The sequence below is a fragment of the Eschscholzia californica genome, unplaced genomic scaffold (genome assembly GCF_041429995.1).
Source record: "Eschscholzia californica isolate CP2 unplaced genomic scaffold, dmEscCali1.0.p SCAF_4, whole genome shotgun sequence".
Lineage (NCBI taxonomy): Eukaryota > Viridiplantae > Streptophyta > Magnoliopsida > Ranunculales > Papaveraceae > Eschscholzia > Eschscholzia californica.
This window is the reverse complement of record NW_028238461.1, coordinates 21,803,386-21,947,564: the sequence shown is the minus strand read 5'-3', so window position 1 is coordinate 21,947,564 and position 144,179 is coordinate 21,803,386. Positions and strand designations below refer to the sequence as shown.

The 144,179-nt window shown below is 35.9% G+C and overlaps 3 protein-coding genes and 10 long non-coding RNA genes across 26 annotated transcripts; 3 read left to right on the top strand and 10 right to left on the bottom strand.

Moving 5' to 3' along the window:
- Positions 1-15,969: 15,969 nt before the first annotated feature.
- On the top strand, positions 15,970-18,599 carry LOG8 (Putative lysine decarboxylase family protein). The gene is made up of 7 exons (XM_086634371.1): positions 15,970-16,264; positions 16,812-16,909; positions 17,263-17,293; positions 17,413-17,512; positions 17,633-17,703; positions 17,790-17,933; positions 18,328-18,599. Exons 1-7 carry the CDS (start codon positions 16,151-16,153, stop codon positions 18,391-18,393), a joined length of 624 nt encoding a protein of 207 aa, XP_086490497.1. The 5' UTR covers positions 15,970-16,150; the 3' UTR covers positions 18,394-18,599.
- A 2,937-nt stretch (positions 18,600-21,536) lies between these two features.
- LOC147543650 (magnesium transporter, putative (DUF803)) lies at positions 21,537-26,535 on the bottom strand. Its single transcript, XM_086634370.1, has 9 exons — positions 26,294-26,535; positions 25,072-25,170; positions 24,819-24,948; positions 24,065-24,153; positions 23,476-23,532; positions 23,271-23,329; positions 22,858-22,978; positions 22,382-22,530; positions 21,537-21,999 (listed from the first exon to the last, which is right to left on the bottom strand). Exons 1-9 carry the CDS (start codon positions 26,402-26,404, stop codon positions 21,780-21,782), a joined length of 1,035 nt encoding a protein of 344 aa, XP_086490496.1. The 5' UTR covers positions 26,405-26,535; the 3' UTR covers positions 21,537-21,779.
- A 20,286-nt stretch (positions 26,536-46,821) lies between these two features.
- LOC147543649 (uncharacterized) lies at positions 46,822-49,852 on the bottom strand. Its single transcript, XR_015239697.1, has 5 exons — positions 48,654-49,852; positions 48,503-48,562; positions 48,214-48,362; positions 47,288-47,880; positions 46,822-47,139 (listed from the first exon to the last, which is right to left on the bottom strand). It is a non-coding gene; the product is annotated as an uncharacterized LOC147543649 (long non-coding RNA).
- A 1,011-nt stretch (positions 49,853-50,863) lies between these two features.
- Positions 50,864-51,225, bottom strand: LOC147543648 (uncharacterized). The gene is made up of 2 exons (XR_015239696.1): positions 51,091-51,225; positions 50,864-50,965 (listed from the first exon to the last, which is right to left on the bottom strand). It is a non-coding gene; the product is annotated as an uncharacterized LOC147543648 (long non-coding RNA).
- Positions 51,226-53,064: 1,839 nt separating this feature from the next.
- LOC147543647 (uncharacterized) lies at positions 53,065-53,375 on the bottom strand. Its single transcript, XR_015239699.1, has 2 exons — positions 53,282-53,375; positions 53,065-53,195 (listed from the first exon to the last, which is right to left on the bottom strand). It is a non-coding gene; the product is annotated as an uncharacterized LOC147543647 (long non-coding RNA).
- A 493-nt stretch (positions 53,376-53,868) lies between these two features.
- Positions 53,869-54,760, bottom strand: LOC147543646 (uncharacterized). The gene is made up of 3 exons (XR_015239698.1): positions 54,588-54,760; positions 54,388-54,475; positions 53,869-54,224 (listed from the first exon to the last, which is right to left on the bottom strand). It is a non-coding gene; the product is annotated as an uncharacterized LOC147543646 (long non-coding RNA).
- A 12,229-nt stretch (positions 54,761-66,989) lies between these two features.
- LOC147543645 (uncharacterized) lies at positions 66,990-73,342 on the bottom strand. Of its 12 annotated transcripts, none has more exons than XR_015239686.1 (4): positions 72,320-73,342; positions 69,342-72,148; positions 68,240-69,209; positions 66,990-68,127 (listed from the first exon to the last, which is right to left on the bottom strand). It is a non-coding gene; the product is annotated as an uncharacterized LOC147543645 (long non-coding RNA). The 12 variants fall into 12 exon arrangements; XR_015239687.1 differs by having other exon boundaries at positions 66,990-69,209; positions 69,342-69,421; positions 69,521-72,148; XR_015239688.1 differs by having other exon boundaries at positions 66,990-69,209; positions 72,320-72,422; positions 72,749-73,342.
- LOC147543643 (uncharacterized) lies at positions 70,007-105,061 on the top strand. The gene is made up of 2 exons (XR_015239694.1): positions 70,007-70,249; positions 104,816-105,061. It is a non-coding gene; the product is annotated as an uncharacterized LOC147543643 (long non-coding RNA).
- Positions 100,950-103,828, top strand: LOC147543644 (uncharacterized). The gene is made up of 2 exons (XR_015239695.1): positions 100,950-100,989; positions 101,096-103,828. It is a non-coding gene; the product is annotated as an uncharacterized LOC147543644 (long non-coding RNA).
- On the bottom strand, positions 102,125-109,790 carry LOC147543642 (uncharacterized). Its single transcript, XR_015239689.1, has 7 exons — positions 106,995-109,790; positions 106,841-106,910; positions 106,082-106,796; positions 103,280-105,715; positions 102,801-102,966; positions 102,567-102,706; positions 102,125-102,468 (listed from the first exon to the last, which is right to left on the bottom strand). It is a non-coding gene; the product is annotated as an uncharacterized LOC147543642 (long non-coding RNA).
- A 3,086-nt stretch (positions 109,791-112,876) lies between these two features.
- Positions 112,877-113,389, bottom strand: LOC147543641 (uncharacterized). Its single transcript, XM_086635486.1, has one exon. It carries the CDS (start codon positions 113,387-113,389, stop codon positions 112,877-112,879), a length of 513 nt encoding a protein of 170 aa, XP_086491612.1.
- Positions 113,390-128,263: 14,874 nt separating this feature from the next.
- On the bottom strand, positions 128,264-133,251 carry LOC147543640 (uncharacterized). Of its 3 annotated transcripts, none has more exons than XR_015239692.1 (3): positions 131,218-133,251; positions 129,216-130,776; positions 128,264-129,034 (listed from the first exon to the last, which is right to left on the bottom strand). It is a non-coding gene; the product is annotated as an uncharacterized LOC147543640 (long non-coding RNA). The 3 variants fall into 3 exon arrangements; XR_015239691.1 differs by lacking the exon at positions 128,264-129,034 and having other exon boundaries at positions 130,371-130,776; positions 131,218-132,051; positions 132,365-133,251; XR_015239690.1 differs by lacking the exon at positions 128,264-129,034 and having other exon boundaries at positions 130,371-130,731.
- Positions 133,252-135,441: 2,190 nt separating this feature from the next.
- LOC147543639 (uncharacterized) lies at positions 135,442-137,561 on the bottom strand. The gene is made up of 2 exons (XR_015239693.1): positions 135,933-137,561; positions 135,442-135,852 (listed from the first exon to the last, which is right to left on the bottom strand). It is a non-coding gene; the product is annotated as an uncharacterized LOC147543639 (long non-coding RNA).
- Between the last annotated feature and the right edge of the window lie 6,618 nt (positions 137,562-144,179).

Sequence of the window (144,179 nt, the reverse complement as noted above, 5' to 3'; positions counted from 1 at the left end):
TGAGCTCACCCTTACTTGCTTGGGAGAGAAGATTACTTTTCCATTTACTAAGTTTCTGCTTCAACTTGTCAATAATAGGGAGGAAGGAAGCAGTTTTACCTCTACCTATAAAGATATTGATCCCTAAGTATGGGTCCTTTTTGTTAATTTATTTGACCTTAAGGACCTTTGAGACCAATTTACAGTGCTTGTGGTGTGCATTAGAGCTGAAAAATATCCCACTTTTTTGGAAATTTATCATCTGACCAGAAGCTAACCCAAACTTATTAAGAAGATTTAGAAGGTTATTGACAGATGGTATATCCATTTTGAGGAATAAGAGACAGTCATCTGCAAATAACAGGTGGGTGATGATGGGTGAAGTAGTGGAGGCTTTAAAACCTTGTATATCTCCTTTCGATTGGGCTAGGTGTAGCATTCTACTTGAAGGTTTGGACTCTTTCTGGAAAAAGTTTAGGCAAGATAAAAACTTAGATGTCATCAATCATGTTCGTGTTAATGATTATGGTCTCCATCCTCTCGTATCAGAAGGAAATTTTGGTATAGGATCTTCTCAATCTGATCAAGACCCGTTACCAGACATCTCCTGTAAATTTCCTGATGATATCAACTTTGATCATATTTTTGGCACCTCCAACAGAACCTCAGATAAAAACAAGGATCAAAGGAAAACTAAGAAATATAGATCCAATCAGGCAAAGCTTTCAAACCAGAACACAAATGCAAGGATACAACTTACAGCTTCTGATAATGCCACTGCAACTTTTCAAGGTAACCAGATAAATCAGAACCAGGAACATATTTTGAAACCACTGGCTTCTACTTCCTCGCCTCCTATAACCAAAGGACAAAATAGCAATCCGCCTGCCTCTAATATCCAGGTAACTTCTTCTCTATACCTCATTCACATCTTCTCTTTAGTTATTCCTATTTCTATACATACTACTATTTTTTCTTTCACTTTCTTTTCCCTTATGATGGGTTCCTGTCCGATTTCAATCCTTAGCTGGAACTGTCAAGGCTTAGGATCAAAAGTAACAACACATCACCTTAGGCAATTAGTTTATAAACACAGTCCGGATTTTCTCTCTGTCACCAAAACCCTTCATCACAATGGTTATGGCAATCTTATTCTAGAACCCCTGTAGGTCTTAGTGGTGGCCTTGCCTTAGCTTACAAAGATTCCTTCCAACCTACTATTGTTTACCAGTCCCAGACATGGATCCACATTACAGTTACTCCATCTCATTCAACTGTCAATTTGTCCATGATCTTTGTTTATGGGGAGCCAAATAGGAATAATAAGCAAACTTTTTGGCAACACTTCAAAACAATTTGTGAAACTAAGTTAGATACTGACTCTCCATGCTTAGTCATTGGTGATTTAAACCTCATATTTCATCTTCATGAAAAATTAGGAGGTAATATTCCTACTTTATCTCAAATTCACCATCTGACTTCAAACCTCTTAGATTTGAATTTAATGGAAGTTCCATATCAGGGATCTTCTTTGACCTGGTCTGACAACAAAAGTCCTACTAGACTTGTTCAGCAGTTACTAGATCGTGCGTTGGCTTCTTCCACTTGGTTTGATCTCTTCCCAGAGACCCTGGTTACAAATCTCTCAAGATTAGGATCTGACCACAATCCCATTTTGCTCACAACTTATTCTCATCATGAGAGAAAGAAGAAACTCTTTAAATACAACCCTGACTGGAACAAAGACCCTGAATGCTCCTCCCTAATTAGTGAGTACTGGAGAATACCAGTTGATGACCCTGCTTTTATTTTGGTTCATAATAAACTTATTCATCTGCAATCAATTCTCAGCAAATGGAACACTCATCATTACAATAAATTAGTTCACCATATCAACACAATCACAGACAAGATGGAAAAATGCAAGGACAAAGATCAATATTCTATCTGGCTTAATTCTCTCAATGCCTTACTGGATGAACAGGAATCTCACTGGAAAAGGAAATCCAGAGATAATATCATAACCCTAGGAGACAGAAACACGAGATATTTTCATACTTTAGCCTCCTCTAGAAAGAGAAATAATCACATTAAGGGTCTCAAATCTGAGAATGGAAACTGGATAGTGGATCATTCAGGAATGAATAACCTTCTAAATACACACTTCTCTCACATTCTCACTACCACCTCCCCTACTACTGATAGCTCAATCCAATCCCTGTTCCAACCTATCATCACCTCCCATTTTAATGATCTTTTAGTGGCCATTCCAACTGCAGAAGAAATATCCTTGGTGGTTCAACACCTCAAAAAAGAGAAGGCTCCTGATCCAGATGGTTTTTCACCATCTTTTTTCCATTATAATTGGGAAGTTGTTGAAGAAGATACTATCTCTATGGTACAAGAAATATTCCAAAGCAAAATCATACCTCCAGCAATCAACCACACTCATGTAGCTCTCATTCCTAAAACTAAAACTCCTCAGACACCAAGTGACTTCAGACCTATTAGCCTTTGTAATACTACTTATAAGATTGTATCAAAGATTCTGGCAAATAGGCTCAAGGTTCATCTTGAAAAGGTTATCAGCCCTCATCAAAGTGCTTTTGTCCCTGGTAGGCAAGGCACAGATAACATTATTATAGCCTCTGAGATTGTGCATTCAATGAAAACTATGAAAGGTAATCAGAAGTATATGGGTCTTAAACTTGATATGTCAAAGGCTTTTGACAGAATTGAATGGAACTTTTTATTAAGCATACTATCTGCACTTGGTTTCTCAGAAGAATTTTGTTCCCTGATCCATCAATGTATTTCCACAACTACCTTCTCTGTTTTACTTAATGGTAGCCCAGGAATTTCTTTTCACCCATCAAGAGGATTTCTCATCTGAACTAGTACATTTGTATCCCCTTTTGCACTACAAAAGGGAGGTTTTCTTTACTTTTTTGTACTATTTCACTCAGATGTTCAACTCTGTTGGTTGTCTTGGTATAAATTCATTTTATTCTTTATTTTAAGGAGGTTTGGCTATGGACCACGACTCATAATTGAGGTATTAGTAATCAGTTGTAAAAATTTTTGATTCTTCCCTCATAATTGAGGAGGTATGAGGAGGTCTTGTGTGTAATCTCGGGATCTACAACAATTATGTCGGGGGCCTTTAGCCCTTCCCTCTTCATATATATTTTCTTTTGAATTAACTTATCTTTTTGTAATGGTTTACTAACTCTAGTCGGAAGCATCGATGCAACTCCACTTTTGATGTTCATTTTGCCATTATAGTATGCCTGCAAACTGTAGGTTCAGATTCATTCAAGCGGTTGAGCCTGAGCTTCAACAACTACTAATCATATTAAAGAATTTGTACAATGATTTGTTGGTAGAAAGATGCATGGTTTTCTTCCGGAAATGAATTTTTGTGAGCTCAGGTTATTTGAGCAGTCTGATTAGTCATGACCTACAATATTTGGTGATGGTGCATTTGTCGTGGTCTAATACATATCAATGATATGTGTATGAAGTGATTAAACTTACGCTTGGGTGCGCCTATGGGTAGTGGTCCAGAAAATTTCTTCTGTGGGGGTAATTTTTCATTATAAAAAAAAATTTAATTTCATAAGTAAATAAAATGTTATCAGTTTATTCATTAAGTGTAAGTTATTGTTTGGAATAATAATACCTTCTAGATTTTCTCAATTGGATATTTATTCAAAAACAATAGTTTATCATATTTAGAAAACGACAATTTTGAATTTTTTTTCTTCTTTCGTTTAACATATTGTTGTTTAATCTTAGGGAAGTTTTGGAAGCGGTTTTCCAAACATTTTATTACAAAACATATTTTACTCCGCTAAGAAGAAAGTTTGTTCCAGCAAATGTGATATTAACTCCAAGTAATAGCTACTCCAAGAAATATTAAATTTTCATAAACCTAAGAGCATCTCTAAAGCAACACTTAATCTTAGAAACTCTAAGTGTCACATATGATTTTTAGACTTTTTTCTTAAAAATTCTCTCCAATGCAACACTCTATTTGGATCTCTAAGATGACGTATCGACAGGGCCGACCCTGGCCCAAAGCGAGCAAAGCTTCGTTTTGAGCCACAACTTTTGGGGGCCACCCAGCTCATTTTATGTTTAAGCAGTGTTCTGGAAAAGACCCGTGCTAAATGAGTCACCTGCTCGTTCAGGCGAGCAAATTTTGGCCCATTAAACTTTATCTTGTTTTAAAACGTATTTTATAGGCACTCAATGGGTAAAAACTAATTTGGGGTCACGAAACCAATTTACAAGGAAAGGGTGAACATCTCTATTGACTTTTCTTAATTAATTAAACCTTATATGTTTATTCTTCCCCACCCCACTTTCTAATTTTTGACTTGAACTAATAAATTAAGGAAATTTTTTTTCCCAAATTACTTCGACTTAAAATCCCTAACCTTCTAATCTCTTCATACTCAACTATACCACATATAACAATACCACATAAGTAAATAAGACAAATTTAGAGTTTTGCATTGGAGACAAAAAAAAATTGAGGATCTCTATTTTCGCAACTTAAGAGTGAGAATATCAATTGGAACTTAACACATAGGATAAATAGAGACTTTTCTGAGTTTTCTATTGCAGATGCTCTAAAATGAACAAACCTAGATCTCTATGTTTAGACACCCAACTTCTCTTTTGTTTTAGTTTTAACTTTTTGGTAATTTCTAGCAAGCTCTCATATACTAAATTGGTCTCTTCAGTGATAATCTAGGTTTCACTTATTGAGATTTATTTATTGGCATGTGAGGGGCCGAGGGGGTGTATATCTTTGGTATCCCTCTTAAACTTGACATCGCTCGGCAACCATGCTTCATCAATTTCTCAACAGATTTTTCATTAGAAGTCATCGAATTCGATAGTACTCATTCTGCTGAAAGCGATTCCTACAATTTCTTAATATATTTGGAAGACATCGAAAGCAATAGTCTGTTGGAACGGATTACGACTACAATGTAGTCGATGACTCGATGGTAATGAAATTTTTTATCTATCTCTCTGTCTCAGCGATTTGGGAAGAGAAAAATGCCATCAAACGAAAGTTCTAATGAGACACCCCAATTAATACGTCATTTGCTAAAGGCACTCCTTTTAAATTACATTCCTATTAAACACTTTGAAGCTAATTTTACATGTGAAAATTTGGGTTTCTTCTCATTTTTTTACATCAAATATTTTCTCAATTTATAATGTATCAAAGGATCCTTAGCTTTTTCATCAAAAAAAAAAAAAAGTCCTTAAGTTGTAAAGCAATTCCACAGTGGTGGGAGACAGGAGTGTGGTGCTCCTCTTAAGAGGTTAAGCACCCTTCCCTAGTGAGGCATTTTCAAACCGTGAGGCCCAGGTGTGCCAAAGCGGACAGTATCACTAGCAGCCCGGAAGGCTGGTCCGCACCATCCTATATTACGTTATCAGTACGATTCGCTCTACTATGATGTGGCTTGGGAGTGTGTGTTGTAAAGCAATTCCACATTGGTGGGAGACAGGAGTGTGGTGCTCCTCTTAAGAGGTTAAGCACCCTTCCATAGTGAGGCCTTTTAAAACCGTGAGGCCCAGGTATGCCAAAGCGAACGTATCACTAGCAGTCCGGAAGGCTGGTCCGCACCATCCTATATTACCTTAAGCTATTTTTTTCTTAAAAAGATTTTTAGCAATACTGATGAAGTGACATATGGATTTCCAAAATTAAGTGACACATCATCATCCTTGGTCCATCAATCCATTTTATCTTTTTTGAAAGAATCCATTGCTATGTTAAGAAGCCATAATTTCGTGAAGACCTACCACTACATAAATTTCTGCGTTTAACAGTGGGAGGTCCCTGATTGGATCCCACTTGCCATCATAAAAGAAACTGGCCCCCATATTTTAACCTAAGCAACAAAAGAAATACTACCCCCACCAAGCTGATCATATAAATTTGAAATTTGTTTACTCAATCATGTAGTGATTTGAAAGTTTGGTATTCTGAATACTAACCTAGAACCTACACACATTGTTACACATGTGGGTCTAAGAAGAGTGCCTAACGATAGTCATTACAAATAATGGGTGGATTACCAAGCCACAATAAACACATCCTTAGTCAACCACTAGTAGTCTAGTTGGTCAGTACATATACTCTATAATACAGAAGTGTCAGGTTCGGTCCAATGAAAGTGCAAATCCAAGAATATTGAATTTTGATATAATAAAGTAGTTTATGTAGGCTTTATGCTATTTTAATTCGTCAGGCTATAGGCCATTTAATTTGTCAGGCTTTAGGTACTGTGGTATTTCGGCAGTTATTGTGCTTATGACATCGTCTCGATGTATTAATGTCTTGTAACGACTAATGTAGATCGTAGTCGATTTCTCAAAAAAAATAAAAAAATAAATAAACACATCCTTCCCTTCGGGTGGTTAATATAGAGAAGGTAGTTATTAATAGATGTGGGTAGTTGTTTTATTCCTTCTATTTAAACTGAGGTCCGTGTAATGCAAAACAAGAAAATTTTGAATTCAAGTTGTGATTTATTCTATCTCTAAATAGAATTTCGTTCGCAAACTATTTTCTTTGCTTTGATTGGGACTGCATGGATACATTATAAATAACTATAAACCATATAACTACCATCATCACTGACATCCTGAATCTTAAATATTCTTAGGCCAAGTTGGAATGTGATTCCTGAGAATCACATTTTTATAACGTGATTCTTGAAAATAAAAATATTTTAGTTTGATGTTTGGTTTGATTAGGAATAAGATTTTGATTCCTGACAGATTCCTAACTAGGTGTTTGGTTCGTAGAGGAACAGGAATGTAACTTTTTGTAAAAGTTCTGTCATATCCTTTTTACTTGAACTACATTAATTACACATCAACTTTGTTTTATATCTTAACTAGTTATAACCAGTGCCCCTAGGCACGGACAATTGTGTCTTGCAAATCATACAAAGTCAATGATTTTCGACCTATGAATACGAAGTACATCACATTTATAAACAATAAGACACAAAAGAACATTGGTGAACATAAGATCATAAATTAAAAATAAGTTAATAGTGTTTAATTCAGAAAAGTCCGAAATCGATAATTAGTTTTGGAAGCAGCATAAAAATTCACAGAAGTTTTGAGGTCGTATAAAGAAGGTAAAAATTCATTTGACTTTTATAAGAAGTAATTCGAATTGTTTAAAAGAATTGATAAACAATTCATTTTTATTGAAATCTAAAGAAGAAATCAAGAGAAAAATTATAACAAAGAAAATCATCTTAAAAAGTTACCGGCAAATATATATATATATATATATATATATATATATATATATATATATATATATATATGCGCATCTATCTGTTTACATAATTTGTAAAGTCTTGTTAAAAGATTATAAGACTACCACCTAATTGACTCTTACTCATCTCAACTTTTTTTTTGAAAAGTAAAAAAGATAATAGATTTAAATTGTAAATTCAGAGAAAGAATAACAACTAACTCTTCAAAATAGATGTTTTTCATATCTAGTAGAAACGATACAAAAAGATTGAAAATCAAAACTTCAATAAAAAAAAAATTAATTCTTCACTTTAGAAAGATTAACATAGAAAGCGAAAATAAAGTAGATCGATAGAGAAAGAGATACGTGTAGAGAAAATGAGATTTACCATACAACAATTGTATCTACAATTAAATATCTCGGTAAACTTATGGAGAATACACAATATTAATAAAAGATCTATATAAACTGAATTTTATGTATTAATCATACATTACTAATTACATATTAACAAAATTAAGAAAAGCTAATACTAAATCAACTAAGAAAAACTAATGTTGAACCATCAACGAAAATTTGTTCTACTAACAAATGAGATGGTAAGAAAGAGGGAGATAGAAGTGTAAGAAAGAAAGATTGTAGGAGGTAAGTATATATAGAGAAAGTATTGAGAGATAAAATTCATTAATCTTCTTCTTTTATAACCGAAAGACAATTACTTTTTTGGAAAATTATGGGGATAGAGAGGTTATGAGGGAGATATCAAGGGTTAAGATTTAAGGAGATTTTAAGGATTAAGATCTAAGGGTTATGTTTTCATAACCTAAAACACAATTAATATTGAAAAAGTTATGGAGATAATAAATTGTGAAAATGGTCATTATTATAAAATTAATCTGTCATTAATTTTATGACGGTGGTTACAATTTGAGATAAGAATTAAGGGTTGATATTTAACTATGGGAATTGAACGGTCAAAATTTATCATGGGTTTGTATAATAGATTTAGTGAGTGGGTGAACGAATTGTATTTTTTTTAGGTAGGTAAAAGATCTAATGGCTAATATCTGAGAAAAAACACAACAGACGGTTAGATTTATCTTTTGGTTTGTCACAGTCAGCAAAAAACATTGCGTTTTATATGTTTCACTCCATCAAAATTCCCTTATGTTCAGAGACACAAAAATTTTATATACAGAATTAACTTCATCTGCATATACTAAAGCTCTCGCATAAAAAATATTTCTTTTTAAAACGGTATGAAATCGATTGGAATGAATAAAGAACGAAAGAGAGAAAGAAGGAAAAAAGAAATAGAGGAGAAGGAATACAAAAATAGAGAGTTACTATTAGCTAAAACCCTAGGTTTTAATTCTTTTAGTTGTGATATTATGTTAAGAACAATTTTAATATTAGTCTTTCTAATATTTTATTAAGGATAATTTTGTCCATAACTATTAAAATAAAACATTCCCAAGAATGGAACTCACAAAACCCACCCCCTCCTTGGTTTGTTATTACCCTCTTTAGGAATTCCATTTTTGGGGGGAATACGATTCCCCCATTCATTCCCGCGAGCTAAACAGTAATCTGAATTGTGATTCACAGGAACCACATTCCATTCTCATGCTATATTCCATTCTCATGCTATTCCGCACCAAACATGGTCTTAAAGTCATCCTAGGAGCATGAAAGTTCATTCTTACCTTTATTTATATCTTTTATATTTATAGTCTTTTAGCACAAGTTAATACGTGATGGAGTCCACCAACACCGCAAATCAAACTTTTGACCTTCATATTTTTAGAGTAGATGCATAACTAACTGGCCAAACAATTGTTGGCGTAAGAAAGACAATATTGATATGAACTCTATGCATTTATCGTTTTTTAGTTTAATTTTTATTTTTGCTCCTCGTAATGTAATTGTCTCACAAAAGACTTAGGTAGTAATTTTCTAATCCAATGGACTTAGAAGTTAGTAGTAGATTAAAAAACCTAATTCAAGAAAAGAAAAACTATTATAAAAAAAAATAGAGAGAAACTAGAATCCAGTAATCGGGGGTAAAATACTTTCTTGTGATTTAATCTCAACTGTATAGTTCCAATTAATCAAATCTAAATAAAAATAAACAATTTGAGAGCAAAATAATATTTCACTTTTGAGAATTTTAGTTGGGTTAATTCCGTTTTGGCCCCCGATTTGTGACCAACTCGCCGTTTTGGCCCCAATAATTGTCCGGGAGTTCGTTTTGGCCCCAAAAAATTCCTAAATGGCCCCAATTTTTTTTCAACCTCCCAATTCTACCCCCATGGCAATTCTGTAATTTTTTTTTCTTTGTCCACCTCATCTAACAATTAACACATCATCTCTGTCCACCTCACCTTCTTCTCCGGCGAAAGGTTGCCGGCCGGAATAAAAAATTCCGGCCGGCCACCTTTACCAAAAAAAAAAAAATTCTTCCTTTCTCTCTCCTCTTCTTCCATTCTCTCTCCTCTTCTTCTATTCTCTCTCTTCTTCTCTCCTTCATTTCTCCCCCTTCTTCTTCCTTTCTCTCTCTCCTCCTTCCTTTCTCTCTCTCCTTCTTCCTTTCCTTTCTCTCTCTAACACCTCCGGCGAAGGGGTTCCCTTCGCCGGAGGTCTTCAACAGACCTTCAAGGTCTGTTGAATCGGATCTCAACAGACCTCGAAGGTCTGTTGAGCAGATCTTCAACAGACCTTCGAAGGTCTGTTGAGCAGATCTCCAACAGACCTTCGAAGGTCTGTTGAGCAGATCTCCAACAGACCTTCGAAGGTCTGTTGAGCAGATCTCCAACAGACCTTCGAAGGTCTGTTGGAGTAAACCTCCGGCGACTCCTTCGCCGGAGGTAGAGAGAGAAAGGAGAGAAGAAGAGAGAGAAAGGAAGGAGAGAGAGAAAGGAGAGAAGAAGAGAGAGAAAGGAGAGAAGAAGAGAGAGAAAGGAAGAAGAAGAGAGATAATTTTTTTTTTTTTTTTAAGTTAATGGTGGCCGGCTGGAATTGTTACTCCGGCCGGCAACCATTCGCCGGAGAAGAAGAAGGTGAGGTGGAGAGGAGGTGGTGTGATGGAGGAGAGATAAGGTGAAGTGGAGGAGAAAGAATGAGGTGATGTGGCTTTTATGCCTTTAATCTATTTTTATAGAAATAATTCCTTTTTGGCCCCCGAGGTTAATTTCGTCAAAATTTAACCCTTTGGGGCCAAATCGAACTGCCGGACACTTATTGGGGCCAAAACGGCGAGTTGGTCACAAATCGGGGGCCAAAACGAAATTAACCCATTTTAGTTCTCATATATTACCTAGCTCTTTCACCCACCTTTCCTATTTTCTTTCTGTTTCAATATCAGTTGTACATTTTCTATTAATAGACAAAATCTTATATAAATAGCTCCTTCGAATTTAATTTTTTTGAAGAAGTACAATCTGTGTCTCTAACGCAAAATCTAAGAAGTGGAGGAAACCAATTTAGAAATTGTACAACAAATGATGGTTGACCGGAAAGACTCAGATATTAAAAGAAGCATTCTTGTTTTTCATTCGAGAGATTTTGACTTTGACCCCCACTTTTATATCAATATTAGGAGTACACTCTCGTTTTTCTAAAACTTTTAATTTACACCCCACGTGGACGGAAAACGTTAACTTCTAGTTAAATATCAATTGTGCGAATCACACATGTGAATCTGAACAAAAATGCCCTTATGTATGATTTTGACCTTGACCCTCCATTTTTATATCGATATTTAGGACTATACCCCTGTTTTTACAAACTTTTGGTTTATACCCTATGTAGACGGAAAATGTTAGTTTTCAGATTAATTCAGTTGTGCGAATCACGCATGTGAATCAGGACTAAAATACTCTTATGTACATTTTAATTTTCTTCTCAATATCTTCTTCTTCTCTATTCTATTAATCAACTTCATCACCCACAAACAACTATTCCCTTTCATCGGCTCCCACCACCCATATACAGCCACCAACACAATCTTTATCTTCACAAACCACCATCATCAACCTTAGGAATTTTAGTCAATGACCAAAGTCGTATGCCTTCTTTGGTTGATTAGAGTTAATTGAGTTAGAGGTCAGCTCATAAAAGAAATCAAATTTCAGCGAAGGATAAGGCGGAATGAGAGAAAGATCAAGTAGTCTGTGGCTTAATGAACTGGTACTAAAGGTCAAATCATTGGTCCCGGAGAAAAATTGCTTCTTTTGGGAAGTCTGAAAGTTAATTAAGAAGATGATGAGGATAGTGGTGGTGGTGGCAATAGTCGAAGATCGCCATGATTTCAAGACAAGCTCATTCTGGTCCATGTGTTTTTAAAAGAGGTGACTCCATTTTGGGATGTATAAGTTGTTGATACTTCAGTCCATGTTTTTGAAATGAAATGACTTCATTTTAAGATGTATAAGTTGTTGATACCTCTTTTCACAAAATTTCGTAAAATAGTGTTAATAATGGTGGACTTGGAGATGGTGAAGATTATAAGATTCATTATCAAGAAAATTAGTTCAAGCAGTTTGCGGAGATCAAGATTGTGGCGATGGTTGCGTAGGTCGGAGAAGATGAAGACGGCGATGATGATGATGGCGGTGGGAGTCGATGAAGGAAATAGTTGTATGTGGTTGATGAAGTAGATTTATGGAAGAAAAAATAAGAAGGTATTGAGATGGAAATTAAAATGTAAATAAGGGCATTTTTATCCCGATGTGTGATTCCCACGGCTGATATTTACCTATAAGTTAACATTTTATGTCCACGTGGAGGTATAATCACAAGTTAAAAAAAAAAATGGGGATGTAGTCCTAATATCGAAATAAAAGTGAAGGTCAATGTCAAAATCATACATAAAGGTATTTTTGTCTTGATTTACACGTGTGATTCGCACAACTGACAATTAACTAAAAATTAATGTTTTCCGTTCACGGGTGTAATCCTAATATTAATATAAAAGTGGGGAGCAATGTCAAAATCTCCCCTCTTAACAAAAAAAAAATGTCAAAATCTCCGGTTTTATTCCTATGCTTTATTGTTGGGCAGCTGACTAGTACATCATTTAAGAAGAGTATAAAATAAATAAAGCTGTGTGGGGGCCATGAAAGGAGTGGGAATTTGAAGTACATTTTTCATGCCAAATTAGGGCAAGCCACTTATTGATAATAAAATCTTGTTTTAAGAATAGTTATGCTTTGACTGATGATTACTATCTTTCATTATGAATTTCTTTTCCCACGCTTAAATGATTAATTCCAATCAAGCAATCCTAACCATTATACTTAATTAAGATTGATCCACTAATAGTAGTAATTTATCTCAATTAGCAATGTTCTATTATGATTCAACTATCTTATGACCCTCCACTTGTGCTGAGATAAAATGAACTTCGAAACTATTTGGTGAATTTAAAATGTCAAAAAAATATGTTCAAAGTCAGCAAACTAAATGTGATGGGGTTGAACTCTTCAATAGGAACGTCCAAGACCAGAGTTTTTGGGAGCCCCAGTATCAACATTGGACTTGCTCTAAGAGTATAAAACTCAATGATGATACAACCTTTGAAAAGGTTGGTTTGAGATAAGCTTGAAAACCAGGTGAAAGGCTGGATTTCAAAAGGTTTACCAAGTTTGAAATTTTCTCCTCAAAGTACATGAATATTATGTGAGTACAACACACTATACATCAAAAGGCATCGATATATTTCTTATTTGTATCCTTAGTAACATGAATCAATAAACGGTGATGACGACGGTTTTCCGGCAACAATGGCGGTTTTCCGGCGAAAACGAGGGGGATGTATTTAGTATTTTCTTAATTTGTTTTTTCTGTTATTTTGGTGACCTTTAGGGTATTTTCATCTGTGATCTATAGGATCCTTTCTTTTTCGACCTTTAGGGTCATTTTCTTGAGTCGTGTCTAGTCCAATTTCTTTCTCATCACGAGGCACTTTGCATTTAAAGGTATGCAACTCTCATGATGTCTGAAGAGAGAAATAATTATGATCATCCATGTAACAATTGTGATTCAATCACATATGACTGAATATGGTTCGCTTTGTTTCAAAAAAAGAAAATGGTGGATTTTTCACCTCCGTCAAATATGTATGGATTGTGTGATCTAGTTTAGACAGTTAACATTTGTTTATATTGCATTTCTATTGGTCCAATCTGGTCTCTCCTAATCTATGTTCAGGCACTCGAAAAATAAAATCATACAGAGTTCATTTTAAATTGTCATATCTGTGAGGAAGAATCGGTCAGAATAGAGAGGCAAGTTCCACTCACGCTAACCATTTTTTTTACTTTGAAAATCAAAGGGGACAATGTAACCCCAGAAAAAGAAAACTCTTCTTCATTCATTTGGTAAATTCTTAATTTGTTTTGTGAAGGCCGACAGAAATAAGATGAAAATGACATGATTTGAAACCTAAGAAAGAGAAGGGAAGAAGAATGTGATGGTGGGCTACTTTAATTTTGTTTTGTTTACACAATTTTGGACTCTAAATTCAAGAGAGTAAAAAAATGGGAAGGAAATTTTAGTGATACCCTTCATCACAAATGTCTAATTAAGGATGCACCTTCTTTGATCTGTATTTGGGGTTGCCCCTTTTCTAACGGTTGCAGTCAGATTTTAGTTAGATTTCACCCATGTGGTTTCCGCGTATGAAAAATGATATAATTGTTGTTATTTCTTTTCTTCCCTTCAGGGGGTCCTTTCAATCTCTCTCAAATAGGGGAGAGAATCCCCTCTACAATGACCGCTACTATAGTACTCATTTTTAGTAAAAGAGGCCTAGAGACACTTTTATTTTTCTACTGAGATCATAATTTTAAAACTCCACAAAATTTTAGGTATTACGGTTAAAGATCTACTTTTAAAAGTACTTACATGGGAGACCCTTACAAAACCTTAAATCATTTAGGACCATTTTTCTTTATCTATTTTGTGTTTAGCCTAAAAATCAAAAGATTTTTCTCTCTACATTATTTCCAGTGACATCGAAATTTTATCCAACTCTTGTTGTCGATTCTCTTATTTCTTGCCCAAACAAAACCGTTGATCACTTTATCTCTTTATTTCTCGAGCAAGAAAGTACTAGTTATTTAGTCTTCTTCGAATGATTATTTAGTTCAGGTTCCCATTCAACTTTTCTTTGTTTTGGTCATTTATTTTTAGGTGTCTTTTGATTCTTTATCACTATTACAACTTTAATGATGTAAGAAAAATTCAGGCAAAGGGGGACGAAATTTTTTTTTTTCCAGAAATTCTTCTCCGAAACTGATCTATTACTAATTATTTCACCCAATTTGGGAAAAATCAGGAAAAAATATTAACGCACTATAATGATGTATTTTTGTACTCATATTCTTTTCTATTGCTCTACAATGAAGTTTTGATTAGTTTAAGTGAAACAAAGAGTAATTTACCTCTTCGATTTCTCTCTTATCCCTTTGATTTCTACAACTTCTTCCTCTAATTACTGCTCTCTCGAACCTCTAATTCCTCTTATCTCTACCATTTCTCACTCTAATCACTTTTCTCTCTAATTTGCATAATTTGTCACTCTAACGGAATAGGGGAGATGAGAGAAATGGAATCAAGAAGGAACAAAGGAAGGAAAAAGATGAGAAGGTGTAATTAAGTAATCTTTTACACGTGGGAAACGCGTGCAGGATTTAACCGAAATGTAACTGAATTTGTTAGAAAAGGGCTATTACTAAATGGACACTAGTGGTGGGAGCATCCCTCAAATTCCTCAATTTGAAAGGATGCTACTATATGCAACTTCAGTTTTGCTAAAGACAACTATTAGACAAAAATAACTAAATAAAACTAACAAAAATATTGTCCTAAATTGCTAAACAACACCAACACCAAAAATCAAGTATAACCGAATTTCTCCTCCATTCTATACACAACTCTACAAAAATTATTAAACAAAATAACTAAATAAAATTAATTGAATTTCATCTTAAATTGGTAAACCCAACACTAAAAGAAAAAAAATCTAATATAATCGAATTTTTTCTCAAAATTCAAATTTCTATTACCATAATTAATTATTCATAAATAAAATATGTTCGAACATTAAACTAAGAAGTTAACCAAATATTAACAAAAAACAAAAAAAAACAAATATATATTTTCAAAAAAAAAATCCAACGGATATTGTTCAACAAAAAAAATCCAACGGTTATATTTTCAACAAAAAAAATCATGGGATATTCATAAAATCATACTACATAAAATCACTATGTATATTTTTAAGCTTAGTTTAAACCTTAATAATGTATATTTCATAAAATCATGCTACATAAAAATAATGTATATTTTTCTAAAACCTATAATACTATTTTTTTTAGATAATACAAATACAACCAATTTTATTTTTGTTTAATAATTTAATAAAGGAAAAAATTGTGTCTATTAAATAATTTTGGGAAGTTAACATAGTTGTGTTTAGCAATCTAGGATTCAAAAAATTATTTGCTAGATAAAACCAATAAATCGATCTCTGGTGTTGTTTAGCAATTTAATAAAAAATATATGGTTGTGTCTAGCAAATAGCTTTATGAAGCAATTATGCAGCTTCATTTAGCATTTGTCATTTGAAAACCTTCAAATTTTTTGGACCTATAATGTTTCACCGCTTCAATCTTTTAGAGTTACCCAAGATTGATTTCATTTTCCCTTTTTAGCTGTTTTGTTCCTCTCTCTCTTCTTTTTCTCTCTCTCTCTCTTACTTAATTGCATAAAAGTAAACTTGCAACTGTTATAACTGAAGGGTCTCTCTCTCTCTCTCTCTCTCTCTCTTGTGATTTGAGAGTTCATCAATTTCTAAAAATGGATTCCATTTCTCAGATAAGTAAGTTCAAGAAAGTTTGTGTTTTCTGTGGAAGCAACTCTGGCAATAGAGAAATCTTTAGTGATGCTGCTATTGATTTAGGAGATGAACTGGTTCTCTCTCTCTCTCTTTCTCTCTCTCTCTCTTTCTCTCTCTCTCTCTTTCTCTCTCTCATCCCCTTAAGAGAAATCTTTCTGTTTTTGCCTCTTCTATAAGTTTATGGTTTTTAAGACCCAAAAACAGATATCTATGTAGTTACAGTGAAACCCTTTATCTCTTCTTTTATTTGATTGATTCTTGAAACATGAGTAATAGGATTTCTTGATTAGAATTTTGCATCCTTTGTGTAATGAAATTACTTTTTATGTATATTTGATTGAAGTGATAAACTTGTTCTAAATTAGGTGATTTTCGAAGTACTAAAATTTCTAAATTCAATATTTACTTGATCAAAATTTGTTTGTGTTCTGTTTTGTACTGATTTTGAAGACTTGTATAGTGGGTATTAAGTATTGTTTTTAGGGTTTTTTTATTATTTGAATGAAGGGTATAGTGGGTATTAAGTATTGTTTTTAGGGTTTTTTTATTATTTGAATGAAGGGTATGTAAATTGGTGTTTTAATTTGTTGAGTGGTTGTTTTCAATTGGTTTGACTTACAGGTTGAGAGGAAGATTGATTTGATTTATGGTGGGGGAAGTGTTGGATTGATGGGTTTGATTTCTAAAAGAGTTTTCAATGGAGGTTGCCATGTTCTTGGGTATAAATGAACTTTTCCTCTATAAATTTGTATTCCTTTCATTATATATTCTTTTATTTATTAAATCCTAACTCCAACTAAAAGAGGTCGAAAAAACAAGCTATTATAGTATCGACATAAGAGCAAACAACACACAAACACGATAAAAGAAACATATCTAACACACTAGAAAGGGGAAAAAACAATGTTTGGAACGTAAAACGAGATTGTTATAAGCGATCTAACTCCCCTTTTCGAAAAAAAGAAAGATGTCTTTACGAAAATGAGAAGACCAGACACGATCGGACAGTTTTTCTTTATCTTGTATCATATTTTTCGATGTCTTTGATTTTAGGTTTTTGACATCTTTGTAGGATCATACCGACAGCCCTTCTGCCCATTGAGGTAACTATTGTTTACCTCTGTTTTTCACCCAAGGAAGATGTTAAATTTTGAAGAAATTTGAAATACCTAATCTAATTTGTTGAGTACTAGTAATTCAGAATAATGTCGAAACTTAACAGATATCAGGACCAGCTGTTGGTGAATCAATAACAGTCACCGATATGCATGAACGTAAAGCAGAAATGGCTAGACGCTCTGATGCATTTATCGCTCTTCCTGGTAAGAAGTGTCTAGTTCTTTTTTCCCCTTTAGCCTTTGAAAATCAAAAAACAAAAGTATGACTTCCTTTAAACACATTCTAGCTTGTTTCTTGATTTCACGATAATCGGCTTGTTTTAGGAGGATATGGAACGATGGAAGAAACGTTGGAAATGATAACTTGGACTCAACTAGGAATTCATAACAAACCGGTAAGACAATAACTCATCAATTTTGTACCAAAAACATTTTGAAGATACAATATGATTATTGTTCTAATGTCTGTTCAATTGTATAGATTGGTTTGTTAAATGTTGACGGATATTACGATACGCTGCTTGCATTGTTTGACAATGGCGTAGAAGAAGGTTTCATCAAACCAGCCGCTCGAGATATAGTTGTATCTGCTTCAACTGCTAAAGAACTGTTAATAAAAATGGAGGTACGAACTACTTTATGTTATCGAACTTGGGTTCACTCCAGAGTATTTCCCGAGTATTTGTTAGTTGGCACATGACAAACCTGAATTGGATTTGTTCTCATATTCGTCTAATGACCCGAGTTAGTAGCTAACAAGGCCTCGATATGAAACTCGGTAAACTCTAGTATATTTTTTCGTATTCTTTTCTTATTCTCTTCTCATATTTCATAACACCATGATCCGAGTAATGGGTGTTATGTCTAGACTACTCTGTCCTAGTTGCTACTCCCATGTCAGCCGATTAGTCCTCTAATAGGAGTTTGACTGCTTAGGGACTAAAACACGAATAATCCATTTTCTTACTCTGGCTACTCCTTTTTAGCTTCTAACATAACTATATTTGACAATTTCACAGCGATATACTCCGTTTGTTGAACATATTGCTCCACATCAAAGCTGGCAAAACGAAGCAATCGGGTGATTATTCAAGTTAAGAAAAACTACCATGAAATTCATCTAAGAACTCCATCGTTGTAGTATGAAACTTAATTTGCAACCTCATTTCATTCTTTCAAGTCCACTTTTTGTGCATGACAATCTATGAAAATTGTGGGTTGAAACTGTCCATTATGAATATCTATGTTTGTCATTCTTCATCCAATAGATGATCTCAACCAATATCGTTAATTTTGTTGTTTTAGTTTCACAATAACTTCTGATTTCTCGGTATATGATTTTACTTTCCTGCATGAAAAATGCTTGAAAAACACTACCATCTAATCATACTATTCACTAGGTTAAGCTCATAGATGAAATTGATTACAGAATTTAATTTACTATGATTGTAATTTCTACAATGTTGAAGAAATAATCAAATTTTTTTTCGAAGCAATATGATTACATAAGTACAATAGGCAATCTTACATGATACATCGTTTGGCTTTGATACATCTTAAGCATGGAAGCGCTCCGCTCATAACTGTTATAAACGGTCATAAAAATATTCTTACACCCTAAGACGATAGAAATTACAAGCCATTATTTATACCCTTGTTAATACAAAATCAATAAATAATGGATTTCCACCTCCATTGAATATCGAATTTTTGACTTCGCATTTTCGGAGTAGGTAGATGCATTGCTGTTCGGGCAAGCAAGACCCCAAGTGAAGATTTTGGAATTTATAACAGACTTAAATATTCGAAGGTATTGTCTTTCTTTCTTACTCAAAACATGAATATCGAATGTACTGTATTCCTTTCTTACTCAAAACATGAATAACACAACTCGAGTAATATTCGAATGTACTGTCTTTCTTCCTCACTCAAAACATGAATAACATAACTCCACTACTCCCCTGTTGAAGCATTTTGGTTCGATATATCAACTCAAAACAAGTTCTGTTAAGGCAAGAAGAAAAGCACAAACTTGAATGAGGCAAAGCGAAAACAATTCATAAACCAAGTGCATAAAAGACATAAAATTCAAAAAATTGTTACAATATGACAAATTTGTATTAGCCCCTAAAGAACCATTAGGCTTTGTGACTTCTTGGATTTCTTCTATTTGGTCTTGAAGAATTTCGGAGCGTATAAGTATCTAAATTATTAGAACAACTTTGATTAATCATCATTACCTAAGTTTCTGTATTAACTCTTCCTCTAGTTACTTTCAAGATTTTATTTTAAGATTCTCATGACTGTTAAATTTTTCTAGCATAATGAAGTATTTACCGTTCTTACTACATAATTTAAGTAAGTTATTTACGAGTCTTATAATGCAATTATTTCTTCATAAAAAAAAAACTCGTTCTTATTCTCAACTACCTCAATATCTTTACCAAATTAACATTTGATACTCTTTGCTATCCAGTCGGTGTATAAGTCAGGACAAGATTTAAAGAGAAAAACAATTCTAGTCCCTCTCTAAATTCTACCCAAACATATATGTCAGTCTTATCCGGAATATGTGTCAGGCCACGTAGGAAATTATTTTCCTTTCCAAATCTATTTTTAGGTTGATAAAATTACTCACACTTCAAAGAAAAAGCTATCACTCTCAAAAGATTTAGAAACACCAGAATAGCTCGTGTGGCCATATGATTGCCTCGAGAAGCGTGTTGAATGAGGAGTTTACAGGGTAAAGATATGGGGAGGGGCTAAATGCCCCGGCTAAAATTTTGTAGGCCTCCGTATTACACATTGGACCTCTCGCTATTTGTGCTTAATCTAGGGGCCTATAACAATTTGGCAGGGGGCCTTTAGCCGCACCCAAAGATAAGATGCACTACTAGATTTTTCAGAGAATTTTGTTCTCAAGTTAGTTGTATGGGTAGTGGGGGTGCCAATCAAACAAAGTGGGGGTGCCAATCAAGCAAAGCGGGGGTGCCAACCTGGAATTGTCACAAAAATCAGAGAGGAACAGAGTAGAAAGTGATGTTTCATTCAGTGTTCCTTTGGAATTTACTACCTTATTTTCTTCAGGAGTCTTCTTGGTAAGGTTGGTACAAGGACAATAGGACATTAACAATTTTACTCAGCACCCATTTACCTACTTGCTACCCACATGTGACCCCTTCCTTTTTCAACCCATTTCTCTCACTACAATACACATTTCTTGCTATTATTATCCATAACCCTCTTCCCACTTGTCTCATTTTCTACATCACTACTCTCTCTCTCTCTCTCTCTAGGTTCTTTACGTATGACATTGACATTGATACATGGAAGGTAATCGAATAAACTCATAAACATTACTCGACATTAAGAATTACCTTCGCAATATTTGAACTTATATAAACTATATGAGAAAATTTTGATGCAAATTAACCTCGTCGATCAAGACATGAAACCCATGCATGATATTTCAATGTATTACAGGGATGTTGAGCCTACTGAGTTAGAGGCCCATGTGCACCAGACAAATTAGGCAAAAGGGTGTTCTTAGGAAGAATTTGAGTCACTGTCATTCATATTCATTATTAGAAAGGACGAAATCATTTCAGGGATGTCATCCGTGTTCCTATCCTAGACCCGTATATCATACATTTACCACGGATAATTATTTAAAATAAACAGTTAAAACGAGGAAGATGTTGTTAGTCCAGGTACTTACAGTTATTCTAGTTTTAATCTACTAAAATACCCTTCCTCGTACTACGTTATACTTTGATACAAAATTACAAATTCATTTTAATGTTCATACTAGCACAAAGTCACCCATCTCAAAGCTGTGAAGCCCTTGAGTTCCACACTATAACCAAGTGACCCATCTTAAAGCCTTGAGGCCCATAAGTTCCACACCATCACTAAGTGACCGTCTTAAAGCCGTGAAGCCCTTAAGTTTCACACTACCACTAACAATAGAAGACTAATTCAAACAATCCTATAAACCAATTTGCACAATTGTACAAACAGAGTCATTGTTATAACGTGGTATTGGGTTTACACTTGTAAATCAATCTCCCATCAAGGTGGGAAGGGAAGTATTGTGCCCAGTCCTAGTGACATGCTTTAAAGTTGTGTAACCCCGAAAGACAAGCCTATGTTATTACTAGCAGCCCAGAAGACTGGTCCTCAATCCTCAGCCCTCGAAATCCAAATACAAGGAGGCGGTGGTACAGTATGAAGTGGGTCAAGCATAATTTTTATTCTGTCAAAAAGGAGGAACTGAAGCCAAAGACAAATTCAAATTCAAGAATTTATATGTAACAAACACTTCATTACCCAAAACCTAGAGAAACCAATCAGAGTTAATGCTGTGCACATGCATTACTTGCTCAACAGGACCTGTACTTCTCTGCTTTACTTTACTTTCTGATAGGTACTCAAACTCCAACCCTAGGAAAACTTATATTTCATTTCATTCTCAGGCCTTTTCTTTTGAAGATGTTAATAACTGATGCAATGTAGTTGTCTGGATCACAGCACTCGGGTTTGAATCCTGACGTAGTGACCCAGCTCGCCTCAGACTGCTCATATTCCTTTCTGTAGCACTACCACGTAAAAAACGCCGCACTGGCCGCGGAAGATATTGGACCAACTTTCTTGAACTTACCAAAAGAATCACGCCAACAATAATGAATAGCCTGCAAGTAAGAAAACAACGTCTCCAAATGAACATTTTATGGATTTTTTTTCTTCTTTCTTTCTGATTACCTAGTGTTTTTGTCGTCACTTATCTGGAGCCACTGAAGTTGATGGTCGACAACGTCTCCAAATGAACATTTTATGGATTTCTTTTTCTTCTTTCTTTATGATTACCTAGTGTTTTGTCGTCACTTATCTGGAGCCACTGAAGTTGATGGTCGACAACTTCTCTAGTGGTCAAGTAGGGGCTAAAATCGGGTTTGTGTGTTCTGGTGGTGTTTCGAGTTCCAAAAAAAAGAATTCATGAGGTCTATCTATAAATGAATCAGAAGAAAAAACTTTTTTTTGAATCTCTGATGATAGGGTGAATGGACTACTGACCATCCAAGCAAGAGGAAATGACGAGACCCCGGAGCTGAAGGTAGTTTTTCACCCAAAGCTATCATACCAGCAAGTACACCTGTCACTATTGATGCAACAGCAGCACACGTGGATACCACAATGGCTCTCCCATGCTTTAAACCTCGTGTCTGTCGAACGAGAAAACACATTATCACAATTATATAGAGCCTAGGCGTTACTTGCATAAGGAACTCACTGAATAAGAATAAATATAATATGACAAATTCACGGGAACATGACATTTCTACTTTGTTGTATCTATCTCTTTAGGGAATTCTTGAGGTGATTTGATGCTAACAAGTCGTAACTATCCATTCCAATCAATGATGAATCAGTCGATGATTAACCTTCGATATTTGATACTTAAATGAGCTGAGAAATTTTCTTCTTTCTGATGGATTGATTAAACAATTAGAGACACTTGATTTAGACATTTAGGTTAGGGCTTCAAATACCTGGTAAACAAATCCTGTCCCGCTACAGGATACACTGACTAAAATGCATACAGGAAGCAACACCTTGGAGAAGCCTTGCTCTATAAAGACAAAACCCATCTTGGATATTACGGATGCCATCCTGCACTCACATTACAATTCTTCGGTTTTAGAACCTTTCAAATCTCATTAAGAAATTCTAGCATAAAACCAGTAAGTATGATCAAAATAAGATTACTTTCTAGAACTTTTTTTCAACTTTATTTTAACTTTTTTCGTTAAGAAATCAAATATCTATCTTACTGATGAAATCTAGCCTTGGAAGGAGAAAGATAATAACATGTATGGCAATTTTACTCAAATAAGGAGAAAAATATAAAGAGAGAGCAATGGAGAACTGTCCGACAATGATAGAAGTCCATGAGAACAGTTACCCAAATAAAATGCCAGATTCTAAACCATATATAATTTCCTCAATGACTTCGGATTGCATCTGAATAGGACAAGAAAACCACAAGTTAAAAGCAGGACTGACAAGAAATACAAGTACTCCGCGAAATAGTGCAAATACAAACACTTATTACTTAAGAAATATAAACTGTAATATATAGTGTTCAATAAACATAAATTCCAGCCTACCAACTCTTGTTCTCTTCGTTGACGTCTATAGATGCGAAGCCATCCATTAAGGAGAACCTACATTCTCAAGAAGGGTTCTGAATTAATAATATCACCCAATACATCAAAGTACAAAGAAATAAGAACATTGTCTCTTTGTCAAGCTATTATAGGGTGGAAGAAAATATAAGATTGTGAAAAAATGCTTTGAATGGTAATAAAATATCTAGGTTTGAAATCTATAAATTCTTTCATGCGCCTACCAAACGAGTCTCCCATTAAGAGGCTGAGAAAATACACCTATCCCATTCTAAGGAAAATATAATTTATTAAAAACCATTATGACATTTTCCGAATAAAATGTCTGCACTTGTAGTTGCTCTTCCTAGTGAAAACTGGGTTCCAGTTTCTATTAATGTTTTGTCATGTCACATGTAAACTCTACACCAGCCTTTCGCGATTTATCAACTCCTCACAAATTCTTCATTGTTTACTACGACTAGCAGTAGGATTTTAATTATGTGTGTATTTCTAACAATGCTGTAGATATTTCAGGAGTTTTTTTTACTATGTTATTGATATAAGATGGTGCAAAAGATATGATACCTACAAACAAGACGGCAACTATGACAACCAGCAACGGTAGATGCATGATAGATATACTGGAAGCCTTTTGCTCCTCCCCTCCAACACCAACCCCTGAAAAATCATAACACAGCTTGTTTGAAATGTAAAACAAACAACAGATCTATGCAATTGCTTGTCTAAGAGTCAGGACCAAGTGATGGAATCCAATGCTATAAAAAGTTAAAAACAGATGTCTTAACATCACCAGGTACTTCAAGTATTTTGTAGTTTAACATAAGAGGAGATGTCTCCAAGTAGAAGCTCATTGAATATAAATCCAGCCAACGAATTTTCTTTCTTCTCCAATCACAACTCTCCCTATATTTTTGAATGCTCCAGAAATATAAAAGAGAATCATTTTCCAGTGAAATTCCATACGGTTTCACATTCCTGGGAAACCTATTTATTAGTGTTTCAATTTGATTCCTATGTCCTAGTGATCTAAGGGAAAGATTTCTTTAATGGTGAATACTGATCAAAACTTCTAGTTATGACTTATGAGGTGTTCCAAATCCACAAGTTCTAAATATTCTGAACTCCCAAGTTAAGAGCAGAATGTTCCTAGTCAACCAAAAAAGAAATCCGTCTCTTTTTCATAGTTTCAACTAAAGAAAACAAGTAACTACAAGTTTCCTCTTTTACTTGGGACTACTTCTATATCTATGCAAATAAGGAAATCTAAGGGGAGAGTGATGCTCCTCCTGTTACAAATAAAGCCTTTCATCAATGCCTTATACCTATAGTACCAACGCCAGCTAAGGCAATCCCTGCCCAGTCAATAACATTCATGACCTCCTTCAGATAAAAATGGGAGAATATACAAAGTATAGCAAGCCCACACCCAGAAACTGGTTGAATAACAGATACCTGCAACAAGAGTATGGATGAGATAATCAGAACTCAGGGATAAGCTTCAAAGTTCAAACTCAATCATGTGTCAGATAGCGATGGATGGGACAAGACGAATAGCTTGATCTTTGATGAACTCACCGGAGCTAGAGATAATGCCCTTAGCATGAGCAAGGCTCCAAAGATATCCATAAGAAATCCGGTAATCCATGCTTTATTGAAAGCATATGCTCGTACGACCTAAAGACAAAAAACATGAAGCATTTGATGATTATAAAACTTAGAATCCCACTAATATCACCCTTTTACAAAACAAAACCCAAAACACTCAACTCAAACAAATCTTCAGGTTTAGGTGCAGAAAAAGTTGACCATGACAATGGTAACATCATAAAGAAGGATACCCACAAAATGATAGATATATACTTAGAAACATAAACGATATGTTCTCCTGATTTTTGTCGTAGTTAAAAAAAAAAACAAAAAGAAATAAACAAAGGAAGAACGAAAAAGTCACTAAAATTTTTCTATCGTTTAGGACCCATAGTAAAAGGCACACATAGAATATTGCAGAACACATTAGCATACATAAAAATGAGTAGCACTAGCTGTAGATATTATATCATCGCACATAAGGTGTGCTAACAAATTAGAAGAAACAAAAAACACGCCGAAATTCTCATGCAAATCGGAATCCATGGCATTCAAGTGGAACACACAAGGGGGAGTCCTTTTTTATACATACTTTTCACAAGACAAAATGCAAAAAAAACTACCCAAATGAAGGAAACTCAAACTAGGCGAATTTACATTAAACTATAGCCCTTACTGTTCTCTAGTATAATATCCATTAAACTCGACTAGGCGAATTTCATGTATCCTCAAATGAAGAAACTTTCTCACAATTACCCATAATCAACAACTAGATTGCGTTTTCCTCCATTCAGCTCTATCCTAATCCACTAATCCACATTTTCCGTTGTCCAATTCTATTCACAGAAAAATTCAATCTACTCTGAAAGTCAAAAGTTCTTAATTTCAAAAAGTAACTAGCATATATATGTCAAAATTGGATACACTCATACAAGGCATTAAGATAATAGATAATCAGTGGATTAAAAGGAAAAAAAGAATTGTTAATTTGTAAAATGATTCATGGTGGTACGGATGATAGTCCCTGGATTAATAGGTCAATAACATAAATGAATCAAAAACAATTTGGGGATAAATAAGAAATGGGGAACTCAAAATTAGAGAAGAAAGCACAAGATCCAGAGAGATTTTGGGTAGTCAAAATATAAATTGAATTGGAGCAATAGATTCGATAAAAGAAAAAAAACTTTGAAAAAGAGGGAAAGGGTACCTTGAGTTTGAGAGATAGAGGAGGAAGAACAATAGTTCCTTTCTTTTGAAGAACTTTCCCTATATTGTTCCCGGCGGTTGCCGCCAAGGTTAGGCAGATTGGTTCCCACATCTTCTCCTTCTTCCCTCTGCAAGATCTCCTTCTCCTTCTCTCTCTCTCTTCTCTCTCTCTCTCTCTCTCGATCGAAAGAAAGGTTTCAACTTTCGAGGAAGAATTTCACTATTATAGTATTTTAAATATATATTAGGGTGTTTTATTCGTGATCTATCTTTTCATCTTTGGACCTTTAAGGTCATTTATTGGGTCTGTGTCTAGTCAATTTTTTTTCCTTCATGAGACACTTTACATTTAAAGGTATGTAACTCTCATGTAGTTTTCAAAGAAATAAGAATTATCAACCATGTTAACTTTGTGATTGTATCACTTATGAATGAAATATGATTTCGCTTGGTTTCAAATATATATATATATATATATATATATATATATATATATATATATATATAATAAAACAGAAGGGAAAACAATGACCGGGACAAACATCCTTTTTTAATAAAACATATTGACTAGAAGCCTTTTTCAGAATTTAAAATGTAGTCCTTCGTAGAAATAAAGTTACCTATTTAAAAAAAATTATCATTTCCTTCTTAGAAATAAAAAGTCTAATTTAAGAAAAAAATTATCATTTCGTAGAAATAAAGTTACCTATTTTAAAAAGAAATTAAAATATCTCTCTCTCAATAAAATAATAACAAAGAAAAGAGAAAATAAACAAAAAATAATAATAACTAATAAAAATATTTCTCTCAATAAAATATAACAATAAATTTCGTGATATTTGATTGATATACCCTAATGGCCCCCAACTTTGTGACCAGCTTCCCGCCTGACCCCCTACTTTACGAGAAATACCCATATGGCCCCCTTCTGTTATAACACCGTTACTCTCTCTCCTCCATCTCTTTTTCTCTCTCTGCCATGTCACGCCACATCATCTGTTACGCCACCTCATCACCTTCTCCGGCAGAGGTCGCCGGCCGGCCAAATTTCCGGCCGGCGACCTTCAAACTAAAAATAAAAAAAATCCTTTTTTTTTCTCTTCTTCTTCTTCCTCTTCTTCTCTCTCCTGTTTTCTCTCTCTTCTTCCTCTTCCTCTCTCTCTCTCTCTCCTGTTTTTTCTCTCTTCTTCTTCTTCTACCTCTCTCTCTCTCATCTTCTTCCTCTCTCTTCCCCTTTTTCACTCTCTCTCTCTCTAAAATGGTCGGCGAAGGGGGGAACCCTTCGCCGGCCGTCGGTCTGGGAAACCAGACCGAGACCGACGAAGGTCTGGTTTCCCCAGATCTGGGTCTGAAGGTCTGGGGAGCCATTTTAGAGAGAGAGTGAGAAGAAAGGGGAAGAGAGAGAGAGAGGAAGAAGATGAGAGAGAGAGAGGAAGAAGAAGAAGAAGAAGAGAGAGAAAATAGGAGAGAGAGAGGAAGAAGAAGAAGAAAAAAAAATTTAATTTGAAGGTCGCCGGCCGGAAATTTGGCCGGCCGACGACCTCTGCCGGAGAAGGTGATGAGGTGGCGTAACAGATGATGTGGCGTGACATGGCAGAGAGAGAAAAAGAGATGGAGGAGAGAGAGTAACGGTGTTATAACGGAAGGGGGCGATATGGGTATTTCTCGTAAAGTAGGGGGCCAGGCGGGAAGCTGGTCACAAAGTTGGGGGCCATTAGGGATATAACCCTATATATATGGGATTTTGCCACTTACTTCGTCGGGTAGGCCATTAGCTTCCTTGGGTCTACACCAATAATATTTGGGGTTATTTCTCAAAAATCCCCAACTTTATGACTGGTTTCCTTCCCAGCCCCTTATTTTATCAAAAATATCCAGACAACCCCCTTTTTGAGTTACCGTTATAACTCCGTTAACTAGTCATCACCTCTCTCTCCTCCATCTCATTACTTCTCTCTGTCACCTCATCTTTTTGCCACCTCATCGCCTTCGAAGGTCGTCGGTCGGTCAATTTTTCGGCCGACGAGCTTAAAAAATTTTAAATTTCCTTTTTTTTCTTCTCTCTCTTATGTTTTATCTCTCTAAAAAAAAGTTGCTCTCTCACCTATTTTCTCTCTCATCTTCTTCCTCTCTTTCATGTTTTCTCTTTCTTCTCTTCTTTCTCTCTCTTTACACTGGCCGAAGGGGGGAACCTAATGTCAAAATCGAGGAAATTTAGTGGAGGAAATTTTTCTCTCAGCTAGGGCTTGAATCAGGGTTGCGTATTGCATTCCTTGCCCAATGTCAAAATTGAGAACATGAAGATTAATATCGTATGGAGATTGATCCTTCATTGATTCAAGGAATGCGAGATCAGCAGGCATAACTCCAAGCTTGAAACAAGGGGAAACTTCATAAAGAAGCTAACTTGAAATCGTCTCCTCTGTTGGAGATAGTTTAGTCAGTGATTTAGGGTTTTTCTCGATTTATACGAGAAAGAAGAGCAGATACCATATAAGCAGTCAATCTCTGTTCTGGATGACCTCTGATGTTTGAAATTGGTTTCATACAATCGAGATTTAACAAAGCAGATTCAAAATTTTCTTTTGAGATTATTGTGGTTGCGTCTATTAGGGATTGTTTTGATGAAGATAAACTTAACTGAGATGTTGAAGATGATGAAGAAGAAGAAGTTGGAGATGGAGAAAGAAGAGGCTTTTGTTGATTAGGACTAGGAGTTAACAAGTTTTGAATAATTTCAGTCCATTCATCACCAGTAATAACAAAAGGAGCATCTACTTCATCTTGATCTCCATCATTATCATCATCGTCGTCTTCTGCTAAAAGATGTTTCTTTAGTTCTAGAAGTCGATCCCTCATTTTTTTTTCTTCTAAATCAGAACTCTTCGGTTCATCAAGAACAAAAGCAACAGATTGTCGTTTGTTGTCTAATCTGAAGAGAGTTGTTAGTAAAAAAAGATAGATTCGACAAACTAGGTTGAGGAGAAAGCTAACTACTTAGATTTCCATTTCCAAATCCTTATCCGCCATATCCATACCTTAATGAAGATGAAATTTTTGAATCAATAGGAGAAAGAGGAGAATTAGGAGAGTTTCGATTCTGAGTCGTTCTCTGTTTCACCATCCTCATTAGATAAGTTTGTTGTCGAATTGCTAAACAGGAGAGATTTTTTTTTCTTTTTAGGTTTGAGGGGTTCCCTTCCCCGAATCTTGAGAAAGAGGATTTTTTTTATGTTTGAAGGTCGCCGGCCAGAAAATTGACCGGTCGGCGACCTTCGCCGGTGAAGACAATGAGGTGGCGAGAAGATGAGGTGGCAGAGAGAGGTGATGAGATGGAGGAGAGAAGGTGATGACTAGTTAACGAAGTTATAACAGTAACTGAAAAAGGGAGTCATCTGGGTATTTTTGACAGTTATCGTGTTCATCACATCGTATCAATGTATCAATGCCCTTGTAATAATGACCATTGTGTCAATATCCAAAAAAAAAAAAAAGATGATGTTACTGGATGACAAATTTTACATACAGAGCATCTCAGTTAGGCGCGCACTGCACTAGAGGTCCCAATTTTTTTTTTTTTGCTTTAGGAGCGTCATCTTTTTTTTGCAAGTCCTAACAGTCATCCTATAAGCGCATCACTTTTTCACACATTTTGTCTGTATGAACACTTAGCACTGACTTCTTTACTACTACTTCTTCTTCCATTTTCATTTCGATGTTTCTTCTAAAATCTTTATCAAAATTCTTATATTTCGTCATGTTTTTTTGAAGAGTACCATTATGATGTAGCACGAAATGCACAAAGAGAAAAATTTATAGAGATCGCTCCTCTATGATTAATTGAATCAAACAAAATGTTATTGAATCACTAAGCTCTTTTTGAAGATGAAAATAAAGGCAAATATATAGGCTTGAAATCCTAAAACAATAGAAGTCTAAAGATACCAAAACTGCTAAATTAGGAAAACATAAAATCTTAAGTTACGTCATCTTCGAAACACTTTGATATTTTGTCCATGAGAGTGCGACCACCCCGTTGATATGCAACTTTCGATATATTTTAAGCCATAATCGGAGATCATATGCAAAATGATCTTTTTTGTGCAGAAGTATCGTGGTCCCATTTAGCATAAAATTCTAATGTTGTAGTTTTGTTGCATCACGTTAGTAGTTCGTTCATTGGGATAAACAAACTAAAAAGAAGTTTCAAAAGATCTTCATTTCCTAGACAAGAAAAAACTGATTCCAAAGACCCTAAAAAATTTAATTAGTCCATCTTTTGATCTCTAGTGTTCGAGAAGTCTTCAGAATAGTTAATAGGAAATGTTTATAATCGATTTTTGGTCGAGTAGTTTTGAAGTTGTCTATAATTAGTAACGGAATTTATCAGATAGTCTTGGACTCGTACTAGTCTAAGCCTCGAACTAGAATCAGTTGATACCACTCGGATTAGACAATCTGAGATTATTTTTTTTTGAATTGTTCAACGCGTGCCTCGAACCCTTGACCTTTAAGATGGAAGATTATACCTCTTACCACTCCAACCAAGGGTTGTTGGCAACAATTCGAGATTATGTTTGCTCTCTCGGGCGAGCCTGTCTGAGGGGGGGGGGGGGCGTCTACAAAGTGTTTTAGTCAAAGTGAATTGAGTCAATGACTCCAACAAGAAGCATACGTCATAAAAGTGAGGCCCTAAAAACACTCCCACTTTTATTGAGGGTGTTCATTATTCGGAATTCGGTATTTTGGAGTAATCCGCTGACCAATTTGAAGTCATCGGTTAATATAAATTTTCAATCACGCCGAATATTTATAACTGAACCAGAGCAGAATTTGGCGGATAGGTTCGATTTTGTTTCAACACCATTGTAAAAAAACCTAAAATATGCATGTTACGCGGTTATCGTCAAATACTTCGTTTATTTACAAATATTAATGATGGGCCTAAAATATAGGTCTATTCCCGCAAGTATACGGGGTCAAGTTATAGTATTGAAAATAAGATCGAGTATCGTCCCAAGGGATAGGTAGGTAACTTCAGATATTAACGGCGAATTTAGCCCAATAATCAAAATGTCAATATCTAACTTAGACTAACACACACACCACTTCATAAATTTGATGATTGATTTGCAAGAAATAAGAAAACAAATAAAACTAAATAAACTAACTAAGAGAGAGGTAAGAAGATATCTAAGGTTATAAAATCCACCGCATAATTTCACTTTATAAAACAAGCACTTAATTACTTAAATCTCTTTTGTATTTACTCGGGATCCAATATAATGAACTATTTGGATTCCGGATGATATTCTAGATAAAACAATTTTATAATTACTAATTCTAATTGTCTACCTTATAGAGATTCGGATTGCTAAACTATTATTCATCATCTAAAAAGCATACTCCATCTAACAACTAAACGAAAGTATGAAATATCTAATTATGAGGCATGAGTAATGGAAAGCAAATCCAATCCATATAGATAAACAATCAATAGACATTAAAGCACATCAAAGGATTTAATTAATCAAGAACAAGTATTATAAAGATCCAAAATGGGTTTCATTCACAACCTTAGATTGCTAAATTAACTATACATGGAATCTAGAATAACATTCATTGACATTGTAAAATAAATGAAAATACTAAGAAATTATGGAAAGAAATCACCAAGAATGCTCATATTCCATATCCCCATGTATCTCCAATTTGTCCAAGATTTGCTCCATTTATGCTCAAGAATGTTACTCCAAGAAATCCAAGTAATAACTATTTTATTGCACCCAAACAAGAAAAAGAAAGAGAAGGGAAGAAATTAGATCTAGAAAGAAGTTGGAAAGAAGAGATGAAGAGGGTAAAGATGATGGAAGAATATGGAAGAAAGAAGGAGATGACTATTAATGGTAGAAAGAATAGTGGTAGAGAAGAAAGTAGTAGTATTAGTAGAGAAGATAGAAAAAGAATGGGAAAAATGGATTAGGTTGAAGAAAGAAATAGGTAAGAAGAGGTATTAGAGAAGAAGGAGTATGGAGAAATTAGAAGGTTAGAAGTAGAAAGAAAATGTAGAGAATAGATGAAGGTGGTAGAGAAAGTAGAAGAAAAGAATGGGGGATTAGGGTTAGAAGATAGAAAGAGAAGTGGCTTAGAAATTAGATAAGGAAGCCATTTGAGAGGGTTGTTGAAGTCTAGGTTTTAATGGAGGAGAAAGGGACTTATTTATAGGTGGGTTAGGGTTTTTGGTGGGTTAAATGGTAAAAAGTGGAAAGCTGAGGGCTAAAAGGGTAATAAAAGGGTTAAAAACACAATCTGGTCGGCGGCTAGGGTTTGTTGTGGGAATTTCGGATGCTAGGGTGTAGCCGGTTATAAGTTAATAGGGTGAGACGGAGCAGCAGCCCTTGGATTTTCACGCGCACGGATCTGGGTGGTTAATAGGAAGCCACGTGTCCGGGAGCACCTTAATAAGATGTCTCGGGTTACAAAGAAACATGAGAAAATGGGTCAAACGCTCAGCAGCTGTTAGATCTCGAAAACGCGGAAGGAGACGGTCGAGATTAAAACGTGAGATCGGGGCTACGGAACTAAGTTGCAACGGGATCTACCGGATCATGCTCTTTAGCGTCACTTCGCTGTTAAGCGGAAACGCTGGATTTTGATGCACCGGCCTCCGTCCGTCGACACGTGTCGGCTACTGGTGTGGCATCAACTTCATCCGTTAGATCAAAGAAACGCGGAAGCCAACGAACCAGATTAAAACGTTGGTTCCTTTTCGATATTCAGCATAAACACGGAACCCCGATGTGACGACCTCCACATCGCGCCACGTGCCAAAAGAGTACCGCGAGCCCGAAACTATGCCCGACATCGTCCCGCTAGTCAACCTGATTTGACTCCATCTTTGACTTTGCCTAGTTCGCTCATCCGAACTCCGATTTGACTTCCGTTTTCTCCTACGGGCTCGTCTCGACCTCTACTTTTCAACCACGCACTAACCTTGGCCAAATTACCAGAATGTCCTTGACTCCAAATGACCCAAAATACCCTTCATGCATCTTTTCCTCGTTTTTAACCGTTTTTCACATCTAACTCCGCAAAAGACACCTAATCAAGAAAACCAACCATTTTATTATAATAAAGACTCGAAACCGACTAACTTGGCTAAATTAAACGACTTAGATGGGACATTTTCATGACCCATCAAACATCCCCAAACTTAGATTTTGCTAGTCCTCGAGCAAAACAAAATAAAAGAAAAACCTAACTCACTTTCGGAGGAATCCCGGTTGCATTTAGCATATGCAACAAGCCGTTAAACCCCTAGGTTGCCCTAGGGGACGAGTGTGGTCTCGTGAGGGTTTCCATAGATGACACCCACAAACATCATGGTTTCAAATACACAAGGGTTCAAAATCCAAATCGTAGATAAGCATGATTGATATAGTAAAGGGTTTAAGCATGTCAACACATAATGAATCAAGTAAATAAGCTCTTGTAAAAGCTAAAGATCTCTTCACTAATGGTCTTACCCTAAAATGCAAGTGTCATACCATAATGAGTACATCTATGTTCCGAAGTCACAAAACCTTGATTCCCAAGTTAGTACATTTCGCCTCGACTTCGGCCTCACGGACATACACTCCAAAAATGAAATCACTCAAGAATGGTTCGCTCGTATGTGTGAGTGTGATCACTTAACAAGGACTCAACACATAAAAAGGGGTGAAGACAACATTTTGGAACAAATGATCTTCGAAAAGGAATTAGCCACTAATAGAGTGGGGAAGCTCACTCACCCTTCTCACCCATTCTACCCTCTAAAAATGCCTTCTAAAGTTTAACGGATACTAGAGATGGATGATAATGGTGGATTCCCGAGAATTTCGACCTCTTCATGATGGTAGAACCTCTTAAGCATCTCAACATTTGTTTCTTGCTTCGAATACTTATTCATGAACAAAAACACCAACACATATATACAATCACATCACTCACACAAAAGAGCTAACACATGCTCAAACATACACAAAAAATCACTTTATTTCACTTTTTTTTTTTCTTTCTTTTTCTTTTTTTTTCATATCACTTTTTTTTTCATTTTTCATTTTTTTTCATTTTTTTTTATTCTTTTTTTTTTCATAACACAAATTCAATCAACCAAAATAAAACACTACACACATAACTCTATTCTTGCATTCAACTTTTCATTTCATACTTGCTTTTGACATTCTTCATTCTTTTATCTCATGTCTTCATTCTCGGGATATAAGATGATGGATGGTGATGTAGTATCCGCTTTCCTCTAGTTAGCATTCTCATTGGGTTAGGACTACAAGGGCAAGGTTAATTCGCTATCCTAATGTCACTCCTAGTGGCTAAGGAAATTGAGCACACGAGATCAAATGAGCTCTTTTACAAGTTACGAGGTTGAGTAGCTCTTCATTCTACTCGGAGTTAGCGCGGAAGAGTACACTCGAATGGCAATTTAGGCTTTGAGCTCTCACATGAGTTAAGTCTCCACTAATGACTACTCTAGGTCTCTTAGAAATGTTTCTTCTTCACTAAGATGTAACTCACATGGCACAACACAAACACTAAAAGACTCGACTTTCATGCAAAGGCCATTAGCAATCACAAAACTCATCAACTCGACACATATGCATCAAAATTCTTAAAACTATCACTAGAATCACATGCAAATCTACTCAAAATGTTCAAAATTTTCAAATTTTGGCTAATTTGAACCCTTTTGTCTTTGAACCCATGGTCATGCATTGGTTATGGTCATATCCCGCATCCCCAAACTTAAAACTAACATTGTCCTCAATGTTCTAAGCATACACTTACCAAAAGATAAAGAGACACATCAATCTAAAGAGAAGAGTGGAGAGATATTACCATAACCGAAGGAGATAAAAGATGATACTACCAAGGCTCATGTATAAAGAGGTTCCAAGTTGATGTCAAGCTCGCGCCATCCCCAAACTTGGAACAAACCACGCCTTAGAAGTAAAACATATAAGAATTGCTCCTAAAATATCAACAAATATCATAAGAATGAATCACATAAAAGACATGACCACATACAAATCTACCACTAACGCGGGTATACACGATTGCATTGAGCTATGCAATTAGCCTTTGATTCTCTTGATTTCACATAAGAACACGACTTATGTCTCGTGGAGGGTTTCCAGAGATGTTACCCACAAACATCAAGGCCCATTAATCGGCCTAACGATCATAAAGCAAAAGACGAAAAATTTGGGGGTCAACCCAAAGAAAGCTATATACAGGTGCTAATCGTCTCAAAAAAAGATAAAGAATACGAAGTGCACATGAGACGATAAAAGAAAACAAGCCATCCCCAAACTTAGTAGGTGCACAGTCCACTAAGTAGGTATAAATAGAAGGAACGACAACAAAGAAATCATCAAAAGGATCGACATACATGTGAAGAGTCAAAATATCAGTCGAAGGCAAAAAATCATCTGGAAGCTTAGTGGACAGAATATCCACTATGTCCATAGACGTCTTTGGAAAGACGTCTGAAATGTCCCAAAAGGGATCAACAACCGAGTTTGAGATCATGTGGAAAGTCGAACTAGACTCTAAGGGTAAGGCAGTATGCTCGGGGTCCAAGTCAAGGTCCATGGTTTCCTTAGGTAAATAGTCTGACAAACTATCCAACATGTCTCTAACTACTACGTCATCAATATCCTCAAAGACATCTGGGGCCTCGCAGTCAGTTATAATATCAGGCCTTCCTAGCATTACATCTAAGACTGACTCCTTACAAGTGTCAAAAATTGGATAGTTTGGAATCGTGTCATCCTCAAACTTGCTCGTAGAACCATCACCCTGAATCTCAAAGTCTAATGTAGTCCTATCATGATGAGATGACACATGGTGAGGAAACGAGACAACAAGGTTATCAGTTTGTTCAAGCTCTTGGGTCCTCTCAGTTGATTCGTCGACATTTAACTTAGTACTAGGGTTAGACGTATTACCCTCGCCATCGGACCTAGTACCCTCTTGAGTTTGGGGTGGTGAAACCCCTTCCTCGTCGGCTAACAACTGTGACATCATCATCTCTAATGGATGATTTAGAGATTCTAATTGATGATTGAGAGACTCAAACCTCTGATGTAACTCTTGTTGCAGTTGAGTCTGCGTTTGTTGTAACTCTTGCTGCATTTGAGTTTGCATCTGTTCAAATCGGTTTTGTGTCTCTTTAAGTTGTAACATCATTTCAGTCAGACGACTCATAAACTCTAATTGAGAACTATCTTCAAGAGTCTCTTCATGATAAGGCTCACAAGTGTAACGAGATGAAGACTCTTGTTGATAACTCCCACCGTACATACTAGGATCATACCTGCCTCTAAAATCATTGGTCTCCGAATAGTGTGGACTATAAGGTCTCTCATACATATTTAGTGTCGGACCATATCCATCACTAATTCGACCATCTCTACACATCCGTCGGTATTCTCCTAGGGTCATACGAGATCTGTCATGCTCAAATGGTCTATTCCCTTCACTAATCGAAACATCCCTACACATCCTTTGGTATTCACCTAAGGTCATATCAGGTCGGTTAGTGCGGGGAATCCTCGAAATAAGCTCATCATCATCAACATTAAATGGCCAACCGTTATAAGAACGGGCCATGATCTCACAATGCTCAAGGAACTAACAAACAAGCTATCAATGCAAATCAAAACTTATCCAACCAATCACACACGGGGTCAAGTTATAGTATTGAAAATAAGATCGAGTATCGTCCCAAGGGATAGGTAGGTAACTTCAGATATTAACGGCGAGTTTAGCCCAATAATCAAAATGTCAATATCTAACTTAGACTAACACACACCACTTCATAAATTTGATGATTGATTTGCAAGCAATAAGAAAACAAATAAAACTAAATAAACTAACTAAGAGAGAGGTAAGAAGATATCTAAGGTTATAAAATCCACCGCATAATTTCACTTTATAAAACAAGCACTTAATTACTTAAATCTCTTTTATATTTACTCGGGATCCAATATAATGAACTATTTGGATTCCGGATGATATTCTAGATAAAACAATTTTATAATTACTAATTCTAATTGTCTACCTTATAGAGATTCGGATTGCTAAACTATTATTCATCATCTAAAAAGCATACTCCATCTAACAACTAAACGAAAGTATGAAATATCTAATTATGAGGCATGAGTAATGGAAAGCAAATCCAATCCATATAGATAAACAATCAATAGACATTAAAGCACATCAAAGGATTTAATTAATCAAGAACAAGTATTATAAAGATCCAAAATGGGTTTCATTCACAACCTTAGATTGCTAAATTAACTATACATGGAATCTAGAATAACATTCATTGACATTGTAAAATAAATGAAAATACTAAGAAATTATGGAAAGAAATCACCAAGAATGCTCAAATTCCATATCCCCATGTATCTCCAATTTGTCCAAGATTTGCTCCATTTATGCTCAAGAATGTTACTCCAAGAAATCCAAGTAATAGCTATTTTATTGCACCCAAACAAGAAAAAGAAAGAGAAGGGAAGAAATTAGATCTAGAAAGAAGTTGGAAAGAAGAGATGAAGAGGGTAAAGATGATGGAAGAATATGGAAGAAAGAAGGAGATGACTATTAATGGTAGAAAGAATAGTGGTAGAGAAGAAAGTAGTAGTATTAGTAGAGAAGATAGAAAAAGAATGGGAAAAATGGATTAGGTTGAAGAAAGAAATAGGTAAGAAGAGGTATTAGAGAAGAAGGAGTATGGAGAAATTAGAAGGTTAGAAGTAGAAAGAAAATGTAGAGAATAGATGAAGGTGGTAGAGAAAGTAGAAGAAAAGAATGGGGGATTAGGGTTAGAAGATAGAAAGAGAAGTGGCTTAGAAATTAGATAAGGAAGCCATTTGAGAGGGTTGTTGAAGTCTAGGTTTTAATGGAGGAGAAAGGGACTTATTTATAGGTGGGTTAGGGTTTTTGATGGGTTAAATGGTAAAAAGTGGAAAGCTGAGGGCTAAAAGGGTAATAAAAGGGTTAAAAACACAATCTGGTCGGCGGCTAGGGTTTGTTGTGGGAATTTCGGATGCTAGGGTGTAGCCGGTTATAAGTTAATAGGGTGAGACGGAGCAGCAGCCCTTGGATTTTCACGCGCACGGATCTGGGTGGTTAATAGGAGGCCACGTGTCCGGGAGCACCTTAATAAGATGTCTCGGGTTACAAAGAAACATGAGAAAATGGGTCAAACGCTCAGCAGCTGTTAGATCTCGAAAACGCGGAAGGAGACGGTCGAGATTAAAACGTGAGATCGGGGCTACGGAACTAAGTTGCAACGGGATCTACCGGATCATGCTCTTTAGCGTCACTTCGCTGTTAAGCGGAAACGCTGGATTTTGATGCACCGGCCTCCGTCCGTCGACACGTGTCGGCTACTGGTGTGGCATCAACTTCATCCGTTAGATCAAAGAAACGCGGAAGCCAACGAACCAGATTAAAACGTTGGTTCCTTTTCGATATTCAGCATAAACACGGAACCCCGATGTGACGACCTCCACATCGCGCCACGTGCCAAAAGAGTACCGCGAGCCCGAAACTATGCCCGACATCGTCCCGCTAGTCAACCTTATTTGACTCCATCTTTGACTTTGCCTAGTTCGCTCATCCGAACTCCGATTTGACTTCCGTTTTCTCCTACGGGCTCGTCTCGACCTCTACTTTTCAACCACGCACTAACATTGGCCAAATTACCAGAATGTCCTTGACTCCAAATGACCCAAAATACCCTTCATGCATCTTTTCCTCGTTTTTAACCGTTTTTCACATCTAACTCCGCAAAAGACACCTAATCAAGAAAACCAACCATTTTATTATAATAAAGACTCGAAACCGACTAACTTGGCTAAATTAAACGACTTAGATGGGACATTTTCATGACCCATCAATTAAGTAGTAAAAATATATATTAAAAATAATAAGTTGTCTTTTAGAAAAATAATAATGGAGACTGTGTTGGGTTGTTTGAAGAGAGAAAAAAAGAAAGAGAAAGAAATATAATCATGTTTTTGAAGAGAAAGAGAAAAATAATAAGAAAAGTTATAGGAAGTGGATAGTTATATATTTTGACTTTTAAATATCTCTTTTAAAGGCTCTTTAATAAGAACGGTTAAGATTTATAAATAAGGAAATGAACGTCCGAGATTTATAATCGCAAGTTATGACATGACAAAAAACCTATGTCATTTGTACTATAGATATGTCACAGAGTCGGCCTAGGCACAAATCCACCAAAGCAGTGGCTTTGGACCCTAAGATTTGAAAGGCGGTTTTGGGCCCTAAGATTTGGAAGGCGGGATAAGGGCCCAAAGTCGGGTGTTTAAGTATATAGTGCGGAAGTGCAGAGATGCTCAGTTGGTGAAGTTTGTATGTTTTTCTCAATAGGTTTTAAGTTCAAATCACCTGACTTGCATTTTTTTCTTAATCACATTGTACTTCATATCTTTTTATAGACAAATCACTTAAGCTATATGTTTTTTTTACTGTTCGTGTTATTATCTTTTCGACCCCCTACTTTGTGACCAGCTTCCTTTTTGACCCCTTACTTTTCATAAATTCAAAGTTGACCTCATTTTTTAATGTAAATGTAATAACTACCCTTCCTATAAATATATTTTCAAAATAAAATTCATTTTCCGGCCGGCAACCTTTGTCGGAGAAGAAAGATGTGAGGTGGAGAGAGAGGTGAGGTGGAACTGAGGGTGGAGAGGGATGTCTTCTAAATTAATTTTATTTTGAAAATATATTTATAGGAAGGGTAGTCATGACATTTACATTAAAAAAAATGAATCAGACTTGAATTTATGAAAAATAGGTGGTTAAAAAGGAAGCTGGTCACAAAAGTAAGAGACCAAAAAAGAAATTACTCCTTTATTTTGTGTCTATTTAAACATCAAAATTATATTAAATTTTAGTAAATAGTTTTGTAGTTGGGTTATTTCCCAAATGGCCCCCAACTTTGTGACCAGCTTCCTGCCTGGCTCCCTACTTTAGCAAAATACCCATATGACCCCCTTTTTCAGTTATCTTTAATTTTCTGTTACTCTCTCTCCTCCATCTCATTTCCTCTCTCTGTCACATCATTGATCACGCCACATCATCGTCTTCACCGGAAGGGGTCACCGACCGGCCAAATTTCCGGTCGGAGACCTTCAAATTTTTTTTTCTCTCTCTCAAAAAAAGAAAATTTGATTTCCTCTCTCCTCTCTCTCTCTAAACTCTGGCGAAGGGGATTTCCCTTCGCCGGAGAGCTGTCGAACACCATTGAAGGTCTGTTCGACAGGCCTCCGGCGAAGGGGGTCTCTTCGCCGAAGCTTGGAGATAGAGAGAGAGAGGAGAGAGGAAATAAAAAAAGTTTAGAGAGAGAATAAAAAAAAAGGGTTATTCCCCTAATGGCCCCCTACTTTGTGACCAGCTTCCCGCCTGGCCCCCTACTTTACGAGAAATACCCATATGGCCCCCTATTACCGTTAACTTTAACTCTCCGTCACTCTCTCTCCTCCATCTCTTTTTCTCTCTCTGCCATGTCACGCCACCTCATCTGTTAGGCCACCTCATCACCTTCTCCGGCAGAGGTCGCCGGCCGGCCAAATTTCTGGCCGGCGACCTTCAAACTAAAAAAAAAAAAAAAAAATTTATCTCTCTCCTCTCTCTCTCTAAGAACTCCGGCGAAGGAACCCTTCGCCGGAGTTCGTCTGTTCTCACGAACAGACCATCTGTTCGTGAGAACAGACGAACTCCGGCGAAGGGTTCCTTCGCCGGAGTTCTTAGAGAGAGAGAGGAGAGAGAGAAAAAAAAAAAAATTTAGTTTGAAGGTCGCCGGCCGGAAATTTGGCCGGTCGGAGAAGGTGATGAGGTGGCCTAACAGATGAGGTGGCGTGACATGGCAGAGAGAGAAAAAGAGATGGAGGAGAGAGAGTGACGGAAAGTTAAAGTTAACGGTAATAGGGGGCCATATGGGTATTTCTCGTAAAGTAGGGGGCCAGGCGGGAAGCTGGTCACAAAGTAGGGGGCCTTAGGGAAATAACCCAAAAAAAAAAGTTTAAACCACTGCCGGTGAAGACGATAATGTGACGTGATCAATGATGTGACAGAGAGAGGAAATGAGATGGATGAGAGAGAGTAACGAAAAATTAAAGATAACTGAAAAATGAGGTCATATGGATATTTTTGCTAAATTAAGAGGTCAGACAGGAAGCTGGTCACAAAGTTGGGAGCCATTTGGGAAATAAACCTTTATAGTTCAATAAATTACATTTTGCTCATGTGAAACTATCTACAATTCAAAATTTAGAGTTTTCCATCTTTCTTTGTAACTTTTTTCTTCCCTATTTTTGAAAAAAAATATTGTAATAGATTAATAATAGCAAAATGAAAGGATACTTTTTAGCTTAACAGAGGGGCTTCAATTTAAATATTCGCTTTAGACCTACGGGGACCTTGGCCCAGTCCCCTATGTAAAATATACCATATGAACTTTTACACAGTTTAGTTTGGATTTTAACATGAAATATAATAACCAAACCCATCTAGTGAGTTTTGGATAATTCCTGACTTCGGCTTTGTTTCGTTAAGATTGATTGTTGTCTGGTTGAGATCGGGCGGTTCAGATAATATTACAACAACCACTAAGTTTTATACAACAGGCGTAAGCATGTAAGAACTTTGGAATCCAACCCTGCTTAAGAACTTTGATCTCAAAATCTTTTACAACTTTCTCTTTTAAGAACTTCGAAACTCAACATTATTGCTTCAAGTTCTTTTAATATGTTATTCATTGAATTGAATTCAAAATTTGACAGGAAAACTGGAGAACTTTTGGAGATCACTTTATTCATTGTTAACATGTCCTTCTGAGAATGCAGTGTGACAAGCTCCATTTCATGTATTTAACCACAACTACAGTTTAACACCACAAACTTTTCATTATTCTCTCTCTAAATATCAGTGGACTTGGAGTGAAATGAAAAGAGATAGACAGACCATGAGACCACAGAAAATTGAACTAAAAATGTAAAGGAAAAAATTTGGTTCCTTAGAAGATGAACGCCAACTTTATGCACAATCGATATGTAGGAGCGACTCAAAACTGAGTTTCACATTCTCTTTCAGGTGTTTTTTTTTTTTTTTTTTTTTTTTTTTTGAAACTTTGAATTAATTAAAGAAAGAGAGAAACTATACAGAGGGGGGGGAGGTTAGTGGATTTGTTGGCCAAACCACGCCTCCCAACTGAAAACAACATCATTAAAAGTGGCAGAGCCAATACAATTTAGGTTTTTAGCCCGTCCAAAGATGAGAGACTTGATGTCCTCCACATCTAAATTCGAGTTTGCATTTCCTTCCTTGAAAGTCTTGTTATTTCGATCTTTCCATATGCTCCAAACTATAGCTGCTGGTATTAAGTTCCAAACCTCTTTCTTACCTCTCGGTTTAGGGGTATTCTCCCATTGATCAAAAAGGTCCTTAACCGATAATGGACAACACCATTTTAAGCCTGCCGAGTTGAGGAAGTATGACCACAAACCTTGTGCTAGCTTACAATGAATGAACAAGTGATCGCTTGTCTCCTCACTCTCTTTACACATGATACACCGGTTGATGATCATAAAGCCCCTGCGTCTTAGCGCATCCACCGTCGGAGCCCTGTTGAGGAATGTCGCCCAAAGCATAAATCCAACTCTCGGAGGGATACCCTTCCTCTGAAGAATTTTCACCAAAGTTGGATGCATGATTTGAACTCCTGATTCCATCAAAGAGTAACACAATTTGACCGAAAGCTTTTCCTTTTCCTCCCTTCTCCATACCCTCGAATCTTGGTCGCTACTTAGCCGAACCTCTTGAAGAGAACTCAACAGCTCCACATACTCCATGACTTCCCAGTCATTTAGATTCCTCCTGGTTTTAATGTTCCACACCCCAGAAACAGGATCCACCATCTCGCATAATCTCGCCTTCTTCTCCACTACAATAGAGAAAATATCTGGGAATCGATCTCTTAGCCTCTCATTATCTAGCCATGTATCCTCCCAAAACAAGATCTTCTGACCGTTGCCCACCTTCCATTTGGTAATTCTCTTGAAATCTTCCAAGTTGTTTTGGATTCCTTTCCAAACACCACACCCATATGATTGGTTCTTAGTCTTCTTTGCCCAGTCAGACGGTTTCCCACCATATTTATCTCCGATTACTTCCTTCCACAACTTACCATCCTCCTGCTCGAACCTCCATATCCATTTAGCTAGGAGAGCCTTGTTCATAATCTTAAGGTCTTTAACACCCAGGCCCCCTTTGTATCGGGCTAGCTTTACTTTGTTCCATGCAACCCAGTGGAGCCTCTTGGAATCTGACTTGCCATTCCAGAGAAAATTGCACATTTTAGTGTCTATCTCCTTCAAAATACCCATCGGAATGGAGAACAAGGACAAAAAATATGTGGGAAGAGCCTGCATAACTGATTTGAGGAGTGTCAATTTCCCCCCTTTCGACAGGACATGTCCTTTCCAAGACGCCAACCTCCTGTTAATTCTTTCCATAACCGGGTCCCAAAGGGACTTTGCTTTATATCTATGTCCCAGAGGTAGTCCTAAGTAAGAGGTGGGAAGGGAGGCTATGGGACAGCCAAATCCTTCTAGGATCCCTAAATTCCTTATGCCACCCTCGTTTTCAATCACTTCATAAATAAATGACTTCTTCAAATTAACCTTCAGGCCTGAACAAAGTTCATACCACACCTAAATGTCTCGCAGTTTCGTCAACTGATCCAAGTCTTCATCAAGAAAGAATAAGGTGTCGTCCGCGAACTGTAAATGGTTGATCTTCCTACTAGAAGGAGTGACATGAAATCCTTTTATCCACCCTCTGTTCTCTGCCTGTTGCATACACTGGCTTAGCACCTCTCCAACCAATAAGAATAGGAGAGGGGATATAGGGTCCCCTTGCCTGATCCCTCTCGAGCTCTGGAATACCACTGAAGGCTGGCCATTGACCAATACCGAGAATGTAACTGACGATATGCATTTATATATCCATGCCCGCCATTTATAACCAAATCCCATACGGTTCATGATATTATAGAGAAAATCCCAACTTATACGATCATAGGCTTTCTCAAGGTCTGCTTTAAGAACGATGCCTCGACTGCCTTGTTTCCTCCTGGAGTCTATAAGTTCATTTGCTATCATAACTCCATCTAAAATTTGTCTTCCTCCTATGAAGGCCCCTTGGAAAGGGGAAACAATTTTATCCATTACCGACGCCAACCGAGTTGCTAAAGCTTTAGAAATGATCTTGTATGCCCCTCCCACTAAACTAATGGGCCTGAAGTCCGAGAAGGAAGAGCTTTGTTTCTTCTTGGGGATCAGAACAACGAAAGTCTGGTTTAGCCTCCAGTCCAATTCAGCTGAGCTTGAGAAAGCCTCTACCATATTCATGAAGTCCTTCTTTATGATGTTCCAACATCTACTGTAGAACGAGATTGGAAATCCATCAGGGCCCGGTGCCTTATCTTTTGCCAGATCGGCAACTGCCTTCCTCACTTCCTCCTCAGAAAATCCTCTTTCTAAACTGTCCGCCTCGTTGGGAAGGAGATGAGGAAGATTCATATCCTCAATGCCAGGTCTCCAATATGTCGGTTCACAATAGGTCTTGGAGAAATAATCGACTGCCTCTTTCATAATCTCTTCCTCCTTAGTAATGACCCCAGTGTCCTGAATGATAATACTGATTCTGTTCTGTCTAGCCCTACACTTCATAATTTTGTGGAAATATGAAGTGTTCTTGTCACCCTCTTTGAGCCATAATGCCCTGGATTTCTGGCGCATCCTAATCGACTGCCTCTTTCATAATCTCTTCCTCTTTAGTAATGACCCTAGTGTCCTGAATGATAATACTGATTCTGTTCTGTCTAGCCCTACACTTCATAATTTTGTGGAAATATGAAGTGTTCTTGTCACCCTCTTTGAGCCATAATCTCTTCCTCTTTCAGGTGTTATTTTGCATATCTGCCCCAAAGTTACAAATGATTCCGAAAACTGTGATTTTTGAACAAAGAGAACACTTACCATTTATGTTTCTCTCATAATGAAGAGACATGGAAACAATAACTGGCACACCTTCACCTTTCCTAGACGCACAGGTTGAGACAGATACAACCTTCAATCTTGATGGAGAAGACAATTAAATCGCTTTGCCGATTCCCCTTTCAACCAACAAACTACTGCTGCGCCATAGAAAGAGCATTCTGACTGCTCCTTACAAGCTGGTAGTTCATCACACAGGTGTTAACCACCTAAAATCTGCTTACGAAAACTCCGAAAAGACCAAACTAAATCAGCACAGATATAAACGTGTTAATAACAAGGTCAGCTACATAGTTGCAAGCCATGATAGAAATAGACGTATTGTAAAGTTGCAAACATTCTAATGAGAGAAATCAAAGGAGTGGGTGAGAAGTGAAACATTGAACCACAAAACATTCAAGCAAGCACTCATTTTTGGTAGTTTGAGCTACAAAAACAAGATCAAAATAGTATCTGCAGTCACCTAAACATTCTAGAGAGAAAATTAAGATGCACACAACATACACTATATAACCTAACTACTATAAGCAGACAACAAAAGAATGTGACCTCGACTGCAGCGACAAAAACAAGATCAAAAACCGTTCTCCCCACTTCACTGCACCCGCTTCACTGCACCCGCTTCACTGCAGGTACTAAGTCACCTAAAAAATCTACAGAGAAAATTAAGATGCACACAACATAAACAAAAGAGTGCAACCCCCACTGCAGAGACCACTAGGCGACATCCTAAGGTTACAAATTAGAGCCTAAAAGCAAAATAATATAACATATAATTGATCAAATAAAGCAAAACTAGACTCAACAGATAATCCTAAACAAACTCTACCCTGAATCATCTCCCCTCTTCCTTTCTCCGGGCTTGGGACCGGCAATAACAAGTACAAAACTTGACATTGGCGGAGTTAAAAATGGTTGTCAGAGAGGTAGTACCAAATGCCTTGGCGGTGCCAAGCCCAGGTGGTGGCACCACCATGACATTCAATCCCACTCCCAACTCAGACATAACAAAATGCATACACATCTGAAATAAAGTCTCGTGCAAACAAATATCCAACCAAAAAGATTTTCACTTACAGTTTGAAGTAGCCAATGATAGAACAAACTAATTTTTCTACGCAGAAAAGAAGCACAAGTGAAGCATACATAGATAAATAAGAAAAGATAATAATCTAACTAGATAGCTAGAACATCAGACACACAAGCACTTCGTGATACGAACAAATAAAAAAATGACCGTAAAGCCTTCCAATACAATAGCATCACCGTTCATCTACGCAAGGACCATTTAACAGCAACATGTCACTAAATAAGATGAGATGAAACCAAACAATCGAACCTAGACAAAAGAGAAACACAAAAAAAGAAGCAATTGTAAAGAACCTGAGCACAAGCTACTATTCCGCCAAAACTGGATTTGCAACATCCCTGCAGATATCCATCACATAAGAAATCCACTAAATTTGGACCATTGGACAACATATAACTTCGAAATGGGAACAGAAGAAGAAAGTAAAGGATCCTTATTCTCCTGGAACCAATAGAATAACGTAACATAAACAATCACAGGAGACTTAAAAACAAGAAGAGAAATCCATTTGTTCTCCTTCCCCTCGGGACATACACCAAATATAGATTGTGGTCGTCCAAATTGTGCACCCTGAAAGTAGAAGGGATTGAATGTTTCGTGCTGCAAACAGATATGTTTCACAAAAGACCAAGATAATAATTCGAAGTTGCAACTTTTCAGATCTCCAACTAAAACCCTCTGGAACACTGCAGCAAGGGTAGTGTAATGAACTCTCTAAGAAAGAAGAAAACTCAACAAGAGTACTGACCAAAGCCTTAAATAGCTCGCTAGAGAACTCCAAAGTTCCTCCATCTCGCTTCACGTTGTTGAGTATGGACAGGAGCAACCACCATAATGCAACTCCACACAACTTCATTTAGAAAACTCCCTCCAAAGAGACCAAGTCATTTCAGAGCAATTTCAAGTCCTACAACTCAGAAGAGCAAGACGAGTGCGGGATAGCAGGCATCCCTGAACATTTAATGAAAATAATTTGGTGCAACAACACATAAAATGTTGTCAAGCAACTTCTAAAAGTAGGCATATAAAACCAAAACCCACTTCAGCAAGCCAAGACACCGGTTGAAAAAAATCAGAAAGATAATCTTAGCACAACCACAAAAATTCAATGGAACAATCTAACAATAGGATCCAACAGAACAACCCCCAAAAAAAATCAGAACTCCAGAAAATGATTAAAGAGAACCTCAAACGCTACTCTTTTTGCCAGGACCTCTCTTCCATGCCCAAACAAGTGCGCATCCTAAAAGTATGGTAATGGCAATTTTAATATGAATAGGAAAAACTTGGACAAGAGTAAAAGTTTCAGAAAACCCCCTTAAGATAAACTGCAGCGTAAACCTGTTCTGAAATACCAAAAGCCGGTGATCGTCAGTATCTAAATAGGCAGAAACACCCAAATAGCACTGTTAAATCCAATTTCATCTTGAAGTTGAAGCAAAATATAACCTGAAAACAAAAAATGGCTCGAAGAAGCAAGGATAGACAACTCTCTTCAAAAAAGATAATATTAATCCTAACCGCCTAAAGAATAAATAATCCACCCAAAGTTTAAGTTCTTCAGAAATGATTCAAGGGAAGTTAACAGTATTGAGAAGAAAAATTGATACTAATTGACAAATAAGCCTTGATGTTTCCTGAATCGATATACGACCAGTTACAGACAGCTAAAACCTCCAACGCATATCCCTGAAAGTAAGGAGAAGAAATCTCATGTACCCAACATTTGAATATATGAGCTCAAAATAGAAAAGACCAAATTAGCATACAAAACCCCCTATTCATCAAAAACCAAATGGCTTCTCCAGGGTAGTTCCCACCAACTGGAAAAAAAATAATGCAGCCAAATAATCAGGATATCTGCTAAAAATGAGGAAAAAGTAAACAGACTGATAGGAAGAAAAGATAAACCGAGGATGGGATGCTACTCTTTCGGCATAAGACGGCAAGAAAGAGTATTTACACTTCCTAAGCCACCAAAGTATTGACAAGTGACCATAGCTGAGATTCCTACTTGCACACCCTAAAAAGAAGTGCATGACACTGTCATAGTGCTCCATGGAACAGAATATCCACAAAAAGGAAAAATAGTTTTGAAGGAATTTCAGTGTTACTCTTTCTAAGTCAGGAGATTATCCAATTTTTAGTAACTACCACTCCATAAGGATGCCCCTGTAATGAAGTGAAGGAATCCCAATATATCAACATTTGAACTAGATAAAAACCAACACAAAAAACGTCACTCTAAGTAATCAGCTTGAAATAGAAAACCCCCTTTAAGAATCAAGACTTCTGCACATATACCGAAGCACTGTAAAACAACCAACCAAGATGAACTATGTCCAAGACATGTAAACAAAAGGAACCCAAGAACTACAACACAAGAATTTTAGAGATATATCAAAATGGAACTTAGGAAGAAAACCCCCTTCATCAAAATGAAAGTTGAAACAGATGCCCCTTCTGAAAACGCCAAATTAACTTCTCCCCGTAAACCTCAGTTGTCCTAAAGTAACAATTAACAGGAGGGTTAGGAGGGATTGATAAAATGGTTTTTTCAAGTTTCTCAATTTATGCTAGCTAGAAACTGTAAGAACACAAAAGAAATTGAAGTTGTACGGTATGGTTGTTCCTCCCAAAAGCATGAGGCAAGACAGGAACACAAGAAAATATTTGGATAGGCAGTTAGTTATGAACACCCTCATGATAGGAGAACTTCATACAACATAAATCAGAAAAGGCACCCCTTCAGAGGAAACTAGTGCAAATCCTCGAGGAGCATCACATGATCTGGCATGTGTTATTTTAACTTCTCAAACGACAAAAATGACAGGAGCATCTTCAGATAACCCCTTGGCCCCTTCACATGGCTAACTTGACAAAGTTGGCCACCATCCGCCTAGCAAACAAATATATTCAAATGAGAACTAATAACTATTCGAGACACTCTAAAGTGATGGAATTAGATTGCTTTGTTACTCTTCGCCTTGACAACATTAACATGGAAGAGGACTCTCCCACCACAAAGATCCCTGACAAAAATAATTTTGTGTTCCAAATCAAGATCAACTCGGTGAAGAAAAAGAAACTGAATGAAGAAAATTCAATCAGATAACAAAATTCAAGAAAACAAAATAACCCGGTCCTTCAATAGAACACCATTAGGACACGAGAATACTCGAGTATTGCAGGTCCCTGAAAAAGAATTAAATAGATTCACCAATTCTATATTTGCATAACTAACACCTTTCACAACCAAAAAATAAGGAGAAGATTCCATTGGACAATAGAAGATAGGAAAACCCCCTCAATTCTTAGAACAAAGTGATGCCTCCCCGAGCAAATTCAATTCTCACATCCCTGAGAAAATATGAACATTGCAGGCTTCAATAATTCCTCCTCCAAGAGTAAAAATCAAAGAAGCAAGTCAAAAGGCAGAAAACCCCCTCAATTGTTATAACCCAAGTGGAACTCGACAAGAATACCCTTTCCGTGGACACACATTAACGTTTCCTCAAAACACCAGTCATCCTTGAAACTAACAAATAACACAAAGGAAGACCTTACATGTTAGAGAATAGAAAGATAGAGCGAGATTCTAGAACGTGATATGATAGAAAGTAGAAACTGAAAAGGATAAATTTTTTAAGGCAAATTCAAGATGGACTCCCGGCACAATAATCTCTTCAAGCAAAATGCCTCCACTGAATGCCCGTTGTTCTAGAAACCAACTAACAGCAGAAATCAAGGCTGCACATGTTAAGGAATGAAAAGATTTAGCAGGATTTTTAAGATATGGCACACTAGAAACCAAAAAGAAGTTCCAGTGGTACTGTTTGGCCGAGGTACATGAGAAGAACAGGTTCATCTAATCTATATGGACATCGCACATTCCTGAAAAGTTTTACGTAGATCAAATGTTATTAATCCAAATGAGTAAAGCTTCAGAGAGAAGGATAAAGAACGATATTGTGGACTCTATGTAAAATAAGAAAACCCCCTTGAAAGGCGAGCAAAGTCATGCCTCCATAGAGCAAGTCCAATTTAAGACCCCTGGGAAGACAAACGACATGCTTCAATTATAATTCCATAATAAGGATATAAAGAACGAAGTTGTGGACTCTACGTAAAATAAGAAAACCCCCTTGACGGCAAGTCATGCCTCCTTGGAGCAAGTCCAATTGAGACCCCTGGGAAATCAAACCAAGTCTTCTGCACATGTACCAAACCACTGTAAACAACCAACCAAGATGAACCAAGTCCAAGACATGTAAACAAATAAAAGCCAATAACTACAACACAAGAATTTGAGAGGTATATCCAAATGGAACTTGGGCAGAAGACCCCCCTTTATCAAATTGATACTTGAAACAGATGCCCCTTCTGCAAACAACAAATTAACTTCTCCCCGTAAACTGCTGTTGTCCTAAAGTAACAATTAACAGGAGGGTTCAGGCAACAGGTTAGGGATTGATAAAATATGTTTTTTCAAGTTTCTCAACTAAAAGCTAGCTAGAAACTGTAAGAACACAAAAGAAATTGAAGTTGTACTGTTTGATTGTTCCTCCAAAAGCATGAGGCAAGACGGGAATCAAATCCTTGAATCCCTGGAAAGTATTTTGATAGGCAGTTAGTTATGAACACCCTCATGAAAGGAGAACTTCTTAATACATAAATCAGAAAAAAAACACTTCGGAGGAAACTAATGCATCTCGTTGGATTCGTCAAAGATGCAAATCCTTGAGGAGCATCACATGATCTAGCATGTGCTATTTAAACTTCTCAAACAACGACAAAAATGAGATGAACATCTTCAGATTACCCCCTTGGCCCCTTTACATGGCTAACTTGACAAAGTTGACCACCATCCTCCTAGCAAACAAATATACTCAAATGAGAACTTATAACTATTCGAGACACTCTAAAGGAAAGGAATTAGAATGCTTTGTTACGCTTCGCCTTCACGACATTAACATGGAAGAGGACTCTCCCACCACAAGGATCCCTGAGAAAAACAAATTTGTGTTCCAATTGAAGATCACCTCAGTGAAGAAAAATGAACCAAAAGATGAAATTCAATCAGATAACCAAGTTCAAGAAAACAAAAAACCCAGTCGACCAATAGAACACCACTAGGACAGAAAAGAATACTTCTGAGTGATGCAGGTTCCTGAAAAAAAAATTAAACAGATTCACTAGTTCTTTATTTGAATAACTAACACCAATTATAAACCAAAAGTAAAGAGAAGATTTGAATGGAACAATATAAGATAGGAAAACCCCCTCAATTCACAAAACGAAGTGATGCCTCCCAGAGCAAATTCAATTCTCACATCCCTGAGAGAAAAACTTGGCATACTTCAATAATTCCTCCTCTGAGGATAAGAATCAAAGAAGAAAGTGGAACTCGACAAGAATATCCCTTCCAAGAAAACACATTAACGTTTCCTCAAAACGCCAGTCATCCTTGAAACTAACAAATAACACGAAGGAAGACTCCACATATAAGATAATAGAAAGAGCGAGATTTTTAGAACGTGATATGCTAGAAAGTTAGAAACTCAAAATTTTGTGGAATGACAGATAAACCATAGATGAAGTAGAATTTTGTGGAATCGATGTAAAACAGGTAAACCCTCTTTAGACGAACACCAAATGACGTCTCAGTCCATTTGAATCCCTGACAAAATCAAAAGAATTTTGCATGCTTCAATTATTTTTCCTTTAACTAGGATAAAAATCAAGTAAGCAAGTCAGAAGATAAAAAACCCCTTCCAAGATGAATAACTCATATAAGTAATTGAAGATGATTAAATTTTTGAGGAAAATTGAAGTGGGACTCCCGACACAATAATCGCTTCCAGCAAAATGATTGCCCTGAATGCCCGTTGTTCTAGAACCCAACTAATAGCAGAAACGAAGGCTGCAAATGTTAAGGAATGAAAAGATTTAGCATGATTTTTAAAATATGGCACACTAGAAACCAAAAAGAAGTTTCAGTGGTACTGTTTGGCCGAGGTAGAAGAACAGGTTCAGCTAATCTACATGGGCATCGCACATTCCTGAAAAGTTTTATGTAGATCTAAATGAGTAGGATAAAGAACCATGTTGTGGACTCTATGTAAATAAGAAAACCCCCTTGACGGAGAGGAAAGTCAAGCCTCCATGGAGCAAGACCAATTTGACACCCCTGGGAAATCAAACAACATGGTTCAATTATTATTTCCTTAACAAGGATTAAAGTCAAATGAGTTGAAAAAAAGTTAGAACCCCCTTTCACAATGAAGAACGCAAAAATAGAAGACTCAGCAGAAAATGTCTCCCATAGACAGTTGCAATATTCTTAAAATAAGACGCGCAAGAAGTTCATTTATTTTGTAGTACTGTTCTCCTAAGGGGCAGAGTAAAGCACGGACAAGCTATCAGTTAATCTTTGGATTCCGCATATACCTGAGTGTGAAATAAGATAAAGTGTTACTGTTCTAGGTAGGTAAACCCAAAGGAGAACTCGAAGGTAAAGAAGAGTTTTACGTCCGGTTCAAAAATCCCTAGGAAAAGTTAATGAACATTTCAGCATAAAGAAGTTAGAGAAGCAAGTTAAGAAAGACTCATTCGGATAGAGCACACTAAGCTCCTCATAGTTGATCCTAGTCCACCTAGCAAACAATAAAGCAAAACAAACACATAAAACTACTAAAAAAACCGCAAAGAACAAGAATGCAACTAGGTATATTAAATGGACCGCCTTCCCCGTGAAAATACAGGAAGAAGAGGAATAGCTATTCCATACCAAACATCCCTGAGAAAGAAAGCGGAACAGAAGTTACTAACTTTTCGCTGAAAGAGATCAAAGAAGCAAAAGAAGAAAAATCTAAACTAAGTAACCCCCTTTGGACAAAAGATCCTCTTGAAGACCCCGACTTCCCTGAACATTGCAGTACTTCTTATATTGCATATTTCAGCTTTGATTCCATCCTATAAGTTGTACTCCCCTCACGCAAAATTTCCAGTTTTGATTCCATCCTATGACAATAATCTACACAAACTGAGATCGCGTCAACAAGAAATGCATTACCAACAACCTGGAGAGACAACAATCTAATGAAGACATTCTCAAATATCACATTGGGATAACTATAAGAAGGCAAACATCCCCCATAACACCAATTCATCGATTACCGACCGGAGCAATAAACCTTCCAATGACCAACATTATGTCCTAGATTAATACTACCATGCACAAACAGGCTACCCAAGTAGAGAATATACTCCAGATTGACAATAACATCAAACCAAATCATGTCTGCATTTCTAAACCTACATATTTGATACATCCACAGAGAGATCTTGTAGTTTCTCAAAGATCCCTTCGATACCACACAGAAAGTCTCAATAGAAACAATATAAACTGAAAGCAATCATCCCTGACCAACTAAAACTTCTTGGTGTTTTGTGGGATTTCAGAAAGATGAAACCTAAATAACTGACTGAAAGATGACCATCTAAAGTTGTGGTAACACAACAAACTTGAAGTTTCTATATACAACCGACCATGATAAGTCATTACCAGGTAAACAGTAAATCATGTATAAGTTTTAATACCAACAAGGCAACAACAAATTGTTCTTTATGGTTCCTCTCATCGCTTCATCTGACAAACGACAGCAGGTGATCCATATGAAGAACTGCGAATCCAAACAAATCAATAAACCATAATTTGGTTAGGTGCAGTCGACTAACTAAAGAGGATGACCCTGATGAGGATCGTATGATGCACATAGCAACATTAAGATCGACATCAGAATCATCTCTAACACAAATCAAAGTAATTATGAATGAATTAATAACCCCCTTGGTTATCCAATATAATCTTGAATCGGATGTGTGGTAGAATTCAATAACAATCCAAATCTCCAAAATTGCATAATTATCAAATCTGCATCAACGATAAACCGATCAAGAACCTAAATCCAACCCATACTATACTACGAACGATCAAATAACACAATTAAGAACCAAAAACAAGCAAACCAAATCAATCACCAAACCCTAAATAATTAAAACGGGAACGTATATCAGGAACAATCAATCAGCAAAAGCTTGAAGGATCTCGAACAAGCCCTAAAACGAAAATAAGGATCAGGCACCATAAACCCTAACAGATGATGAGACGAGGGGGAAAGGGAAAGAGAGAACAAAAAAACAGAAACCAAAGACGATTGGGTTGAATGGCAAGAAATCCTCTATTTATAAGGTTTACAAGTTTATTTCAACGAACACGATAAAGCGGTGTATTACAAATCTAACGGCTCAGACGAAACGTTTTTTATAAGGAAATTGCCAACGCGCTTTTGATGGATTTGTCTCAATAAACGATTTAATTTTGGTGGAGTGGGTGACCAAGCAATTCGTTGAGTCGGGATTACCCAACTCAATTTAGGTTGTGTTTGATAGCTATTTGAGGAAAATAGAGAAATTTTTCACCTAGAATCATTTTCTCTATATAAAAGTTCATATTTTCTATTGTTTGGTTAACACTTGGAAAAAGAAATTGTTACCCATTTTTTTTGTTTTCCTTTGTTTGGTTCTCTACGGAAATAATTTGTTCTTCAATCTGAAAGTACACATATTTATAGAAGAGAAAGAGATAGGTGTTGATTTTCGTACAGTGAAACCCTAAAATGTATTAAAGATAAGAAGCATAACACAACAAAAACAAATTACTCTGGATCAAACTTCTCCACATTACTTTTCTTTACCAAAAACTAGGCAAAAATCAAATCTAAGAAATAGATGTTATCAATATCTCATAAACAAAAACAAAAGAACAGATTTCTTAAAGTACACAAAATTTTACCATCTTGAGTAATTAATGGATGATCAAAATACTAAGATTAACAAACCATTTCCAAGTTGTAAGAAGCATAGACAACCTTATTTTATACTATGTTATTCTCATCTAAATCGAACCATCCAAAAAGAACAGATTAACACTCATGTTTCTCCATTTATTAAGAGTAAGCCACTATAGTTAACCAAATGATTTGGAAGGAAACCCCACCAAAAAATATGAGTAAGCAGGTTCCTGGAACATCAACAACAATGATCGAAATACCTCTTTTCCAACTGTATATTTTTAGAGAGAGAGAACTCTAGATCAATGTTATGATTTTTAGAGAGAGAGAGAACTCTAGATCAATGTTATGACTAGTAGCAAGACCATTTCAAACCATCGTTCTCCGTCTCCCTTCACTCCCGTGAACTGATTTGTCCCTTCCATTATTTGAACCATGAGTTGATTTAATTTTGCTTTTCTAGAGAGAAAGAGAGGGACGGTGGTGATGTCTGAAGCTTTTTCTAGAGAGAGAAAAAGATAAACATGAAGTTGGACTTTGTTGATGACCTAGGCATGAAATTTAAAGAGAGTAAAAAAAGAGTAAAGAGAGAGAGAAAGAAGGTTACTTTTTTTTTCTTTTCCACAAAGAGAGAAAGTTTTACTCTCGTAGGAGGAGGGTACAAAATTCCCTCCATTTTGGGGAAAATTGAGAAAAACAAGTCACGTGAGGCCAAAATTTCCCTTTCCGAAACAGGCTACCAAACACAAAAGAAATGTAAATTTTGGGGAAAATATTTCTACTTTCTCCGGGAAAGTTGTGTATCAAAACACAATCTTAGGGAAATTTACTCGATTACCTCTGGTCAAGGAATGTTTTAGTCAAATACCTTCATGGTGTGTTTGGACGATGGAATCATGAATTCGCGGATTCATGGATCCTTAGGATTCATGATTCCCCGGATTCATGAATCCAAATAATATTTTTTGGTTTGTTTGGCAACTAATAAGAATCCTATGATTTATTATTATTTAAGTATTTTCTCGCGAAATATTTTTTTTCCGGAATCCTTTTTTTTCGAACATCGTTTTTTTGGGAAAACACAGTCTCTCTCAAGTAAAAAAGTTTTTATAAAATTTCAGTTTTCGGAAAAATATTTTTCGAGAAAAAAATAAATTTTCGGTAAAAAAACGAATTTGGAGGAAAAAACAGTTTTTAAGGGAAATTCTGTTTTCTAGAAAAAAAAAATGGATATTCGAAAAAAAATTATTTTCGGAATAATCGATTTTCGGAGGAAAAAATGGTTGTCGGAAAAACCAGATTTTGGAAAAAAACAATTTTTTGAAGAAAAAAAATGATTTTTGGGGAAAAAATGATTTTTAAAATAAAAAATTTGAAAAATAAATATATTTTTGAAATTTAAAATAATTATTTTGTGGAATGAAATATTTTTTCTTTGATTTTAAGTTTGAAATTTAGATTTATTAATCCAAAATCCTAGCAAATCTTAGGGGGTAGGGTGGATTTTGGTCCAATACAAAATTTTGGAATTAGGAATCTTTAAGATTCAAGAGTCCTAGGATTCTTGGTAGCCAAACAGACCAATGATTCATGATTTGTACCAAAACCCACTTTTGGTAGGAATCCTACTTAGGGATCCAGCAACCAAACACACCATCAATATAGTGAAACAGCCCATTTTCAAAATTTTCAGACCTTTTTCCCTTCATATAAAAGGGTATCTAGTACCTTCTCTTCTTCCTTCTCCATCTTGTGCCTTCTTGTTTGTTCTTTCTTGGAAGTTTTGTTTTGAAGGTACAGTAGGCAGTGGCGTGGCTGAGAATTCAGGGGTCCGGTGCAAAAAGAAAAAGTGGGGGTCCTTTCTCCGATAACATTAAAGCGTACACTTCTATTTCAAATGTAACACATTTAGCAAAAATCAAAATAGACTAAGTTAGAAATTTTTGTCTTTCTTCATATGAATCTAAGTTGTGTATTTATTGCTCCGAAAAATTATTTAAGCGAGAACCACAAGCATCGAAGTAAACTTATTTCATGAATGAAACAGCAAGTATTACATTTCATAATTAGTTTTTAACTATACAAACTAACCTTAGTCTATTGGAACAAAACAAAACTAACCTAAATGTTGTTCCTCGGGTTATGGTTTGAGTTCACTTTTATCTCTGTCTTGTCTTGATTAAGATAGAGTCTGAGTTGAAGTAGGGAACTTCCTTTCTCTAAGTTATAGAGAGATAAACGATAAGCTAATACCGACTTTATCAGTAATTCCTTCTTTCGGATTAACCGTGATAGACAAAAGATAATGGAGTCGAGGCGAGAATAAATTCTCTTTCCTTAAGACATTTTACACCCCCGTAACAGTATCAATCGTTAGGGTGTATGCCTTCGGGATACAATGACTATCCTTTCAGAATTTAAGATGGTACTTGTATATTCTGAAAGCGGGCGAACCTTCGTAAATAATAGGAGCTCTTGGACTGATCCGATTGGATCTTCTAGACGCTTTAAGATTATAAGTTCACTCAAAGCTTCTTACTTCCTTTTTCTAGAGATACTAGAATTACTTCCCAATTAGATATTCCAGACACACCAGAATACTAATTGTTAGAAGAGAAGAGAAGAAGATAATGACTTTGATTTTCTAGACGCTTTAAGATTCTAACTTCACTCGAAACTTCTTTCTTCCTTTTTCTAGATATTCCAGACACACCAGAATACTAATTGTTAGAAGAGAAGAGAAGAAGAGAATGAATTGAATGTAAAATGAAGTGGGTTTGGGTTGTTTATATAGGTGTTGAATAGGTATATATGTCTGTTGGGGTTAAGAGACACAACTGCTCGGAACTACTGACCAATAATGAATTATAACTGAATATAAGAGTCGGTTATAATCTGGACCATTGGATTTCTCTCAAAAAACACGGACAGAACGCCAGGCGTTGGATTAATACCGAAACTTTCCCAACAAATCAAGGAAGCAACGGCTAGATTAAAAGATTGGCTTATCCCACTTGGTGTCCAACTCGGGACAAACGCGAGTCGTTGGATCTTTATGGATCCAACGCTTCTGGGCGTAACCCGAAGTTGTCCGACACTCTAAATGCGCGACCGTCCGATCTGGCACAATCCCTCGGAAGGAATGCCCACCGTCCAGATCAGGAAGCGTTATTTTTGCTCAAATGCCCCCAATGTGACTTTGTCCGGTTTGACACTTTAGTCCCTAATTTGACCGATCTTCGTCCAATAACTAATAAGTTTAATAACTAATAACTAAGAAGTCTAATAACTAATAGTATTATAGCTATGTTGCTTCGCTTAGTCGCAATCACCCTCAAATTCACTTCCATCCTCTTCAACTTTTATATTAATCCCGCTTCGGTGTTGCGATGGCAAAGCTTCATGATCATCTGAATCTCTTAACTTGGGCTAGTTAGTCCATTTCGAGGAGCTACTCTGATGAATTGTTCGTTTGTCTTACTAAAGGGTCTTCTAAAGAATTGAGCATGAAAAGCAGGTAAAAACGGGAGAGAGACACAACGACACTTTGGTAATTTGATGATGCGGGTAGTCTAGTAATTTTGGTTAATATTGATACTCCAATGCAAAGTAGAGTCCAAGATGAACCCAACGACAAAGACGGAAGTCAAATCAGAGTGCAGATGAGCAAAATAGAGCGGGTCAAAGTTGGGTCAAAACCAGATCTTTCTGTAACACGTGGCGTGCAATTTGACGGCCAAGATGTAATTTTCGGTATATTGGTGGGCACAGCGGGACGACACTCGGGTTTTAATTTAAATATGATCCCGTGTGTCAACCGCACGAACCTATATCGATCTCGCAACTAGATCGGGTAGTCAGATTTAGTTTAGGGACATGTGACAGCTTTCAAGACGTGGAATTCACCTGCTTTAAACTGACGGCGAAGCATGTCATCTACCCTTTAATCCAACGTGTATTTCTCTACTGCCCACCATATTTGAAGAGGATTTTCTTTCCTCTTTGGTCTCACGAAAGTTACAGTGAATAAAGAGAGCGTGAGTTAGAGAGAGAGATAAGAAGAGAATCATGGGTTCAAAAGCTAGAGAGAGAAAGGAAGAGAGGTTGCCGGCCAAAGCTTGGCTGACCAACACTCAAGGATGACCAATTCTAGGCTGGTACGGTAGTTACTCAAGGTCACCAGCACCAGTCGCACGAGAGGAGAGCCGCTGCTTGTAGCAACTCGAACTTCATCAACACCAACACGGGGACAATAACTTGAGAAGGTTCAAGGCAGCAGCTCGAGCTCGGTTTAAAGCTAGCACGGGACTTCATGAGTTGCTAGTTGGGGACAACTCTGGAAGGGCTAAATCTTGGTCGGACTACATTGTTTTGCCTTGACCAGATTCACCTTTTCTTTAGCCGGATTTTCTAGGTTGCTCCGACCATTCTCTTGGCCAAAAAACTTAGAGCTTTTACTCCCTTTATCATTGACTTGCTTTCCATGTGGTTTGATTTGGTTTTGAGTTGAAATTTCTTAGAGACAGAAAGCTTGAGCAAGCTTTCGCTGTGGTTTGATTGAAAGGAAAAAAAAGACTCTGTTGCTAAGGAGAACTGTGGTTTTACTGAGGGGACGCCTAATCTGTATTATTAAGGGGAAATCAGAACTTGGCTAAGGGGAGATCGACATCACATACATCTTCATATCTTCCGACGGTCTTAGCCTTGCGCCATCATCGAAAAAGGGGATTTCAACCTTAACTTGTGTCTTTCGTTATTTTCTTCCAGTTTGTTCTTCGTTTCACCATGTCTAGCTAACTCTTGTATCCGGATACTCGTGAAACATGATTTAATGTGATGTATTACTTATGATTTGTCGAAATGTTAATTTAGTTAACTTCGTCTAATTTTATGAATTAGAAGCCTTGATCTTAATCGTCTATTGACATATAGTTTGATAGTGCGTGCTTAGTTTGATAATCGATACTTAGTAACCTATAATCGATTATACTTAGTTTGACGTATCATACTTATTAGTGTCATACTTGGTCATTGTCAACTCATTTGGTAGTACGTTATTAGGTTGATAGTCAATACTTAGTAACGTTTGATCGATTATGCTTAGTTTGGCATATTATGCTTAGGATTGTCAATGTGGGTGATGTGGGTCTATATAACAAAAATGGTGAGTGCATTTAAAATTTCCCTTCAATAGATGGTGGATCAAACTGTTCTTTATTGAAAAGCTTATTGTGAAATACTAAACAATTTACAAACTTATTGCAAGATACGAAACAATTTAAAAGCTTAAAAGATCCTAAAGATTGGGACACCATTTTAGAAATAATTTTTGGATTTATAGTCTAAAAACTAACCCTTAAACATACATTTAGTCCTCTCTAATCCTAAAATGGATTTGTGAACCAAAATATTAATGTAAGTGGATGTCTAGTCCATTTGTATCCATCTCGAGAGAAAACACAAATCCCTAAAATACATATTAAATCATAATACCTAAACTAACCTTCTTTGTATCCAAAAATTGATTTTCCTTCAAAATCTCCAAATATCCGTTTCCATTTTTATCTCCCACCTTCTCTCTCCAATCACGATTCTATTAAAAGCAACCATTATCTTCATTCTTCTCCAAAACGGAAACCTGTTACTTTTCACTCTCTAAAACCGAATCATCTATTCAGCCTTCATTTTTGAGTCTCGAAATCTGCTTCATCTTCATTAGACCAGCTGAAAACTCCATCGTTTATTTCGATTTCCATCATCAAAGATTCAAGTTCGAACCATTGTTAATATGAACAGTTGCTTCTGAGGTTAAAGTAACAAGTTTAATCTTTCTTTTTAATGTTATTCATCATCATCTTTAAAGATAGTTATGATTTTCATTATAATCGATTTCATATCTGTATCATCTTTTCAAATATTCATCATTATTCATGATTTTCTCTCTCTAAGATCTTCATAACCGATTTATGATGTTAATGTTAAATCCTTGTTTACTAATTCATTATCTTCGATTATGTTATGTTTGTATCCATGTATTATTTTATTTTTCATTAGATTTAGGTTCCAGATCTTCATGTTTAGAACATCTCTTGATATCAGATCCGGAAATGATACCATTTTTTTATCCAGAGAAGATTATACGTTTTTGTAACAGAATGTAAACGATGTGTAATTTATACGAAATTATGTGTACTTTATTAAACATCACAATTTTGTACTAGAGAAGATTCCGTACGTTTTATTGTAACAGAATGTGTTTTTTCTGTAATTTACATGAAAGTATGTGCATTTATTGAACATCACACATTTGTACCATAGAAGATTCCCTACGATGTTACTGTAACAGAATGTAAACAATGTGTATTATGCAAAAAATTATATGTGCTTTATTGCGCTTTACACATTTGAACCACTGAAGATTTCGTACAATTATACTGTAATAGAATGTAAACATTGTGTAATGTTCTAAAAATTATATGTAATTTATTGCACATTATACGTGTTTTTTCACGTAACAGTGACCTTGTGATTCAAACTAAAGTTCTGTTTGTCTCCCAACACATTATGAAGTTTAACAAACAGTATGCATAATTTACTCCATTATACATATAGTTTCTAGTAAATTATATGTTTTGTTGACAAATGTTTTTCTTTTTAGAGTTTTGTTGTTACTTATGAAATTTCCTACAGAATCATCCAATCTAAGTAAGACCACAAAACTAAAATCTGATGGATGGGATAAAATATTTACTGAAGTTGGTCAGTTGTTTCCTGGTGGTGCAAAAGTATTTCGATATGCTCTTCGACAATATAGTGTAAATGCTATTTTTTACTACAGCTAAATATCAAGTCAGAAAAAAGAAGATGAAGGAGAACAGGAAAAACTGATTGTTTTTTACTACATTTTTTTTCTTTCTTTCTTTTTTCATGTAAAATCTCATTTCATTTTTAATTTTTAGTAGTTTTTTTCATATGATCAATAACAATTAATTAGTTTTGATTTATGTTGTTCAACTACTAACTTTTCTTTTGCGTTAAACTGGGTTGTTTTTCTTAATGTATTTATGCTACAATGATTTGTAGAGTGGACTATTCACATTTTGATTTTGATGCCTTCATTTTAGGATTAGATCTCCCTTGGCCATTCATTAGCATCTCATCTTATTTGGTCTAATTTGTTTTTCTTTTGTGTTAAACTGGGTTGTTTTTCTTAATGTATTTATGTTACAATGATTTGTAGAGTGGACTATTCACATTTTGGTTTTGATGCCTTCATTTTAGGATTAGATCTCCCTTGGCCATTCATTAGCATCTCATCTTATTTGGTCTAATTTATTTTTGTTGATTTTGCTCATTACATGTAGCTCTTAGGAAATTGTCTTGATGTATTTATGTTGAATAATAATTGTTGATTTGGTTCAAAAAAATTGTCTCATACTTTTACTCTTAAAATAGCTTTGATTCCTTTGTCTGTAGTTAGATATTTAATGTTGGCCGTTAATTTGGGGAAATAAGAATATCATCCGGGGTGAAAATTTGTAAACGGAAGATGTGAAATTTAGAAGATTATCCGGGAAACAAATTTTAAGGGGAAATAAAATATATTTTCTTCTTCTTCTTCTTCAATTCAGACCACCATCACCGTCACTATTTTCTTTTTTTTTTTCTGCCTCCTTCTCTCTAACCTCTCTCCCTCTATTTCATGTTGCTCGCTCTCTATTTCTTTCCTTCTTTCTCCCCCTCTCACTATCTTCTCACTCTCTCCAGCTCTCTTGCCCTCTCACAGTCCATCTCTCTCTATCTCACTGTTTATCTTTCTCTCTCTCTTGCCTACACAGAGATACTTGATACAACCCTACCTGAAGAAAAATCCTAGTTCTTCCCCTTGTGTGTACGGTTATTTGTCACTAATGTTGATTGTTCTTGATGATCTTACCAGGGAGGTATTATACTGGGTCCTTCATTTATGACCATATCCAAAACTTCTCAAAGACTTTGTATCCTTTGAAGCTTAGTAGCACTTGAAACAATTGCTATTCTGGGAACCATTTTTTACCACTTTCTAATTGCACTGCAAAGGGATCCATAAATGATCTTGGAGACTGGAAAAAGGCATGCCTTTTGCATTCTATGTTGATCTGATTGCTCCCTTAGTTGAAGTTGGGTCGATATACATAAGAAAGATACAGGGATTAGTAGTGGCATTAAAATGTAGCCTTTATAAGAAGAAAGAACTTTATCTCTGTCTAGTTTTCAAGATACAATGAGAGAGAAAGAGGCAGTGAGAGGGAGAAAAAGCGATAAGAGAGTGAGGGGGACACGGGGAGAGAAAGAAAGAGAGAGAGAGAGAGAAAGATGCAAATAATGATGGTTGTTGTCGGATTTGGTGATTGTAAAAAGAAAGATGAGTGAGAAAGATTTGAAAAAAAAAAAGTAAGGTCGCCGACAATGGCAGTTTACCGGCGACCCTTGCCGGTATGGAGAAGAAATGGTGAACAAAATTATTCCCCATAAGTTCTATAACAATTAAAAAATGAGTTAATTCCTATTTGACCCCCTACTTTGTGACCAACTTCCTTTATGGCCCCCTATTTTCTGTAATTTCAAATTTGACCCCCTATTTTCATGTAAATGCCATAACTACCCCCTCCCATTAGTATATTTTCAAAATAAATTTAATTAGTAAATATCTCTCTCCACCTCACATCCCTCTCCACCACACATATCTCTTCCCCTCACCTCTTTCTTCTCCGAAGAAGGTCGCCGGCCGAAAATTTTAAATTTATTTTAAAAATATATTAATGGGAGGGGTAGTTATGACATTTACATTAAAATAGGGGACCAAATTTGAATTTACTGAAAACAGGGGGCCATAAAGGAAGCTGCTCACAAAGTAGGGAGCCAAATAGGAATTAACTCTTAGAAATATATTGTTAACTAAAGTTGACCAGTTTTTCATAAAGTCTTTAGACTCCAGATAATTTTCTTATTTTCCCAAATCAGAGGCCTTAATGTTTGATTGTTTTTATAGGAGAACGATAGAATTATGAACGTAACGTGATTAAAATTAGGTTTTTGAGTTACATATAACATCCTCGCCCTAAATATATTGTGTTTTTCTCTTTGTTGTAATATTCATTTGGTTCGATGGGTTGTAATTATTTGATCATATGTGAGCATTTCTCCAAAACACATCCAAATTTACTTATAAGCGTCCAATCTTATTTCTGTCTCACGTCAATGATCACCAACCAAATTACGTCAATCTTTTGGGTTGAAGAAGGCCAACAGTCCATGTTGCTAGGCCTAGTTGAGATAGTAAACAATATGTTTAAGGGCAATCACACGAACTCAATGCATTGCTTTGCAATGACCCAAGAGACTTCCTAGTAGATTAGTGATATAGTCTTTGGATTTGAGAGAGCAAGGAGTAAAATAAGTTTATATTATATCTCATGAGAATTCTTCTTTAGTTTTCAATGTGAGATTAAAATCCTAAAAAGAACACAAATAACTTCTAAATTTAAGTCCACATTGCCTTTTTAGAATTAAGAAAGGTGTTTGGAGAATTTATAAATGGAGAGTAAGAAGTGAGTTTTTTCTAGGGTCAGCGCTTTGGGGAAAGCAAAATAGTTTCCGGGGTGTGAAGACTTGGTCAAAAATTAGTCAATTTTATTCGACAATTTTATTTTGGGGAAAGCAAAATAGCTTCTCCACCTTACCTCACTCTCTCTCCACCTCACCCCTCTCTCCCTCCACCTCACCTCTCTGTCTTCTCCAACAGGTCGCCGGCCGACGATCATGAAAAAAAAAAATCACTCTCTCTCTAGAAACTCCGGCGAAGGGGTTTCCCTTCGCCGGAGTTCCGGTCTGTTGAAGAACAGACCGGAACTGGTCTGCTGAAGAACAGATACGAGCAGGTATGTTGAAGAACAGACCAAATATGATCTGTTCTTCAACAGACCGGAACTCCGGCGAAGGGAAACCCCTTCGCCGGAGTTTCTAGAGAGAGAGAGAGTGAAAAAAAAAATTTTCATAGTCGCCAGTAAAATTTTCCGGTCGGCGACCTGTCGGAGAAGACAGAGAGGTGAGGTGGAAGGAGAGAGAGGTGAGGTGGAGAGAGAGAGAGAGAAAGGTGAGGTGGAGAGAGAGTGAGGTGAGGTAGAGGTTTTTTTATTTCCCCTTAAAATTTATTCCCGCGGAAAATATCTAAAATTCTACATATTACCCCGAAAAATATTTAGCTTTCCCCAAAATTTATTTCCCCGGAAGATTTCTAAAAGTCATGACCTTACCCGCTACCCGCTCGTCCATACCCGAATTACCCGAATATTTGATTCATTATTTCGCCAGTTTCGAAATTCCCATCTCTCATTAACGTGTCTTCCGCAAGTCCGTCTGAAAATGCAGTTTGACAAGCTCAATTTCATGTATTTAACAACCACAGCTGTAGTCTAACACCACAAACTTTTCATTATTCTCTCTCGGAAAATTGAACTAAAAAGGAAAGAGATGAACAGACCTCAGAAAATTGAACTAAAAAGGTAAAAGGAAAACCTTAGATTCCTTATAAGATGAAGGCCAACACCACAAACTTCTCAAGATGTACTAGTGATTCAAGAACTGTGTTCCACATTCTCTTTCAAAGGTTATTTTGCATATCTCTGCCCCACAATTACCAATGATTCAGAAAACTGTGATTTTTGGACAAACAGAACACTTACCATTCTATTCTTCTCTCATAATAAATAGACACGAAAATAATAACTGGCACACCCTTCAAGACGCATAGGTTGAGAGAGATGCAACCTTCAATCTTGATGAAAAAGACTACTAAATTGCTTTACTGATTCCCCTTCCACCAAACTAACTACTACAGCGCAACAGAAAGAGCATTCCGACTGCTCCTTCCAAGCGGGTAGTTCATCACACCTGTGTTAACCACCTAAAATCTGCTTATCAAAACTCTGAAAAGACCAATCTAAATCAGCAGAGTCATGATAGAAATAGATGTAAAGTTGCAACCATTCTAATGAGAGAAAACAAAGGAGTGGGTGAGAAGTGAAACATTGAACCACAAAACATTCAAGCAAGCACTCATTTTGGGTAATTTGAGCTACAAAAACAAGATCAAAACCGTTCTCCCCACTTCACTGTACCCGCTTCACTACAGGTACTAAGTCACCTAAAAATTCTAGAGAGAAAATTAAGATGCACACAACATAAACAAAAGAATTCAACCCCCACTGCAGAGACCACTAAGCGACATCCTAAGGTTACAAATTAGAGACTTTTAAGCAAAATATTATAACATATAATTGAACCAAATAAAGCAAAACTAGACTCAACAGATAATCCTAAACAAACTCTACCCTGAATCATCTCCCCTCCTCCTTTCTCCAGGCTTGGGACCGGCAATTACAAGTACAAAACTTGACATTGGCGGAGTTAAAAATGGTTGTCAGAGAGGTAGTACCAAATGCCTTGGCGGTGCCAAGCCCAGGTGGTGGCACCACCACGACGTTCAATCCCACTCCTAACTCAGACATAACACAATGCATACACATCTGAAATAAAGTCTCGTGCAAACAAATATCCAACCAAAAAGATTTTCACTTACAGTTTGAAGTAGCCAATGATAGAACAAACTAATTTTTCTACGCAGAAAAGAAGCACAAGTGAAGCATACATAGATAAATAAGAAAAGATAATAATCTAACTAGATAGCTAGAACATCAGACACACAAGCACTTCGTGATACGAACAAAAATGACCGTAAAGTCTTCCAATACAATAGCATCACCGTTCATCTACGCAAGAACCATTTAACAGCAACATGTCACTGAATAAGATGAGATGAAACCAAACAATCGAACCTGAGCACAACCTACTATCCCGCCAAAACTGGATTTGCAACATCCCTGCAGATATCTATCACATAAGAAATCCACTAAATTTGGACCATTGGACAGCATATAACTTCGAAACGGGAACAGAAGAAGAAAGTAACAGATCCTTATTCTCCTGGAACCAATAGAATAACGTAACATAAACAATCACAGGAGACTTAAAAACAAGAAGAGAAATCCATTTCTTTTCCTTCCCCTCGGGACATACACCAAATATAGATTGTGGTTGGCCAAATTGTGCACCCTGAAAGTAGAAGGGATCGAATGTTTCATGCTGCAAACAGATATGTTGCACAAAAGAACAAGATACTAATTCGAAGAAAAATTGATACTAATTGACAAATAAGCCATGATGTTTCCTGAATCAAGATACGACCAGTTACAGAATATCCACAAAAAGGAAAAATAGTTTTGAAGGAATTTCAGTGTTACTCTTTCCACGTCAGGAGATTATCCAATTTTTAGTAACTAACACTCCATAAGGATGCCCCTGTAATGAAGTGAAGGAATCCCACTTTATCAACATTTGAACTAGATAAAAACCAACACAAAAAATGTCACTCTAAGTAATCAGCTTGAAATAGAAAACCCCCTTTAAGAACCAAGACTTCTGCACATATAACGAAGCACTGTAAAACAACCAACCAAGATGAACCAAGTCCAAGACATGTAAACAAAAGAAACCCAAGAACTACAACACAAGAATTATAGAGATATATCCAAACGGAACTTATGAAGAAAACCCCCTTCATCAAAATGAAAGTTGAAACAGATGCCCCTTCTGAAAACGCCAAATTAACTTCTCCCCGTAAACCTCAGTTGTCCTAAGTAACAATTAACAGGAGGGTTAGGAGGGATTAATAAAATGTTTTTTTCAAGTTTCTCAATTTACGCTAGCTAGAAACTGCAAGAACACAAAAGAAATTAAAGTTGTACGGTTTGGCTGTTCCTCCCAAAAGCATGAGGCAAGACAGGAATCAAATCTTTGAATTCCTGGAAAGTATTTGGATAGGCAGTTAAGTTATGAACACCCTCATGAAAGGAGAACTTCATACAACATAATCAGAAAAACCCCCTTCAGAGTTAACTAGTGCTTCTCGTTGGATTCTTCGAAGACGAAAACTTGAGGAGCATCACATGATCTGGCATGTGTTATTTTAACTTTTCAAACGACAAAAATGACACGAGCATCTTCAGATAACCCCCTTGGCCCCTTCACATGGCTAACTTGACAAAGTTGGCCACCATCCACCTAGCAAACAAATATACTCAAACGAAAACTAGTAACTATTCGAGACACTCTAAAGTGATGGAATTAGATTGCTTTGTTACGCTTCGCCTTGACAACATTAACATGGAAGAGGGTCTCTCCCACCAAAAGATCCCTGACAAAAATAATTTTGTGTTCCAAATCAAGATCAACTCGGTCAAGAAAAAGAAACTGAACGAAGAAAATTCAATAAGATAACCAAATTAAGGAAAACAAAATAACCCAGTCCTTCAATAGAACACCACTAGGACACGAGAATACTCGAGTATTGCAGGTCCCTGAAAAAGAATTAAATAGATTCACCAATTCTATATTTGCATAACTAACACCTTTCACAACCAAAAAATAAGGAGAAGATTCCATTGGAACACTAGAAGATAGGAAAACCCCCTCAATTCTTAAAACAAAGTGATGCCTCCCAGAGCAAATTCAATTCTCACATCCCTGAGAAAATATGAATATTGCAGGCTTCAATAATTCCTCCAAGAATAAAAATCAAACAAGCAAGTCAAAAGGCAGAAAACCCCCTCAAATGTTATAACAGAAGGAACTTTAGAACCCAAGTGGAACTCGACAAGAATACCCATTCCACGAACACACGTTAACGTTTCCTCAAGACACCAGTCATCCTTGAAACTAACAAATAACACAAAGGAAGACCTTACATGTTAGGGAATAGAAAGATAGAGCGAGATTCTAGAACGTGATATGATAGAAAGTAGAAACTGAAAAGGATTAAATTTTTTAGGCAAATCCAAGATGGACTACCGGCACAATAATCTCTTCAAGCAAAATGCCTCCACTGGATGCACGTTGTTCTACGAACCAACTAATAGCAGAAAACAAGGCTGCACATGTTAAGGAATGAAAAGATTTAGCAGGACTTTTAAGATATGGCACACTAGAAAACAAAAAGAAGTTTCAGTGGTACTGTTTGGCCAAGGTACATGAGAAGAACAGGTTCATCTAATCTATATGGACATCGCACATTCCTGAAACGTTTTACGTAGATCAAATGTTATTAAACCAAATGAGTAAAGCTTCAGAGAGAAGGATAAAGAACGATATTGTGGACTCAATGTAAAATAAGAAAACCCCCTTGAAGGGCGAGCAAAGTCATGCCTCCATGGAGCAAGTCCAATTTAAGACCCCTATGAAATCAAACAACAAGCTTCAATTATAATTCCATAATAAGGATAAAGAACGACATTGTGGACTCTACGTAAAATAAGAAAACCCCCTTGACGGCAAGTCATGCCTCCTTGGAGCAAGTCCAATTTGAGACCCCTGGGAAATCAAACCAAGTCTTCTGCACATGTACCAAACCACTGTAAAACAACCAACCAAGATGAACTAAGTCCAAGACATGTAACCAAAAGAAACCCAATAACTACAACACAAGAATTTGAGAGGTATATCCAAATGGAACTTGGGCAGAGCACCCCCTTTATCAAACTGATACTTGAAACAGATGCCCCTTCTGCAAACAACGAATTAACTTCTCCCCGTAAACTGCTGTTGTCCTAAAGTAACAATTAACAGGAGGGTTCAGGTAACAGGTTAGGGATTGATAAAATATATTTTTTCAAGTTTCTCAACTAAAAGCTAGCTAGAACTGTAAGAAAACAAAAGAAATTGAAGTTGTACTGTTTGATTGTTCCTCCCAAAAGCATGAGGCAGGACGGGAATCAAATCCTTGAACCCCTGGAAAGTATTTGGATAGGCAGTTAGTTATGAACACCCTCATGAAAGGAGAACTTCTTACAACATAAATCAGAAAAATCCCCTTCAGAGGAAACTAACGCATCTCGTTGGATTCGTCAGAGATGCAAATCCTTGAGGAGCATCACATGATCTAGCATGTGTTATTTTAACTTCTCAAATAACGACAAAAATGACACAAACATCTTCAGATAACCCCCTTGGCCCCTTCACATGGCTAACTTGACAAAGTTGACCACCATCCTCCTAGCAAACAAATATGCTCAAATGAGAACTTATAACTATTCGAGGCACTCTAAACGAAAGGAATTAAAATGCTTTGTTACGCTTCGCCTTGACGACATTAACCATAAAGAGGACTCTCCCAGCACAAGGATCCCTGAGAAAAATAAATTTGTGTTCCAATAGAAAATCAACTCGGTGAAGAAAAAGAAACTAAAAGAAGAAATTTAATCAGATAACCAAGTTCAAGAAAACAAAAAAACCAGTCTTCCAATATAACACCACTAGGACGCAAAAGAATACTTCTAGCGTATTGCAGGTTCCTGAAAAAGAATTAAATAGATATTTACTAGTTTTATGTTTGCATAACTAACACAAATCATAAACCAAATGTAAGGAGAAGATTTCAATGGAACAACAGAAGATAGGAAAACCCCCTCAATTCACAAAACAAAGTGATGCCTCCAAGAGCAAATTCAATTCCCACATCCCTAAAAGAAAATGAACTTTGCATACTTCAATAATGCCTCCTCTAAGGATAAAAATCAAAGAATAAGGTGAAACTCGACAAGAATATCCCTTCCAAGAACACACTAACTTATCCTCAGAACGCCAGTCATCCTTGAAACTAACAAATAACACAAAGGAAGACTCCACATATTAGAGAATAGAAAGATAGAGCGAGACTTTAGAATGTGATATGCTACAAGAGTAGAAACTCAAAATTTTGTGGAATGACAGATAAACCATAGATGAAGTAGAATTTTGTGGAATCCATGTAAACTAGGTAAACCCTTTGGATGAACACCAAATGACATCTCGGTCCATTTGAATCCCTGACAAAATCAAAAGAATTTTGCATGCTGCAATTATTGTTCCTTTAACTAGGATAAAAATCAAGTAAGCAAGTCAGAAGATAAAAAAACCCCTTCCAAGATAAAAAATCAATTATTGGGACTCTCGACGCAATAATCGCTTCCAGCAAAATGCCTCCACTGGATGCCTGGTGTTCTAGAAACCAACTAATTGAAGAAGCTAAGGCTGCACGTGTTAAGAAATGAAAAGATTTAGCAGGATTTTTAAAATATGGCACACTAAAAACCAAAAAGAAGTTCTAATGGTACTATTTTGGCCGAGGTACATGAGAAGAACAGGTTCAACTAATCTACATGGACATGGCACATTCCTTGGCGGCGAGCAAAGTCAAGCCTCCCAGAGCAAGTCCAATTTGAGACTCCTGGGAAATCAAACAACATGGTTCATTTATGTTTCCTTAAAAAGAATAGAAGTCAAATGAGTTGAAAAAAAATTAGAACCCCCTTTCACAATGAACAACGCAACTCCAAAAATAGAAGACACTCAGTTGAAAATGTCTCTAGTAGACACTTGCCATCCTCGAAGTGGACAACCAATACTAAAGTGGAATCTGTATGTTAAACCCCACAAGAATCTTAGTGATTTGCATATTCCTGAGGAGTGCTAATGTACAAAATGTTATGGAAAAGTTAATGAATATTGCATGCTTCAATTACTATTCCCTCTAAAAAAAAATAAAGAAGTTAGAGAAGCAAGTTAAGAAAGACTCATTCGGATAGAGCACACTTAGCTCCTCATAGTTGATCCTAGTCCACCTAGCAAACAATAAAGCAAAACAAACACATAAAACTACTAAAAAAACCGCAAAGAACAAGAATGCAACTAGGTATATTAAAAGCACCGCCTTCCCCGTGTAAATACAAGAAAAGTTGGAATTGCTATTACATAGCGAACAACCCTGAGAAAGAAAGCGTAACATAAGTTACCAACTTTTCGTTGAACAAAAGATCCTCTTGAAGACAATGACTTCCCTGCAGAACATTGCAGAACTTCATATATCACATCAACAAGAAATGCGTTACCAACAACCTGGAGAGAACAACAATCTAATGAAGACATTCTCAAATGTTAACTGGTTAAAATATCACATTGGTCGATAGTAGAAGGACAACTAATAAGAAGGCAACCATCCCCAATAACACCAATTCATCACTTACAGACCCAATCAATAAACCTTACAATGACCAACATGATGTCCTAAAGTTGACACCATACGCAAACAGGCTACCCAAAGCTCCTTTCGACACCACACAGAAAGTATCAATATAAACAATATCAACGGAAGGCAATCATCTAAAGTTCTGGTGAACAATAACTGGGTAAGAGAAAATTAAATCATGTATAAGTTTCTATACCAACAACAAATTGTTCCTCTCAACACTTCATCTGACAAACGACAGCAGGTGATCGATATGAAGAACTGCGAATCCCCTGAATAGAAATCAAATCAATAAACCATAATTTGGTTAGGTCGTCACTGAACCATCTAAAGAGGATGACCCTGATGCGGATCGTATGGTGGACCATAGCACCATTGAGATCGACATCAGAATTATCAATGAATTAATGACCCCCTTGGTTATCTAATATAAACTTGAATCCCATGTGTAGTAGAATTCAATAACAATCCAAATCTCCAAATTGCATGATTATCAAATCTGCAATAACGATAAACCGATCAAGAACGTAAATCCAACCCATACTATACTACGAATGATCAAAGAACACAATTAAAAACCAAATCAAAACTTCTAGGTTATTGAGTGGAAAACCAAAAACAAGCAAACCAAATCAATCAGGCACCATCAATCAACAAAAGCTTGAAGGATCTCGAACAAGCCCTAAAACGAATACAGAAAAATAAGGATCAGGCACAATAAACCCTAACAGATGATGAGACGAGGGAGAAAGGGAAAGAGAGAACCAAAAAACAGAAATCAAAGACGATTGGGTCGAATGGCAATAAAGCCTCTATTTATAAGGTTTGTGAATTTATTTCAACGAACAGGATAAAGCGGTGTATTTCGAATCTAACGGTTCAGATGAAAAGTTTTTAATAAGGAAATTGGGAACGCGGTTTTGTTTTGTTTTTTTTTTTTGATGAAAGGCGGTTTGGTCTTTCAACAAAAAAAAAGAAAAAAAAGAAGGCGGTTTGGATGGATTTGTCTCGATAAACGACCTAATTTTGGTGGAGTGGGGGACCTGGCAATTCATTGAGTCGGATTAGGCACCTCAATTTAGGGAAATTTGCTCAATTACCGTAGTCAAAATCCACCCAAGTTTTCATGGCCACTTGGGGAAAGCAAAAGGCCAGCGCTTTTGGGAAAGCTAAATAGTTTCCGGGGTGCGAAGACCTTGTCAAAAATTGATCAATTTTGTTTGACAGTTTTATTTAGGGAAAAGCAAAATACTTCTCCACCTCAGTTCTCTCTCTCTTCACGTCACCTCACTCTCTCCACCTCACCTCTATCTTCTCCGATTAGGTCGCCGGGCGGAGAGAGAGAGAGTGAATTTTTTTTTTTTTCTTCATAGTCGCCGGCCGGAAAATTTTCCAGCCGGCGACCAAATCGGAAAAGACAAAGAGGTGAGGTGGAGAGAGAGTGAGGTGAGGTGGAGATAGAGTGAGGTGAGGTGGAGAGAGAGTGAGGTAAGGTGGAGATAGATTGAGGTGAGGTGGAGTGTTTTTTTTTTGTTTCCCCTTAAAATTTATTTTCCCGGAAAATCTCAAAAACTCTACATATTCCCTTTAAAATTTCAAACCCCGGAAACTATTTAGCTTTCCCCAAAGCGCTGGCCAAGCAAAATAGTTTTCGGGTTGTGAAGACTTGATCAAAAATTGGTCAATTTGTTTGACAATTTTATTTTATGGGGAATATTATTTATTATTTACCTCTCTCTCCCCACCCCACCTCACCTCTCTCTCTCCACCACTCTCTTTGTCTTCTATGATCAGGTCGCTGGCCGACGACTTGGAAAGATAAAAAAAAAAAGTTAATTCCTACATGGCCCCCTACTTTGTGACCAGCTTCCTTTATGGTCCCCTTTTTTTCGTAAATTCAAATATGGCCCCCTTTTTTGATGTAATTGTCCTAACTACCCTTCCTTTAAATCTTTTTTCAAAATTAAAAATAAAAATAAAATTATAATTCCACCTCATTTCCTCTCCACCACACATCTCTCTCCATGTCAACTCTCTCTCTCTCCACATCACCTCTCTCTCTCTCCAACTCACCTTCATCTTCTCCGATTGAAGTCGCCGGCCGGAGATTTTTCCGGCCGGCGACTTCAATCGGAGAAGATGAAGGTGATGTGGAGAGAGAGAGAGGTGATGTGGAGAGAGAGAGAGGTGATGTGGAGAGAGAGAGAGGTGATGTGGAGAGAGAGAGAGGTGATGTGGAGAGAGAGAGAGGTGATGTGGAGAGAGAGAGAGGTGAGTTGTAGAGAGAGATGAGGTGGAGAGAGAGAGAGAGGGGTGAGGTGGAAATAACTTTTTTTAAATGCTTTAAATTTAGAATTAAGAAGGGTAGTAATGACATTTACTTGAAAATAGGGGGTTATATTTGAATTTACAAAAAAAAGGGGGTCATAAAGGAAGCTGGTCACAAAGTAGGGGGCCATATAGGAATTAACTCTAAAAAAAATAATAATTTCTCTCTTTCTCTCTAGAAACTCCGCCGAAAGGGAGAGAGAAAGGTGAGGTTGGAAGAGAAAGGTGAGGTGGGGAGAGAGAGGTAAAAAATATTCCCCATAAAATATGTTTCCCCGAAAAATTTTCAAAATTTTGCATATTTCCTTTAAAATTTCACATCCTGGAAACTATGTAGTTTTCCCCAAAGCGCTGGCCTTGTGAAACTACCCTTTTCAAAAATTTTGCACCTTTTTACCCTTCATATAAAAGGATATTCTTCCTTCTCCACCCCATGCCTTAGTGGAACAACCCAATCATCTCCATCCTCTTTTTGATGAACGGTGGCAAATGCCACATTTTATTAGCTACTATAGCTCAAAGAAATGTTGGTTATACCTGTCGCCAACTGACTTACAATGCAACTAAGAGTCTGGAAGATCTACGTAGTTTGATATAAATTCAAATTTAAAGCATATTGCGCTAGTAAGTGAGCAACCTGGTTTGCCTTGCGAGGGCTAAAAGAAAATAAGCAATTTTGAAGCTTAGAGTATTCAGTTTTGATCTCCATAATTATAGGTCTGATTCTCCACGGCGCATCTTCTATCTCCTTCGAACATGCATTTATGACTGTCAATGCATCACCCTCAATGACACTTCCATATTCAGGAATATTCAATGTCAATGTTATTGCCAACTTAGCCGCCTTAGCTGCCTTAGCTGCCTTAGCCTCTGCTTCCATTGCCGACGGCGCTGACATAAGTGAGGTAGTTGTCATTACAAAGGTTCCTTCTCCATTTCTGCAGACTGCAGTCAATGCTGCTCGTCCATCAATAAAGGTCGCGTCAAAATTAATTTTGATCCTTTCTTGATCTGGTGGTACCCAACATGGCTCTTGGTCGTGGGAACTCGTTTCACCATGTGCTTCTAGAGGTGATGTCAAACCTGTAAAGTCAGTAGCCATTGTATGAGCCTCTTCAATAATTCTATAAGAGTTTGGATTAATGCTTTCAAACACACACTTGTTGCGAGCTTTCCATGGGAATTAAGCTACACATATTCTAAACGTTATAACCTCCTCATCTTTGTCATTTGCTATCCATTGACATATCAAGTTCGGGAAACTTTCATCACCTTCTACTCTTAAATTTAATGGAGAACATAACAAGGTCTCTCTAGCCACTCTACAATTTCAAAATAAGTGATCCAAGTCCTCATATTCTTCTTTACACATCTCACAAGTTTTTGAAGCTTGTAGATTAAACTTCAGAACTCTCAGTTTGGTTGGTAATGCATCATGCAAGATCATCCATACAAACATTTTAACTCTTGGAGCCAAATGGATTTTATTCCACATCATATTCCAAGTTAGCCTGTAGGGTAACTCCATTGTATAAGAAGAAGACGGTTTTTCTTGAGTGATAGATTTATAAAGAGACTTCGAAGTAAACTCTCCTTTTGTTGTGTGCACCTAAATCAGTTTATCAATCATTCTCTGTTTATTTAATGGTATTTCTAGGATTGCTCTAGTCGATAGTTCATCAAAAATATCTTCAATAAGTCTTCTATTCCACTCTCCTTCAAGATCAATAAGGTCCCGAACAAAAAATTGGTTTGATGTCTCTTGATTTACCACTCTTTTACTCAGCTTGAACCCTCTTAAATTCGGCACCCGCGGGTCATCCCAAATACGAATTGCAGAACCATCCCCAACCGAGTAGCAAACTCCACCTTCTTAGAATTTCCTCATATCTAATATGCTTCTCCAAGTGGAGGTGCTGGATGATTTAGTTTTATGGGTCCAAAAGTTTCCATTTTTGAGATATTTTGCCTTCAACAACTGAACCCACAGTGAATTTGGTTCTTGTAGAAATCGCCATGTCAATTCTCCTATCATTGATTGATTGACCATGCCCATATCTCTTATACCCAAACCACCTTTTTTTTATTTGCTTTCATCTTCTTCCAGCTTTCATCTTCTTCCAACTCAAATAATGCATCTTTGATTTTTCCGTACTATGTCACCACCAAAAGTTTCTCTGACATTGTTTAATTTTCTTCATTGACACCCTTAGGCACAATATTCGTTGATAGAAAAGATATAAGTATCGATGCGAGTTCACTTTTGAGTAACACTGTTCGACCGGCATGTGATAATGAGCTATCCTTCCATCCCATTATTATTTTTTTCTATTTTGTTCACAATAAAAATCATAAGAGGCAATTTTATGCTTCGGCTTTAATAAGTAATTTCCCAAGTAGACATCATCTTTTTTCGCTCCTTGACTCCTAAGATGCTTGAAATTTTCTCCCTTCTAGTCGAGTCACAATTTGTGCTAAATTGGATTGATGATTTTTTTAAAGTTAATTAATTGTCCCGAACACTTCTCATATGTATCCAATATAACTATCAGTTGAGCCACATTGAAATCTGAGGCTTTCCCGAAGTAAAATAGATTATCTGCAAACATAAGATGACTCACACTTGGTGCATACCAATTAATTTTAAGGCCACTGTACAACCCATTATTCTCTGCCTGAACCACAAGTTTTGTAAGATATTCTGAACACAAAATGAACAAATACGGACTATGTGGACAACCTTGTCTGAGTCCACTGAAAAATAGCCTTTCAGACGTCCGTTTAATAATATCGAGAAAGAATCTCCAATGTTTATGGTTTACTACTCTCTTTCTTGTTGGAATCTTAGATCTAACATTCTTTAACCCTTTCGAAAGGGTTTTTGCTAAAGATTCAAGTACTTTCATCTCTTCTCCATCTCACTACGATTTTTGAATGTAAGTCTGATCTTAGTTGAATATTAGGACTTATGTCAAATAAAATTAGGATTTATGTTTTCGTCAAAGTAAAAGCATTTCTACTTAATTGAATTTCCTAATAACCTTTAAATTTCTGAAATGTTCGTGGTATTTTTTCTTTGATTTTGGTGGTGAAATGAAAAAAGAGCAATCATCTTTGCTGGGGGAAATGATGTTGCTCGAATAAATTATATACTAATTATGTGATGAAGTTTGTCAAAATTAAACAAATGATCCTATTTAAATGAGAAATAACTAAATTAGTATAAACTTGATGTTTTCTAATGTAACTTTTTAGTTATATGCATACTTTTTAGTTATCTTGCTCTTTTGTTATGAAATTTTTTAGCTACCATTGATGCCCTCTTGCAAGTGCAATTGTGTTTCATATTCGTTATTGTTTTATGAGTTAATCTCCTTAGTAACAAGATCACATGAATGCTAGTAATTAGCGAATGAAAATTCTAGTAATTCATCGGTCTAGTAAAATATTTGTGGTCCATCCTGTAAATTATTTTATTTAAATGTTTGATAAAGTTTGTCTTATTCTTTTACCATTAAATAAAATTATTTTGATCAAATACAATACTAATTTTTATTGAGATTTTTGGTTGCCGCAAAAGTGGAAAGAGATAAGCTATTTGACTAAGTCTAATATGACTTCCTGATTTAATAAACCTGCTAGGGTGTGATGGCAGTTCCCTATTGGTTGGTGTACCCCTTATTCCTCTACTTCCCTTAATGGGTGGAATAGCCGAAAGATTTCTTGACTTTATAAAAGAAGGGGAGTCCCACCTCTCAACCGTTACAAGCAATTCTGAGAGAGGTGAAGACTCTTTTATTACTTACTTTTGGTTTTGACTAGAAGGGAAAGACATTTGGATTATTCTATTAGACTATCTTTCAACACAAAGCTACGTAACTATTTACATTTCTAATTTGATTTTATTTGTTGTTTCATTATATGATGATGATTAATTTAGGGCAAGATCAAATGTTTCTGTATTTAGGTTAATGTTAAAAGTTCTACAGAGATTCTAACACATCCACCTGTGGACTAGCTATGGTGTGCTTGTTTCGAACATATGTGCTTGTTAGTTTTGGAGTGAATTATGAACATAGAAGTGTCGTGCTTTTATTTTTTTTACTCTCTAATCTCTATGTATTTTTTCTCCACCGTCTTACCGATTATTAAGCGACTGAGACCCCATTTTCTGCTTTGTGAATATGTTGTTTCTTCTTAAGAAGTATAGAATGATGCCTTCAAAGATGAATATGTTGGGAGAACTATTGTTTTAGCCTTAATTCTCTCTTATCATTCAATATCAATACACTCTCAATGGTATAGGTTTCTTTTACATCCCTGTAAAAAGGTTTATTATCATTATTCATGAGGGTATTCAAAGAGTTTATCTGTTGTATACGTTCAAATATGGGTATATTGAATCGTTGATATGTACTTTTATGAGGATTTATCAATTGTGTGACCTCAAAGAGTTTATCAGATCGGTGGAAACATGAAGGCACCAATTTGAGGGATAAGCTCGAAAGAAGAAATTCTCCTAAATGAAGATTTTCGTTGCAACAAAGATTTTCTCCGCATCAAAGATATTCCTTAACCAAGGTATTCCTCTGAAAGGGATCAAAGAGGCCGGAGTGCATTTCAGGGACAAAAACTACTTCTCACGAAAGGGGTAAATGCTTTGTAGAATTTAATTGAACCTACAAGCTTATCGGTAATAAGAGTGAAGGAGTGGAAGGACGCTCTGAAGATGTTCAACCTATTTATTTTATAATTGTACAAGAAATCAGACAATAACTTTAACAAAGTCGTTGTCTCGTGACATTGTGAAATCTTTACTTTTTTGTTATTTCAATAGTACCTGTTTTTTTGTTAAGGGATTAAGAGGCTCTGGAGCGGAGCAACTAGCATACGGGTTGCGACTCTAGATCTAGTGGTGGTAGAAAAGGTTATGTAGGGTGGTTACAGTGGCTTTGGGTGAGTTTTTTTTTCAAAAATTTGCCTTTGATTCCAAATTTACCTCTCTTTCGGAGTTTTTCATCTCGAGATTTAGACTCTATCATCTTCTTAAATCTTTCTTCTCCTTTTCAATAGATGCCCAAAATTCTCAATTCCTTCAATAATTTGTTATTGACTACTGAAGATAATCCTACTGTTATCATTGAGGGTCAGGATCTTGTTGGGGTGTACTTTGAAACTAATAAGACCTGTGTTATCAACATCTTGAGTGCTAAAGAGTAGATCTCAGTCAAGCAATGATACGCTTATCGCGTGTCATTAATGGTCATAACATGTTCACCCTCACTGAAGTTGATGATAATAAGTTTTTAATAAGATTTCAAATGGCGACAGAGTTAAGTCTTGCAATCAACAGTTCTTTGTGGGTAATAATAGATGAATTGGTGATCTTAAAGGAGTGTAACGTAACACTTGCTCTCGGTGCACATACCTTTGATTGGGTTTGGTTTTAGGTGCAACTGCACTACATCTCTATCGGTCATTTGAACTATACTACGGTAAATTGCCTCGCTGGTTCTCTTGGCAACTTCTTTTTTTGTATTGTCAGCGTGCCTCGATTCCATGACTTAGATGGTAGAAGACTAAACCTCCTACCTTCAACCAAAGGTTGTTGGCTGGGAACTTTATCCACACTATCATGGAATAGGGAGCTTCTTGAAGATATGTGGAGTAATTTTTGTGAATTTTGTTCTTATATGGATGAGGGAGCTTCTGGAAGATATGTGGAGTAATTTTTTAAGTTGGAAAATGCAGTAGATCTTCAGTTGTAAATTTTTTTGTTGATCGAGAATAGTTTTTGTTTGACATTGCAATTGTTCATTTTGTACTCACTTAAGTAGATTTGGTTGAAAATTGCAATCCCAAACATATATCTGTAATTTTTTTTGGTGACGTTGTTCATTGCCCTCTTATTCTAAAAATAGAGCTCTCTTGTTCTAAAAGTGTGAACTTATGAACTTCAATGAAGAAGTCCTCTAATTCAATTGTTTGTGTTTGATATTGTTTTTTTATTTTTTAGTTTTTGTAATGATTGTACTCGGTCCGCCCGGAGCCTGTCATGGTTGTGTCAGGTCAGTGCCCATAGAGGGCTTTGTGCAAAGAAATCTCGAATATGTCCGACCTAAGCCCGCCCACTAAGTCAGTTTGTCTTCTACTTTAGGTATTCAGAACACCTGAATCCAAACTATTAGTACCCATCGGCGCCCGAGCCCGACTTGTCTCCCACCCTAAGAGAAAATGATGGTGGTTGTTGGAGGCGAGAGTGAGAAGAGAAATTAAAAACAAAATCTTAAGTTAGTCGTCGACGACTTATTCCCAGCTATAAAGAAGAGAGAGAGAGGAGAAGAAGCTAGTACTTTATATAGAAAAAATGTTATTAGAAAAAGTAAATATTGGTAGTTAAATTTAATTAACAAAATTTTGAACTTGAAAGCCAAATTAAAACTTTGGATAAGTATAGGAGACAGATTTCCTAGTTAGTCACGAAGTACAAGTACATTAGAATTAACCCTTGATTCAAATAGACATTTTGACACAAAGGAAATGCTAGAGAATCTAGCGATTTCAACCCAATCGGTTGACAAGGACAGCTGGATAATTAATGGAATACATGATATAAGACGGATCGAGATGAAGAGATCCGACGATAAAGATGTGTCCAAACAAAGAGATACGTGCGTAACACGTATATGCACGTGACGAATCGAGAAGACGAGATCCGACGATCAAGAAGAATTCAAAATATTCCAAGATATTAGAAGATATGTGAAGATCTATAATATTTAATTTCTTATATCCAGAATATTACTTGTAACTATTTAATGGTAATATTAGATATATCTTATATTATTTCCTAGTTTGGTTAGGAGAAATTAGGAAACCCTAAACCCTAGGTTATCTATAATAGGAGAGGGTTCTAGGAATCAAACTCATCGGGTTATGTCTGACCAATGTAACCGATCAACCCACAATTGTATGTGGTGATTATAAATAAAGAAGTTATTCTCCATGGATGTAGGTCGTTATAATCTGACCCGAATCACGTTATATTATCGTGTCACTATTTAAATATATATCTCCGATTATTATATAATCGTGAATTTAACTTGGTATCATGAGCAGGTTAATTGATCCTTATTTATGCTTCCGCAAAATTCTAACTTTTTGTTGTTGTGATTATATTATTATTCAAATTGTGTTTACTATTTGTTTAAATTTTCCAATATTATTCTTGTGATTACGTTTCATCTTCAATTAGAGAAAATCAAGCAAAAGTAGTAGGTTTTTTTTTTTCTTTAACTAAGAATAGGAGAGTCAAGATTATTTACTTTATTTCTGGGATTTCTTCAAGTTCATCAAAAAAGAACAAAGGTATGTTCTACATTTATTCTAAATTTTTTCATATTTTTTTAATTTTTTTTCGATTTTTTTTAGACCTAAAATAAGTCTGGAAATTGAAAACAATACATCTGGAACCAAAGATGACCAGATCTGGTCTATTTTAGTTCTAACACAACTCCAGAACCGATTTCCGTAGTTCCGGACGAAAGGAAAAACCTATCCCAGTTTTGTCTAACCCGTGACCAAACAGATCAAGGTCAATATATCTCGCTGACCAGAGTCAACGGTCTTTGACCCGACCTGGTTCTTCTTCCTCGCAACATGAACGTTAGGGTTTGCTCCCTGCACTTTCCGGCGAGATTTCTTTACCAAGCGACGGTTTCCTTTCGTCTTGAAATATCATCTATTACATGACACCCATTTTCCTTTGGATTTGGTGAAGAATCGACCGTCTCTTCTCGGTTTCACACCACCGTCGATCTCTCTCTCTAGAATTTTATGTTGGCTACAACGAGTAAGCTTTGAACGGTTGTTTTACCTCTTCGCCAACACTGCTCGACAAAACCTAGAGCTATTAGGTCTCTTTTTCCCTTCGGGCGACATCATCATCATGATTTCCTTCAACCCCTAAAGTGACCGGAATACCTTCTCGCCAGAACCTTAGCTTGACAAGAATCAGAGATAACGAAACTTTCCGTTTTTCTCGACCATCTTGACCGAGTCAACAACGTTGACCCGCGACCACAGTGGCCGAAGTCACGAGGACTTTGAAGACTTAGTCAACAGCGTTTGACCAACCTATTTCATCTTCTTCCTCGCGACAGAAACCCTAGAGGGTCTGATTCGCTGAACTTTCCAACGACTTTTTCGCTCAAATCACTTGCTTTCATCGATTCAGACATCACCCTATTAGCCACAACTGATTTCCTTTCAGTTTTTTGAGTAATCCACTCTTACTCCTATCGGTTTTTAAACCGACAAACTTATATCTCTCTCTCTCTCTACAAATACAACCGTCGACGCCCTAATATGGCCTCAAATCGACTGGATTCCACCTATTCTATCAACCTACTATCAATTAGGGTTGTTATTTACTCCTAATCGACTTTATAGTGAAATCTCTAGAGATTCAGAAAACTCAATTTTGGAAAACCCTAATTTAGAAGTTTCTAAATTTTCCCAAATTACTCATTTGCGACAGTTTCTCTTACCACTATCTCGTGGCAGTCAATTGCCACAGTTTTCAACTGTCGGAAAATTTCTTTTGTGACAGACCTCTACTGTCACTTATATCCAACTGTTTCTAGTTGTGACACAATTTTTCTGTCACCTTTCTCTATTATTTGTGACACTTAATAGATTAATTTCATCTATTTCTCTTTCCGGACTCACCCGTGACATTTCCAACATCACACTTTGTCTATGATGACTTCTCTTTCTTACCAATTATATTTTGACATTTTCTTACCACGAATAGAATATCACTATTTCGATCCTTAATTCCGGAATTATATCTGTGAGCTTGCACATTTTTTGACAATGAAATTCTTTTCGATCATAACAACGTAATTATTTATGTTCTTTTCTTCTCGGTCTATTTAAGACTCTTTCTTATCTAAAAATTAATCTTTTGTCGATAAACTTTCACAAAACCATCTTTTTTGGTTGTTACTTTTTCAATATTTTTTGGCAATCCGACAATAATTTTCTTGTCAATTTTCAACAATATTATTTTGTTGACACTTATTAGGCAATGTTTGACTTGTCAATTTTAAACACAACAAATTATTTTGTTGTCACTCATTAAGTTTATACTTGACGTTTGTATACGACAAGATATTGATCATCACAACTTTTTTGTAGTTGACATTTTCTTTCACATTGTTCATACAATCCTTTAGATACATGACAACAATACATTAAAATTCGTTGTCATCGATTTTCGTTCAATCTATAAGCGCATTTCCAATGTTTTCGTTGTGACTTAATCATCATTCACTCATCTTCATCAAGCATGAAAAAATAACTGAGAGTTGCAAGAAGATGAATAAGAAGAATCATCAAGCAATTTTTCACTCCAAATCGGACACTTCAAAATTTATGTGTTCCAACTTGCGCGGGAGGGGGGTAATAGAGTATGTGATATAAGACGGATCGAGATGAAGGGATCCGACGATGAAGACGTGTCCAAACAAAGAGATACGTGTGTAACACGTATATGCACGTGACAGATCGAGAAGACGAGATCCGGCGATTAAGAAGAATTCAAAATATTCCAAGATATTTGAAGATATGTGAAGATCCATAATATTTGGTTTCTTATATTCAGAATATTACTTGTAATTATCTAATGGTAATATTAGATAGATTTTATATTATTTTCTAGTTTGGTTAGGAGAAATTAGGAAACCCTAAACCGTAAGTTATTTATAAATAACATAGGGTTCTAGGAATCAAACTCATCGAGTTATGTCTGACCAATGTAACCGATCAACCCACAATTGTATGTGGTGATTATTAATAAAGAAGGTATTGTCTGTGGATGTAGGTCGTTATTATCCGACCGAACCATGTTATATTATCGTGTCACTATTTAAATTTATATCTCCGATTATTATATAATCGTGAATTTAACAATAACTAAATGAAGGGTCTGAATTTATCTACCGACAGCTGCAATTATCATAACCTTACTAATGAACCGTTTACTTTGACAAGTACGATGCGGTTCTTCTTCTCCGGGGAGGAGGTAGTATTTTTTAGTTTTTTTAGTCATGTAAAACCATTTCTCATCAATATGGATATAGTTGTACATATTGCGAAAAACTGGATTGGTAGTAAGACTATTTGGATCAAGCATCGACAAACAAAACCGAAGCCTTGTTTTCATTTGTCAAAGACGGTTTTATAGCATTTGAGTGTTGTACAAGCATACCTTCTTTTATTCGTCTATGAAGTGTATCTTTCGAAACATGCAAATCATTTGACATGGAATGAATATTCGTGCGCCGTTGTGGACGATGCTCTTTAATTTTAGCGGGATCAATTTGAATTCTTTTTCGACCAACACGCCCACAAAATCGGTGAGATACGTCAACAATTTCTCCTTTAGCGGTGCATTTTGGAGCACAATTCCAAATGCGATGTATGGTTTTTCTATTGCGCGAAAATAAAGTTGCCGTTTCACTAATTGTACCTTTCCGTAGTTTGCCATCATCGCTTCTTAGAGGTAATCTAGAATATTTGACGTTTTTGATTTGAAACTTTTTTTTAGAACCAAAGTTAGAGGGATTTAAATAGAGATCGGACATCGAAAACTAAAGAGATTTAGAAAGTATGGACTTGAATTTCTAGTTTGGTAAACAAAAAATTACTTTAGCTAAAGGGTACACTGTTTATGAAGATGAAAGTCCTGACATAGATAGAGCTCAAATTTTTGTATTCTTTTCTAAATCAAGTTTTGGCGGCATACTTTTTGATTGATTAAATCTAATTTTACTCTCAAAAACAAAATTTAAGTTTCAACCAAATTTTACCTCCAAAAATTTCAAGTTTCAAAATTTTTTTTGTGAAAATATTTGTGTCAATAGAGGAATTCTATAGAAGTCTATTTGTATTTGCTTGATTATTGGTAACAATCTAATTTGGAAGAAAAAATACCATCCAATTTTTAGGAACAATTTATATTGTTACCCAAAATAATTTGACCATTAAATTGAAATACAATTTTCCTCCACCTATTTTCGGTAAAGAAATTCATTTTAGATTTAGTCTAAAAAAAAGAATCATACAAATCTGAATATTAAATGAGGGTATAAGTGGAAAAAAAAATACGTGAAAATTTTGAAGGATTTTAGGTCTAGGGGTTTGTTTGATAGGAGACTTTCCCAGAGAAAATAGAATTTTTTTCTCTAAAATAGAAATTTTCCTTGTGTTTGGTTGGCAAATTAGAGAAAAAGAAAATGACATCACGTGACTTCTTTTTCCCTAACTTTCCTAAAAAAAGGGGAATCTTTTGACCCCCGTTTTATAAGAGAAAAAATTTTCCGAAAAAAGTTAGGGTATTTTTTTCCCTTTATAAACCCCATTATAATATCCCATAAAAGAAAAAATTTGCAATCAAAAGAGAGAAGGACGGTAGGCAGCAAGAAGAAGAAAAAGTTAAGGTTAGCTCTTTCTTTCTCTCTCTCTGTATATGCATGACAATACTTTGCTAGCTAGTAGTACTTTTTTTCTTTTTGCATAAAAGCTAGTAGTACTTTTTCTTTTATGAATATAATAGTAGTACTTGTATGTTGCATGTAACTTTATCTATGCTTATTTCCTGTAGCCTATATTACTTTATCAAATTGACTCACTTTCTCTCTCTAAATTGATGGTATTAATTAAAGCATAAAAGCTATATCTCTTTGTGCTTATATCTCCTTCTGGCCTATATTTTTCTTTTTTCATAAAAACTATTAATACTAACATTAATAAATTAAAGCAAATTCACTCACTTTCTCTCTCTAGATTGATGGTATTAATTAAAGAAGACAATAGACACCACAAAAGGACACACACAACCAACACTTTTTTTTTATCATATTTTATTTCTCTATCTCTCTAGGTGGTAGTACTCTCATTAATTGGATACATTAATTAGTTAAAGAACAAAGAACTTTTCCATGTATTTCTCTTTTTCTTTATCTCTAGATTGTTTATATATGATGAGCCATGAAAATGTCTCATCTGAATCTCTTAACTTGGGCTAGTTAGTCTAATTCGAGTCGTTACTCTCATAAATTATTTGTTTCTCTTGCTCAGGTGTCTTCTACGAAATTGAGCGCGAAAAAAGGCTAAAATTGGGATAAAGACAGACTAGGGGTATTTTGGTCAATGGTTGAATTCTGAATATTGATGCACGGATGAGAAGTAGAGTCCAAGACGAATCCAACGGCGAAGACGGAAGTCAAATTGGAGTCCGGATGAGAAAAATAAAAATGGTCAAAGTTTTTTGTCTAAATAGGTTATTAAAAGAGCATCCGACGACACGTGGCGGGAAATCCAACGGCGATGGGGAAGTGTACGGTACATTGGTGGGCTATGCTCGGGATTTAATTTGAGACATGATTTGGTGCTTCACTAAACCATACTTCAGTATTCCCGACTTTACTTCGGTGGAATCTGTTGCTTACGTGTACATCCGACGCTTATCACCACTATGATGTGATCTAACTCGGTAGCCCCTATTACACTGGATATTACACTATTACTAATCAGGCCACTAACCTTCACGTGTGGGACTTGGTTCATTTAAAATTCAAAATACATAGCTGTGATTGGTGCCAATAAAAAAAAAATGATAAAAAAAAAAAAATATATATATATATATATGCAACAACTCTTATATATAAGAAATATGTATATATATAAGTATTTCATGTTTATATATGAGTGCTTATATGTAAGTGTTATGTATATATATATATATATATATATATATATATATATATATATATATGCAACAAAGAATACAAACATTTTATGTTTATGTAATATTTTTTAAAATTTTTTATTAGATGATCACCAATTACATTAGACATTTATAGATTTTATATTGTTGTTGTAGTTGTCTACGATATATAATGCTAACACCACAGTTAAAGTTACGTATTGTATGTACAATGATGATTATCATTATACATATTTGAGTAATCGACGTAGAAGACATGCCATCATTAGTAGGATAGCCTACATAAATCGAGATTTGGTTATAACGATTTGGTTATTTCTCTTATATAATATAATTGTTTTGATTAAACAGTTACGCCTTGGTTTTCACATGGAAGACATTTTTCTTCACATTAGGTTAATAATATGAAGCAACAATCTGCTTCTGAGCTTACATTTGTTTGTATTTTTTTCAATTCATACTTATGTTGGGTAAACTAGATAGCGCTTCATTTTGTTGCAAGAAGATTAAATCTGGGTATTGTTCCTCAAAACTCATCTAGGAACTGCATTGAAATCTGCTTTGAAGATACCTAAATCAATGAACCTTTCATTTGGTTTTTGTGTGGGCGACAAGAGGAGAATATTGAGCATTGGGAACTATAAGCCATTACGAAAGTTTATGGTGAAGTAGATAACGAAAATGTGTTTGAGTATTTGAACCCTATAGTCCAGATTTATACCAAATAATTGTGAAGAACAGTGGTATATTCCAAATATTTATTTCATCAACACAAATATTGAGTTTCATTCTAATCTATTGCACCTTAGTAGGAAGTTGTGTGAAACATTGGGATTTTTTTTACTGGCAGCCAAGAAGCAAGTATGTTTTCATCACTTTGTCCTTCGTATAATCTCGCCACTTTGCTTTGAAGTTTATACGATTTATTACCAACACTTTAATACGTAGTTCATTATTCCTAAAAATTTCGATATATATGATTTGTGTGTGTGTATATATATATACATAAATTGGTTGTATCAATATCTTTTCTCACGGTACCATAGCGAACTACAAATGTATCCTTCATGATTATGACGTCCTGTCATTTTGGGCGGAACATAAACTAGACCTCTGCAGTACTGTTAGAAAATGTTGTTGAAACTTTGATCATTTTATGGGTACAGTATGTCGTTTAACTTTTGTTTCTGTAGATGTCTCTCATGAAAGATGCGTTTAAAGGATTCATATTTTCACCAGTTCACTTTTTGATTTCTCTTGATGTAGCTGTCTTCTCTTTCTTAATTACAAATGAATGGTTATTATTGTCCACTAAGTGGGGAAGTGTTTTTTTACTTTACTGCTATGGGTCATTGAGTGAGGGTTGTCTGGGATTCTAAGTTGGGAAATGTTGTTTTGGCTTTTGGATTTGCAAAAGTGCAGGAGCTCGTGACTGGTAATCTGTTTTATTTTGTGCTCTAATTGACTTAACTTATTTGGATTTGATCACCCATTGCTTGAATACCATTTCGGTTTGGTATTGCCATTTATGATTTTTTTTGGCTACAAATTACGTTGAATGTATTTATCATTTGTAGTTGTGAACAGAGCCATTAAATCAGAAACCGTAAGTGGACAAGGATGAATAAATTGAGGTATCTCTCTTTCAACTATTTTTTATATGTTTATAATTTTCTCACTCGTGATTTTATACTAAAAAGTTACCCTATGCAAGAGATCAGTTGAGATCGAACTACTCGCGTTAGATAAGACGAGATTTACATTTAAGTATAAGTATTGATCTGCTACCTAATTTTTTGGCCAAGTACATTTAGGTTTTATACTCTATTATCTATTAGTAGCAACGAGATTCACACTCCACCTAACTTTTTTTTTTTTTTTCTATTACCTCTGTATCTATGCCTCTTCAATACTTCACCTCATTACATTGTTTTTTTTTTTTTGAAAAACCTCATTACATTGTCTTGCTTCACCTAATTACATCGTTTTTCTGACAGAAATTAAAATATCTCAGTTTTCAATAGTTATGTCTTTTGATCTCTTATTTTTGTTGTCTTTCAGAGAGGATATTGAAGATATAGAACGGCGGAAGAGGTTAAGAAAATAAAGGAATAGTTGCCGCATTTGGTACTATGAAATTCTGGCTGTTGTTGCTACAACAAATGCAAGTGGGCTCTCCGAGTCAAGTTCTTGGGTGTTGCGACGAGAACCAACCACCGATCCTTGGTATTTAAAAATTACGCAATTTATATTTGTAAGAACTTCCTCATATTTATATTTGATGTTCACAATGCCAGAGACATGGGTTACGCCTACAACACTTGGACCACATAAATGCGGTTAGCTCTTTTGTGTTCGTACTTAAACTTGTAAAACACAAATCGTTTAACTTTCTCACGAAAAATAGTATCATGTTTTCATTTTGGGAAGAGTTTTCACCTAAAGAGAAGGATCTTCTGGTCAAAGAGGTTGAGGTAATCGTATTTTATTCTTTTCTATTTCATTTCACTTATTTGGTTCAAATCTCAATGAGGTTTTGAACTATATCTAAACTCCCTCTTCCATAATCTATTTTGCAGAATGGGGGGAGTTGGTATCTATGGATCTCTTTAATTGAAATTTCAAGGGTTTTAATTGTTTCACTGATTGAGTTAAGTGATGTTTTTTTTAAATGAGTGGTTTTTTAATATGATAATGGATTATTATGCCGTCGTAGACGCCACCAAATGCATTCTCAAAGTAGATTTTCAATTATTTTTTGATCTCTTATCTATTTAATTGAAAATTCTTGTGTGTTAATTGATACATTGATTCTTTGAAATGTTTCGTTTTGTTATCAATTAAGGTAGAGAAAATGATCAAAGATCGAGGTTTCTTTCTTTGAGTCTGTTGCAATAACGTGGGCAGGAACAAAATTGAAACAGAATCAAATTTGAGAGTAGTTCAACATTCTGGCGTTTTTCATTTTTCAACAGATTAGAAGCTCTCGCTTAGTAGTTGGTTCCGAGTAAATAGATTATCAACAGGTTTGGTAAATTCTTATGAACGTTTGGTAACTATGCATTAGGAGTTCAACAAAAAAAACTATGGATTAGGAGTTCCTTATATTACATTACTTTTGAATTTAAGCATGTAGGATAAAATACATAAGGTAATTTGTTTAATTATACATTTTATTTGAGTTCCATTTGAGTCTCAAATGTCAAATTTGGATTGTCTTATAAATTGTATGACAAGATAAATATATTAATTTTTGGGTTGGTCTAAAGAAATTATCTTTTTGTGTTTGTGACTAAAGAAAGTTGAAGAATTAGTTTTATTATCAGTTAGTATTAGTTTGTAATTTGTTCTTTTTTAAGTTTGTTAAGCATCTCCCTTTACAAGTTAGGTAGGTATGTAACATCTAATCTTGTGGTTTATTCTAGGTTTTTTCTTCGTATGAGATGATTTATTTCATCAGAACTTCAATTTCGGACATAATATTTGTTAAATGCTAGATGATAACCACCGTGCCGGAGGCACGGGTTATACCTAGTAGGTTATTAAAAGAGCATCCGACGACACGTGGCGGGAAATCCAACGGCGATGGGGAAGTGTACGGTACATTGGTGGGCTATGCTCGGGATTTAATTTGAGACATGATTTGGTGCTTCACTAAACCATACTTCAGTATTCCCGACTTTACTTCGGTGGAATCTGTTGCTTACGTGTACATCCGACGCTTATCACCACTATGATGTGATCTAACTCGGTAGCCCCTATTACACTGGATATTACACTATTACTAATCAGGCCACTAACCTTCACGTGTGGGACTTGGTTCATTTAAAATTCAAAATACATAGCTGTGATTGGTGCCAATAAAAAAAAAAATGATAAATAAAAAAAAATATATATATATATGCAACAACTCTTATATATAAGAAATATGTATATATATAAGTATTTCATGTTTATATATGAGTGCTTATATGTAAGTGTTATGTATATATATATATATATATATATATATATATATATATATATATATATATATGCAACAAAGAATACAAACATTTTATGTTTATGTAATATTTTTTAAAAATTTTTATTAGATGATCACCAATTAGACATTAGACATTTATAGATTTTATATTGTTGTTGTAGTTGTCTACGATATATAATGCTAACACCACAGTTAAAGTTACGTATTGTATGTACAATGATGATTATCATTATACATACATATTTGAGTAATCGACGTAGAAGACATGCCATCATTAGTAGGATAGCCTACATAAATCGAGATCAAGAGAGAAATAATATATTGCAAAGAATTTACTCTGAGAGTGATCGATATTGTCATGAACAACTTCGCATGAAACGAGAACCATTTCGACGCTTATGTGTACGCTTACGGGGTTATGGTTTGGTCGATAATCGGCATGTGAAAGTAGAAGAACAAGTTGCTATGTTCTTATAAACAGTTGGGCACGATCAACGTAATCGCAGTTCAGTTCTTCAATTCATTCGATCGGGTGAAACAGTGAGTAGGTATTTCCACATAGTGTTGTCAACAGTTCTTAGGCTTTACAAAGATGTTGTTAAACCAGCGACAAGTGCTAACTCTCCGATGGATGGAAGCCGTCGACTAGCTTGGCATGAGTTCTTCAAGGTTAGTCTAGATTCAGGAGCGCTTCGTTCATTTACTACTAATTATATAAGTGTTTTATTCAATCATATCATATATATTTTATAGGACGTTGTCGGTGCAATTGATGGTACACATATCAGAGCAACTGTTCTTATCAAAGACCAACCTAGATATCGTAATAGAAAAGCGTACATTTCCCAGAATGTTCTTGTAGCATGTGGGTTTGATATGAAATTTCATTACGTACTTGCTGGGTGGGAAGGGTCTGCTCATGACGGTCGTCTTTTGAGATGTGCAGTCTCTCGTTCTGGACGTAAATTAACAGTCCCAATTGGTACGTGGTTTTAGATTATTATATCAAATAAAAGAAACTAGTTAGGTACAAATTTATTATTTAAGTAGAATTACAATAAATTATGTTAATGTAGGTAAATATTATCTTGCTGATGCTGGATTTCCATTGGTGCCTGGGTTTCTCACACCATATCGTGGCACAAGATATCATCTACAAGATCATGTTGGTCGTCGTCCTCAAAATTCTAAAGAACTATATAACTATCGTCATTCATCTTTACGTAATGTCGTCGAAAGGACTATATGATTGTTAAAGAAAAGATTTGCATATTTGAGAAATGCACCATTCCACGATATTGATACACAAGCTAAGATTGTGATCGTATGTTGTGCTTTGCATAACTTCTTAAGAGATGGAGATCCAGATGATATAAGTAGTGACGAAGAGAATGAGAGTGATGGCGATGAAGTAGGTGAACTAGATGATGTCGACCAACTCGTGCAAGATGAAGAAATTAATATTGTCCCATCACAAGTTTGGACATCAAATAGAGATATGATAGCAGAGGAAATGTGGACTAACTTTTCGAATTTATAGTTATTTTTTTTCTATTCATGTTTAAGTATATTGTTGAATATTTCTCTTATTTTTAAAACTATTTATCGTATTATTCTCTAAATTATGTTTTACCGAACAATTTATATAGTTTTAGATTATCAAAATATATGACACTGTGATTTTCCATGTGTTGATAAAGATGGATGCTGAATCTGGCCCTGTCAATTCAAACAAAAGGTGTAAGAAGCCTAGTGTGACGTGGAACACTATAATGGATGATATTTTAGTCAATACGCTTTATGATTACATTTTGGCTGGAAAAAAAATGGAAATCAACAAGTAATTGATGAAATATATAAGAAGACGAGAATCCGTATTACTGTTGAAAATATCAAAGCTCGTATGAAGACATTCAGAAATCATTATATTACCGCGAAACATGCAATCGACGCTAGTGGGTTTGCCTTTAACAATGTAACTTTTCGAATTGAGGCAGATGACGATGCATGGAGAGAATACGTAGAGGTATTTATTTTATTTATACTGTCTTAAAAAATTTACAAATAAATTTTGATTTTGTCCTTCATATTGCTTATTGTCAGGCACACCCTAATGCAAAAAATTTGCGTACAAAGAGTTTTCCGTATCAAGAAAAATTAGGAGTCATCGTTGGAACAGAACAAGCCACTGGCAATAGACAAGTGGAGGCTGATGATATTTCTAACGAACTACCTGGTTAGTCAATCACTGAAAATTATCAACTTCTAAAAGTTTTATTCATTTTAGTAACACAATAATCATATTTTTGTTATAGGTGAAAATGCTAATATGACGTCCATCAATCTGGATGAAGATGAAGGGCTATGCTCTCCAACTTCCGTTAATCGAGATCAATTTATAGCTCCAAAACGTAGACGACGGTCAGAATCAGATGAAACATCTATTTTACTTGCGCAAGCTGCAAACAAACTTGCCGAAGCAGTTCAAGCTCCTTCAGTTCGTGGTGTGGAAGATGCGTCGATGGCCATTCCAAACTTGAGCGAACAAGAGATTGAAGATGCTATGTATATGTTCGGAGATAAACCCGAACTTACACGTATATTCCTTGACTTTCCTCAATCGAGAAGAGCATCATGGTTAAAGAGAAAGTTAACCAACGGTTAATCGAGGGTCAATTAGCTGCACCTTTTCGCAAATCGATATACTTTAGTATGACTCAACTTAGCATTAGTATTAGTGATTTAGGAGATTGCATTTTAATAATTTTAGGCACTTATTCGCGTATTCGTTTGACTCGGTTTGGTAGTTGTTAGACATTTTGAAAGTATATTTTTATGGATAATATTGTTTTATTTTGATGTTTAACAAAATATTTTTCTTAGTAAACCAAACATAGATAAGTATAAAAAGTAAGAAAAATATTCTTTTTCCTAGCGAACCAAACATTGGAAAATTAAGAAAATGGAGAACTACAAATTTTTCCCTTAATGAACCAAACAATAGAAAATTTGGAAAGTGTTTACGGAGAAAAAAATTCTCGGAGAAAAAATTACTCCGAGAAAATTTTTCTCTGTTTTTTTTCCTTACCCCAAATTGCTATCAAACACAACCTAGGTCTCTTAATTTGAGATGGAGAGAGTATTATTTTATTTCATTAGATTTAGGTTACAGATCTTGATATTTAGAACATCTCTTGATATTAGATCTGGAAACGATACCATTTTTTATCTAGAGAAGATTACATACGTTTTTTGCAACAGAATGTAAAGGATGTGTAATTTATACGAAATTATGTTTACTTTATTAAACATCACAATTTTGTACCAGAGAAGATTCCGTACGTTTTTTTTAACAAAATGTAAACGATGTGTACTTTACATGAAAGTATGTGCATTTATTGAACATCATACATTTGTACCATAGAAGATTCCATATGATGTTACTGTAACAGAATGTAAACAATGTGTATTATGCAAAAAATTATACTGTATGTACTTTATTGCGCTTTACACATTTGAACCACTGAAGATTTTGTACAATTATACTGTAATAGAATGTAGACATTGTGTAATGTTCCAAAAATTATATGTAATTTATTGCACATTATACATATTTTTTCACGTAACAGTGACCTTGTGATTCAAACAATAGTTTTGTTTGTCTCCCAACACATTATGAAGTTTAACAAACAGTGTGCATAATTCCTCCACTATACATGTCGTTTCTAGTAAATTATATGTTTTGTTGACAAATGTATATGTTTTTCTTTTTGTAGTTTTGCTTTTACTTATGAGATTTCCTACAGAATCATCCAATCTAAGTAATACCACAAAACTAAAATCTGATGGATGGGATAAAATATTTATTGAAGTTGGTAGGTTGTTTCCTAGTGGTGCAAAAGCATTTCGATATGCTCTTCGACAATATATTGTAACTGCTGTTTTTTACTACAGTTGATTATCAAGTCAGAAAAAAGAAGATGAAGGAGAACAGGGAAAATTGATTGTTTTTTACTATATTTTTTTTCTTGCTTTCTTTTTTCATGTGAAATCTTATTTCATTTTTTAATTTTTAGTAATTATTTTCATATGATAAATAACAATTAATTAGTTTTGATTTATGTTGTTCAACTACTAACTTTTCTTTTGCGTTAAATTGGGTTGTTTTTCTTAATGTATTTATGTTACATGATTTGTTGAGTGGACTATTCACATTTTGATTTTGATGCCTTCATTTTAGGATTAGATCTCCCTTAGCCATTCATTAGTATCTCATCTTATTTGGTCTAATTTGTTTTTATTGATTTTGCTCATTACATGTAGTTCTTAGGAAATTGTCTTGATGTATTTAAGTTGAATAATAATTGTTGTTTTGGTTCAAAAAAACTGTCTCATATTTTCACTCTTAAAATAGCTTTAATTTCTTTGTAGGTAGTTAGATATTTAATGTTGGTCGTTGATTTGGGGAAATAAGAATATCATCCGGAGTGAAAATTTTTAAACGAAAGATGTGAAATTTAGAAGATTATCCGGGAAAATAAATTTTAGGGGAAATAAAATATATTTTCTTCTTCTTCTTCAATTCAGGCAACCATCACCGCCACTATTTTCTCTTCTTTTCTGCCTCCTTTTCTCTAACCTCTCTCCCTCTCTTTCCTGTTGATCTCTCTCTACTTCTCTCCTTCTTTCTCCCCCTCTCACTATCTTCTCACTCTCTCCAGCTCTCTTGCCCTCTCACAGTCCATCTCTCTCTCATTTTCTCTCTCTCACTGTCTCTCTCTCTCTCACACTCTCTCTCTCTCTCTCTTGCCTACACAGAGATACTTGACACAACCCTACCTGAAGAAAAATCCTAGTTCTTCCCCTTGCTTGTACTATTATTTGTCACTAATGTTGATTGTTCTTGATGATCTTACCAGGGAGGTATTATACTAGGTCCTTCATTTATGGTCATATCCAAAACTTCTCAAAGACTTTGTATCCTTTGAAGCTTACTAGCACTTGAAACAATTGCTATTCTGGGAACCATTTTTTACCACTTTCTAATTGCAGTGTAAATGGACCCGTAAATGATCTTGGAGACTGGAAAAAGGCATGACTTTTGCATTCTGTGTTGATATGATTGCTCACTTAATAGAAGTTGGGTCGATACGCATAAGAAAGATACAGGGATTAGTAGTAGCATTAAAATGTAACCTTTATAAGAAGAAAGAACTTTATTTCTGTCTAGTTTTCAAGATACAATGAGAGAGAAAGAGGCAGTGAGAGGGAGAAAAGCGATAGAGAGTGAGGGAGACACGATCAGAGAAAGAGAGAGAGATGCAAATGATGATTGTGGTTGTCGGATTTGGTGATTGTAAAAAGAGAGATGAGAGAGAAAGATTTGAAAAAAAAAATTAAGGTCGCCGATAATGGCAAGTTACCTGCGACCCTTGCCAGTATGGAGAAGAAATGGTGAACAAAATTATTCCCCATAACAATTAGAAAATATATTGGTCAACTAAAGTTGACCAGTTTTTCATAAAGTCTTTACACCCCAGATAATTTTCTTATTTTCCCAAATCTGTGGCTTTAATGTTTGATTAAAATTAAGTTTTTGAGTTACATGTTAACATCCTCGCCCTAAATATATTGTGTTTTTCTCTTTGTTGTAATATTCATTTGGTTCGATGGGTTGTAATTATTTGATCGTATGTGATCATTTCTCCAAAACACATCCAAATTTACTTATAAGCATCTAATCTTATTTCTGTCTCACTCAATAATAACCAACCAAAATACATCAATCTTTTGGGTTGATGAAGGCCAACAGTCCATGTTGCTAGCCGCCCACCCATACCCGAGTTACCCAAGCTACTTAATGGGCGTGGGCGGGTAATAGACACGACAAATTTCAAAATTACCTGCCCGGTTAACCCGCTTACTCTAATAGCCATTATAGCTTGGTATCGGACCCGCTCAACCCGATGCTTCAAGCGCTCAATGACGTCCACGCCCGCACAATTTCCACCCCCAGTCTATACCATCTTCATGTGGGTCTGACGACTAGATTTATCCAAGAATATGCATCCAGTCAGCTTTGGGTAATTAGAAACGAAATTCGAGATCGTTCCGTTAAATAACTAGTTTGATCGGTTTTGTCCTGTGTGTGGGGAGGTCCAGATAATATTACAACAACCCTAATAAGTTTTATATATGTTCGACAAAAAAAAAAGTTTTATATACCAGCCATAAGTGGTGGCGATTTCTACTTTTGGGGCAGTTTCATTCTAGCACTTCAACTTTGAGATCCAGCACTATGTAAGAATTACGAAATCCAACACTTTGAGAACTTTGATCGCAAAATCTGTACAACATTCTCTTTTAAGAATTTCCAAACTCAACAGTATTGCTTCAAGATTTTTTTAGCATGTTATTCATTGAATTCAAAATCTGACCAGAAAACTCAGGAGAATTGTTGGAGACTACTTTATTCATTATTTAGCCAGTTTCGAAGTTCCCATCTCTCTCTCATTAACGAAACTGTCTTCCGCAAATCCGTCTGAAAATGCAGTTTGACAAGCTCAATTTCATGTATTTAACAACCACAACTATAGTCTAACACCACAAACTTCTCATTATTCTCTCTAAATGACTGTGGACTTCAAAGGAAAGAGATAAACAGACCTCGGAAAATTGAACTAAAAAGGTAAAGGAAAACCTTAGATTCTTTCCAAGATGAACGCTAACATTATGAACAATCAAGATGTACGAGTGATTTAAGAACTGAGATCCACAATTACCAATGATTTAGAAAACTGTGATTTTTGGACAAACAGAACACTTACCATTCTATTCTTCTCTCATAATCAATAGACACGAAAATAATAACTGGCACACCCTTCAAGACGCCTAGGTTGAGAGAGATGCAACCTTCAATCTTGATGAAGAAGACTACTAAATTGCTTTGCTGATTCCCCTTCCACCCAACTAACTACTACTGCGCAACAGAAAGAGCATTCCGACTGCTCCTTACAAGCGGGTAGTTCATCACACAGGTGTTAACCACCTAAAATCTGCTTACAAAAACTCCGAAAAGACCAAACTAGATCAGCAGAGATATAAATGTATTAATAACAAAGTCAGCTACATAGATGCAAGCCATGATAGAAATATACGTATTATAAAGTTCTGAACATTCAAGCAAGCAAGCGAAACTGGAGTGGGTGAGAAATGAAACATTGAACTACAAAACAATCAAGTAAGCACTAATTTTAGGTAGTTTGAGCTACAAAAACAAGATCAAAACCGTTCACCCCACTTCACTGCACCCGCTTCACTGCAGGTACTAAGTCACCTAAAAATTCTACAGAGAAAATTAAGATGCACACAACATAAACAAAAGAATGCAACCCCCACTGCAGAGACCACTAGGCGACATCCTAAGGTTACAAATTAGAGCCTAAAAGCAAAACAATATAACATATAATTGAACAAATAAAGCAAAACTAGACTCAACAGATAATCCTAAACAAACTCTACCCTGAATCATCTCCCCTCCTCCTTTCTCCGGGCTTGGGACCGGCAATAACAAGTACAAAACTTGACATTGGCGGAGTTAAAAATGGTTGTCAGAGAGGAAGTACCAAATGCCTTGGTGGTGCCAAGCTCAGGTGGTGGCACCACCACGGCATTCAATCCCACTCCCAACTCAGACATAACACAATGCATACAGATCTGAAATAAAGTCTCGTGCAAACAAATATCCAACCAAAAAAATTTTTACTTACAGTTTGAAGTAACCAATGATAGAACAAACTAATTTTTCTACGCAGAAAAGATAATAATCTAACTAGATAGCTAGAACATCAGACACACAAGCACTTTGTGATACGAACAAATAAAAATGACCGTAAAGTCTTCCAATACAATAGCATCACTGTTCATCTACGCAAGGACCATTTAACAGCAACATGTCACAAAATAAGATGAGTTGAAACCAAAATATCGAACTTAGACAAAAGAGAAACACAAAAAGGGACCAAGTGTAAAGAACCTGAGCACAAGCTACTATCCCGCCAAAACTGGATTTGCAACATCCCTGCATCCATCACATAAGAAATCCACTACATTTGGACCATTGGAGAGCATATAACTTCGAAACGGGAACAGAAGAAGAAAGTAACAGATCCTTATTCTCCTGGAACCAAAAGAATAACAGTAGACTTAAAAACAAGAAGAGAAATCCATTTGTTCTCCTTCCCCTCGGGACATACACCAAATATAGATTGTGGTTGTCCAAATTGTGCACCCTGAAAGTAGAAGGGATTAAATGTTTCGTGCTGCAAACAGATATGTTGCACAAAAGAACAAGATAATAATTCAAAGTTGCAACTTTTCAGATCTCCAACTAAAACCCTCTTGAACGCTGCAGCAAGGATAGTGTAATGAACTCTCTAAGAAAGGAGAAGAAAACTCAACAAGAGTACTGACCAACCCCTTAAATAGCTCGCTAGAGAACTCCAAAGTTCCTCCATCTCGCTTCACGTTGTTGAGTATGGACAGGAGCAACCACCATAATGCAACTCCACACAACTTCATATAGAAAACTCCCTCCAAAGAGACCAAGTCATTTCAGAGCAATTTCAAGTCCTACAACTCAGAAGAGCAAGACGAGTGCGGGATAGCAGGCATCCCTGAACATTTAATGGAAATAATTTGGTGCAACAACAAATAAAATGTTGTCAAGCAACTTCTAAAAGTAGGTGTATAAAACCAAAACCCCCTTCGGCAAGCCAAGACACCGGTTGAAAAAAATCAGAAAGATAATCTTCACACAACCACAAAAATTCAATGGAACAATCTAACAACAGGATCCAACAGAACAACCCCCAAAAAAATCAAAACTCCAGAAAATGATTAGAGAGAACCTCAAACGCTACTCTTTTTGCCAGGACCTCTCTTCCATGCCCAAACAAGTGCACATCCTAAAAGTATGGTAATGGCAATTTTAATATGAATAGGAAAAACTTGGACAAGAGTAAAAGTTTCAGAAAACCCCCTTAAGATAAACTGCAGTGTAAACCTGTCCTAGAATACCAAAAGCTGGTGATCGTCAGTATCTGGATCGGCAGAAACACCTAAAAACAAAAAATTGCCCTTTCACAATACCCCTTTACAATGAACAACGCAAAAGGAACTCCAAAAATAGAAGACACTCAGTTGAAAATGTCTCTAGTAGACACTTGCCATCCTCGAAGCGGACAAACAATACTAAAGTGGAATCTGTATGTTATATACCACAAGAATCTTAGTGTTAAATGTATAAAGTGTTATGGTAAACCCGTAGAAGGTAAAGAAGAGTCTTATGTTATATGTGTAAAATAGGAAAAAGGAACACTTCAAAAAGAAAACTAAATCATATCTTCTTAAGAAACGTTCAGTTCAAAAATCCCTAGGAAAAGTTAATGAATATTGCATGCTTCAATTACTATTCCCTCTAAAAAGGATAAAGAAGTTATTAGAGAAGCAAGTTAAGAGAGACTCATTCGGATAGAGCACACCTAGCTCCTCATAGTTGATTCTAGTCCACCTAGCAAACAAGAAAACAAAATAAATACGTACAACTACTAAACAAGCCACAAAAAACAAGAACGCAACTAGTTATATTGAAAGCACTGCCTTCCCCCATGTAAATACAAGAAAAGGAGGATTTGCTATTCCATAGCGAACACCCTGAGAAAGAAAGCGGAACATAAGTTACCAACTTTTCGTCGAAAGAGGTCATCATGATCATAGAAGCAACAACAGAAAACAACCCGAGAAAAATATAACTAAATAACCCCCTTTGAACAAAAGATCCTCTTGAAGACAATGACTTCCCTGCAGAACATTGCAGAACTTCTTATATTGCATATTTCAGCATCAACAAAGAACTAAAACAATCTATACTGCATTGTATAAGTTGTACTCCCTTGACGCAAAATTTCCATTTTTGATGACAATAATCTACACAAACTGAGATCGCATCAACAAGAATGCATTACCAACAACCTGGAGAGAATAACAATCTAATGAAGACATTCTAAAATGTTAACTGGTTAAAATATCACATTGGTCGATAGTTCAAGGACAACTAATAATAAGGCAACCATCCCCGATAACACCAATTCATCACTTACAGACCCAATCAATAAACCTTACAATGACCAACATGATGTCCTAAAGTTAACACCATATACAAACAGGCTACCCAAGCAGAGAATAGACTCCAGACTGACAATACCATAAAACGATATCATGTCTGTGTTTCTATACATCCAAAGAAAGTATCAATATAAACAATATCAATGGAAGGCAATCATCCCTAAGCAACTAAACAAGTTGGTGTTCTGTGCGATTTCAGAAAGATGAAACCTAAATAAGTGACCATCTAAAGTTGTGGTAAACAGTAACTGAGTAAGAGAATATTAAAGCATGTATAAATTTCTATACCAACAACAAATTGTTCCTATCATTCCCCTCAACGCGTCATCTGACAAACCACAGCAGGTGATCGATATGAAGAACTGTGAATCCCCTGAACAGAAATCAAATCAATAAACCATAATTTGGTTAGTTCGTCAGTGACCCATCTGAAGAGGATGACCCTGATGCCGATCGTATGGTGCACATAGCACCATTGAGATCGACATCAGAACCATCTCTAACACAAATCAAAGTAATTATCAATGAATTAATAACCCCCTTGGTTATCTAATATAAACTTGAATCCCATGTGTAGTAGAATTCAATAACAATCCAAATCTCCAAAATTGCATAATTATCAAATCTGTATAAACGATAAATCAATCATTAACATAAATCCAACCCATACTATACTACGACTGATCAAAGAAAACAATTAAGATCCAAATCCAATAGCATCACCGTTCATCTACGCAAGGACCGTTTACCAGCCACATGTCACTAACAATCGAACCTAGACAAAAGAGAAACAAAAAAAGGAAACAAGTGTGAAGAGCCTGAGCACAAGCTACTATCCCGCTAGAACTGGATTTGCAACATCCCTGTAGATATCCATCACATAAGAAATCCACTAAATGAACCACGCTAGACAGCATATAACTTCGAAATGGGAACAGAAGAAGAAAGTAACGGAACCTTATTCTCCTGGAACCCATAAAATAACATAACATAACCCATAGAAAGTTACTTCCTTCTGTTCGCTAGAGAACTCCAAAGTTCCTCCATCTCGCTTCAAGTCGTTGAGTATGGACAGTAGCAACCACAACAATGCAACTCCACACAACTTCATACAGAAAACTCCCTGCAAAGAGACCAAGTCATTTTCAGAGCAATTTCTAGTCATACAACTCGGAAGACCAAGACAAGTGCTGGATAGCAAGCATCCCTGAACATTTCATGGAAATAATTTGGTGCAGCAACACACAAAATGCTGTCAAGCAACTATTAAAAGTCGGTGTATAAAACCCCCCTCAGCAAACCAAGACACCGGTCGAAAAAAAACAGAACGATAATCTTCACACGACCACAAAAATTCAATGGAACAAGCTAACAATAGGATTCAACAGAACAGCCCCCCAAAAAAAACAGAACTCCAGAAAATGATCGGAGAGAACCTCAAACGCTACTCCTCTTTGCCAGGACCTCTATTCCATACCCAAACAAGCACACATCCTAAAAGTATGGTAATGGCAATTTTAATATGAATGGGGAAAACTTGGACTAGAGTAAAAGTTTCAGAAAACCCCCTTCAGATAAATTGATCTCAGTGTAAACCCGTCCTAGAATACCAAGGGCCGGTGATCGTCAGTATCTGGATCGGCAGAAACACCTAAAAACAAAAAATTGCTCGAAGAAGCAAGGGAAAACTCTCTTCAAGAAAGATAATATTAACCCTAACCGCGTAGGGAATAAATAATCCATTCAAAGTTTGAGTTCTTCAGAAATGATTAAGGTAAGTTAACAGTATTGAGAAGAAAAATTGATACTAGGTGACAAGTAAGCCTCGATGTTTCCTGAATCAAGATATGACCAGTTACAGACAGCTGAAACCTCCAACGCATATCCCTGAAAGTAAGGAGAAGAAATCTCATGTACCCAACATTCGAATATATGAGCTCAAAATAGAAAAGACCAAGTTAGCATACAAAACCCCCTATACAACATTCGAATATATCTGCTAAAAATGAGGAAAAAGTAACCAGATTGATCGGAAGAAAAGATAAACTGAGGATGAGATGCTACTCTTTCGGCATAAGACGGCAAAAAAGAGTATTTACACTTCCTAAGCCACCAAAGTATTGACAAGTGACCATAGCTGAGATTCCTACTTGCACACCCTAAAAAGAATTGAATTACACTGCCATAGTGCTCCCTGGAACAGAATATACACAAAAAGGAAAAATAGTTTTGAAGGAATTTCAGTGTTACTCTTTCCACGTCAGGAGATTATCCAATTTTTAGTAACTAACACTCCATAAGGATGTCCCTGTAATTAAGTGAAGGAATCCCAATTTATCAACATTTAAACTAGATAAAACCCAACACAAAAAATGTCACTCTAAGTAATCAGCTTGAAATAGAAAACCCCCTTTAAGAACCAAGACTTCTGCACATATATCGAAGCACTGTAAAACTACCAACCAAGATGAACTAAGTCCAAGACATGTAAACAAAAGAAACCCAAGAACTACAACACAAGAATTTTAGAGATATATCCAAATGGAACTCAGGAAGAAAACCCCCTTCATCAAAATGAAAGTTGAAACAGATGCCCCTTCCGAAAATGCCAAATTAACTTCTCCCCGTAAACCTCAGTTGTCCTAAAGTAACAATTAACAGGAGGGTTAGGAGGGATTGACAAAATGTTTTTTTTCAAGTTTCTCAATTTATGCTAACTAGAAACTGTAAGAACACAAAAGAAATTGAAGTTGATGTGTTATTTTAAGTTCTCAAACAACGACAAAAATGACACGAGCATCTTCAGATAACCCCCTTGGCCCCTTCACATGGCTAACTTGACAAAGTTGGCCACCATCCACCTAGCAAACAAATATACTCAAATGAGAACTAATATCTATTCGGGACACTCTAAAGTGATGGAATTAGATTGCTTTGTTACGCTTCGCCTTGACAACATTAACACGGAAGAGGACTCTCCCACCACAAATATCCCTAACAAAAATAATATTGTGTTCCAAAAAGATCAACTCGGTGAAGAAAAAGAAACTGAATGAAGAAAATTCAATCAGATAACCAAATTCAAGAAAAAATAATAACCCAGTCCTTCAATAGAATGCCACTAGGACACGAGAATACTCGAGTATTGCAGGTTCCTGGAAAAGAATTAAATAGATTCACCAATTCTATATTTGCATAACTAACCACTTTCACAACCAGATATTAAGGAGAAGATTCCATTGGAAAAATAGAAGATAGGAAAACCCCCTCAATTCTTAAAACAAAGTAATGCCTTCCAGAGCAAATTCAATTCTCACATCCCTGAGAAAATATGAACATTGCAGGCTTCAATAATTCCTCCTCCAAGAAAAAAAATCAAAGAAGCAAGTCAAAAGGCAACAAACCCCCTCAATTTTTGTAACAGAAGGAACTTTAGAACCCAAGTGGAACTCGACAAGAATATCCTTTCCACGAACACACATTAACGTTTCCTCAAGACACCAGTCATCCTTGAAACTAACAAATAACACAAAGGAAGACCTTACATGTTAGAGAATAGAAAGATAGAGCGAGATTCTAGAACGTGATATGATAGAAAGTAGAAACTGAAAAGGATTAAATTTTTTAGACAAATTCAAGTGGGACTCCCCGCACAATAATCTCTTCAAGCAAAATGCCTCCACTGGATGCCCGTTGTTTTAGGAACCAACTAATAGCAGAAATCAAGGCTGCACATGTTAAGGAATGAAAAGATTTAGAAGGATTTTTAAGATATGGCAAAATATAAACCAAAAAGAAGTTTCTGTGGTACTGTTTAGCCGAGGTACATGAGAAGAACAGGTTCATCTAATCTATATGGACATCGCACATTCCTGATAAGTTTTACGTAGATCAAATGTTATTAATCCAAACAAGTAGAGCTTCGGAGAGAAGGATAAAGAACGATGTTGTGGACTCTATGTAAAATAAGAAAACCCCCTTGAAGGACAAGCGAAGTCATGCCTCCATGGAGCAAGCCCAATTTGAGACCCCTGGGAAATCAAACAACATGCTTCAATTATTATTCCTTAATGAGAATAAAGAACGAAATTGTGCACTCTACGTAAAATAGGAAAACCCCCTTGACGGCAAGTCATGCCTCCTTGGAGGAAGTCCAATTTAAGACCCCTGGGAAATCAAACAACATGATTCAATTATTATTCCTTAATAAGAATAAAGAATGACATTGTGCACTCTACGTAAAATAAGAAAACCCCCTTGACGGCAAGTCATGCCTCCTTGGAGGAAGTCCAATTTGAGACCCCTGGGAAATCAAACCAAATCTTCTGCACATGTACCAAACCACTGTAAAACAACCAACCAGGATGAACTAAGTCCAATATATGTAAACAAAAGAAACCCAAGACCTACAACACAAGAATTTGAGAGGTATATCCAAATGAAACTTGGGCAGAAAACCCCCTTCATCAAAATGAAAGTTGAAACAGATGCCTCTTCTGAAAACGCCAAATTAACTTCTCACCGTAAACCGTTGTTGTCCTAAAGTAACAATTAACAGGAGGGTTCAGGCAACAGGTTAGGGATAGATAAAATATATTTTTTCAAATTTCTCAACTAAAGCTAGCTAGAAACTGTAAGAACACAAAAGAAATTGAAGTTGTACTGTTTGATTGTTAATCCCAAAAGCATGAGGCAGGACGGGAATCAAATACTTGAATCCCTGGAAAGTATTTGGATAGGCAGTTATTATGAACACCCTCGTGAAAGGAGAACTTCTTACAACATAAATCAGAAAAACCCCCTTCGGAGGAAACTAATGCATCTCGTTGGATTCGTCAAAGATGCAAATCCTTGAGGAGCATCACATGATCTAGCATGTGTTATTTTAACTTCTCAAACAAGACAAAAATGACACAAACATCTTCAGATAACCCCTTTGGCCCCTTGACATGGCTAACGACAAAGTTGACCACCATCCTCCTAGCAAATAAATTTACTCAAATGAGAACTTATAACTATTCGAGACACTCTAAAGGGAAGAAATTAGAAAGCGTTGTTACGTTTCGCCTTGACGACATTAACAATAAAGAGGACTCTCCCAGCACAAGGATCCCTGAGAAAAATAAATTTGTGTTCCAATAGAAGATCAACTCGGTGAAGAAAAAGAAACTAAAAGAAGAAATTTAATCAGATAACCAAGTTCAAGAAAACAAAACACCCAGTCCTCCAATATAACACCACTAGGACGCAAAAGAATACTTCTAGCGTATTGCAGGTTACTGAATAAGAATTAAATAGATATTTACTAGTTTTATCTTTGCATAACTAACACAAATCATAAACCAAAAGTAAGGAGAAGATTTCAATGGAACAACAGAAGATAGGAAAACCCCCTCAATTCACAAAACGAAGTGATGCCTCCAAGAGCAAATTCAATTCTCACATCCCTGAAAGAAAATGAACTTTGCATACTTCAATAATTCCTCCTCTAAGGATAAAAATCAAAGAAGAAAGTGAAACTCGACAAGAATATCCCTTCCAAGAACACACTAACTTTTCCTCAGAACGCCAGTCATCCTTGAAACTAACAAATAACACAAAGGAAGACTCCACATATTAGAGAATAGAAAGATAGAGCGAGACTTTAGAATGTGATATGCTACAAAAGTAGAAACTCAAAATTTTGTGGAATGACAGATAAACCATAGATGAAGTAGAATTTTGTGGAATCCATGTAAAATAGGTAAACCCTTTGGATGAATACCAAATGACATCTTAGTCCATTTGAATCCCTGACAAAATCAAAAGAATTTTGCATGCTTCAATTATTGTGTCCTTTAACTAGGATAAAAATCAAGTAAGCAAGTCAGAAGATAAAAAACCCCTTCCAAGATAAAAAATCAATTATTGGGACTCTCGACGCAATAATCGCTTCCAGCAAAATGCCTCCACTGGATGCCTGGTGTTCTAGAAACCAACTAATTGAAGAAGCTAAGGCTGCACGTGTTAAGGAATGAAAAGATTTAGCAGGATTTTTAAAATATGGCACACTAAAACCCAAAAAGAAGTTCTAATGGTACTATTTTGGCCGAGGTACATGAGAAGAACAGGTTCAACTAATCTACATGGACATGGCACATTCCTTGGCGGCGAGCAAAGTCAAGCCTCCCAGAGCAAGTCCAATTTGAGACTCCTGGGAAATCAAACAACATGGTTCAATTATTTTTCCTTAAAAAGAATAGAAGTCAAATGAGTTGAAAAAAAATTAGAACCCCCTTTCACAATGAACAACGCAACTCCAAAAATAGAAGACACTCAGTTGAAAATGTCTCTAGTAGACACTTGCCATCCTCGAAGCGGACAAACAATACTAAAGTGGAATCTGTATGTTATACCCCACAAGAATCTTAGTGTTTCGCATATTCCTGAGTGTTAATGTATAAAGTGTTATGGAAAAGTTAATGAATATTGCATGCTTCAATTACTATTCGGATAGAGCACCACTTAGCTCCTCATAGTTGATCCTAGTCCACCTAGCAAGCAAGAAAACAAAATAAATATGTACAACTACTAAACACGCCACAAAGAACAAGAATGCAACTAGGTATATTAAAAGCACCGCCTTCCCCGTGTAAATACAAGAAAAGGAGGAATTGCTATTCCATAGCGAATAGCCCTGAGAAAGAAAGCAGAACATAAGTTACCAACTTTTCGTTGAAAGAGGTCATCATGATCAAAGAAGCAACAACACAAAATAACCCCCTTTGAACAAAAAATGCGTTACCAACAACCTGGAGAGAACAACAATCTAATGAAGACATTCTCAAATGTTAACTGGTTAAAATATCACATTGGTCGATAGTAGAAGGACAACTAATAAGAAGGCAACCATCCCCAATAACACCAATTCATCACTTACAGACCCACTCAATAAACCTTACAATGACCAACATGATGTCCTAAAGTTAACACCATACGCAAACAGGCTACCCAAGCAGAGAATAAACTCCAGATTGACAATGCCATAAAACGATATCATGTCTGTGTTCCTATACATCCACAGAAAGATCTTATAGTTTCCCAAAGCTCCTTTCGACACCACACAGAAAGTATCAATATAAACAATATCAACCGAAGGCAATCATCTAAAGTTGTGGTGAACAATAACTGAGTAAGAGAAAATTAAATCATGTATAAGTTTCTATACCAACAACAAATTGTTCCTATTATTCCCCTCAACGCATCATCTGACAAACGACAGCAGGTGATCGATATGAAGAACTGTGAATCCCCTGAATAGAAATCAAATCAATAAACCATAATTTGGTTAGGTCGTCACTGAACCATCTAAAGAGGATGACCCTGATGTGGATCTCAATGGTGCTCATAGCACCATTGAGATCGACATCAGAACCATCTCTAACACAAATCAGAGTAATTATCAATGAATTAATAACCCCCTTTGTTATCAAATATAAACTTGAATCAGATGTGTAGTAGAATTCGATAACAATCCAAATCTCCAAAATTGCATAATTATCAAATCTGTATAAACGATAAACCGATCATTAACGTAAATCCAACCCAAACTATACTACGACTGATCAAAGAAAACAATTAAGAACCAAATCAAAACTTCTAGATTCTTGAGTGGAAAACCAAAAATAAGCAAACCAAATCAATCAGGCACCATCAATCAGCAAAAGCTTGAAGGATCTCGAACAAGCCCTAAAACGAAGACAGAAAAATAAGGATCAGGCACAATAAACCCTAACAGATGATGAGACGAGGGAGAAAGGGAAAGAGAGAACCAAAAAACAGAAATCAAAGACGATTGGGTCCTTCATCAAAAAAAAAAAAAAAGACGATTGGGTCGAATGGCAAGAAAGCCTCTATTTATAAGGTTTATGAATTTATTTCAACGAACAGGATAAAGCGGTGTATTTCGAATCTAACGGTTCAGATGAAAAGTTTTTAATAAGGAAATTGGGAACGCGGTTTTGTCTTCTTTTTTTTTTGATGAAAGGCGGTTTGGTCTTTCAACAAAAAAAAAAAAAAAAAAAAAAAAAAAAAAAAAAAAAAAAAAAACGTGGTTTGGATGGATTTGTCTCGATAAACGACCAAATTTTGGTGGAGTGGGCTTATCTGCCCCAATTGTAATGAGATTGAATCTATAGAACACGCTCTTCTTCATTGTCCTCTAGCTAAGAATATTTGGTTCTATTTCAATATTATCTCAGAAAATATTAAGAATGTAGCAGAATGGATCTTTTCTTGGGAACACAACCCTCAATATTGTGATTCAACCGTCCAAAACCTTCTATCCACTATTCTATGGATAATATGGAAAATTAGATGTGATCATTGCTTTCAATACGAAATCATTGATCTTACCCACATTATAAAAATGATTTATAATTTCCCCAAAAAAATGTCTTTACACAGTAACAAAACCAAACCCATACATACTAGATGAAACCCACCAGATTTTCCCTGGTTGAAAATAAATGTAGATGCATCCTTTATCAATGTGAATGAAATTACAGGTACGAGTTTAATTATTCATGACTCGGGTGCAAATTTCATAGAAGCTCATACAGCTATATCCAGGAACAGGAATAGTGAAGAAGGCGAAGCTGTCGCTATCCTTAATGGCCTAATCTGGGCAGCTGAACATAACTATCAAGACATCATCATTGAAAGTGATAACATTAATATTATCAAACATATTCAGAATTCCAAAAGGGAGATACAATGGCAATCTAGAGTTCACATCAACAAAATCCTTGAAATTAAAAGCCGGATAAACAGGGTGAAGTTTAACTACATTAACAGGAAATTCAATCTACCAGCGGACAAGTTAGCGAAACGTGCGAGAAAGAAGAATAAATCAGAATATTGGCATAGAATACCTTTCTTTTTAATTCCTATGTACTGTAATAAAACTTTTATTTCTTAATGTTACTTGTACCTCTTAACAAAAAAAAAAAAAAAAAAATTTTGGTGGAGTGGGGGACCTGGCAATTCATTGAGTCCGATTAGGCACCTCAATTTAGGGAAATTTGCTCAATTACCGTAGTCAAAATCCACCCAAGTTTTCATGGCCACTTGGGGAAAGCAAAAGGCCAGCGTTTTTGGGAAAGCTAAATAGTTTCCGGGGTGTGAAGACCTGGTCAAAAATTGGTCAATTTTGTTTGACAATTTTATTTAGGGAAAAGCAAAATACTTCTCCACCTCAGCTCTCTCTCTCTCTCCACGTCACCTCACTCTCTCCACCTCACCTCTATCTTCTTCGATTAGGTCGCCGGACGGAAAATTTTCCGACCGGCGACCATTTAAAAAAAAAAAAAAAGTTCACTCTCTCTCTCTCTCTCTAGAAACTCCGGCGAAGGGGTTTCCCTTCGCCGGAGTTCCGGTCTGTTGAAGAACAGACCAGATTTGGTCTGTTCTTCAACAGACCGGAACTCCGGCGAAGGGAAACCCCTTCGCCGGAGTTTCTAGAGAGAGAGAGAGTGAATTTTTTTTTTTCCTTCACGGTCGCCGGCCGGAAAATTTTCCAGCCGGCGACCAAATCGGAGAAGACAAAGAGGTGAGGTGGAGAGAGAGTGAGGTGAGGTGGAGATAGAGTGAGGTGAAGTAGAGAGAGAGTGAGGTGAGGTGGAGTGTTTTTTTTTTTGTTTCCCCTTAAAATTTATTTCCCTGGAAAATCTCAAAAATTCTACATATTCCCTTTAAAAATTCACACCACGGAAACTATTTAGCTTTCCCCAAAGCGCTGGCCAAGCAAAATAGTTTTCGGGTTGTGAAGACTTGATCAAAAATTGGTCAATTTGTTTGACAATTTTATTTTATGGGGAATATTATTTATTATTTACCTCTCTCTCCCCACCCCACCTCACCTCTCTCTCTCCACCACTCTCTTTGTCTTCTCTGATCAGGTTGCTAGCCGACGACTTGGAAAGATAAAAAAAAGAGCTAATTCCTATATGGCCCCCTACTTTGTGACCAGCTTCCTTTATGGTCCCTTTTTTTCGTAAATTCAAATATGGCCCCCTTTTTTGATGTAATTGTCCTAACTACCCTTCCTTTAAATCTTTTTTCAAAATTAAAAATAAAAATAAAATTATAATTCCACCTCATTTCCTCTCCACCACACATCTCTCTCCATGTCAACTCTCTCTCTCCACATCACCTCTCACTCTCTCCACATCACCTCTCACTCTCTCCACATCACCTCTCAATCTCTCCAACTCACCTTCATCTTCTCCGATTGAAGTCGTCGGCCGGAAATTTTTCCGGCCGACGACTTCAATCGGAGAAGATGAAGGTGAGTTGGAGAGAGAGAGAGGTGATGTGGAGAGAGTGAGAGGTGATGTGGAGAGAGAGAGAGGGGTGAGTTGTAGAGAGAGAGAGAGGGGTGAGTTGTAGAGAGAGATGAGGTGGAGAGAGAGAGAGGGGTGAGGTGGAAATAACTTTTTTTAAATGCTTTAAATTTAGAATTAAGAAGGGTAGTAATGACATTTACTTGAAAATAGGGGGCCATATTTGAATTTACGAAAAAAAGGGGGCCATAAAGGAAGCTGGTCACAAAGTAGGGGGCCATATAGGAATTAACTCTAAAAAAAATAATAATTTCTCTCTTTCTCTCTAGAAACTCCGCCGAAAGGGAGAGAGAAAGGTGAGGTGGGGAGAGAGAGGTAAAAAATATTCCCCATAAAATATGTTTCCCCGAAAAATTTTCAAAATTTTGCATATTTCCTTTAAAATTTCACATCCTGGAAACTATGTAGTTTTCCCCAAAGCGCTGGCCTTGTGAAACTACCCTTTTCAAAATTTTCGCACCTTTTTACCCTTCATATAAAAGGATATTCTTCCTTCTCCACCCCATGCCTTAGTGGAACAACCCAATCATCTCCATCATCTTTTTGATGAACGGTGGCAAATGCCACATTTTATTAGCTACTATAGCTCAAAGAAATGTTGGTTATACCTGTCGCCAACTGACTTACAATGCAACTAAGAGTCTGGAAGATCTACGTAGTTTGATATAAATTCAAATTTAAAGCATATTGCGCTAGTAAGTGAGCAACCTGGTTTGCCTTGCGAGGGCTAAAAGAAAATAAGCAATTTTGAAGCTTAGAGTATTCAGTTTTGATCTCCATAATTATAGGTCTGATTTTCCACGGCGCATCTTCTATCTCCTTCGAACATGCATTTATGACTGTCAATGCATCACCCTCAATGACACTTCCATATTCAGGAATATTCAATGTCAATGTTATTGCCAACTTAGCCGCCTTAGCTGCCTTAGCCTCTGCTTCCATTGCCGACGGCGCTGACATAAGTGAGGTAGTTGTCATTACAAAGGTTCCTTCTCCATTTCTGCAGACTGCAGTCAATGCTCCTCGTCCATCAATAAAGGTCGCGTCAAAATTAATTTTGATCCTTTCTTGATCTGGTGGTACCCAACATGGCTCTTGGTCGTGGGAACTCGTTTCACCATGTGCTTCTAGAGGTGATGTCAAACCTGTAAAGTCAGTAGCCATTGTATGAGCCTCTTCAATAATTCTATAAGAGTTTGGATTAATGCTTTCAAACACACACTTGTTGCGAGCTTTCCATGGGAATTAAGCTACACATATTCTAAACGTTATAACCTCCTCATCTTCGTCATTTGCTATCCATTGACATATCAAGTTCGGGAAACTTTCATCACCTTCTACTCTTAAATTTAATGGAGAGCATAACAAGGTCTCTCTAGCCACTCTACATTTTCAAAATAAGTGATCCAAGTCCTCATATTCTTCTTTACACATCTCACAAGTTTTTGAAGCTTGTAGATTAAACTTCAGAACTCTCAGTTTGGTTGGTAATGCATCATGCAAGATCATCCATACAAACATTTTAACTCTTGGAGCCAAATGGATTTTATTCCACATCATATTCCAAGTTAGCCTGTAGGGTAACTCCATTGTATAAGAAGAAGACGGTTTTTCTTGAGTGATAGATTTATAAAGAGACTTCGAAGTAAACTCTCCTTTTGTTGTGTGCACCTAAATCAGTTTATCAATCATTCTCTGTTTATTTAATGGTATTTCTAGGATTGCTCTAGTCGATAGTTCATCAAAAATATCTTCAATAAGTCTTCTATTCCACTCTCCTTCAAGATCAATAAGGTCCCGAACAAGAAATTGGTTTGATGTCTCTTGATTTACCACTCTTTTACTCAGCTTGAACCCTCTTAAATTCGGCACCCACAGGTCATCCCAAATACGAATTGCAGAACCATCCCCAACCGAGTAGCAAACTCCACCTTCTTAGAATTTCCTCATATCTAATATGCTTCTCCAAGTGGAGGTGCTGGATGATTTAGTTTTATGGGTCCAAAAGTTTCCATTTTTGAGATATTTTGCCTTCAACAACTGAACCCACAGTGAACTTGGTTCTTGTAGAAATCGCCATGTCAATTCTCCTATCATTGATTGATTGACCATGCCCATATCTCTTATACCTAAACCACCTTTTGTTTTATTTGCTTTCATCTTCTTCCAACTCAAATAATGCATCTTTGGTTTTTCCGTACTATGTCACCACCAAAAGTTTCTCTGACATTGTTTAATTTTTTTCATTGACACCCTTAGGCACAATATTCGTTGATAGAAAAGATATAAGTATCGATGCGAGTTCACTTTTGAGTAACACTGTTCGACCGGCATGAGATAATGAGCTATGCTTCCATCCCATTATTTTTTTTTCTATTTTGTTCACAATAAAAATCATAAGAGGCAATTTTATGCTTCGGCTTTAATAAGTAATTTCCCAAGTAGACATCATCTTTTTTCGCTCCTTGACTCCTAAGATGCTTGAAATTTTCTCCCTTCTAATCGAGTCACAATTTGTGCTAAATTGGATTGATGATTTTTTTAAAGTTAATTAATTGTCCCAAACACTTCTCATATGTATCCAATATAACTATCAGTTGAGCCACATTGAAATCTGAGGCTTTCCCGAAGTAAAATAGATTATCTGCAAACATAAGATGACTCACATTTGGTGCATACCAATTAATTTTAAGGCCACTGTACAACCCATTATTCTCTGCCTGAACCACAAGTTTTGTAAGATATTCTGAACACAAAATGAACAAATACGGACTATGTGGACAACCTTGTCGGAGTCCCCTTTTACTGAAAAATAGCCTTTCAGACGTCCGTTTAATAATATCGAGAAAGAATCTCCAATGTTTATGGTTTACTACTCTCTTTCTTGTTGGAATCTTAGATCTAACATTCTTTAACCCTTTCGAAAGGGTTTTTGCTAGAGATTCAAGTACGTTCATCTCTTCTCCATCTCACTACGATTTTTGAATGTAAGTCTGATCTTAGTTGAATATTAGGACTTATGTCAAATAAAATTAGGATTTATGTTTTCGTCAAAGTAAAAGCATTTCTACTTAATTGAATTTCCTAATAACCTTTAAATTTCTGAAATGTTCGTGGTATTTTTTCTTTGATTTTGGTGGTGAAATGAAAAAAGAGCAATCATCTTTGCTGGGGGAAATGATGTTGCTCGAATAAATTATATACTAATTATGTGATGAAGTTTGTCAAAATTAAACAAATGATCCTATTTAAATGAGAAATAACTAAATTAGTATAAACTTGATGTTTTGTAATGTAACTTTTTAGTTATATGCATACTTTTTAGTTATCTTGCTCTTTTGTTATGAAATTTTTTAGCTACCATTGGTGCCCTCTTGCAAGTGCAATTGTGTTTCATATTCGTTATTATTTTATGAGTTAATCTCCTTAGTAACAAGATCACATGAATGCTAGTAATTAGCGAATGAAAATTCTAGTAATTCATCGGCCTAGTAAAATATTTGTGGTCCATCCTGTAAATTATTTTATTTAAATGTTTGATAAAGTTTGTCTTATTCTTTTACCATTAAATAAAATTATTTTGATCAAATACAATACTAATTTTTATTGAGTTTTTTGGTTGCCGCAAAAGTGGAAAGAGATAAGCTATTTGACTAAGTCTAATATTACTTCCTGATTTAATAAACCTGCTAGGGTGTGATGGCAGTTCCCTATTGGTTGGTGTACCCCTTATTCCTCTACTTCCCTTAATGGGTGGAATAGCCGAAAGATTTCTTGACTTTATAAAAGAAGGGGAGTCCCACCTCTCAACCGTTACAAGCAATTCTGAAAGAGGTGAAGACTCTTTTATTACTTACTTTTGGTTTTGACTAAGAAGGGAAAGACATTTGGATTATTCTATTATACTATCTTTCAACACAAAGCTACGTAACTATTTACATTCTAATTTGATTTTATTTGTTGTTTCATTATATGATGATGATTAATTTAGGGCAAGATCAAATGTTTCTGTATTTAGGTTAATGTTAAAAGTTCTACAGAGATTCTAACACATCCACCTGTGGACTAGCTATGGTGTGCTTGTTTCGAACATATGTGCTTGTTAGTTTTGACTGAATTATGAACATAGAAGTGTCGTGCTTTTATTTTTTTACTCTCTAATCTCTATGTATTTTTTCTCCACCGTCTTACCGATTATTAAGCGACTGAGACCCCATTTTCTGCTTTGTTAATATGTTGTTTCTTCTTAAGAAGTATAGAATGATGCCTTCAAAGATGAATATGTTGGGAGAACTATTGTTTTAGCCTTAATTCTCTCTTATCATTCAATATCAATACACTCTCAATGGTATAGGTTTCTTTTACATCCCTGTAAAAAGGTTTATTATCATTATTCATGAGGGTATTCAAAGAGTTTATCTGTTGTATACGTTCAAATATGGGTATATTGAATCGTTGATATGTACTTTTATGAGGATTTATCAATTGTGTGACCTCAAAGAGTTTATCAGATCGGTGGAAACATGAAGGCACCAATTTGAGGGATAAGCTCGAAAGAAGAAATTCTCCTAAATGAAGATTTTCGTTGCAACAAAGATTTTCTCCGCATCAAAGATATTCCTTAACCAAGGTATTCCTCTGAAAGGGATCAAAGAGGCCGGAGTGCATTTCAGGGACAAAAACTACTTCTCACGAATGGGGTAAATGCTTTGTAGAATTTAATTGAACCTACAAGCTTATCGGTAACAAGAGTGAAGGAGTGGAAGGACGCTCTGAAGATGTTCAACCTATTTATTTTATAATTGTATAAGAAATCAGACAATAACTTTAACAAAGTCGTTGTCTCGTGACATTGTGAAATCTTTACTTTTTTGTTATTTCAATAGTACCTGTTTTTTTGTTAAGGGATTAAGAGGCTCTGGAGCGGAGCAACTAGCATACGGGTTGCGACTCTAGATCTAGTGGTGGTAGAAAAGGTTATGTAGGGTGGTTACAGTGGCTTTGGGTGAGTTTTTTTTCAAAAATTTGCCTTTGATTCCAAATTTACCTCTCTTTCGGAGTTTTTCATCTCGAGATTTAGACTCTATCATCTTCTTAAATCTTTCTTCTCCTTTTCAATAGATGCCCAAAATTCTCAATTCCTTCAATAATTTGTTATTGACTACTGAAGATAATCCTACTTATCATTGAGGGTCAGGATCTTGTTGGGGTGTACTTTGAAACTAATAAGACCTGTGTTATCAACATCTTGAGTGCTAAAGAGTAGATCTCAGTCAAGCAATGATACGCTTATCGCGTGTCATTAATGGTCATAACATGTTCACCCTCACTGAAGTTGATGATAATAAGTTTTTAATAAGATTTCAAATGGCAACGGAATTAAGTCTTGCAATCAAAAGTTCTTTGTGGGTAATAATAGATGAATTGGTGATCTTAAAGGAGTGTAACGTAACACTTGCTCTCGGTGCACATACCTTTGATTGGGTTTGGTTTTAGGTGCAACTGCACTACATCTGTATCGGTCATTTGAACTATACTACGGTAAATTGCCTCGCTGGTTCTCTTGGCAACTTCTTTTTTTGTATTGTCAGCGTGCCTCGATTCCATGACTTAGATGGTAGAAGACTAAACCTCCTACCTTCAACCAAAGGTTGTTGGCTGGGAACTTTATCCACACTATCATGGAATAGGGAGCTTCTTGAAGATATGTGGAGTAATTTTTGTGAATTTTGTTCTTATATGGATGAGGGAGCTTCTGGAAGATATGTGGAGTAATTTTTTAAGTTGGAAAATGCAGTAGATCTTCAGTTGTAAATTTTTTTGTTGATCAAGAATAGTTTTTGTTTGACATTGCAATTGTTCATTTTGTACTCACTTAAGTAGATTTGGTTGAAAATTGCAATCCCAAACATATATCTGTAATTTTTTTTGGTGACGTTGTTCATTGCCCTCTTATTCTAAAAAATAGAGCTCTCTTGTTCTAAAAGTGTGAACTTATGAACTTCAATGAAGAAGTCCTCTAATTCAATTGTTTGTGTTTGGTATTGTTTTTTTATTTTTTAGTTTTTGTAATGATTGTACTCGGTCCGCCCAGAGCCTGTCATGGTTGTGTCAGGTCAGTGCCCATAGAGGGCTTTGTGCAAAGAAATCTCGAATATGTCCGACCTGAGCCCGCCCACTAAGTCAGTTAGTCTTCTACTTTAGGTATTCAGAACACTTGAATCCAAACTATTAGTACCCATCGGCGCCCGAGCCCGACCTGTCTCCCACCCTAAGAGAAAATGATGGTGGTTGTTGGAGGCGAGAGTGAGAAGAGAAATTAAAAACAAAATCTTAAGTTAGTCGTCGACGACTTATTCCCAGCTATAAAGAAGAGAGAGAGAGGAGAAGAAGCTAGTACTTTATATAGAAAAAATGTTATTAGAAAAAGTAAATATTGGTAGTTAAATTTAATTAACAAAATTTTGAACTTGAAAGCCAAATTAAAACTTTGGATAAGTATAGGAGACAGATTTCCTATTTAGTCACGAAGTACAAGTACATTAGAATTAACCCTTGATTCAAATAGACATTTTGACACAAAGGAAATGCTAGAGAATCTAGCGATTTCAACCCAATCGGTTGACAAGGACAGCTGGATAATTAATGGAATACGTGATATAAGACGGATCGAGATGAAGAGATCCGACGATGAAGATGTGTCCAAACAAAGAGATACGTGCTTAACACGTATATGCACGTGACGAATCGAGAAGACGAGATCCGACGATCAAGAAGAATTCAAAATATTCCAAGATATTAGAAGATACGTGAAGATCTATAATATTTAATTTCTTATATCCAGAATATTACTTGTAACTATTTAATGGTAATATTAGATATATCTTATATTATTTCCTAGTTTGGTTAGGAGAAATTAGGAAACCCTAAACCCTAGGTTATCTATAAATAGGAGAGGGTTCTAGGAATCAAACTCATCGGGTTATGTCTGACCAATGTAACCGATCAACCCACAATTGTATGTGGTGATTATTAATAAAGAAGTTATTCTCCATGGATGTAGGTCGTTATAATCCGACCCGAATCACGTTATATTATCGTGTCACTATTTAAATATATATCTCCGATTATTATATAATCGTGAATTTAACTTGGTATCATGAGCAGGTTAATTGATCCTTATTTATGCTTCCGCAAAATTCTAACTTTTTGTTGTTGTGATTATATTATTATTCAAATTGTGTTTACTATTTGTTTAAATTTTCCAATATTGTTCTTGTGATTACGTTTCATCTTCAATTAGAGAAAATCAAGTAAAAGTAGTAGGGTTTTTTTTCTTTAACCAAGAATAGGAGAGTCAAGATTATTTACTTTATTTCTGGGATTTCTTCAAGTTCATCAAAAAAGAACAAAGGTATGTTCTACATTTATTCTAAATTTTTTCATATTTTTTTAATTTTTTTCGATTTTTTCTAGACCTAAAATAGGTCTGGAAATTGAAAACAATACATCTGGAACCAAAGATGACCAGATCTGGTCTATTTTAGTTCTAACACAACTCCAGAACTGATTTCCGTAGTTCCGGACGAAAGGAAAAACCTATCCCGGTTTTGTCTAACCCGTGACCAAACAGATCAAGGTCAATATATCTCGCTGACCAGAGTCAACGGTCTTTGACCCGACCTGGTTCTTCTTCCTCGCAACATGAACGTTAGGGTTTGCTCCCTGCACTTTCCAGCGAGATTTCTTTACCAAGCGACGGTTTCCTTTCGTCTTGAAATATCATCTATTACATGACACCCATTTTCCTTTGGATTTGGTGAAGAATCGACCGTCTCTTCTCGGTTTCACACCACCGTCGATCTCTCTCTCTAGAATTTTATGTCGGCTACAACGAGTAAGCTTTGAACGGTTGTTTTATCTCTTTGCCAACACTGCTCGACAAAACCTAGAGCTATTAGGTCTCTTTTTCCCTTCGGGCGACATCATCATCATGATCTCCTTCAACCCCTAAAGTGACCGGAATACCTTCTCGCCAGAACCTTAGCTTGACAAGAATCAGAGATAACGAAACTTTCCGTTTTTCTCGACCATCTTGACCGAGTCAACAACGTTGACCCGCGACCACAGTGGCCGAAGTCACGAGGACTTTGAAGACTTAGTCAACAGCGTTTGACCAACCTATTTCATCTTCTTCCTCGCGACAGAAACCCTAGAGGGTCTGATTCGCTGAACTTTCCAGCGACTTTTTCGCTCCAATCACTTGCTTTCATCGATTCAGACATCACCCTATTAGCCACAACTGATTTCCTTTCAGTTTTTTGAGTAATCCACTCTTACTCCTATCGGTTTTTAAACCGACAAACTTATATCTCTCTCTCTCTACAAATACAACCGTCGACGCCCTAATATGGCCTCAAATCGACTGGATTCCACCTATTCTGTCAACCTACTATCAATTAGGGTTGTTATTTACTCCTAATCGACTTTATACTGAAATCTCTAGAGATTCAGAAAACCCAATTTTGGAAAACCCTAATTTAGAAGTTTCTAAATTTTCCCAAATTACTTATTTGCGACAGTTTCTCTTCCCACTATCTCGTGGCAGTCAATTGCCACAGTTTTCAACTGTCGGAAAATTTCTTTTGTGACAGACCTCTACTATCACTTATATCCAACTGTTTCTAGTTGTGATACAATTTTTCTGTCATCTTTCTCTATTATTTGTGACACTTATAGATTAATTTCATCTATTTCTCTTTCCGGACTCACCCGTGACATTTCCAACATCACACTTTGTCTATGATGACTTCTCTTTCTTACCAATTATATTTTGGCATTTTCTTACCACGAATAGAATATCACTATTTCGATCCTTAATTCCGGAATTATATCTGTGAGCTTGCACATTTTTTGACAATGAAATTCTTTTCGATCATAACAACGTAATTATTTATGTTCTTTTCTTCTCAGTCTATTTAAGACTCTTTCTTATCTAACAATTAATCTTTTGTCGATAACTTTCACAAAACCATCTTTTTTGGTTGTTACTTTTTCAATATTTTTTGGCAATCCGACAATAATTTTCTAGTCAATTTTCAACAATATTATTTTGTTGACACTTATTAGGCAATGTTTGACTTGTCAATTTTAAACACAACAAATTATTTTGTTGTCACTCATTAAGTTTATACTTGACGTTTGTATACGACAAGATATTGATCATCACAACTTTTTTGTAGTTGACATTTTCTTTCACATTGTTCATACAATCCTTTAGATACATGACAACAATACATTAAAATTCGTTGTCATCGATTTTCGTTCAATCTATAAGCGCATTTCCAACGTTTTCGTTGTGACTTAATCATCATTCACTCATCTTCATCAAGCATGAAAAAATAACTGAGAGTTGCAAGAAGATGAATAAGAAGAATCATCAAGCAATTTTTCACTCCAAATCGGACACTTCAAAATTTATGTGTTCCGACTTGCGCGGGAGGGGGGTAATAGAGTATGTGATATAAGACGGATCGAGATGAAGGGATCCGACGATGAAGACGTGTCCAAACAAAGAGATACGTGTGTAACACGTATATGCACGTGACAGATCGAGAAGACGAGATCCGGCGATTAAGAAGAATTCAAAATATTCCAAGATATTTGAAAATATGTGAAGATCCATAATATTTGGTTTCTTATATTCAGAATATTACTTGTAATTATCTAATGGTAATATTAGATAGATTTTATATTATTTTCTAGTTTGGTTAGGAGAAATTAGGAAACCCTAAACCGTAAGTTATTTATAAATAAGATAGGGTTATAGGAATCAAACTCATCGAGTTATGTCTGACCAATGTAACCGATCAACCCACAATTGTATGTGGTGATTATTAATAAAGAAGGTATTGTCTGTGGATGTAGGTCGTTATTATCCGACCGAACCATGTTATATTATCGTGTCACTATTTAAATTTATATCTCCGATTATAATATAATCGTGAATTTAACAATAACTAAATGAAGGGTCTGAATTTATCTACTGACAGCTGCAATAATCATAACCTTACTAATGAACCGTTTACTTTGACAAGTACGATGCGGTTCTTCTTCTCCGGGGAGGAGGTAGTATTTTTTAGTTTTTTTAGTAATGTAAAACCATTTCACATCAATATGGATATAGTTGTACATATTGCGAAAAACTGGATTGGTAGTAAGACTATTTGGATCAAGCATCGACAAACAAAACCGAAGCCTTGTTTTCTTGTTTTCATTTGTCAAAGACGGTTTTATAGCATTTGAGTGTTGTACAAGCATACCTTCTTTTATTCGTCTATGAAGTGTATCTTTCGAAACATGCAAATCATTTGAATGGAACGAATATTCATGCGCCGTTGTGGACGAAGCTCTTTAATTTTAGCGGGATCAATTTGAATTCTTTTTCGACCAACACGCCCACAAAATCGGTGAGATACGTCAACAATTTCTCCTTTAGCGGTGCATTTTGGAGCACAATTCCAAATGCGATGTATGGTTTTTCTATTGTGCGAAAATAAAGTTGCCGTTTCACTAATTGTACCTTTCCGTAGTTTGCCATCATCGCTTCTTAGAGGTAATCTAGAATATTTGACGTTTTTTATTTGAAACTTTTTTTTAGAACCAAAGTTAGAGGGATTTAAATAGAGATCGGACATCGAAAACTAAAGAGATTTAGAAAGTATGAACTTGAATTTCTAGTTTGGTAAACAAAAAATTACTTTAGCTAAAGGGTACACTGTTTATGAAGATGAAAGTCCTGACATATATAGAGCTCAAATTTTTGTATTCTTTGTCTAAATCAAGTTTTGGCGGCATACTTTTTGATTGATTAAATCTAATTTTACTCTCAAAAACAAAATTTAAGTTTCAACCAAATTTTACCTCCAAAAATTTCAAGTTTCAACAATTTTTTTGTGAAAATATTTGGTCAATAGAGGAATTCTATAGAAGTCTATTTGTATTTGCTTGATTATTGGTAACAATCTAATTTGGAAGAAAAAATACCATCCAATTTTTAGGAACAATTTATATTGTTACCCAAAATAATTTGACCATTAAATTGAAATACAATTTTCCTCCACCTATTTTCGGTAAAGAAATTCATTTTAGATTTAGTCTAAAAAAAAGAATCATACAAATCTGAATATTAAATGAGGGTATAAGTGGAAGAAAAAATACGTGAAAATTTTGAAGGATTTTAGGTCTCTTAATTTGAGATGGAGAGAGTATTATTTTATTTCACTAGATTTAGGTTACAGATCTTGATATTTAGAACATCTCTTGATATTAGATCCGGAAACGATACCATTTTTTATCTAGAGAAGATTACATACGTTTTTTGCAACAGAATGTAAAGGATGTGTAATTTATACGAAATTATGTTTACTTTATTAAACATCACAATTTTGTACCAGAGAAGATTCCGTACGTTTTTTTTAACAAAATGTAAACGATGTGTACTTTACATGAAAGTATGTGCATTTATTGAACATCATACATTTGTACCATAGAAGATTCCATATGATGTTACTGTAACAGAATGTAAACAATGTGTATTATGCAAAAAATTATACTGTATGTACTTTATTGCGCTTTACACATTTGAACCACTGAAGATTTCGTACAATTATACTGTAATAGAATGTAGACATTGTGTAATGTTCCAAAAATTATATGTAATTTATTGCACATTATACATATTTTTTCACGTAACAGTGACCTTGTGATTCAAACAATAGTTTTGTTTGTCTCCCAACACATTATGAAGTTTAACAAACAGTGTGCATAATTTCTCCATTATACATGTCGTTTCTAGTAAATTATATGTTTTGTTGACAAATGTATATGTTTTTCTTTTTGTAGTTTTGCTTTTACTTATGAGATTTCCTACAGAATCATCCAATCTAAGTAATACCACAAAACTAAAATCTGATGGATGGGATAAAATATTTATTGAAGTTGGTAGGTTGTTTCCTAGTGGTGCAAAAGCATTTCGATATGCTCTTCGACAATATATTGTAACTGCTGTTTTTTACTACAGTTGATTATCAAGTCAGAAAAAAGAAGATGAAGGAGAACAAGGAAAATTGATTGTTTTTTACTATATTTTTTTTCTTGCTTTCTTTTTTCATGTGAAATCTTATTTCATTTTTTAATTTTTAGTAATTATTTTCATATGATAAATAACAATTAATTAGTTTTGATTTATGTTGTTCAACTACTAACTTTTCTTTTGCGTTAAATTGGGTTGTTGGGTTGTTGGGTTGTTTTTCTTAATGTATTTATGTTACATGATTTGTTGAGTGGACTATTCACATTTTGATTTTGATGCCTTCATTTTAGGATTAGATCTCCCTTAGCCATTCATTAGTATCTCATCTTATTTGGTCTAATTTGTTTTTATTGATTTTGCTCATTACATGTAGTTCTTAGGAAATTGTCTTGATGTATTTAAGTTGAATAATAATTGTTGTTTTGGTTCAAAAAAACTGTCTCATATTTTCACTCTTAAAATAGCTTTAATTTCTTTGTAGGTAGTTAGATATTTAATGTTGGTCGTTGATTTGGGGAAATAAGAATATCATCCGGAGTGAAAATTTTTAAACGAAAGATGTGAAATTTAGAAGATTATCCGGGAAAACAAATTTTAGAGGAAATAAAATATATTTTCTTCTTCTTCTTCAATTCAGGTAACCATCACCGCCACTATTTTCTCTTCTTTTCTGCCTCCTTTTCTCTAACCTCTCTCCCTCTCTTTCCTGTTGATCTCTCTCTACTTCTCTCCTTCTTTCTCCCCCTCTCACTATCTTCTCACTCTCTCCAGCTCTCTTGCCCTCTCACAGTCCATCTCTCTCTCATTTTCTCTCTCTCACTGTCTCTCTCTCTCTCACACTCTCTCTCTCTATCTCTCTCTCTCTCTCTCTCTTGCCTACACAGAGATACTTGACACAACCCTACCTGAAGAAAAATCCTAGTTCTTCCCCTTGCTTGTACTATTATTTGTCACTAATGTTGATTGTTCTTGATGATCTTACCAGGGAGGTATTATACTAGGTCCTTCATTTATGGTCATATCCAAAACTTCTCAAAGACTTTGTATCCTTTGAAGCTTACTAGCACTTGAAACAATTGCTATTCTGGGAACCATTTTTTACCACTTTCTAATTGCAGTGTAAATGGACCCGTAAATGATCTTGGAGACTGGAAAAATGCATGACTTTTGCATTCTGTGTTGATATGATTGCTCACTTAATAGAAGTTGGGTCGATACACATAAGAAAGATACAGGGATTAGTAGTAGCATTAAAATGTAACCTTTATAAGAAGAAAGAACTTTATTTCTGTCTAGTTTTCAAGATACAATGAGAGAGAAAGAGGCAGTGAGAGGGAGAAAAACGATAGAGAGTGAGGGAGACACGATCAGAGAAAGAGAGAGAGATGCAAATGATGATGGTGGTTGTCGGATTTGGTGATTGTAAAAAGAGAGATGAGAGAGAAAGATTTGAAAAAAAAAAAAATTAAGGTCGCCGATAATGGCAGTTTACCGGCGACCCTTGCCGGTATGGAGAAGGAATGGTGAACAAAATTATTCCCCATAACAATTAGAAAATATATTGGTCAACTAAAGTTGACCAGTTTTTCATAAAGTCTTTACACCCCAGATAATTTTCTTATTTTCCCAAATCAGTGGCTTTAATGTTTGATTAAAATTAAGTTTTTGAGTTACATGTTAACATCCTCGCCCTAAATATATTGTGTTTTTCTCTTTGTTGTAATATTCATTTGGTTCGATGGGTTGTAATTATTTGATCGTATGTGATCATTTCTCCAAAACACATCCAAATTTACTTATAAGCATCCAATCTTATTTCTGTGTCACTCAATAATAACCAACCAAAATACATCAATCTTTTGGGTTGATGAAGGCCAACAGTCCATGTTGCTAGCCTAGTTGAGATGGTAAACAGTATGTTTAAGGTCAATCACACGAACTCAATGCATTACTTTGCAATGACCCAAGAGACTTCCTAGTAGATTAGTGCGATAGTCTTCGGATTTGAGATAGCAAGGAGTGAAATAAGTTTATATTATATCTCTTGAGAATTCTTCATTAGTTTTCAATGTAAGATTAAAATCCTAAAAAGAACACAAATAACTTCTAAATTTAATTCCACATTGCCTTTTTAGAATCAAGAAACGTATTTGAAGATTTTATAAATGGAAAGTAAGAAGTGAGTTTTTTTCAAGTCATGAACTTACCCACTACCCGCCCGCCCATACCCGAGTTACCCAAGCTACTTAGTGGGCGTGGGCAGGTAATAGACACGGCAAATTTCAAAATTACCCGCCCGGTTAACCCGCTTACTCTAATAGCCATTATAGCTTGGTATTGGACCCGCTCAACCCGATGCTTCAAGTGCTCAATGACGTCCACTCCCGCACAATTTCCACCCCCAGTTTATACCATCTTCATGTGGGTCTGAATACTAGATTTATCCAAGAATATGCATCCAGTCAGCTTTGAGTAATTAGAAACGAAATTTGAGATCGTTCCGTTAAATAACTAGTTTGATCGATTTTGTCCTGTGTTGGGAGGTCCAGATAATATTACAACAACCCTAATAAGTTTTATATACGTTCAACAAAAAAAAAAGTTTTATATACCAGCCAAAAGTGGTGGCGATTTCTACTTTTGGGGCAGTTTCATTCTAGCACTTCAACTTTGAAATCCAGCACTATGTAAGAATTACGAAATCCAACACTTTGAGAACTTTGATCGCAAAATCTGTACAACATTCTCTTTTAAGAATTTCCAAACTCAACAGTATTGCTTCAAGATTTTTTTAGCATGTTATTCATTGAATTCAAAATCTGACCAGAAAACTCAGGAGAATTGTTGGAGACTACTTTATTCATTATTTAGCCAGTTTCGAAGTTCCCATCTCTCTCTCATTAACGAAACTGTCTTCCGCAAATCCGTCTGAAAATGCAGTTTGACAAGCTCAATTTCATGTATTTAACAACCACAACTATAGTCTAACACCACAAACTTCTCATTATTCTCTCTAAATGACTGTGGACTTCAAAGGAAAGAGATAAACAGACCTCGGAAAATTGAACTAAAAAGGTAAAGGAAAACCTTAGATTCTTTCCAAGATGAACGCTAACATTATGAACAATCAAGATGTACGAGTGATTTAAGAACTGAGATCCACAATTACCAATGATTTAGAAAACTGTGATTTTTGGACAAACAGAACACTTACCATTCTATTCTTCTCTCATAATCAATAGACACGAAAATAATAACTGGCACACCCTTCAAGACGCCTAGGTTGAGAGAGATGCAACCTTCAATCTTGATGAAGAAGACTACTAAATTGCTTTGCTGATTCCCCTTCCACCCAACTAACTACTACTGCGCAACAGAAAGAGCATTCCGACTGCTCCTTACAAGCGGGTAGTTCATCACACAGGTGTTAACCACCTAAAATCTGCTTACAAAAACTCCGAAAAGACCAAACTAGATCAGCAGAGATATAAATGTATTAATAACAAAGTCAGCTACATAGATGCAAGCCATGATAGAAATATACGTATTATAAAGTTCTGAACATTCAAGCAAGCAAGCGAAACTGGAGTGGGTGAGAAATGAAACATTGAACTACAAAACAATCAAGTAAGCACTAATTTTAGGTAGTTTGAGCTACAAAAACAAGATCAAAACCGTTCACCCCACTTCACTGCACCCGCTTCACTGCAGGTACTAAGTCACCTAAAAATTCTACAGAGAAAATTAAGATGCACACAACATAAACAAAAGAATGCAACCCCCACTGCAGAGACCACTAGGCGACATCCTAAGGTTACAAATTAGAGCCTAAAAGCAAAACAATATAACATATAATTGAACAAATAAAGCAAAACTAGACTCAACAGATAATCCTAAACAAACTCTACCCTGAATCATCTCCCCTCCTCCTTTCTCCGGGCTTGGGACCGGAAATAACAAGTACAAAACTTGACATTGGCGGAGTTAAAAATGGTTGTCAGAGAGGTAGTACCAAATGCCTTGGCGGTGCCAAGCTCAGGTGGTGGCACCACCACGGCATTCAATCCCACTCCCAACTCAGACATAACACAATGCATACAGATCTGAAATAAAGTCTCGTGCAAACAAATATCCAACCAAAAAAATTTTTACTTACAGTTTGAAGTAGCCAATGATAGAACAAACTAATTTTTCTACGCAGAAAAGAAGCACAAGTGATGCATACATAGATAAATAAGAAAAGATAATAATCTAACTAGATAGCTAGAACATCAGACACACAAGCACTTTGTGATACGAACAAATAAAAATGACCGTAAAGTATTCCAATACAATAGCATCACTGTTCATCTACGCAAGGACCATTTAACAGCAACATGTCACAAAATAAGATGAGTTGAAACCAAAATATCGAACTTAGACAAAAGAGAAACACAAAAAGGGACCAAGTGTAAAGAACCTGAGCACAAGCTACTATCCCGCCAAAACTGGATTTGCAACATCCCTGCATCCATCACATAAGAAATCCACTACATTTGGACCATTGGAGAGCATATAACTTCGAAACGGGAACAGAAGAAGAAAGTAATAGATCCTTATTCTCCTGGAACCAAAAGAATAACAGGAGACTTAAAAACAAGAAGAGAAATCCATTTGTTCTCCTTCCCCTCGGGACATACACCAAATATAGATTGTGGTTGTCCAAATTGTGCACCCTGAAAGTAGAAGGGATTGAATGTTTCGTGCTGCAAACAGATATGTTGCACAAAAGAACAAGATAATAATTCAAAGTTGCAACTTTTCAGATCTCCAACTAAAACCCTCTTGAACACTGCAGCAAGGATAGTGTAATGAACTCTCTAAGAAAGGAGAAGAAAACTCAACAAGAGTACTGACCAACCCCTTAAATAGCTCGCTAGAGAACTCCAAAGTTACTCCATCTCGCTTCACGTTGTTGAGTATGGACAGGAGCAACCACCATAATGCAACTCCACACAACTTCATATAGAAAACTCCCTCCAAAGAGACCAAGTCATTTCAGAGCAATTTCAAGTCCTACAACTCAGAAGAGCAAGACGAGTGCGGGATAGCAGGCATCCCTGAACATTTAATGGAAATAATTTGGTGCAACAACAAATAAAATGTTGTCAAGCAACTTCTAAAAGTAGGTGTATAAAACCAAAACCCCCTTCAGCAAGCCAAGACACCGGTTGAAAAAAATCAGAAAGATAATCTTCACACAACTACAAAAATTCAATGGAACAATCTAACAACAGGATCCAACAGAACAACCCCCAAAAAAATCAAAACTCCAGAAAATGATTAGAGAGAACCTCAAACGCTACTCTTTTTGCCAGGACCTCTCTTCCATGCCCAAACAAGTGCACATCCTAAAAGTATGGTAATGGCAATTTTAATATGAACAGGAAAAACTTGGACAAGAGTAAAAGTTTCAGAAAACCCCCTTAAGATAAACTGCAGTGTAAACCTGTCCTAGAATACCAAAAGCTGGTGATCGTCAGTATCTGGATCGGCAGAAACACCTAAAAACAAAAAATTGCCCCTTTCACAATACCCCTTTACAATGAACAACGCAAAAGGAACTCCAAAAATAGAAGACACTCAGTTGAAAATGTCTCTAGTAGACACTTGCCATCCTCGAAGCGGACAAACAATACTAAAGTGGAATCTGTATGTTATATACCACAAGAATCTTAGTGTTAAATGTATAAAGTGTTATGGTAAACCCGTAGAAGGTAAAGAAGAGTCTTATGTTATATGTGTAAAATAGGAAAAAGGAACACTTCAAAAAGAAAACTAAATCATATCTTCTTAAGAAACGTTCAGTTCAAAAATCCCTAGGAAAAGTTAATGAATATTGCATGCTTCAATTACTATTCCCTCTAAAAAGGATAAAGAAGTTATTAGAGAAGCAAGTTAAGAGAGACTCATTCGGATAGAGCACACCTAGCTCCTCATAGTTGATTCTAGTCCACCTAGCAAACAAGAAAACAAAATAAATACGTACAACTACTAAACAAGCCACAAAAAACAAGAACGCAACTAGTTATATTGAAAGCACTGCCTTCCCCCATGTAAATACAAGAAAAGGAGGAATTGCTATTCCATAGCGAACACCCTGAGAAAGAAAGCGGAACATAAGTTACCAACTTTTCGTCGAAAGAGGTCATCATGATCATAGAAGCAACAACAGAAAACAACCCGAGAAAAATATAACTAAATAACCCCCTTTGAACAAAAGATCCTCTTGAAGACAATGACTTCCCTGCAGAACATTGCAGAACTTCTTACATTGCATATTTCAGCATCAACAAAGAACTAAAACAATCTATACTGCATTGCGTAAGTTGTACTCCCTTGACGCAAAATTTCCATTTTTGATGACAATAATCTACACAAACTGAGATCGCATCAACAAGAATGCATTACCAACAACCTGGAGAGAATAACAATCTAATGAAGACATTCTAAAATGTTAACTGGTTAAAATATCACATTGGTCGATAGTTCAAGGACAACTAATAATAAGGCAACCATCCCCGATAACACCAATTCATCACTTACAGACCCAATCAATAAACCTTACAATGACCAACATGATGTCCTAAAGTTAACACCATATACAAACTGGCTACCCAAGCAGAGAATAGACTCCAGACTGACAATACCATAAAACGATATCATGTCTGTGTTTCTATACATCCACAGAAAGTATCAATATAAACAATATCAATGGAAGGCAATCATCCCTAAGCAATTAAACAAGTTGGTGTTCTGTGCGATTTCAGAAAGATGAAACCTAAATAAGTGACCATCTAAAGTTGTGGTAAACAGTAACTGAGTAAGAGAATATTAAAACATGTATAAATTTCTATACCAACAACAAATTGTTCCTATCATTCCCCTCAACGCGTCATCTGACAAACCACAGCAGGTGATCGATATGAAGAACTGTGAATCCCCTGAACAGAAATCAAATCAATAAACCATAATTTGGTTAGTTCGTCAGTGACCCATCTGAAGAGGATGACCCTGATGCCGATCGTATGGTGCACATAGCACCATTGAGATCGACATCCGAACCATCTCAACACAAATCAAAGTAATTATCAATGAATTAATAACCCCCTTGGTTATCTAATATAAACTTGAATCCCATGTGTAGTAGAATTCAATAACAATCCAAATCTCCAAAATTGCATAATTATCAAATCTGTATAAACGATAAACCAATCATTAACATAAATCCAACCCATACTATACTACGACTGATCAAAGAAAACAATTAAGATCCAAATCCAATAGCATCACCGTTCATCTACGCAAGGACCGTTTACCAGCCACATGTCACTAACAATCGAACCTAGACAAAAGAGAAACACAAAAAGGAAACAAGTGTGAAGAGCCTGAGCACAAGCTACTATCCCGCTAGAACTGGATTTGCAACATCCCTGTAGATATCCATCACATAAGAAATCCAGTAAATGAACCACACTAGACAGCATATAACTTCGAAATGGGAACAGAAGAAGAAAGTAACGGAACCTTATTCTCCTGGAACCCATAAAATAGCATAACATAACCCATAGAAAGTTACTTCCTTCTGTTCGCTAGAGAACTCCAAAGTTCCTCCATCTCGCTTCAAGTCGTTGAGTATGGACAGGAGCAACCACAATAATGCAACTCCACACAACTTCATACAGAAAACTCCCTGCAAAGAGACCAAGTCATTTTCAGAGCAATTTCTAGTCATACAACTCGGAAGACCAAGACAAGTGCTGGATAGCAAGCATCCCTGAACATTGCATGGAAATAATTTGGTGCAGCAACACACAAAATGCTGTCAAGCAACTATTAAAAGTCGGTGTATAAAACCCCCCTCAGCAAACCAAGACACCGGTTGAAAAAAAATAGAACGATAATCTTCACACGACCACAAAAATTCAATGGAACAAGCTAACAATAGGATTCAACAGAACAGCCCCCCAAAAAAAACAGAACTCCAGAAAATGATCAGAGAGAACCTCAAACGCTACTCCTCTTTGCCAGGACCTCTATTCCATACCCAAACAAGCGCACATCCTAAAAGTATGGTAATGGCAATTTTAATATGAATGGGGAAAACTTGGACTAGAGTAAAAGTTTCAGAAAACCCCCTTCAGATAAATTGATCTCAGTGTAAACCCGTCCTAGAATACCAAGGGCCGGTGATCGTCAGTATCTGGATCGGCAGAAACACCTAAAAACAAAAAATTGCTCGAAGAAGCAAGGGAAAACTCTCTTCAAGAAAGATAATATTAACCCTAACCGCGTAGGGAATAAATAATCCATTCAAAGTTTGAGTTCTTCAGAAATGATTAAGGTAAGTTAACAGTATTGAGAAGAAAAATTGATACTAATTGACAAGTAAGCCTCGATGTTTCCTGAATCAAGATATGACCAGTTACAGACAGCTGAAACCTCCAACGCATATCCCTGAAAGTAAGGAGAAGAAATCTCATGTACCCAACATTCGAATATATGAGCTCAAAATAGAAAAGACCAAGTTAGCATACAAAACCCCCTATACAACATTCGAATATATCTGCTAAAAATGAGGAAAAAGTAACCAGACTGATCGGAAGAAAAGATAAACTGAGGATGAGATGCTACTCTTTCGGCATAAGACGGCAAGAAAGAGTATTTACACTTCCTAAGCCACCAAAGTATTGACAAGTGACTATAGCTGAGATTCCTACTTGCACACCCTAAAAAGAATTGAATTACACTGCCATAGTGCTCCCTGGAACAGAATATCCACAAAAAGGAAAAATAGTTTTGAAGGAATTTCAGTGTTACTCTTTCCACGTCAGGAGATTATCCAATTTTTAGTAACTAACACTCCATAAGGATGTCCCTGTAATTAAGTGAAGGAATCAGCTTGAAATAGAAAACCCCCTTTAAGAACCAAGACTTCTGCACATATATCGAAGCACTGTAAAACTACCAACCAAGATGAACTAAGTCCAAGACATGTAAACAAAAGAAACCCAAGAACTACAACACAAGAATTTTAGAGATATATCCAAATGGAACTCAGGAAGAAAACCCCCTTCATCAAAATGAAAGTTGAAACAGATGCCCCTTCCGAAAATGCCAAATTAACTTCTCCCCGTAAACCTCAGTTGTCCTAAAGTAACAATTAACAGGAGGGTTAGGAGGGATTGACAAAATGTTTTTTTTCAAGTTTCTCAATTTATGCTAACTAGAAACTGTAAGAACACAAAAGAAATTGAAGTTGATGTGTTATTTTAAGTTCTCAAACAACGACAAAAATGACACGAGCATCTTCAGATAACCCCCTTGGCCCCTTCACATGGCTAACTTGACAAAGTTGGCCACCATCCACCTAGCAAACAAATATACTCAAATGAGAACTAATATCTATTCGGGACACTCTAAAGTGATGGAATTAGATAGCTTTGTTACGCTTCGCCTTGACAACATTAACACGGAAGAGGACTCTCCCACCACAAATATCCCTAACAAAAATGATATTGTGTTCCAAATCAAGATCAACTCGGTGAAGAAAAAGAAACTGAATGAAGAAAATTCAATCAATAACCAAATTCAAGAAAAAATAATAACCCAGTCCTTCAATAGAACGCCACTAGGACACGAGAATACTCGAGTATTGCAGGTTCCTGGAAAAGAATTAAATAGATTCACCAATTTTATATTTGCATAACTAACCACTTTCACAACCAGATATTAAGGAGAAGATTCCATTGGAAAAATAGAAGATAGGAAAACCCCCTCAATTCTTAAAACAAAGTAATGCCTTCCAGAGCAAATTCAATTCTCACATCCCTGAGAAAATATGAACATTGCAGGCTTCAATAATTCCTCCTCCAAGAATAAAAATCAAAGAAGCAAGTCAAAAGGCAGAAAACCCCCTCAATTTTTATAACAGAAGGAACTTTAGAACCCAAGTGGAACTCGACAAGAATATCCTTTCCACGAACACACATTAACGTTTCCTCAAGACACCAGTCATCCTTGAAACTAACAAATAACACAAAGGAAGACCTTACATGTTAGAGAATAGAAAGATAGAGCGACATTCTAGAACGTGATATGATAGAAAGTAGAAACTGAAAAGGATTAAATTTTTTAGACAAATTCAAGTGGGACTCCCGGCACAATAATCTCTTCAAGCAAAATGCCACCACTGGATGCCCCGTGCCCGTTGTTTTAGGAACCAACTAATAGCAGAAATCAAGGATGCACATGTTAAGGAATGAAAAGATTTAGAAGGATTTTTAAGATATGGCAAAATATAAACCAAAAAGAAGTTTCTGTGGTACTGTTTAGCCGAGGTACATGAGAAGAACAGGTTCATCTAATCTATATGGACATCGCACATTCCTGAAAAGTTTTACGTAGATCAAATGTTATTAATCCAAACAAGTAGAGCTTCGGAGAGAAGGATAAAGAACGATGTTGTGGACTCTATGTAAAATAAGAAAACCCCCTTGAAGGACAAGCAAAGTCATGCCTCCATGGAGCAAGCATAATTTGAGACCCCTGGGAAATCAAACAACATGCTTCAATTATTATTCCTTAATAAGAATAAAGAACGAAATTGTGCACTCTACGTAAAATAGGAAAACCCCCTTGACGGCAAGTCATGCCTCCTTGGAGGAAGTCCAATTTAAGACCCCTGGGAAATCAAACAACATGATTCAATTATTATTCCTTAATAAGAATAAAGAACGACATTGTGCACTCTACGTAAAATAAGAAAACCCCCTTGACGGCAAGTCATGCCTCCTTGGAGGAAGTCCAATTTGAGACCCCTGGGAAATCAAACCAAATCTTCTGCACATGTACCAAACCACTGTAAAACAACCAACCAGGATGAAGTCCAATATATGTAAACAAAAGAAACCCAAGACCTACAACACAAGAATTTGAGAGGTATATCCAAATGAAACTTGGGCAGAAAACCCCCTTCATCAAAATGAAAGTTGAAACAGATGCCTCTTCTGAAAACGCCAAATTAACTTCTCACCGTAAACCGTTGTTGTCCTAAAGTAACAATTAACAGGAGGGTTCAGGCAACAGGTTAGGGATAGATAAAATATATTTTTTCAAATTTCTCAACTAAAGCTAGCTAGAAACTGTAAGAACACAAAAGAAATTGAAGTTGTACTGTTTGATTGTTAATCCCAAAAGCATGAGGCAGGACGGGAATCAAATCCTTGAATCCCTGGAAAGTATTTGGATAGGCAGTTATTATGAACACCCTCATGAAAGGAGAAATTCTTACAACATAAATCAGAAAAACCCCCTTCGGAGGAAACTAATGCATCTCGTTGGATTCGTCAAAGATGCAAATCCTTGAGGAGCATCACATAATCTAGCATGTGTTATTTTAACTTCTCAAACAACGACAAAAATGACACAAACATCTTCAGATAACCCCTTTGGCCCCTTCACATGGCTAACGACAAAGTTGACCACCATCCTCCTAGCAAATAAATATACTCAAATGAGAACTTATAACTATTCGAGACACTCTAAAGGGAAGAAATTAGAAAGCGTTGTTACGTTTCGCCTTGACGACATTAACAATAAAGAGGACTCTCCCAGCACAAGGATCCCTGAGAAAAATAAATTTGTGTTCCTATAGAAGATCAACTCGGAGAAGAAAAAGAAACTAAAAGAAGAAATTTAATCAGATAACCAAGTTCAAGAAAACAAAACACCCAGTCCTCCAATATAACACCACTAGGACGCAAAAGAATACTTCTAGCGTATTGCAGGTTACTGAATAAGAATTAAATAGATATTTACTAGTTTTATCTTTGCATAACTAACACAAATCATAAACCAAAAGTAAGGAGAAGATTTCAATGGAACAACAGAAGATAGGAAAACCCCCTCAATTCACAAAACGAAGTGATGCCTCCAAGAGCAAATTCAATTCTCACATCCCTGAAAGAAAATGAACTTTGCATACTTCAATTATTCCTCCTCTAAGGATAAAAATCAAAGAAGAAAGTGAAACTCGACAAGAATATCCCTTCCAAGAACACACTAACTTTTCCTCAGAACGCCAGTCATCCTTGAAACTAACAAATAACACAAAGGAAGACTCCACATATTAGAGAATAGAAAGATAGAGCGAGACTTTAGAATGTGATATGCTACAAAAGTAGAAACTCAAAATTTTGTGGAATGACAGATAAACCATAGATGAAGTAGAATTTTGTGGAATCCATGTAAAATAGGTAAACCCTTTGGATGAATACCAAATGACATCTTAGTCCATTTGAATCCCTGACAAAATCAAAAGAATTTTGCATGCTTCAATTATTGTGTCCTTTAACTAGGATAAAAATCAAGTAAGCAAGTCAGAAGATAAAAAACCCCTTCCAAGATAAAAAAAATCAATTATTGGGAGTCTCGACGCAATAATCGCTTCCAGCAAAATGCCTCCACTGGATGCCTGGTGTTCTAGAAACCAACTAATTGAAGAAGCTAAGGCTGCACGTGTTAAGGAATGAAAAGATTTAGCAGGATTTTTAAAATATGGCACACTAAAAACCAAAAAGAAGTTCTAATGGTACTATTTTGGCCGAGGTAAATGAGAAGAACAGGTTCAACTAATCTACATGGACATGGCACATTCCTTGGCGGGCAAAGTCAAGCCTCCACGGAGCAAGTCCAGTTTGAGACTCCTGGGAAATCAAACAACATGGTTCAATTATTTTTCCTTAAAAAGAATAGAAGACAAATGAGTTGAAAAAAAATTAGAACCCCCTTTCACAATGAACAACGCAACTCCAAAAACAGAAGACACTCAGTTGAAAATGTCTCTAGTAGACACTTGCCATCCTCGAAGCGGACAAACAATACTAGAGTGGAATCTGTATGTTATACCCCACAAGAATCTTAGTGTTTCGCATATTCCTGAGGAGTGTTAATGTATAAAGTGTTATGGAAAAGTTAATGACTACTGCATTCTTCAATTACTATTCCCTCTAAAAAAAATAAAGAAGTTAGAGAAGCAAGTTAAGAAAGACTCATTCGGATAGAGCACACTTAGCTCCTCATAGTTGATCCTAGTCCACCTAGCAAACAAGAAAACAAAATAAATACATACAACTACTAAACAAGCCACAAAGAACAAGAATGCAACTAGGTATATTAAAAGCACCGCCTTCCCCGTGTAAACATAAGTTACACCATACGCAAACAGGCTACCCAAGCAGAGAATAGACTCCAGATTGACAATACCATAAAACGATATCATGTCTGTGTTCCTATACATCCACAGAAAGATCTTATAGTTTCCCAAAGCTCCTTTCGACACCACACAGAAAGTATCAATATAAACAATATCAACCGAAGGCAATCATCTAAAGTTGTGGTGAACAATAACTGAGTAAGAGAAAATTAAATCATGTATAAGTTTCTATACCAACAACAAATTGTTCCTATTATTCCCCTCAACGCATCATCTGACAAACGACAGCAGGTGATCGATATGAAGAACTGTGAATCCCCTGAATAGAAATCAAATCAATAAACCATAATTTGGTTAGGTCGTCACTGAACCATCTAAAGAGGATGACCCTGATGTGGATCTCAATGGTGCTCATAGCACCATTGAGATCGACATCAGAACCATCTCTAACACAAATCAGAGTAATTATCAATGAATTAATAACCCCCTTTGTTATCAAATATAAACTTGAATCAGATGTGTAGTAGAATTCGATAACAATCCAAATCTCCAAAATTGCATAATTATCAAATCTGTATAAACGATAAACCGATCATTAACGTAAATCCAACCCAAACTATACTACGACTGATCAAAGAAAACGATTAAGAACCAAATCAAAACTTCTAGATTCTTGAGTGGAAAACCAAAAACAAGCAAACCAAATCAATCAGGCACCATCAATCAGCACAAGCTTGAAGGATCTCGAACAAGCCCTAAAACGAATAGAGAAAAATAAGGATCAGGCACAATAAACCCTAACAGATGATGAGACGAGGGAGAAAGGGAAAGAGAGAACCAAAAAACAGAAATAAAAGACGATTGGGTCGAATGGCAAGAAAGCCTCTATTTATAAGGTTTATGAACTTATTTCAACGAACAGGATAAAGCGGTGTATTTCGAATCTAACGGTTCAGATGAAAAGTTTTTAATAAGGAAATTGAGAACGCGGTTTGGATGGATTTGTCTCGATAAACCGACCTAATTTTGGTGGAGTGGGGGACCTGGTAATTCGTTGAGTCAAGATAAGGCACCTAAATTTAGGGAAATTTGGTCAATTACCCGTGGTGAAGGAGTTTGTAGTCAAATTCCACCCAAATTTTCTTTTTCTTTTTTTTTTTTTTTTTTAGTACAATTCATTAATAATTAGAAAGAATACATATGTTAACAGTTTCTGGGCACCCCCGGTAAAAGAGAAGATACAGGAAATAAAATACGTGGTGCCCCTCATGCAATCCCTTAGTTGTGAGTTAGCTTCTGTGCTGCTATCGCGTGGGCTTTTCGATTTGCCACTCGTCGACAGTGGGTAAACGAAACCCTAAATCTAGCTGCATATCCTTTGAGGTCTTCCAGATGAGAGATGAGTTGCCATGGAACCGTCGGATTGTTGTCATTTAAGTATTCCACTATTAATCTCGAGTCTCCTTCCATTATAAAGTCTGTTAAACCTAGCAATTCCGCCGCTTCCAAACCTAGAACGAAACCACAAATCTTGCTGTGAAGAGGAGATATTGGCAAAAAGGAAGTTGATGTTGAAAATATAATTTCTCTTTTATAATCCCTTATCAAGGCAGCTGCAGCTGCTTTATCTTCTTTGTAAGCTCCATCTACATTGATCTTCAGAGTTCCCATTAATGGAGGTATCCATTCTTCTTCCTGCATGTTATCAATAAGAGAAATATTTAGAATGTTAAGAAATCAGGGATCTTTTTTAGGGAAATAGTGGTATTAAGCCACACTCGACGAATATCAACTGGTTGGTTATTAAATATTGAGGCGTTCCTTGCTTTCCACCATTCCCAGAGAAGATAAGTATATGTTAACCATGTTTTCTTCAAAGTTTCCCCTTGACTCAAAATATTCTTGATATTTTCTAAAGGATTTGTTCCTAGTTGTTGCAGATCTGGATTTCCTGTATGTTGAATAAGCGATTGAAAACAGGAGCATTCCCCAAATAGGTGGGTTAAGTTCTCTACTTCATCTCTATCACAAATCTTACAAACTTGAGGTAAGGTGTTGATTCTAATCCCTATATTATGTAAAGTAGGAAGACCATTGTGAATCAGTTTCCAAATAAACAACTGAATATTAGGGTTCATTGATGTCTTCTTCCAAAATTTTTTCCATGGGAAGTTCTGAGCAAACTCTAAAATTGGAGGTTTCTCACGAATCACCTTGTAGTATGATTTCGGATTAAAGTTACCATTCACAGTTGGTTGCCACACTAATTGATCGATATTAAAATCCATACCCAAATTAATGTCCAAGATTGCATTTACTGTTGTGGTGTTGAAGTATCTATTTAGTAGCTCTTGATTCCATCTCTTTGGACCATATAAAATTAGGTCTGAAACCCAGAAGATGTTATTTGGTAATTGTGAAATAATCTCTGGTTTTTTATTTTCAATTGTTGGTATCCATGGATCAAATGCTATTTTGATTGAAGATCCATCTCCTACTAACCATAAGCAGTTTTTTTCCATGGTATCCCTTGTATGTAGAATTGCCCTCCATAGATTTGATGAGGAATGAGGTTTTGTTGAAGACCAAAAATCATCATTTTGAAAATATTTTCCCTTGATTATCTTTGTCCACATTGCATTAGAATTGGTAAGTAACCTCCATGTCAATTTCCCAATTAACGATTCATTTACTTCCTTCAGTGACCTAATGCCTAATCCACCATTTTCTTTTTGACTTGTGATAATCTCCCATTGTATGAAATGCATTTTCCTTTCATCTTGTTTATGCCCCCACCAAAAGTTCCGTTGTTTCTTGTCTAACTGTTGAATTAGACTTTGTGGTATGACTTGAAAGCTGAATGGATAAGTGCAATATGAGTTTAGCACTGATTGTATTAGAACTGTTTTCCCTGCTTGTGTTGTGAATTTTTGCCTCCAATCCGACAAGTTCTTGTCATACTTTTCTAATAGTCATTTGTGACTCTTGATTCTATTTCCTGGTTTTAGTAATAATGATCCAAGATACTTGGCCTCATCAGTCATCTTTGGTGCATTTAAGTCAGAGCTGAATTGATCCTGCATATGAGAAGAAAAGGATATTCTTCCTTCTCCACCCCATGCGAAATATAGGAAGATCTTGTTCTTTAGTTATGAAATTCTTTAGCTACCTTTGATACCCTCTTGCAAGTTGCAAGTACAATTGTGTTTCATATTCGTTATTGTTTATGAGTTAATCTCCGTAGTAACAAGATCACATGAATGCTAGTAATTAGCGAATGAAAATTCTATTAATTCTCCGGTCTAGTAAAATATTTGTGGTCCATCTTGTAAATTATTTTATTTAAATGTTTAATGTCTTATTCTTTTACCATTAAATAAAATTATTTTGGTCAAATACAACACTAATTTTTATTGAGATTTTTGGTTGCTGCAAAAGTGAATAGAGATAAGCTATTTAACTAAGTCTAATATTGTTTCGTAATTTAACTAAACCTGTTAGGGTGTGTTGGCAGTTCCTTATTGGTTGGTGTACCCTTATTCCTCCACTTCCCTTAATGGGTGGGATAGCCGGAAGATTTGTTGACTTTATAAAAGAAGGGGAGTCCCACCTCTCAACCGTTATAAGCAATTCTGAGAGAGGTGAAGACTCTTTTACTACTTACTTTTGTTTTTGACTAGAAGACAAAGACATTTGGATTATTCTATTAGACTATTTTTCAACACAAAGGTACGTAACTATTTACATTTCTAATTTGATTTGATTTGTTGTTTCATTATACGATGATGATTAATTTAGGGCAAGATCAAATGTTTCTGTATTTAGGTTAATGTTAAAAGTTCTACAAAAACTCTAACACATCTACCTGTGGACTACCTATGGTGTGCTTGTTTCGAACATCTGCGCTTGTTAGTTTTGGAGTGAATTATGAACATAGAAGTGTCGTGCTTTTATTTTATACTCTCTAATCGCTATGTATTTTTTTCTTCATCGTCTTACCGATTACTAAGCAACTAAAACCCACTTTCTGCAGATAAGTATGTAAATATGTTGTTTCTTCTTCAGAAGTAGAGAATGAGGCCATCAAAGATGAATATGTTTGGAGAACTATGTTTTAGCCTTAATTTTCTTTTATCATTCAATATTAATACACTCTCAATGGCATAGATTTTTTTTTACATCAATGTAAAAGGGTTTATTATCATTATTCATGAGGGTATTCAAAGAGTTTATCTGTTGTATACGCTCAAACATGGGTATATTAAATCGTTGATATGTATATTTTTATGAGCATATATCAATTGTGTGACCTTAAAGGGTTTATCAAATTGGCGGGAACATGCAGGCACCAATTTGAGGGATAAACTCGAAAGAAGAAATTCTCCTAAATGAAGATTTTTGCCGCAACGAAGATTTTCTCCGCAGCTAACATATTCTCCTTAACCAAGGTATTCCTCTAAAAGGGATCAAAGAGGTCGGAGTGCATTTCAAGGACAAAAACTACTTCTCACGAAAGGAGTAAATGCCTTGTAGAATTTAATAGAACCTACAAGCTTATCGGTAACAGGAGTGAAGGAGTGGAAGGACGCTCTGAAGATGTTCAACCTATTTATTTTATAATTGTACAAGAAATCATACACTAATTTAACAAAGTTGTTGTCTCATAACATTGTGAAATCTTTACTTTTTTGCTATTTCAATAATACTTATTTTTTTTTGTTAAGGGATTAAGAGGCTTTGGAGCGGAGCAACTAGCATACGGGCTGCGACTGTAAATCTAGTGGTGGTAGAAAAGGTTATGTGAGGACAGTGGTTTTGGGTGTTTTTTTTCCAAAATTACCTTTGATTCCAAGTTTATCTCTCTTTAGAAGCTTTTCATCTCGAGATTTAGTCTCTTTTCATCTTCTCAAATCTTTCTATCCTTCTTCGACAATCTCCTTTTCAATGGATGCTCAAAATTCTCAATTCCTTCAATAATTTGCTACCTTGACTACTGAAGATAATCCTATTGTTATCATTGAGGGTCAGGATCTTGTTGGAGCCTACTTTAAAACTAATAAGACCAGTGTTATCAAGTTCTTGAGTGCTAAGAGAGTTGATCTCAATCAAGCAATGATACGCTTATCGCGCGTCATTAATGGTCATAACATGTTTACCCTCAATGAAGTTGATGATAATAAGTTTTTAATAAGATCTCAAATGGCGACGGATTTAAGTCTTGCAATCAAAAGTTCTCTGTGGGTAATAATAGATGAATTGGTGATCTTAAAGGAGTGTAACATAACACTTGATCACGGTGCACATACCTTTAATTTGGTTTGGTTTTAGGTGCAACTGCACTACATCTCTATCAGTCATTTGAACTGTACTACTAGTAAATCGCCTCACTGGTTCTCTTGGTAATTTTTATTGTATTGTCAGTGTGCCTCGATTCCGTGACTTAGGTGGAAAACTAAACCTCCTACCTTTAACCAAAGGTTGTTGGATGGGAACTTTATCCACACTACCATGGAAGAGGTTGTCAACTGAGGTGTTTATGGTAGCTGGAATAAAATTGAATTTAATCTATTTAAAGCATTACTACGATGAATCAATCTTAGACTCTCTAATACTAAATTAATTTCGGTTGGATTACGCTTCAAGCGGTTACCAAGATTCTGCATTATTGTGGTTTATGTTCAACACTCCCGCTGATCTGAAAGCACAATTAAATTTTGTCCGATCATTTTACAATTCAACGATCTCCTGAAATGGAAATTGATTGAAGATCAAAAGGCATTGGTCTTGAATGCGATGGAGCCAAAATACAATGATTTCTTTAAAGTCTCATTCACAATTAGATTTCCTAATTAAGAGGGAATTAGTCACATTTGTACCCATGGAGATTCAAAACTATGACAACGGTATGGATAATGAACCGGGGTCATATGGATAAAGAACCTATCCCACTGATTCCCTCCATTAGAGAGAACTTTGGGTAATTACTAACAACAATATCATACGCAAAGGAATTGAAGGTGGTATCTGTTGATGGGCAAATCATGGGTGTTGCATTCTCCTCCCACACTCAAACGATGGAGAGTCTCAATAAGGAGAAAAGATCTACGCGTTTCTACAAGCGTTCTTCTAAACAAATCTCCGTTGAGGTGGATTCAGAAAGGGTTGCAGCTAGCCAAGTGCCATTTGACGAGTGAGTCGGTTGTCTTAGAATTTTCGGGTCTCGGGAACGCTACGACAAAAGAATCTTTCAGACAGTTCCTACGGGCCACTAGGTCGTAACTGGTTTTTCTCTCTGAAACTCGTCTAGAAAACTTACTTAATTTTCCTAAGTATAATAAAGAAGGATTAGAAAATGTAATTTTGTGAATTTTGTTCTTATATATATGAGGGAGCTTCTTGAAGAAATGTGGAGTAATTTTTCAAGTTGGAAAATGCAATAGATATTCAATTGTAAATTTTTTGTTGATCAAGAATAGTACTTGTTCGACATTTCAATTATTTATATTGTACTCACTTAAGTAGATTTAGTTGAAAATTGCAATCCCAAACATATTTGTGTAATTTTTGTGGTGACGGTGTTCATCACCATCTTCTTCTAAAAATAG

Excerpts from the sequence above, each read along its gene's own strand:
- LOC147543650 (XM_086634370.1), bottom strand. The coding sequence starts at position 26,404 with ATGTGGGAACCAATCTGCCTAACCTTGGCGGCAACCGCCGGGAACAAT. Across the intron at positions 22,531-22,857 it reads GGACAGGATTTGTTTACCAG|ACACGAGGTTTAAAGCATGG; the intron begins GTATTTGAAGCC and ends CTCGTTCGACAG. Across the intron at positions 22,000-22,381 it reads CATTTCCTCTTGCTTGGATG|GCTATTCATTATTGTTGGCG; the intron begins GTCAGTAGTCCA and ends TCTTACTTGCAG.
- LOC147543641 (XM_086635486.1), bottom strand. The coding sequence starts at position 113,389 with ATGGCTACTGACTTTACAGGTTTGACATCACCTCTAGAAGCACATGGT.
- LOG8 (XM_086634371.1), top strand. The coding sequence starts at position 16,151 with ATGGATTCCATTTCTCAGATAAGTAAGTTCAAGAAAGTTTGTGTTTTC. Across the intron at positions 17,513-17,632 it reads TGCATTTATCGCTCTTCCTG|GAGGATATGGAACGATGGAA; the intron begins GTAAGAAGTGTC and ends GGCTTGTTTTAG. Across the intron at positions 17,934-18,327 it reads AACTGTTAATAAAAATGGAG|CGATATACTCCGTTTGTTGA; the intron begins GTACGAACTACT and ends ACAATTTCACAG.